General features: G+C 46.8%; 1 protein-coding gene, 1 long non-coding RNA gene and 2 pseudogenes across 23 annotated transcripts; 1 reads left to right on the top strand and 3 right to left on the bottom strand.

Moving 5' to 3' along the window:
• Window positions 1–986: 986 nt before the first annotated feature.
• On the bottom strand, window positions 987–108,382 carry EVA1C (eva-1 homolog C). 22 transcript variants are annotated; one of them, XM_078358450.1, is made up of 10 exons: window positions 107,929–108,382; window positions 97,087–97,233; window positions 64,217–64,413; window positions 58,894–59,017; window positions 49,079–49,168; window positions 48,626–48,778; window positions 25,556–25,699; window positions 16,698–16,778; window positions 14,038–14,127; window positions 987–1,558 (listed from the first exon to the last, which is right to left on the bottom strand). In XM_078358450.1, exons 3-10 carry the CDS (start codon window positions 64,286–64,288, stop codon window positions 1,182–1,184), a joined length of 1,131 nt encoding a protein of 376 aa, XP_078214576.1. In that variant the 5' UTR covers window positions 64,289–64,413; window positions 97,087–97,233; window positions 107,929–108,382; the 3' UTR covers window positions 987–1,181. The 22 variants fall into 22 exon arrangements, with proteins under 22 accessions (XP_078214576.1, XP_078214570.1, XP_078214578.1 ...); XM_078358444.1 differs by lacking the exon at window positions 97,087–97,233 and adding an exon at window positions 12,945–12,985; XM_078358452.1 differs by lacking the exon at window positions 49,079–49,168.
• On the top strand, window positions 18,241–19,575 carry LOC103789622 (tubulin beta-8 chain pseudogene; annotated as a pseudogene).
• LOC103789623 (exosome complex component RRP40 pseudogene) lies at window positions 23,129–23,842 on the bottom strand (annotated as a pseudogene).
• LOC144580635 (uncharacterized) lies at window positions 87,470–88,006 on the bottom strand. The gene is made up of 2 exons (XR_013530557.1): window positions 87,884–88,006; window positions 87,470–87,605 (listed from the first exon to the last, which is right to left on the bottom strand). It is a non-coding gene; the product is annotated as an uncharacterized LOC144580635 (long non-coding RNA).
• Window positions 108,383–121,896: the final 13,514 nt, after the last annotated feature.

Genomic DNA, 121,896 nt, shown 5'->3' with positions numbered 1-121,896 from the left:
GTTTATAAAAACAGGTTACAGGCCAGATCCATCCTGCTGTCCGTTTTTGTACAGCCTTTCAGTTAAGAATGGTTTTTACATTTTTATTTACTTTTATTTACATTATTTAAACAAATTAAATAGAGATAGGGTCATATTATGTTGCCCAGGCCTCTGGCTTTTACATTTTTAAATGGCTGGTTTGAAAAAAACAGAATCTGTAACATGTGAAAATAAAATGAAACTTAAATTTGTGTCCAAAAAGAACGTTTCATTGGAATACAGCCAAGTTCATTCATTATGTATTATCTGTGGGTGCTTTTGAGTTGCAATGGAGAATTGAGTAATTGTGGCAGAGAGGATTTGACCCACACTGCCTAAAATATTTATAATCTTGCCCTTTTTTTTTGAGACAATGTCTCTCACTCTGTCGCCCAGGCTAGAGTGCAGTGGCATGATCTTGGCTCACTGCAACCTCTGCCTCTCGGGTTCAAGCGATTCTCCTGCCTCAGCCTACCAAGTAGTTGGAATTACAGGCATGTGCCAACATACCCGGCTAATTTTTTATTAATTTTTTTGGTAGAGATGGGTTTCACCACGTTGGCCAGGCTGATTGATCTCAAACTCCTGATCTCAAGTGATCTGCCTGCCCTGGCCTCTTAAAGTGCTGGGATTACAGGCGTGAGCCACTGTGCCTGGCCTGTATCTTGCCTTTTTGAAGTTTGCTAACCCTTGGTCTAGACAAAGTCAGTGGTTAAAATCACTCATGAGCTCATGTTTGCTGAGTATCTGTATAACTATTTTACAGGTACATATAAATCTTCTGTTTACTCATCTGTAAAACGGGGGTAATAGGACCGTCTCATGACAGTGTGAAGACTGAGTGACTCAGGACACGAAAAGCAGCTAGAATAGTACCTGGCATTATAAGCGCTCAAAAAATGTAAGTTCTAATTAATATAGACTTGTGAATGTATACACAAAGTCAAATAAATACAGAAAACAAAGACTCTTCCCTCCTCATTTATTTTGGAATGTGCTGGAAACAGCTTGAAACGTCCCTTTAATAGCTTCCTGGCTTCACGAGTGTTGGATGACGACAAATTCTCCTTCATAGAAGGTACAGGTGAACCAGAACCGGAGGGGCATTTGGAATCCTTCCTTCTTCAGAAAGTGCGATCTCCTCAAGACGCATGTGGTTTTCAGTAGAACTGGCCCATGTTTCTGGGGAGTGAGGTGTCTAAACCACTGTTCATCCATATTTCCTGGATTATTTGCTCCCTGCGCTCAATCCTTTCTGCGAGCTCTGCAGCTTCTATGGAACTGTAGACAGGATATGAAGTCCTATGGAACCCTGACAGTTCCCCTGGGAAGTCAGAGTCAGAGGAGTCCTCCTCCTCTTCTTCATCCTCACTGTCCTCCTCAGCCCTGTCACTTCCTGGCACCAGCTGCTCCCTCCCCAGCTGCATCTCGCGGACATCCTTGGTGCAGGACTCTCTGATAACCAAGGCACACAATGTGAGGGCCAGGCCGATGCAGACGCTGGACACAAACAGCAGGGCAGCTCTCTCGGGGTGGGCTGTGGGAGGAAGAGAACATGTCAGGAGCTGGGAGGAGCTGGCAGACTTGACCAATGCCACGCCCCACAGAAACCAGATGTCTGCCCAAGCAGGGGTCTAATGAAGAATGCCAGCCCAGCGTCTTTGAGACTGTCCACACCACAAGGATCATATATCCCCACTGACTTTTTTTCAAAAAGTTTTTGAGCATATGGAGTCGATATATACATGCGTAGGAGAAAAACACACAGCAGAGGGGCTCCGGAGCCAGACTTGTCTGAGTTTATACTCAGATCTGCCACTAACTAGCTGTGTGACTTTGGGTAAGTTTCATAACCTTTCTGTGCCTTAGTTTCCCCATCTGTAAAACAGGGCTTATAGTATCTTTCAACACAGAGTCGTTACGGTGAAATGAGTGAATTCCTTTATTTATTTATTTTTTATAAAGATGGGATTTCACCATGTTGGTCAGGCTGGTCTTGAACTCCCGACCTCAGGTGATCTGCCCGCCTTGGCCTCCAAAGTGCTTGGATTACAGGCGTGAGCCACCACGCCCAGCCTATGAGTGAATTCCTATAAAGCTCTCAGAATACTCACTGACACATAGTAAATGCTCAATAAAGTGTTGCTATTATTAGTAACAGTAGAAATAGATCATGAAGAATTAATTTACATATGAAGTGTATATGTTGCTATTATTAGTAACAGTAGAAATAGATCATGAAGAATTCATTACGTATGAAGTGCACATGTGAACCTAAGTAATAATCAAATAGATGTTAGCAAAACTGAATTCTGTTCTTTTCCAGATTAAAAAGTAAATATAAATGTACAGTTACCCCTTCGAATCTGTGGGGGATTGGTTCCAGGACCCCTCCCCCACGCTCCCAGGATACCAAAATTCACGGATGCTTGAGTCACTTATATGAAATGGCATAGAATTTGCATACAACATAAGCACACTCTCCCCATTCCTTAAATCACTTCTGTAGTATTTGTAATAGCGAATGCAATGGAAATGCTATGTAAGTAGGAATAATGACAGGAAAAAATGTCTGTACATGTTTGATACAGATGCAACTATCCATTTTAAAAAGATACTTTCAGTTAATCCACAGATGTGAAAACCACAGACGCAGAAGGCCAACTGTAATATAAAATACAAAAATATGCTGGGTGTGGTGGCTCACGCCGATAATCCCAACATTTTGTAAGACCAAGGTGGGTGGATCGCTTGAGCTCAGGGGTTCAAGACCAGCAACATGGTGAAACTCTATGTTTACAAAAAAAACAAAAACGTAAATAAAGTCTACCTGGGCATAGTGGTGCATGCTTACAGTCCCAGCTACTAGGGAAGCTGAGGTAGGAGGATCACTTGAGCCTGCGAAATCCAGATTGCATCACTGTACTCTAGCCCGGGTAACAGCCTGAGACCCTGCCTCAAAAACAAACAAACAAACAAATAAATAAAAAGAAAGAGGCTGTGTGCGGTGGCTCACGCCTGTAATCCCAGCACTTTGGGAGGCCTAGGCGGGTGGATCACGAAGTCAAGAGATCGAGACCATCCTGGTCAACATGGTGAAACCCCGTCTCTACTAAAAATACAAAAAATTAGCTGGGGATGGTGGCGCGTGCCTGTAATCCCAGCTACTCAGGAGGCTGAGGAAGGAGAATTGCCTGAACCCAGGAGGTGGAGGTTGTGGTGAGCCGAGTCGTGCCATTGCACTCCAGCCTGGGTAACAAGAGCGAAACTCCATCTCAAAAAAAAAAAGAAAGAAAGAAAAGAAAAAGGAAAAAGAAAATAAAAAAAAAACTAAAATAAAATAAAAAAATATAAATATTTTATTGTAAAACAACAAAATATAAAAGTGAAATACATATAAATATAATACAAAGTTCTGGAAATTTTCCCTGCATCCAAATGGATTTTCTATAGAATAACAGAAATGAAATCATGTTGGTAAACGTACTTAGAGACAAAAATCATAGAAACAAAAATAATGCTAATATGTGCCATGTGTCTCAGTCTAAACCTGTAGGTATGTTTGTCTCTACATTAACTCTACGGAAAGGGCTACTTTACTTCGTTACCATCACTATCCCCGCTTATGGTTGTGTACCCCTCGGGGTGTTATCACCCCCATTCTGAGAAATTTAAGTAGCCAGGTAGTAAGTAGTTTACGTTTTATGAACCATACAGTCTCTGTTGCAAATATTCAACTCTGCTGTTGCGGTGCAAAAACAACGGCATAGCAGCCACAAAGCATGGCTGTGTGCCAATAAAACTTTATTTATAGATTTGACTCACAGGCCAGTTTGTTGATCCTGGTGATGTTCAAGCTGAGCCCCACTTAGGGGAAGTCTGTGACTGGGGTCAGTTGGCCTCTTCAAGTAGAGTCAGTCCCGGAACTCAGGACTTGAACAGTGGGCTCTCTGTGGGGTGCTGGGGTGTGCAGTAGGTACCCCTGGCATTTTCTCAGCATGTCTCAACTGAACGGGTCCTCCTCCAGGCACTTCCCTGTGATTCTAAGTGAAAAAGGGAAACTGCTGTCTTCACTACTTCTGTCCTTCCCCAGTGGTCCAGAATTGGAGCTTTTAAACTCAAGGGCTTTCAAGTTTCATGCACAGTTGAGGGAATCCAGCCTCTGTGATCTGATCAGAGAGATGGAACCGGGACAGCTTATCTTCTTGAAACCTGAAACATCCCCATTTGGCTTCCGTCACTTGCAGCTCAAGTCACTGATGTAATTAGCGGACTCAAATATGTCGTTCTTCTTGCTGTTACCTGTTAGCATAACTCATCCCTCTCTTTTAGACGTAGATGTCCTTTTTTTTTTTGAGATGGAGTCTTGCTCTGTTGTCCAGGCTGGAGTGCAGTGGCACAATCTTGGCTCACTGCAACCTCTACCTCCCAGGTTCAAGCAACTCTCCTGCCTCCGCCTCCTGAGTAACTGGGATTACAGGCGCATGCCACCATGCCCTGCTAGTTTTGAATTTTTAGTAGAGACAAGGTTTCACCATGTTGGCCAGGCTGGTCTCGAACTCCTGACCTCAGGTGATGCACCTGCCTTGGCCTCCCAAAGTGCTGGGATTACAGGCATGAGCCACTGCGCCTGGCAGACATAGATGTCTTAATGAAAAATTTATTTTGGCTGGGGGAGCGGTGGCAAGTCATGTTTGTAGTGCTCTTAATAACAATATATTTTTCCTAAGGGTCAAGATATATAGAAGATTTTGTCAAATATAGACATGGATCCTTTGTGAGAGATGTGGGGCTCTGTTCATTTCTGGGGATCGTGGCAGAATGGGAATTTGGAGACGCTGGCACTTGGAACAGTCGTTAAACAGTAATGCACAAAATGATGCCAAGATCCGAGGCACTGACCCAATGGGGCAAATCTCTCCTTCTCCCCCTGTAGATCGAAGCCTCCTCTCTCCTGACTTCACTTTCATCTTCCTCTCCCTTGAAGTCCCCTCTTATTCCCCCCTCCTGCAGCCCTCCTCTTCCCGGAAATCTCTGAGCCACTGTCCTCTGGAAACCCTCTCCTGTGGTGCTGTTAGGGCTCTCAAGGTGGGCTACAACTCAACCTCTCTGTCTTGGGAAACAAACTTTGAGCCCCACTGGCAGTGATGCCGCCAACTTCAAGGAGTGCTGTGTGTGAGGAAATGGAATCCCATCCACTTATCGTCTTTTCCAGCCACCTACGGTCAGGCCAGGGCCATCCAGCTCAAGCCTCTGAGGTGCGATGGTCATCCACGGCCCCTCCCCTCCTCTCCCAGTGGCGCTGTCATGGAGGGTCCAGGCCTCAGGGCAGACAGACTAGGGTGCAGGAATTGGCTCTGTTACCACAGTGTAATCAATTCCAGCACTTAGTTCCACGTGTGACTTGAGCTGCAAGCAAAGGAAGTCGAATGGGGACGTCTCAGGTTCCAAGAAGGGAGTAGGGTTCCACAGCTGGTGACGAGGGACTCCTTACTCTACCTCGTTTTTCATATTGTGAGGATTCTAGGTGAACTGAATTAAATTACCTGTGATGCTTAGGACACGAGACATTCTCTTCATTGGTCAGTACATAACCCTACTTTGTCTTTTTAATGAATTACTTTTTAATACTGTAATTAGCCGGGCTCAGTGGCTCATGCCTGTAATCCCAGCACTTTGGGAGGCCAAGACAGGTGGATCACCTGAGGTCAGGAGTTCGAGACCAGCCTGGCCAACATGGTGAAACCTTGTCTCTACTAAAAATACAAAAATTAGCTGGGCGTGGTGGCAGGTGCCTGTAATTGCAGCTACTCAGGAGGCTGAGAAAGGAGAATCGCTTGAACCTGGGAGGCAGAGGTTGCAGTGAGCCCAGATTGCACCACTGCACTCCAACCTGGGTGACACAGAGTGAGACTTCATCTCAAAAAAGAAAGTACTTTAATTAGCATCAGTGCTATGAATGAGCACCTGTATAGGAGTGAGGCCTTGACCACACCTGTGTCTAACCTGTGCTTCCCCACCCCCTGGCCTCCCCATCAAGGTGATTACCACCTGAATTCCATGCTTCTTACTTCCCTGCTTCCTTTTTTATATAGTTTTTGTTTTCCATCTTCATGTATTCCTAAAATTTTATTTAAAGGGTATAATGTTATAGGTAGTATTAGAGATTTGGTGTTCTTTTTTTTTTTAACTCAATATCATATCACTGTATAATGTTCCATTATCTCGACTATAATGTAGCTTATTCACCCACTTTCCTGCTGATGGGCTGGGAAGTGTTTCTTTCCCCGCTCTCCTGCTGTTGCCAGGTTTCTGCTTTTGTGGATGATCATGAACATTCTTGTAAATGTCCCTGGTCAACACCTGCAAGCGTTTCTCTCGGGTACTCCCCTAGGAGGTAATTGATGGGTTGAGGGCATGTGAGTTTCAATTTTCAGAACTACTGCCAACATGGTGTTCAAAGTGGCTGCAATGTGTGAGAAATCCTGTAGTCCTCATCTTCTCCAGCACTTGGCTCACACAGACTCTTACATTTTTTCCAATCACGTGGGTATGGAATTACACCATATGATGGTCTTGATTTGTGTTCCCCTGATCTGTAGCCATCTTCACATGGTTGTATATTTCCTCTTCTCCAAATGCTGGCTCATGACACGTACCCATTGTTTTTCTGGGTTGCCTGTGATTTTCCTCTTACATATAAAGGATGTGTATATTTTCTTTTTTCTTTCTTTTTTTGAGACAAAGTTTTGCTCTGTCACTGAGGCTGGAGTGAAGTGGCACAATCTTGGCTCACTGCAACCTCTGCCCCCCACACCAGGTTCAAATGATTCTTCTGCCTCAGCCTCCCAAGTAGCTGGGATTACAGGCACCTGCCACCATACTTGACTAATTTTTGTATTTTTAGTAGAGACGGGGTTTGCCATGTTGGCCAGGCTGGTCTCAAACTCCTGACCTCAGGTAAGCCACCTGCCTCGGCTCCCCAAAGGGCTAGGATTATGGGCATGAGTCACCTCGCCTGGCCCAAGGAGGTGTATATTTTCTATAGACTCTTGACGATAATCCTTTGACAGCAAATATACTATGTATATATATATACACACTCTGTATCTATCTATCATCTATCTATCTATCTATCTATCTATCTATATATATAATCTATCAATCATCTACAGAGTCTCCCTTTGTCACCCAGGCTGGAGTACAGGGGCACAATCACAACCAGCCTTGAATTCCTGGGCTCAAACAATCCTCTTGCCTCAGCCTCCTGAGTAACTGAGACTACAGGCCCATAACACCATGCCCAGCTAACTTTTTATTTTATATATATATATATATATATATTTTTTTTTTTTGGTAGAGATGAGGTCTGACTTTATGGCCCAGGCTGGTCTTAAACTTCTGGCTGAAAGTGATCCTCCTGCCTTGGCCTCCACAAGTGTTGGGATTACAGGGGTGAGCCATCGAATCTGGTGTGAATATCTCCTGGTAACTGCTTTGTACTTTCACTTTCACTAAGCTGTCTTGTGACCTTGTGAAATCAAACAGGGATGAAACACTATTCTACTCCATCTTCCCTGCAGGCACTTGGTCCCCATCCTCCTCTCTTGCCCCCCCTTTCTAGTGAATGGCCAGATAGTAACTATTTCAGGTTTTATGGGCCATATGATCTCTGTTGCAAATATCACAACTCTGCTGTTGTACAAAAGCAACCACAGCCCATACATAAACCATCTTCCCTGCATGGCCCCTATAAGCTTTAAGAAACACAAGCTGGGTCACATCACTGCCTGACTTAAAACTTATAGATGGCCTCTTCCCCCTCCTCAGCTATTAGGTTGGTGCAAAAGTAACTGTGGTTTCCACCATTAAAAGTAATGACAGAAATCGGCCGGGCATGGTGGCTCACACCTGTAATTTCAGCACTTTGGGAGGCTGAGGTGGGTGGATCACTTGAGGTCAGGAGTTTGAGACCAGCCTGGCCAACACAGTGAAACCCCATCTCTACAAAAAATACAAAAAATAAAATTAGCTGGGTGTGGTGGTAGGCACCTGCAGTCCCAGCTACTTGGGAGGCTGAGGCAAGACAATCGCTTGAACCCAGGAGGTGGAGGATGTGGTGAGCTGAGACTGCACCATCACACTCCAGCCTGGGCAACAAGAACAAAACTCCGTCTCAAAAAAAAAAAAAAAAAAAAAAATTAGCTGGGCACAATGGCACATGCCTTTAGTCCCAGCTACTTGGGAGGCTGGGGCAGGAGAATGGCTTGAATCTGGGAGGCGGAGGTTGCAGTGAGCCAAGATCGTGCCACTGCACTCCGGCCTGGGTGACTGAGAGAGACTGTCTCCAAACAAAACAAAATCACAAAAGGAATGGCAGAAATAGCAATTACTTTTGCAGCAACAAAAGTCAAGTCCTGACCACAGCCTAGGAAGCTGGATATGACCCGGCCCTTGTCACCCTCCCCAAGTTCAACTCCCGAGACCATCCCTTCCTCTCTGCTCCCCCACCCTGGCCTCCCATTCCTCACACCTGTCGCACCGGATGCCTGCACACCTTGGTGTTTCTGCATGTGCTGTCCTGTTAGCCTGGAGGGTTACTTCCTCCCTCTTCATCCAGCACTACTGGGTACTTCCCCCTGCCTTAGCCTAGCCAGGTCCCCTGTCATTTAGTCTCAGAGTATCCTGAATGTCTTCTTCACAGCCCAGCTTACAATCGTTGCTCACTCGCTGAGTGGGCGCCATTCTTTCTCTCCACTTAGAGTGCAAGCTCCCTGAGGGTAGGGGCTGGAACCATCTTTTTCTTTCCCAAATCGCCAGTGCCTAGTGCCATCTCTGGCACAGAGTGGGCATTATGAAAATATTTGCTGAATGCAAAAAAGGAGGGGATCATGGATTTAAGCACTAGGCTTGGCACCCTGGGATGAGGCTCCATAAAACCAGTTCCCTTTTCTTCCTCTCCTCTTCTCCTGGGAGGTGGGTGTCTGGGTTCTTCTGCCAGGAGAGCTTCTGTCTCTTAAGACTCTAGGTGTCTCGTGGCCCAGGCATGCCTCCTGCTGAGTGAGCACTCTTTAGGGCACGTCTGCCTCAACTCTGCTGAGATCCAGCAACCAGAGATGGACATGGGCAATGCTTGGCAAGCCCATGGAACGAGACTCCCTAGGCAACGGAATCAACTAGTTTGAAGTTACAAACTCACCATATGTTGGTCAGCTGGAACCTTAGTGATGGGCTGGTCCAACCCCTCTTGTTGTATGGCCAAGTCACTTGTGCAAAGCCACCACTTGGCTGGGACCCCAAGCTCAGGCCAGGGCTCTCTCCATGGTCCCAGGCTTTACACTAAGGGCATGCCAACTGTTCTCTAGAATCGCCTGGACTACTTTACACTTTTGTGTCTCCTTTCCCTATTCTGTATTCCGGAAAAACAAAAATGTTCTCCTTGTAATTGAACAGAATCTTCACATTGTGTTATTGCTGGTATTGTTCTAAATCCAGCCTTGGTTCATCCCAGGCTGGAGTGAATGACTTTAATTTTATCAGCTGCTGTATGCCCCTGGGAACCTCCAAAGGGGAACTTATGGCCTTTAAGGCCCCTTTCCACCCTTAGATCCTGACTTGGGGCCAACGCGTGCTCCAGCTCAAACTCGTTCATGTCCAGATAAGAGGCCATGGCAAGGGTTCCCCCTGCTGGGGCCCTGTTGCTGTTGAGAGGATCAAGGCAGCAGTCAGGGCCTGAGGCTTGTCCAGAAGAAAGCAAAAAGTGTACCGAGTGCTGGTCTGACAGCACTTAGGGGTGTGACAGAAACCTTGTCATGGAACCAGAGATTGGAGATCATGAGAGCACATCCAAATCCACATCTCCGTGACAAGGTGATGCTGATTTCCAATGGTCTTCCCTGGTGGGGGAATCATGAAGCTCTGAGTCTGCAGTGTGCTCTTGTGTTTCAATATGAGCTTGTCTGAGGCCCTAGAATTCCTCCCTCATGGAACCATGATGCCTCCCAACGCAGGATATCCCACGCTGCAAGCCTGTCCCTTCTGCCAGGCTTTCTTACCCCCGCACCCCAAAAGTACACAGCAGGGCCTGCCAGAGGCTGATGACACATCTGTCACTGTCCCAAGGGGATAGGGACAGCAATGGAAATATTAGGCCCCAAAAGGCATGGCTGCAGGCACATATGAGGTAAACATCGAAAGACAGATGTCAATGAAATAGTAATTAGGTGGAATGGGAGAGGTCATATTCTCATATAAGACTGTATAAATAAATAAGCCTCCTTGCATACAATCCCGCCAGAAGACAATGGCTCATGCTGAGCCAGCTAGTAAACTGTCTTGTTAAGAACTGCCAACACACACACACACACACACCCCTCACACATGTGCACACACATATATACAGATACACATGCACACGTGCATGTACACACTCATGCACACACGCATAGATGCACAGATACACATGCACACACACAGATGTAGACATACATGCACACACATGAGCATGCACACATACAGACATGCATGCATGTGTGCACACACATATGCACATGCACACGCAGACACACATGTGCACGCACACAGACACATGCATACACATGCACATGCACACACAGGCACATGTGCATACACATGCACACACATGGTCACACATTCACATATGCACACACACATGCACACATACACATGCACACCACTTCTCCTTTTCCATTTCTCTAATTTCCAATTTTTTCTATGAGCTTCCTCAGACTCATGATCTTGATTCTAGAATGAATTCAAGGAGTACGTCTTCATTACTGACACAACAGTGAATTCAAACATGCCTAAGAAGCTTTTTCAATGTTGGGAAAACCATCTCACAGATCATTCAAATGGCCCCACGAGACACTGTTCACCAGGGACCCTTGGACATCCTCCTGTCCCTCCTGTCAACCTCTTTGCTTCAATATCAGGGACAATCCTCTCGATTTCTGTTTCTCTTGCTGTCCCCATGTACGCTGGACTGCACTACTGTGTCAAAGCTACTTGCAGACTGACTTGGGAGATGTGCTTTTGGATTTACTCCATCTACCACCTATTTGGATGGTTTGGGCTGGAAACTGCTCTGCTCACACTCTTGGCTCCTAGCTGCTCCTGCTTCGGGGCTGTCTAGAGACCCCAGCTCAGCCTGTGGGTCACATGTGCACAGTGGGGCCAGGGATGTGACTGAACATTGTCTGGGCACTTTTCTCCAGCAGCAGCAAGGATAGAGCTCAGCAGTGTGTGACACTGGCTGGTGGCCAATGCCTGTTTAGGCCGAAATCCCCCAACCTGATGTCTACATGCATCTCTGTGGCACACTGGCCTGCGCGGACCCCTGAGAATGTGCTGCGTGCTTCCCACATCCAGGGTGGCCGCCCAGACAGCAACACAGACATGCAAAGAAAACCCACAGACAAGTCCAGAGGCGCCCATTCCATTGGGACCTTGTGAGCCTCCGTGATTTGAGTCATGAGCTTCTTGTGGTGATTACATTTAGCTAACATCCAACATAGTGCATTTAGAGACTCCTTCTCTTGGACATTTTATGGAGGTATGGTCATGGCTTGCTGAGATAAATATCCCAAAACACCCCTCAATAAAACCAAGTAACAGCTCATCAAATCCTTACTTTAACAAAATTTGACATCTTATAAGTAACAAATACTAGATGACAATAAGGCACAGGAAAAAGCTCATAAGCCCAGATGAGTAGTCATCATTCAATTGTTCCTTAACTACTGACCATGCACCTGTTCTGACCAGCACTGCATGCTAGATACAGGGACATAACACAAAATAAGATGACAAACACCTGACCCTATGGAGCTGAGACTCTAGCAGGAGAGACTGGCACTAAACAAGTAACTCTATCCTGTGGTTTCTGGGAATGACAATCACATAAAAGGATAGAAAGGGATGGAGGGAAGCTAATTTAGACAACTCAAGATCAGTGTGTGTGTGGGGGGGGGGGTGTTGGTGGTTGCATCCCTCAAAATTCAGAGTAGCTGGAATTTAAGCCTTGTATTAACTGAGCCTGAATCACGGTCCTGCCACTGTCCATGGTGTCCTCAGGTAAATGGCTCAACTCCTCTGACCATCAGCTCCAAGTGCAGAACAGGGGACCAGAGTCCCCTCTCTCAGGGTTTTTGCTATGGACTGAATGGTGTTCCCCCAATTCATTCATTAGGAGTTAATTAAGGTTAAAGAAGGTCCTAAGGGTAGAGTCCTAATCTGATAGGATTGGTGGTTTGATAAAAGGAAGAGATGTCTCTGTCTCTGCCTCTCTCTCTGCCCCTCTCTGCCATGTGAGGACAGAGCAAGAAGGCTGCTGTCTGCAAGCCAGGAAGGGAGCTCTCACCAGAAAGTGATGGGTGGATACTTTGATCATGGACTTCTGGCCTCCAGAACAGTGAGAAAATCAATGTCTGCTCTATAGGCCATCCAATCTCGGGTACTTTGTTCTGGCAGCTGGGGTGGCTGAGGCAGTTGCTGAGAGGAACTGACAAGGCAGTTGGGGTAAAGCACACAGCATGGCCACAGCTCACTGAGTGTAATGTCAGTCTCATTCCCCTTCAATCGTTATTTTCTGGAGGATTTTCATGATGGCTTTTCTCCAAGAAGCTCTCCAGGGACTTTGTAAATATGGGGATATTTCTGACAATAAAAATTCTTACAGTTCTTAACATTGACCATGATCAGGATAAGCAAGGCATGAAAGTGAGAAGGTGGTTAGAAAAGAGAGGACCCACAGAATAAACCACCAACCACACAACATACACACAGGAGGAATCCTGACGTGGGAGGACGATAGAATGGCAGGGGACCCCAAGGCTAAACTCTGCCTCTCTTGTATTGAGATCCTTTCCCGATATGGTTTGGCTGTGTCCCCACCCAAATCTCACCTTGAATTGTAGCTTCCATAATCCTGTGTCATGGGAGGGACCTGGAGGGAGGTAACTGAATCAGGGGGCAGGTCTTTCCCATGCCGTTCTCGTGATAGTGAATAAGTCTCATGAGAGTTTCCCTGCACATGCTCTCTTGCCTGCCACCATGTAAGATGTGATTTGCTCCTCATTCGCCTTCCGCGAAGATTGTGAGGACTCTCTAGCCGTGTGGAACTGTGAGTCCATTAAACCTCTTTCCTTTAGAAATTACCCAGCCTCAGGTATGTCTTTATTAGTAGTAGGAGAACAGACAAATACATTCCCTAAGCCTCTGTTTTCCTCTGAGACAGACTTAACCCAAATAGTCCCATCTCTAGCAGGCCTTGAATAGTAAGCTCTTATGTGTTATATTAACATGTATTTTACTGAAGGTCTCCGGTTTTTGTCTCTCTGAACATAGGCAGGCATTGCTGAAACTTGCAGATGACATTCCAAAATGCATTCTATCTTAAGCTAAGCGGAGAGGGTGGTGAGGAAAAGACTGTACATACCTTCCCCTCAATGAAGAGGTCCCTGCAGTGTGGCTGGCTTTGGTATAAGCTTTTTGGCTCTGCTAATTCATGAGGGCTGAGTCTGGTTGATCCTCATGGGCAAGATTAACAAGGGAATCCTTGGTAACCGTCAGGAACAACACTTATGACTCAGAAAGTGGCTCTGTGTTCATGGGGTATGATCTGTCTTGTTTCCTAAGTGACCTTCTGGCTCATTTTTCTCCCAGCCAGGGTTGGAATTCAATAATCCAGTTCCTTCCCAAACTTTAGACCTGGGAAATGCATTCCTCAGGTTTCTGCTTTTCAAAAGCGAAAATGTCTGTCTACTCCTAAACAGTGTGGCTTTGTCTGTGTGTGTGGTTCCCTTACTGGCTGCCGCCTGGTTGCGACTGTGCCTGAACTCAGGCCCCTGTTTCTGAATCTTAGAAGGCGGTGGTTGGCATGTCAAACTTGAAGTCATCGTTCTTAGTCGTCTGAGTGTTGCAATTGAACAGCACGTTTATCAACAAGACTTTAGTGAATCCATTAGCACTCTAAGAAGCTTCGATTTGTTGACCTACCTCTAATGTAAGCAAAGGCTGCCAGAGAGTTGCTAACAAGAATTCCATCTTTCCTCAGAACCCTCGATCCGCTTGGGTCGAAGTTTATATCTGTTTCGTGAAAAATGCAAGACCAATTAATCACAGTTGTTCATAGTTCGCCTATCCTAAGAGGCCCCTGCTGCTCCTACCCCGGCACTGCCGGAATAACTACAAGTCACAGAAATCAAACAAATGGGCCTCTGGCTAAATTATGGAAGATTAACCCAGGAAGAGCACTTATTAAATAGTTAGCAACAAAAAAATTTAAAAAAAAATAAATAAATAGTAAGCAGTCCCTGAAAATATTAAAGCACAAAAATGATTAGAAATTTTTTTTAAGTATTGATTCCAACTTTAGGTGTCCATCTTCCACTCCACTGCAAAAGGGAACAAATGGATTTTCCCATCCTAAAGGCAGGGACATTCATCACGCCCCTTGGAGGCTTAACAACATCTCACTTTATTTTATTTTATTTATTTATTTTTTGAGATGGACTTTTCACTCTTGTTGCCCAGGCTGGAGTGCAATGGCGCAACCTCGGCTCACTGCAACTTCTACCTCCCGGGTTCAAGCGATTCTCCTGCCTCAGCCTCTGGAGTAGCTGGGATTACAGGCATGCGCCACCACGCCCAGCACATTTTTGTATCTTTAGTAGAGATGAGGTTTCACCATGTTGGCCAGGCTGGTCCCGAACTCCTGACCTCAGGTGGTCCGCTTGCCGTGGCCTCCCAAAGTGCTGGGATTACAGGCATGAGCCTCTGTGCTTAGCCAATAATATCTCACTTTAAGCATGAAGTTGCTGTCCATTGTGTGACTAGAGATAAAAGCCTCCATTAGGGAGGGAGGTTGTATTGGGCTATTTTTTTTGGAAACGACAGCAAAATGTGGGGCAGATCTGCTTTTAGATGCTGGTTACACTGCTGGATGGAGCTAAGCAAGCCTGCGATGGGACATCCTGGGGGCCTGGGGGACGCCTAGCGATGTCAGACAGGACCGATGCCTCTGAGGACAGATGACACAGCTCTAGCCCTCAGGTCCTCACTGCAGGGGGACCAGGTTGTTCAAGGATCAGGTGGGAACCCTGTTAGAAAAATAAGTGGAGAACGGGTACGGTGGCTCATGCCTGTAATCCCAGTACCTCGGGAGGATGAGGTGGGTGGGTAGCTTGAGCCCAGGAGTTTGAGACCAGCCAGGGTAATATGGCAAAGGCTTGTCTTTATTTATAATAATAATAATATAAATAAATTAATTAGTTAATTTTTTTTTTTGAGACGGAGTTTCACTCTTGTTACCCAGGCTGGAGTGCAATGGCGCGATCTCGGCTCACCACAACCTTCGCCTCCTGGGTTCAGGCAATTCTCCTGCCTCGGCCTCCTGAGTAGCTGGGATTACAGGCACGCGCCACCGTGCCCAGCTAATTTTTTTTGTATTTTTAGTAGAGACGGGGTTTCACCATGTTGACCAGGATGGTCTCGATCTCTTGACCTTGTGATCCACCCGCCTCGGCCTCCCAAAGTGCTGGGATTACAGATGTGAGCCACCGCGCCCAGCCTAATTAGTTAATTTTTTTTAAAAAAGAAAGAGAAGTGGAACTAAGGAACACAGAGCCTGCCAGAAAGCACAGGACACAGGGGAACGTTACCGATAGTTCTCTCTGAGCTTCTGGACTAGGGATGCTTTCATGTGTTTTCATATCAAGCATACTTTTATACTTAGTGGGGAAAGACCTAATACATATAATATAAGTAACACAAGAAAAGACTCTCACCAAAGCCTAACATCTTAGATGCTCTGCTGCGTCTCTGCAAATTCTATCAGGGACCCCATGGGTTTGAACTCCATTCTAGATTTGACAAGAAAATCCAAATGTCCAACCCCCTCAAAGCCCCACCCTTCCAACCCCATTTACAAAAGCCAAGTGAAAACTAGGGAGGGGCTGGGAGTGGTGGCTCAAGACTGTAATCCTAGCACTCTGGGAGGCTGAGGCAGGTGGATCACCTGATGTTGGGAGTTTGAGACCAGCCTGATTAATGTGGTGAAACCCCATCCCTACTAAAAACACAAAAATTAGCCAGTGTGGTGGTGGGCACCTGTAATCTCAGCTACTTGGGAGGCTGAGGCAGGAGAATTGCTTGAACCCGGGAGGTGGAGGTTACAGTGAGCCGAGACTGTGCCTCTGCACTCCAGCCTGGGTGACAAAAGCAAAACTCCATTTCAAAAAAAAGAAAGGAAGAGAGAAAACTAAGGAGGAAGGTGGCTCAGGTCCCAGCTGGCCCTGGGGCCCGTGTAGGTTCCAATGACCTCAACTTTGCAAAAAGCTCATTGTGTAATCCAGGAAGCCAAAATTTATTTCTGAGTGGATGTCTTTTCAAAGTGACTTTCATTTTAGGAAGTGAGAGGGGAACAAAGGGATGTGCACCCTACTTCTGATTAAAAAAAAAAAAAAAATCAAAACAAAATAAGTGGTGTTCACCATTTGCAATGGTCGGTCAAAGTATTGTCATCACCAGGACCGGGACCTCAAACACACCTCCTGACAGCCCCTTCCATGCTAACCAAGGTGTGCCCAGCTGTGGTCACCCAGGGGCTGTTTACCTTTACGTTAAGAGAAATGCTGGTAGTAAGCCATAAAAATTACCATATTCACCATCTTTCTGCTTCAAAGAAGGTTTTAGATTAGCAATGCCTGGATCGATCGCTGTGAGTATGTTCTTGGGAACTAAAAGCCAAAAAGAAACATTTTACATACTTGGTATATTTTTAAAATGTGTACTCTTAATATATTTTTAAATGCAATGTAGATAAGATTTTAAAATCACTTTCCAAATCAGTGCAAGAAGCACTCACTCGTCCTGTTAGATACACATTCATACACACCACCCAGTGGTATCCACGTGATCATCAAATGCTCCACAGAGATGGTTTTAGGCCCATTTTGCAATATTAAAAAAATAACAAGGCTGGCACAGTGGCACATGCCTGTAATCCCAGCACTTGCGGAGGCCGAGGCAGGCGGATCACAAGGTCAAGAGATTGAGATCATCCTGGCCAAGATGGTGAAACCCCGTCACTACTAAAAACACAAAAATTAGCTGGACATGGTTGTGCGCACCTTATAATCCCAGCTACTTCGGAGGCTGAGGCAGGAGAATCGCTTGAACCCGGGAGGCGGAGGTTGCAGTGAGCTAAGATCATGCCACTGCACTCCAGCTTGGTGACAGAGCAAGAATCCATCTCAAAAAGAAAAAAACAAAGGAGAATAAAAGCAAGATACGATATATTCATCTGGTGAATATACCTCAGTAATAAAAAGGAATAAAGGCCCAGCACGGTGGCTCACACCTGTAATCCCGGCACTTTGGGAGGCCGGGGTGAACAGATTACTTGAGTTCAGGAGTTCAAGACCAGTCTGGCCAACATGGTGAAGCCCCTTCCATACTAAAAATACAAAATTAGCTGGGTATGGTGGTGCACACCTGTAATCCCAGCTGGATGGGAGGCTGAGGCAGGGAGAATCGCTGGAACCCGGAGGCAGAGGTTGCAGTGAGCACAGTTTGCGTCATTGCACTCCAGCCTGGGCGACAGAGTGAGACTCCATCTCCATAAAAAAGAAAAGGAGTGAAGTACCGATATGATACATGCTACAACACGGACAACCCCTGAAACATCACGTTTAGTTAAAGAAGCAGCCACACACACACACAACCATCTACTGTGTAATTCCATTGACATGAAATATTCAGAAAAGGCAAATCTAGAGACAGAAAGTAGATGAACGGTTACCTGGGAGCAGGGGGTGGGAATAGGGGAGTGATGGCAAATGGGCACAAGGGAACTTTGGGGAATTGTGAAAAAAATTGTTTTCTAATTAAAACTGGATAGTGATGGTTGCACAACTCAGAATTTACTCAAAATCATTGAATTGTATTCACTTGTAATAGAAATTTTAAGGTAAATAAACAACACCTCAGTGTAGTGGTTAACTCTGGGCTGAATGTGGTGGCTCACGCCTATAATCCCAGCACTTTGGGAGGCTGAGGCAGGTGGATCACTTGAGGTCAGGAGTTCGAGACCAGTCTGGCCAATATGGTGAAATCCCATCTCTATTAAAAATACAAAAATTATTGTGTGATTGCTCTTCCTTCTTGAATTTCTCCTGCTGCCCTAGTCCTGCCTTGGCTATGAGGGAGATTGTGCTCACCCAAACCGGACAGTGCGGGAACCAGATCAGCACAAAGTTCTGGGGGGTGATCTCTGATGAACATGGCACGAACTCCGCTAGCGCCTACCATGGGGACAATGACCTGCAACTGGAGCGCATCGATGTGTACTGCAATGAGGCCAGCGGTGGCAGGTATGTGGCCCGCACTGTGCTCGTGGGTCTGGAGCCGGGCACCGTGGACTCTGTGCATTTGGGGCCGTTTGGACAGATCATCAGGCCAGACAGCTTCATCTTTGGACAGTGTGGGGCCGGGAACAACCGGGCCAAGGAGGACTACACAGAAGGTGTGGAGCTGATGGAGTCTGTGCTGCATGTTGTGAGAAGAGAGGCTGAGACCTGTGATTGCTGCAGGGTTTCCAGCTGGCCCACTCCCTGGGTGGGGCGACTGGGTCTGGGATAGGTACCCTTCTCACGGGCAAAATCCGGGAGGCGTACCCAGACAGGATCATAAACACATTCAGCGTCCTGCCCTCACGCAAGATGTCGGACACCGCGGTGGAGCCCTACAATGCCACCCTCTCCGTCCACCAGCTCATAGAAAATACAGACGAGACATTCTGCATTGTTAATGAAGCACTCTATAGCATCTGCTCCAGGACCTTAAAACTGACCACACCCACCTACGGTGACCTGAATCACCTGGTGTCTGCTACCATGAGTGGGGTCACCACGTGCCTGCACTTCCCGGGCCCGCTGAATGCCGACCTGCGGAACGTGGCCGTGAACATGATTCCATTTCCCCAGCTGCACTTCTTCATGCCCGGCTTTGCCCCGCTGACCAGCCGGGGCAGCCAGCAATACCGGGCCCTGACCGTGGCTGAGTTCACTCAGCAACTCTTCGATGCTAAGAATATGATGGCCGCCTGTGACCCCAGTCATGGCCGCTACCTAACCGTGGCTGCCATTTTCAGAGGTCCCATGTCCATGAGGGAGGTGGATGAGCAAATGTTCAACATTCAGAACAGGAACAGCAGCTACTTTGCTGAGTGGCTCCCTCATAACGTGAAAACGGCTGTCTATGACATCCCACCCTGGGGGCTAAAAATGTCGGCCACCTTCATCGGTAACAACACAGCACTCCAAGAGCTCTTCAAACGCACCTCTGAACAGTTCACAGCTACGTTCAGGCGCAAAGCCTTCCTGCACTGGCACACGGGCGAGGGCGTGGATGAGATGGAGTTCACCGAGGCCGAGAGCAGCCTTAATACCAGCAATACCAAGACGCCGCAGCTGAGGAGGGGGAGTTTGAGGAGTGTGCTGCGAGGAGGAGGTAGCCTAGAAGCTTCCTTTTCTAGGTAAAGGGGGAAGCAGTGTGGATTCTTTAGTGTGTTCTGACAGCCATTGTCACTACGCACTTCTTTGAGTCTTCACAGCTCCTCCTGCTGCATTTTAAAGCATTTTCATAGTAAGTAGTTTGGCCTAATAAACCATTTTTATAGCAAAAAAAAAAAAAAAATACAAAAATTAGCTGGATGTGCTCACTTGAACCCAAGAGGTAGAGGTTGCCGTGAGCTGAGACTGTGCGTTTGCACTCCAGCCTGAGTGACAGAGCAAGACTCTGTGTAAAAAAAAAAAAAAAAAAGAAAGAAAGAAAGAAAAAAGAAAAGAAAAAATAGGGTGGTTAGCTTTGAAGATGAGCTTTCCTGTACTTGGTAAAGCTAAATGACTGTGACCAGGTCAAAATCCAACACCTAATTCTCCCAGCTCCCACTCTTCTGTTTTCTGCCCCAAGCTCTTTGCCTCTGTTTCCATCATAAATCTGGAGAATTTGAAGACTGTGCTAAAGTGATTTGCTAAGTATTATCAGAAAGAACTACAGAAAGATGCAGATGCAGAGAGGATGGCAGCCTGACCAATTCCTTTGAAGGTGGTTTATGACTCTGCCGAACTGACCCTAAGAATAAGCCCTGAGGGGTCAGAATCCGCAGCCAAGGCAGCCGGCAGATGACAGCACCCACAGAAACAGGGCAGAGCAAGAATTCAGCAGGCCGAGCACACCGCCTCAGGCTCGGGGAAGGGCGAGGAAACCAAATATTCTTGCTGCAGAAAATGGCTTATTTTTGTTTGTTCTTCAGGCCAGCCAAGATCTCGGAAAAGTAGCAACAGGAAGTGGAAAGAAAGCAAGTTCAACTACCCGGCTGTTTAAAAAGAACGGCGGAGGGGGGCACATCTTCAATAGCAAGAAAACCTCGTTTCCGTTCTCCGAGGGCTTCACTAAATTCTTCTGGGGATGTCCCAAGATCAACAACCACAGGACATTCCTAGATTGTGAGTTTTCCATGTACAGGAGGCCCTGGCGCCTTCGAACCCATCAGCAGCAAGAGAGACTTTCCAGGGAGGCCCACGGAGTTGCTGGAGGTGGCTGATGATTTCCAGGGTCTCCGAGGAATGTCCCTGGGCTGTCCACAGGGACACTGATCCTGGGACCATGGCGGCACCGGAGAGCTGAGCTGAGCTGCTGCAAAGCGCTTTCTGCTTTAATTGCCTGTCCTTCATCTCTGGGCCCTGAGAAGGAGCCCAGGAAGTGTCATCTCTGCCTGCCAGGAGTGGCACTTCTTTCTCATGTCTGACTCTTGGCATGTTCTCAGACTACAAGAACAAGGCTACAGGAGGGCCTTGGCTCTTGACAAACGCCAGAGCCTTTACAGTGTGAGAAAGAATCAGAAATTTGTAGAGGAGCTCGGAAAGGAAGGGCGTTCTAGGATGCACTTTGCAGAATAACCAGGCAGTCAAAAGAGGCGATTGGCTGTGTATGCCGCAGGCCACCGCAGGGAATGCGCCCATCTACCATGCGAAAACGGCTCTGAGATCCACAGAATCTTTTAGGACCTTTAAAATCACAGGTGTCAACACACTTGTCACATTTTTGCATCTCTTTGTTTTAGACTGGTTCAGAACGAGGTCCGGGACTGGGGAGTGATAGCTCACTGTCCCTCTCCACTTCAGATACGTTAGTGAAAACACTAGGAATCACTCTTTGTGGAGCTCCTACTGTGTGCAGGACCCTGATCTCAGCAGTTTACACCAGGGCTGTCTTCCTCATCAGCGCCTCTCCTGTCCCACTCAGCACCTCAGTGGGCTGCCACCTGCCCATCCCCAAGCGTGCCGCTACTGTACATACCCTCACTTTAAGGGAGGGTTCTCTTTGGAAGACTTAACCCCCCCCCAAGCTAAATTAGGTGCCCTCCACTGTTACAGTCTTCTGCCCTTTCCTAAAATAGCATTTGTCACAATAGGTCATGATGATAGGTCTGCCTATTTGTTTAATGCCTGCCTTTCTCCCTCAGCTGTTCATCCCATGAAGACAGGACTGTGCCTCTCCTTTTTTTTTTTTTAATTGAGATAGAGTTTCACTGCTGTCACCCAGGCTGGAGTGCAGTGGTGTGATTGTGGCTCACTGCAATCTCTGCCTCCTGTGTTCAAGTGATTCCCCTGCTGCAGCCTCCCAGGTAGCTGGGATTTAGGCATGTGCCACCACACCTGGCTAATGTTTGTATTTTAGTAGAGACAGGGTTTTGCCGTGTTAGCCAGGATGGTCTAGATCTCCTGACCTCATAGATAATTTTGTATTTTTAGTAGAGATGGGGTTTCACCGTGTTTGCCAGGCTGCTCTCGAAATCCTGACCTCAAATAATGCATCCGCCTCGGCTTCCCAAAGTGTTGGGATTACAGGCATGAGCCACTGCATCCCGTCTGTGTCTCTTTGTTTATTACAAAATCCCTGGCACCCAGCACAGCTCCTGACACAAAGAACAATGTGCTGAATGAGTGATGGAAGGAAGAAAAGCTTGAAGTGGGACATGTGTCCCCAGGGCCCCAAAAGCTCATCTTCATCTCAGCATTAGTGATATAGTTTGGCTATGGGTCGCTACCCAAATCTCATGACTGCCACGTGTTGTGGGAGGGACCCGGTACGAGATGATTGAGTCATGGGGGCAGATCTTTCCTGTGCTGTTCTCTTGATAGTGACTGGGTCTCATGAGATCTGATCGTTTTAAAAACTGGGCATCTCTTTGCACAAGCTCTCTTTGCCTGCTGCCATCCACGTAAGATGGGACTTGTTCCTCCTTGTCTCCCACCACGATTGGGAGGCTTCCTAGCCATGTGAACTGTAAGTCCAATTAAACCCCTGCTTTTTTTTTTTTTTTTTTGTAAATTGTCCAGTCGCAGTTATGTCTTATCAGCAGCATGAAAACAGACTAATTTAATTAGGTAAGAAGAGCCTCAGCTGTACTGTTCTTGCCTCATCCTAGAAAGCACACTAGAGGCCAGGTGCGGTGGCTCACTCCTATAATCCCAGCACTTTGGGAGGCCGAGGCGGGTGGATCACGAGGTCAAGAGATCGAGACCATCCTGGTCAACAAGGTGAAACCCCGTCTCTACTAAAACTACAAAAATTAGCTGGGCATGGTAGTACGCACCTGTAGTCCCAGCTACTCGGAAGGCTGAGGCAGGAGAATTGCTTGAACCCAGGAGGTGGAGGTTGTGGTGAGCTGAGATCGTGCCATTGCACTCCAGTCTGGGTAACAAGAGCGAAACTCCGTCTCAAAAAAAAAAAAAAAATAGCACACTAGAAACTGCACCTTTTACGAAAATGTTTTAGTAAATGTTATTGTATAGAACAAACAATACATAACGATTCTGTAATGATTTTTTTCTCCCACAAGAGCAGAAGTGAAACCAGTTACTTATAAAAATATTTTAATTAGGACTCTAATAAGATGATTTGTACCTTCATACCTTGTCTTCTGAGTATCTACATGGGGAGAGGTTCACCTGAAAAAGTTTTCCTCAGGAAACCCATGGTTTCTTGGCTCAACTGACCCATTTAAAAAAGTCCACCTATATCAACTTTCTGCCTATCTGAAGATTTGTCTTCTTTGATCTCATGCCATGTGTTCATAAGCTTCTAAAATGTTTGCCAAAATTAAAGTCTGCAGGATGGGTTTGCCCTTAACCCATATTCTTCCATTCATTCCAAAAATTCTCTTCAGTGGATAGTTTTCCCACTTCTCGTACGAGTTCACCACCTGGAGCTAACAGTGTTCTACTGAAGCCCGGACACTTTAAAAAGCAGACCATCCTGTCCAGTGACATTCATCCCACTGCTCGCCCACAGCTGTCAACACAGAGCATCTCTGGTTCCACGTCTTTATCAGCAACCACACATCGGCTGTAGATGAGATCTCTGACCTGCACATTGGTCTGTTTCTTTCAGTTGCACCTTCAAATGCCAAGTAAGACAAAGAAACTGGCTCCCTCCCTCCAACATCAACTTTCAATAGATCTCCAGATTTAGCTGTCACTGTGCCCATCAACTGGTCTCCTTTCTTTGGAGCATACTCTGTTCCCAGGGCTATGATGGCCTCAGCCCAGAGGTGTCTCAGCCTTCCCGGTCCCCACCTGACACTGCACCTTATTTGGAGGCTAAAGTCCTGCATCTTTTTTTTTTTAGACAGAGTTTTTTCCCTCTTGTTGCCCAGGCTGGAGTGCAATGGTGCAATCTCAGCTCACTGCAACTTCCACCTCCTGGGTTCAAGTGACTCTCCTGCCTCAGCCTCCCGAGTAGCTGGGATTACAGGCATGCACCACCATGCCCAGCTAATTTTGTATTTTTAGTAGAGATGGGGTTTCTCCATGTTGGTCAGGCTGGTCTTGAACTCCCGACCTTAGGTGATCCACCTGCCTCAGCCTCCCAAAGTGCTGGGATTACAGGCGTGAGCCACTGTGCCCAGCCAAGTCCTGATTCTTATTCAACACTCAGATGAAGAGGCCTGAAACTACTGGAACCTCAGAGTGGCCCATGCCCAGTCTACCATCCTCTGCTCTACCAGATGAGCTATCCAAGGATGTACTCAGAGTGACCTTTTTGGTCTCTGGGGGAACCTCAGCCAAAATGTGCCTCATGCTACCTAGAACTGCTTAGACATGGCAGCAGGAATAAAGACAGAGCAGGTAAAGCCATTCTTCCCGTGATGGAAGAGTGGGTGCCATTATTTTGGTAATACATTTATGTAGTCAGTTCATTATACCTGTGACAGCATTGCCATTGCAGAGAATAACATTTTTAGTTCAGGATATAAAAGTCTGAGGATGCAATGGAATAGTATTAGACCACGAAAAGGAATAAAGTACTGAGACATGCTACGACATGTATGAACCTTGAAAACGGATGCTAAGAAGTCAGGCACAGTGCACCAGGCATTGTAGATTCCATTTCTGGAAAACGTCTAGAAGAGGCAAATCCACAGAGACAGAAAGTAGATGGGAGGTTGCTTGGGGCTGGGGCAGGTGTAGTGGGTGGATCTGGGAGGCTGACTGCTGAAGGATACAAGGTTTCTTTTTGGGGGGATGAGAATGTTCTTAATTGATTGTGAGGATGGTTGCATTCTGTGCATATACTAAAAACCATTGATTTGTATGTTTTAACAGGTGAATTGTACGGTGGATTATATCTCAAAAAAGCTGTTACAAAATAAATGGCTAGGAATGTTTGGCAGGGGAAAAAGAGATTTCCAAGAGAATAGGTATCAGCTTCTTCAATTATAATGTTCTTTGCTTTCCATTTGCTTTTATGCTCATTTCAAAGAAAGAAAGAAAAAGCCAGTCAATATTAGTGTTACAAACTGGAAATGCACAGTATCCTCAGAAAATAATAAATTGCTGATCTGCTTTATGAAATGAGAAACTAAACAAAGAAGGCATTTCATTTTATCATTTAAAGACAGCAGGAAAACAAAGTTATGCTGTCCTGTAATGTTTTTATTGTTTTAGGGTAAGCATTTGATCTGTTGATTCAACACCGTGGGTCTGTAGATAAAATAGCTGTTGGCAGTCCAGAGAGTTAGTCATTTAGGGGCTAAAAGCAGTCCTGGAAGGGTACACAGGAGACACGCACCACCGCCGTGAACTCGCATGACATCTCAATACATTTTAGAGCCTCCTAAGAACCCAGATGAAAATCCCTGCCCTCCGCGACATCAGTTTACCCCGTTTGGTTGTTCTTTCTCCACCCTCCCAATTGGCTGCCAATCTGATCGCTAAAGGCGCTTTTACACAAATTTTGACCAAAGAAAATTCTATTGCTTATCTGACATGACTATCATAAACAAGAATAAGAAAGAAAAAAGGGCTCTCAGGTACCTGGGATGACCAAACAGCTTCAGGAGGAGCTGCGTTTGGCTTGTTCTGGGCAAACTCCTGCCGTTCACACCACCCTCCCCCAAAAGAGGCAGCGTGTTTGGGCAGCTGGTGGGGTGGGGGTGTGTTCTTACCACATGCGTAGGTCACAGTGAGGTATTTTTTCACGCCTGGCAAACAGGGGCTTCCAAAATGGTGATTGTTGACGACAATTTTGCATCTCTGCTTCCCATAGCACCTTCGGGATAGGACTTGCAAAGCTGAGTAAGACAAGCAATCTGAAAGGCAGGAAACGCCCAGAAGAATTTCACATTGCATCCCACACAGGGCCACCACATAGCCTATGGCATTCTCGGTAAATAAATATGCTGAGCTGGAGTCAAGTCAAACGGACAGTTTCGCTGCTTATTTTCTGTCTCATTAAAGCACCCCAGATGGGCAGAGCCAGCATCATGGTCCTGCCCGATAAGTCCTGGAGCTGCGTTTACTGCTGTGCTGGCACCGTCTTGAAATTTTTTATTTTTTATATTTTGAGACTGATTGTCGTTCTGTCACCCTACTGAAGGGCAGTGGCGTGATCTCGGTCACTGCAACCTCCGCCTCCTGGGTTCAAGTGATTCTCCTGCCTCAGCCTCTTGAGTAGCTGGGATTATAGGCACGCCACGATGCCCAGCTAATTTTTGTATTTTTAGTAGAGATGGGTGGCTCACCTGAGTTCAGGAGTTGGAGACCGAGCCTGGCCAAATCTGTAATCCCAGCACTTTGGTAGGCGGAGGCGGGCAGACCACCTGAGGTCAGGAGTTCGAGATCAGCCTGGCTGAGATGGCAAAACCCAGTTCTCAGCACTTGTTTGCTGAGAGACTACTTCTGTTTTGTTCATCATCTAATTCCCACACCTGGTCCAATAATAAAAAGTATTCGGCTACTATAGCGGGCCAGGTGTGGGAACTACCACATGAGATAGGCTATTTGTAATACATACACATACACACACACCAATTTTGTGGCTGAGAAAGTGGACACAGTGAGGGTCAGTAACCTCACACAGCTAGAGAAGAATGGAGCCTGCAGGTTGGCCTCTGAGCTCCATGATCCCGGTCTCCATTAAAGGGTGGGTGAGGGACCGATCAGGGATGGTTTCAGATCTTAAGCTGCAGGGTTGCAGAAACAGTGGTCTATTGAGAGGTGGAGGGGGAAGTTGTTAGAAGCAGGCAGTTTGAAGGACAAGATCATACATTCATTGAAAAAGAAATTGTCCTGCATGTGAGGTGGGTCAAGGTTTTGAAGAAAAAGCTCAGATCTGGAGATGCATGTGAGGGATTCATGCCCGGAGTGCCCAAGGGCTGTGCTATGAAGACAGGCAGCTCAGGGAGAGTATGAAGGAAGGCACAGTGGTGGGGACCCCAGCCACACAAAGTCCTGTGCATGTCTGCCCTCTAACAGTTTCCAGGACCTCTCTCCAGTCTTATGCTTTTCCTTCACAGCCAGGCTTCTGAAAAAGGTCTCTGGCCAGGCATGGTGGCTCACGCCTGTAATCCCAGCACTTTGGGAGGCCGAGGCGGTGCATCACTTGAGGTCAGGAGTTTGAGACCAGCCTGGCCAACATGGAAAAACTCCATCTCTACTAAAAATACGAAAATTAGCCAGGCATGGTGCACGCGCCTGTAATCCCGGCTGAAGCAGGAGAATCACTTGAACCTGGGAGGTGGAGGTTGCAGTGAGCCAAGACTGCGCCATTGCACTCCAGCCTGGGTGACAGAGGAGCTCAGGGTCTCTGTACCTCTACTGCTTCTCCCCCCCATCCTGTCCCCTCCCCTCCTTAATGTGCCCATGTCCCACACACACCCTGAAACCGATCCCTTTGAGATCACAGGGACCTATCACCAACCTGTCCAAGAGATGAAGGCTGGTCCTAATTGTTCCCTATCTATGGAACTGCGGGTGCCTAGAGGCCCTTGTTGAGGGATTTCTCACTGACCTCAGCTCCCTTGTGCCCATCTCCCTGGTGGTCTCTGATTCCTCTATCCCAGTGCCCTCTGCAGGCCTGCCCACCCAGAGTAAGCTTATTCCTGTGCCTGGCCCAGATTCTGATATATTTTTGAACAAGGGGCTTTGTGTTTTCATTTTGCACTGAGCCCCACAAAAGGTACTGGGTCTGGGCTCTCTTATCCTTCCTACACACTCCATTTGGCCCCGGGGCCATCCCCGTCACTACCAACCCCTGAGAGCCAAGGCTGGGATCGCTGCCTTCAGCGCTGGCCGCTAGGGCACTCTGCCATGGCAATGATCGCCTTTCCTCCTTGCAGCCTCCTCTGGCTCCTCACCTCCTATCTGCACCCGTCGTCCCCTCCTCCTCTCCCAACATGGCCTCAGTTCCAGCCCGGCCAGTGTTGCAGCAAGTCTTCTCACTGGACTCCCTTCCTCCATTTTCTTCCCTTCAAATGGTTCTCCCTTTGCTCTCCACTGTGCTCTCTCTTTTCTTTTTTTTTGAGATAGAGTCTCATTCTGTCACCCAGTCTGCAGTGCAGTGGTGCAATGTCGGCTCACTGCAACCTCCGCTTCCCAGGTTCAAGCAATTCTCGTGCCCCAGCCTACCAAGCAGCTTACAGGTGCCTGCCACCATGCTCCGCTAATTTTTGTATTTTTAGTAGAGGGGGGGTTTCACCATGTTGGCCAGGCTGGTCTTGAACTCCTGACTCCCAGTGATCTGCCTGCCTTGGCCTCCCAAAGTGCTGGGATTACACGGGTGAGCCACTGAGTCCAGCCCACTGTGCTCTTTATAATCTCATCACTCCCTACCTGCTTAAGATCCCCACCACCCATCTGACCAAATCCAACTCCTCAGAACTGTGCACAAGACCCCACGTGACTTGCCTTTTCTACCTTCCTAGCCTCTCCACAGCTGCTATTCTCCCACCCCAGCCTATGTCGCAGCCCCCAGGTCTCATTGCAGCCCCAGAAAGCTAGGCTGTGATTCTTGGCATCTCTTTATCTTTGCACATGCTCCTCTCCTGCCAGGAAACACTTCCTTCTCCCCCGTCTTCTCAGTTGTACCGTCTCCTGGGTGGCGGTCAGCGGTTTCGTTCTCTCGGCTTCTACTGTTCTGTGTACTGCTCTGACTGTGTGGCTCTACTTATTTGCTCATTTCTCTGTCACCAGACTAGAGAGGGAGCTCCTGCTCCCAGCACCTTACACTGGTCCTGATGCTCAGAAAATGCTCAAGGAATTACAGAACAAATAAACAAAGATATGGTTATAACTTCCATCCCTTCGGAAGCTCCTCCCTGGCTCTTGGGGCCTACTCCTGGTGCCTTCACCAGCAGGCATCGGAGCTAGCTACTCAGGGGAAGGAAGTCTGGAGAGGATTTAGGCAAGAAAAAGAAATAAAAGGCATCCAAATCAGAAAGAATGAAGTTAACCTGTCGCTGTTATAGATAACATGCTTTTATATATAGCAGAGCTTAAAGACTCCACCAAAAACTATTAGAACTAACATACAAGTTTAGCAAAGTTGCAGAATACAAAATCAACATACAAAAATCAGTAGTGTTCCTATATACTAACAACAAACTATTTGAAAAAGAAAGCAAGAAAACAATCCCATTTACAATAGCATAAAAAATTACCTAGGAACAAATTTAACCAAAGAGGTGAAAGATCTGTACACAGAAATCTATACACACATTGACAAAAGAAATTGAGCAAGACACAAATGAATGAAAAGATATCCCATGCTCAGGGACTGGAAGAATTTATATTGTTATAGTGTTCATATTGCCCAAAGCAATCTATAGGCTTAATGCAATCCCTATAAAATTCCAATGACATTTTTCACAGAAATAGAAAAGGCAATCCCGAAATTCATATGGAACTGCAAAAGACCCTGAGTAGCCAAAGCAATCTTGAGCAAAAATAACAAAGCTGGAGGCATCACACTACTTAATCACAAAATCTACTACAAAGCTATAGTAATCAAAACAGTATGATACTGGCATAGAAACAGACACATAGACTGATGGAACAGAATAGAAAGCCTAGAAACAAACCAAAGGATATACCATCAACTAACTTTTCAACAAGGAGGCCAAGAAGATACTAAAGGGAAAGGATAATCTTTTCAATCAATGGTGTTGGGGCATTGGATAAATGGAATATCCACATGCAAAATAATGAAATTGATCCCTATCTTCCACCATACACAAAAATCAACAGATTAAAGACCATATGTAAGAGCGGAAACCATAAAACTCCTAGAAGAAACCCTGAGAGGAAACCTCCTTGACCTTGGTCTTGGCAATGATTTATTAGCTAGGACACCAAAAGCAAAAATAAACACACAGGAGCACATCAAGCTAAAAAGCTCCTGCACAACAGGGGAAACAATCAACACAATGAAAAGGCAGCCTTCAGATTGGGAGAAAACATTCTCAAACCATATATCTGATAAGGGGTTAATATCCAAATATGTAAGGAACTTATGTCATAACTCAACTGCGAAAAGCAAATAACTCAGTTAAAAAGTGGGCAAAGGACCTAAATAGACATTTCTCCAAGAAAGACATAAAAATAGCCAACAGGCCGGGCATGGTGGCTTAGCACTTTGGGAGGTCAAGGTGGGGAGATCACCTGAGGTCAGGAGTTCAAGATCAGCCTGGCCAACATGGTGAAACCCTGTCTCTACTAAAAACACAAAAATTATCCAGGTGTGGTGGTGTGCACCTGTAATCCCAGCTACTAGGGAGGCTGAGGCAGGAGAATTGCTTGAACTGGGGAGGCAGAGGTTGCAGTGAACTGAGATTGTGTGCCACTACACTCCACCCTGGGTGACAGAGCGAGACTCCATCTCAAGAAAAAAAAAAAGGCCAACAGGTATATGGAAAGGTGCCCCACATCACTAATTGTCAGGGAAATACAAATCAAAACCACAACCAGATATTATCACACAACTATTAGGGTGGCTTCTAATAAAAGACAAGAAATAACAAGAGTTTGGAGAGGGTGTAGCAAAAAGGAAACCCACGTACACTGTTGGTGGGAATGTGGTTTGGTGCAGCCATTATGGAAAAGAGTATGGAGGTTCCTAAATAAATTAAAAATAGTACTATATGGCCCAGCAATCCCTCTTCTGCATGTAGAGCTGAAAGAAATAATGCTCCAGTTCCTGAAAATACCAACTGTGTGTCCTACAATTATCTGAATTCTGACACTAAGTGCCCGGAGCTAGTATAGCTCCCACAGGCTGAGGGCCCAGTCCCACAAGGCTACCTCCCCGGCTCCATCATCAGATGCCAGTTGCAAGCCCAGGCCTCTGACTGACCAGTTATACATCGAGGCTTTCCGTGATGTTCTTCTTGGCTTCTAGAATTTGCAAGACTGGCTCACAGAACTCAGAAAAACAGTTTACTTACAAGATTTTTGGTTATTATAAAAGGATACAACTCAAGAAGAGCCGAATGTTAGAGATGCACAGTGCAAGGTCTGGGGATGGGGCACGGAGCTCCCATGCCTTTGCTGGGGGTTCCACCCTCTTTTTCTTTTTTAGATGGGGTCTTACTCTGTCCCCCAGGCTGGAGTGCAATGGCGCAATCTTGACTCACTGCAACTTCTGCCTCCTGGGTTTGAGCGATTCTCCTGTCTTAGCCTCCTGAGTAACTGGGGTTACAGGCGCCTGCCATCGCACCCAGCTAATTTTTTTGTATTTTTAGTAGAGATGGGGGGTTTCACCTTGTTGGCCAGGCTGGTCTCGAACTCCTGACTTCTCACCTCGGCATCCCAGAGTGCTGGGATTACAGACGTGAGTCACTGGGCCCAGGCTAGAGGTTCTACCCACTGAGCACCTCCATGGAGTCCTTGAGCTGAAAGGTCACTAAGCCCCATTGTTGGAGGCTTTTATGGAGGTCTCATGATATAGGCATGATTGATTAAGTCACTGGCCATTGGTGATGGACCCAACAATCTCCAGCCTCTCTCTCCTGCCTGGGGAGAGGGTGGTCGGGAGGTTTAAGTTCCAGCTGTGTAATCACGTGATCCATTCCCTTGACAACCAGTCCCCCATCATTAGAGGCTTTCCAAAAGTCACTCATCAATATAAACTCGGGTATGGTCAAAAGGAGCTAGTTTTGGCCAGGCGTGGTGGCTTATGCCTGTAATCCCAGCACTTTGGGAGGCTGAGGTGGATGGATCACAAGGTCAGAAGTTCAAGACCAGCCTGTCCAATATGGTGAAACCCTATCTCTACTAAAAAATACAAAAATTAGCCAGGCGTGGTGGTGGATGCCAAGTAGCTGGATGTCCCAGCTACTTGCGGGGGCTGAGGCAAGAGAATTACTTGAATCCGGGAGGTGGAGGTTGCAGTGAACTGAGATGGCGCCTCTGCACTCCAGCCTGGGTGACTCTGAGACTCCCTCTCAAAAAATAAAAAAAAAGAGTTAATTTTAATGAATAACAAAAGATATTCCTTTCATCTTCTTCATTCTGGAGCTGCTTCAGGAGCCCAGGACAAAATATAAATGTTACAACAAAAGATGTTCTGATTGTGCTTATAACTTAGGAAATTACAAAGGTTTTAGGATATCTGGCCAGGAGCCGAGTGAAGACCAAAATATGTATTTCTTCCTATATTACAACACCTCAACACCATTTTTATTAGCCAAAAAAAAAATAAAAATAATACTAAACAGCTATTTAAAAGTATATATGTAACATATTCGTATTTATTTATTGATTATTTATTATTATTTTTTGAGACAGAGTCTTGCTCTTGTCGTCCAGGCTGGAGTGCGGTGGCACAATCTTGGCTCACTGCAGCCTCTGCCTCCCAGATCCAAGCGATTCTCCTCTCTCAGCTTCCCGAGTAGCTGGGATTACAAGTGCCTGCCACCACACCTGGCTAATTTTTGTATTTTTAGTAGAGATGGGTTTTCCCATGTTGGCCAGGCTAGTCTCAAATTCCGGACCTCAAGATCTGCCTGCCTTGGCTTCCCAAGGTGCTGGGATTACAGGTGTGAGCCACCACGCCCAGCCACATATCTGTACAAATACAAATCTCTAGATAGTATTTACCACTGAAAGGGAAAGGGTTGGGACAGAGGAGAAAATATAAGTAGATGCAAGTTATCTCTAGGATTCTATTATATTCTTCTTTTACAACCTATGTAAGTGCGACACACATTATTTTGAGTATGTCAAATATATTAAAGAATTTAAAGGAAAAATGGACTTTTACAGCATTTTTTCCATGAAAATGTTTCTCCCAGAAAGTTTAGTATTAAATGAGACCAGAGACGTGGGTGACAAGGAGTCAGATAATAATAATATTCCAGGAAATTAAAAAACGTAGATGTGTGGGCATTTAGAGTCAGAAATATCTCAGGGGCATAGAGGAAGCAGTAATACCTAGCAAACACCTGAACACAGGGAGAGGAAGAAGTTACAACAGTAAGGGCTGGGCATGGTGGCTCACGCCTGTAATCCCAGCACTTTGGGAGGCCGAGGCAGGTAGGTCACCTGAGGTCAGAAGTTCAAGACCAACCTGGCCAACATGGTGAAATCCCTGTGTCTACCAAAAATTAGCCAGATATGGTGGCACATGCCTGTAGTTCCAGCTACTCAGGAGGCTGAGGCTGGAGAATCACTCGAACCCAGGAAGTGGAGGTTGCAGTGAGCTGATATCGAGTCACTGCACTCCTACCTGGGCGACAAAAAAAAAAAAAAAGAATAACAGTAAGATCAACAGCTCCGCATCCACTCTTTCTTTCTTTGTCTGCTCATGGCAATTGGTTCAAACAACACGTCCAGAGCCAACTTCTAAAAGTATCTCTGTACTTTAGAGGAAAGACAATTTAAATATATTTAATTACACACACACATACACACACATATACATATATAAACAAATGATAAGGAACATAATCATAAAAGCACTTGATGTGAATATATTCATGAAGGGCGTCTACGGCCACACCCTGAATGCACTTGATCTTGTCTTATATGCATGAAGGTTTGGACCTGTTTTGTTAAGTACCACTCCACAAGCCTGATTATAAAAAAAAATCGGGTGCTGGGCACACGGTAGGCACTCTACAATGAAGTACTTAATGAATGAATTCATGGTCTGGAATGGACAGCATGGCACATTACATCCCCTGTCCCTGGCTTTAGAATGTGTTATTTTGCAGGGATGTCGGATCTGTAAGTTTGAATCTAGGCTGAGAAAGGCTGCTGCAGGGACATGAGGAAGCAGTGAGGCTGTCATCCTTCTGTCTGGTTCCTGGATCGGCTCTTCCCAGCCACTCACCGGGAGGGTGGAATAAATCCATCTTCCACTGCCTGGGAGTGCTATACTCCAGTGTAAGGATGTGACTTGCTGGAGCTACTCTGGTGCTTACTCATGAATGAAGAGTAAACACAGCAAGTCAAGAAGTCCATAGAGCTTTTAGAGAATATTTAAGTGCCTGTCTGTACCAAGTGCCAGAAACGTCAAGTCTGTCTTTGTGAAAGGCAGGTTTAGCTCAATCAGTACAGCAAGAATAGCCATGGCCCCACATCCCTGGCGCCAGGCAGGCCACCCACGGCTGAAATCAGGGCTTAATAAATAGACCGTTTGCAAAGGTGGGAATGGGATGAGGATGTGGCACACCCAAAGGATAGTGCAGAACCCCAGAACTCAGAACAGCAGGGAGGGCTGGGCGCGGTGGCTCTTCCCTGTCATCCCAGCCCTTTGTAAGGCTGCGGTGAGAGGATTGCTTGAACTTAGGAGTTTGAGATCATCCTGGGCAACAAAACTAGGCCTCGTCTCTACTAAAAACAAAATAAAAATTGGCAGGGTGTGGTGGTGTGCGCCTGTAGTCCCAGCTTCTTGGGTGGCTGAGGCAGGAGGATCGCTTGAGTCTGGAAGATTGAGGCTGCAGTGAGCTATGATTGACTTGCTCTGGCCTGGGCAACAGCAAGAGACTGTCTCAAAAAAAAAAAAAAAAGGAATAGCATCAGGATGTGACTACCCCCAAGCCTGAAGGGGCCAGGGCAGTGGTTCCAGAACACAGAGGGAGAAGTTCCGTGGACAGGGCTGCTGGATGGAGCAGGGCCCTTCAGACAAGTGTGGCAATGCTTCTGTTGTGCTGTGTTCACTGTCTGTGCCTGGATCTCCCCTTAGGCTGATAGCCCCGGCCCAGGTAACCTAACAGACTGACAGACCCCAGGGCAACCCATGTGGGTGGCATGGTAAGTTAACACAGCGTCCAACTCAATAAATATATATATATTTTTTGAGACGGAGTTTCACTCTTATTGCCCAGGCTGGAGTGCAATGGCATGATCTTGGCTCACTGCAACCTCCACCTCCTGAGTTTAAGTGAGTCTCCGACCTCAGCCTCCCAAGTAGCTGGGATTACAGACATGTGCCACCACGCCCAGCTATTTTTTTTTTTTTTTTTTTTTGTATTTTTAGTAGAGACGGGGTTTCTCCAGGTTGGCCAGGCTGGTCTCAAACTCCAGACCTCAGGTGATCCACCCACCTTGGCGTCCCAAAGTGCTGGGATTACACGTGTGAGCCACCATGCCCAGCCCCAACTCAATAAATATGAAATAGTAGTTCCTTTTGCAAGAGTATCAGCATCAAATTATGTTCCAGGGAGCCCCAGGGTTCAGAGGAGGTACCTTACAGACTGGGCAGGTAGAGGAAGGCAGGAAGCTCCTGTCTCAGGGAAACTCTTACACCCATTGGAGAACTGTGAAAAGGTCCAGTTCTTCTGTGATGAGGGTGAGCTCACTACTGTTTGCCCAGCACTTGAAATCTAATAAACTCACCAAGACTGTTTCCCTCCCATGTAGCACGAAGAATATCTTTTTTCACTGTATTTCTTTTTTTTTGTTGTTTGTTTCCGAGACAGAGTTTCTCTCTTGTCGGCCAGGCTGGAGTGCATTGGTGCAACCTCCACCTCCCGGGTTCAAGTGATTCTCCTACCTCAGCCTCCAAGTAGCTGGAACTACAGGCACCCACCACGCCTCAGCCTCTGGGTAGCTGGGACTACAGGCACCTGCCACCATGCCCAGCTAATTTTTTTTTGTATTTTTAGTAGAGATGGGGTTTCACCATGTTGGGTTGGCTGGTCTCGAACTCCTGAGCTTGTGATCCGCTCGCCACAGCCTCCCAAAGTGCTGGAATTACAGGCGTGAGCCACTGCGCCTGGCCTTTTCACTGTATTTCTATGAGGTTTGTATGAGGTAACTGCTAAGGTAAGCCCACAAAAACACTGGCCGTTCTCTAAGCTTGCAAGAACAATCTTTTTTTTGGGTCCCAGATCATCTGCCTGTGGCAGCTGTGGGCAGCAGAACAGAGCAGCGGCAAAGAGTGTGACCTTGCTAAGCCTCAGTTTCCTTACTCGGACAAAGAAAGTCCTGGAAGCTGGCTCCTGGGGTGGCGTGAGTGTTAAGGGCAGTGCCACGTGCAGCCAGCCAGTTCCAGCACCCCTACATGTGACTCAACAATGTCATCATCAGGGCTGCTAATGCCAGATAGGAAATGGTGCGTTAGGAAAAGGCCTTTAGGACTTAGTCCATTTAGAGTCTACATTACATGCTGTCTTTGGTCCCTTAAAATGAAAACAAGTACATATGGTACAGCGTGATATGAACTAAATATTAAGACCCCAAATCCGCATATAGGAAATAAAAAAGAAAACTGGAAGGAGAATCACCAAGATGATATTTTTGGCTGGTTGAAAAGAGATGTTTTGGGCCGGGCGAAGTGGCTCACACCTGTAATCCTAACTCTTTGGGAGGCCGAGGTGGGCGGATCACCTGAGGACAGGAGTTCGAGACCAGTCTGGCCAACATGGTGAAACCCCATCTCTACTAAAAATACAAAGTTTAGACAGGCATGGTTGCAGGCGCCTGTAATCCCAGCTACTTGGGAGGCTGAGGCATGAAAATCACTTGATCCTGGGAGGGGAAAGTGGAAGTGAGCCGAGATCACAGCCACTGCACTCCAGCCTGGGGGATAGAGCAAGACTCTGTCACCAAAAAAAAAAAGAGATGTTTTATTCTCCCTTATCAATTTTAAGGTACGTTTCAAGCTTTTGTGAGTTAACAATGCTTTGAAATGAAAGTATCAAATGATCTTTCTTTGAAAGCAAAATGAAATTCATGTCTAGACAGAAAACAGGTTTTGAACAGTGAGAGTCTTAGAGGAAATTTTTTTCAGAATATTTGAATAAACTCTTCTTTTGATGTAGCTTAATTTGTTCCAGAAATCATGAAAAGTTTATCTAGGAGTAAAGACATATCCTTTAACTTTTCTTCTAGTTGTTTTTTGCTGTGGTTGCACAGGGTTGACTGAGGATATTTTTGTTGTTTTAAGTGCCTTGTTTTATTTGGGGTTTTGAGCTGAGCACATTTACCAGTTGGAAAAAAAAGGTTCTGTTTCTTCTCAGCTGAATCACAATCCTTATATGTAAGTGGCCTAAAACTAGCCCCTTCTCCACTGAATTCCTCTCCCTAAGTAGAAAAAGCCTTAAGCCTCAAAAGAAGATAGAATGGAATACATGGTTTCTGCATAAGCCACCTGCGCTGGGAACAAATATTCTGAATTGTGAAATTTATCTTAGAAGTCTGATGTTTCCAAACATAACTAGCATTGTTTTTTCCTGTTACAAAGTAAATACATGTTCACATTTTAAAAGAACAGAGAGGCCCAAACTTGGGGGGGAAGACCTAGTAAATCTTACCATCAAGAAAAAGCTATTAACCTTTAATGGATTATCTTCCTATTCACTTTTCTGTGTGTAAATGTCCTTCCCTCTCAATGGGATCACATAGAACAATTTTTTGTTTTTGTTTTTTGAGATGGCACTTGCTCTGTTGCCCAGGGTGGAGTGCAGTGGCACGATCTCAGCTCACAACAACCTCTGCTTCCTGGGTTCAAGTGATTCTTCTGACTCCGCCTCCTGAATAGCTGGGATTACAGGCATGCGCCACCACACCTGGCTAATTTTTGTATTTTTAGTAGAGACAAAGTTTTACCATGTTAGCCAGGCTAATCTCGAACTCCTCAACTCAGGCAATCCACCTGTCTTGGCCTCCCAAAGTGCTGGGATCACAGGCATGAGCCACCACCATGTCCGGCAAAAAAGCTTTTTTGAGACAAAGTCTTGCTCTATTGCCCGGGCTGGAGTGCAGTGGCACAGACACGGCTCACTGCAGCCTTGACCCTCTGGACTCAAGCAATCCTTCCACCTTAGTCTCCTGAGTAGCTGGGACTATGCTACCCATGGCTCTGTCACCCAGACCGGGACATGCCACCACGTTCAGCTAATTTTTGTATTTTTTGTAGAGATGAGGTTTTGTCATGTTGCTCAGGCTGGAATCATATACATATTGCTTTGTATGCTACACTTTCCCATTTACTAATATATTTGTGAACATTTTAAATAAACACTATTTTAAAGAGCTATATTGTCCTTCATTTTATAAATGTACCAACTCAATATCTTTTTCTGTTGTTGTTTTAAGAGACAGGGACTTGCTCTGTCAAACCACCTGGAGTATAGTAGCATAATTATTCTTCACCACAGCCTCCAAGCCCTGGGCTTAAGCGATCCTCCCACTTAGCCTCCTGTGTAGGAATCCAACCCTATTTGCAATACCTTACTGGCGGACATTCAGATGATTTCTAGTTTTGAGTACTATAAGCGATGCTATGTGAAACAACCTTAGAGCTGAACATTTGCAAACGAGTACAATATTTCCATAGGATTCTTGGAAGTAGATTGCTTTGTCAGAGGGTATTCCAAACATTACGGCTTTTGATACATCCAAACTGTTATCCAGAAAAACGGTACCAAGACACGCAGCTGCCAAAATTGTATGACAGCACCTTGGGAAACCCGTTTTCTTAGTTTTTTTGTTTGTTTGTTTTTGAGATGGAGTCTTGCTCTGTCACCCAGGCTGGAGGGCAGTGGCGCAGTCTTGGCTCACTGCAACCTCTGCCTCCCAAGTTGAAGTGTTTCTCCTGCCTCAGCCTCCTGAGTAGCTGGAACTACAGGTGTGTGCCAACACACCTGGCTAATTTTTGTATTTTTAGGGGAGATGGGGGTTTCATCATATTGACCAGGCTGGTCTCAAACTCCTGACCTTGTGATTCGCCCTCCTCAGCCTCCCAAAGTGGTGGTATTATAGCTGTGAGCCACCACGCCCAGCCATGACAGATGTATGCCTGACCATATTCTTTAAGGCTAACAGAAGAAGGAAAAAAAAAAAAGAGAGAGTATTTGGGACTACAGGTATGTGCCACCATGCCTGGCTAAATTTTAAAAACTTTTTGTAGAGATGGGGTCTTGCTACGTTGCTCAGGCTGGTCTTGAACTCCTGGCCTCAAATGATCCTCTCACCTCAGCCTCCCAAAGTGCTGGGATCATAAGAATGAACCACTGCACCAGTTGCTCTTGCACTTTTAAGTTACTCTGGGAGTGCAAGAATTTATCTCAGTGAGCGTGAAAGAACCCACAGTGTGTCTTCAGGAAGAGGCCCAGGGTAACTCAGGTCTGATTCAGGTGTGACCGTGTCGTTGCTGACACTGAGCTCTGAACCGTTAGCAGGATTTTGCTGTTGTTTTCGTAGTGGTTATTTCCCTCCCAGGCTGATTTAATTTGTACTTTCTGTACCCTTTTTTGTTTGTTTGTTTGTTTGTTTGAGACGAAGTCTTGCTCTGTCACCAGGCTGGAGTGCAGTGGCACTATCTCAGCTCACTGCAATCTCCACCTCACGGATTCAAATGATTCTCCTGCTTCAGCCTCCTGAGTAGCTGGGACTACAGGCATGCGCCACCATGCCCAGCTAATTTTTTTGCATTTTTAGTGGAGATGGGGTTTCCCTGTGTTGGCCAGTCTGGTCTTGAACTCCTGACCTCAAGCAATCCACCTGCCTCAGCCTCCCAAAGTGCTGGGATTATAGGCGTGAGCCACCACGTCTGGCCTGCACCTTCTGTTTCTGGCAAACTGCCCTCCCTCCACCCGCAATACATGTGATAACAAGATATTCAACCATTTAATTTTCTTGCCTTTTGGCTATTATTTAACACTGAAACTGAAGTTAATGGCTCCTGCTAACCTGTGTTTATTTAGATAATAAGGCTGGCTGCTTACGCGGCACTGTCTTGGCAGTGGGAACCTCTGGCACCTCGATCTTTGCCCGAAAAGTCCGGGCCTGCCCACACTTCGCCTCAGGGTGGCCTCAGCCCAGCCTTTGAGGCCTATTGTGTGGTTTTCTCATCCTCTTATTAAGGAAATAGCAGAATCCCTGGAGTTCATCCGGAAAATGTAAACCACAGTGGGAAATGACGCATCACAGTGGATGCCCAGATGGGCACATTCTGAAGCCTGGTGTCCTCAGGCCCAGCCCTTCGGGAAAGGCTCACTCCCTTCTCATGAAAAATCGCTGTTTTGCTGGTGCTCATTGGCCACCAAATATGGTCACTTTCATGTCTTCTTTCAGTTTCTTTTCTACCGGATGAGGCATAAATTCTGATGGAGCTCACTTGCTGTAAGAGCTTTCAGAAATGACCTTGGGTCAGTCTCCCTCAAGATAAGACATCAGGCCGGGTGTGGTAGCTCACACATGTAATCCCAGCACTTTGAGAGGCTGAGGCAGGTGGATCACCTGAGGTCAGGAGTTCGAGACCAGTCTGGCTAACGTGGTGAAACCTCATCTCTACTAAAAATACAAAAAAAAAGTAGCTGGGCATGGTGGTGGGCACCTGTAATCCCAGCTACTTGGGAGGCTGAGGCAGGAGAATCACTTGAATCTGGGAGGTGGAGGTCGCAGTGAGCCGAGATTGTATCACTATACTCCAACCTGGGTGACAGAGTGAGATTTGGTCTCAAAAAAAAAAAAAAAAAAAAGATAATTGTCTCTTTAAAGCCCCTGTCCCCAGATAAAGTCACATACTGAGGTAATGGGGGTTAGGACTTCAGCATATGAATTTGCGGAGGACACAAGTTAGCCCATAACAGCTTCAAGATGGTCTCCAGTGAGGCCCACCTCTTGGAATTCATGTGCTGTACAGCTTCCTCCACCGTGAACCAGAGCTTGTGTGGGTGACTGTAGGGCTGAGGTGACAGTATACGGCTTCACCAGTTCTTTTGCATCACTTTCTCTGGGGGAAACCAGCCGCCATGTGGTAAGGACACGTAAGAGACCCATGTGGCGAGGAACAGACATCTCCCACCAACAATCAGAACCAAATTGCCCACCCATGAGTCAGTCCCCTCGCAAGTCCAGGCTTCAGGCAACTGCAGGGTCATGGTTGCCACTTCCTGGAACCCTGTGAGACCCTGAGCAAGAACTGCCAGGTGACACCATACCTGAATTCCTGTCCCACAGTAATCAATATTTCGTTTTAAGCCATTTGACTTGGAGGTATTTGACTAGAAAACGAATTCACATTTAGATACTTGCAAGTAGGTTCCCAGAATAAAGAAATCCTCAAGCTGTGGGAGTGGCTCTGGGACCAAGCAGTGGGCATGAGTTGGGGGACCTTGAGGGGCATGTTAGGGAACATTTAAGGGCCTTGAAGAGAAGCCTGGTATGTGTCACATTGACGCCCTGAAGCCAAGTGTGTCTTCAGGGCAGAGCTTCTCAGCTTACCTGTGAGTAGACACAGACACTCTGGGATGTGTCCCCTCAGGCCTTGGCTGTCTCCAGGCCCTTGATGCCAGCATTCAGTGGCATCTCTCTTTACTCCCTTTCCATATGGATGTAACTGTCTATGTGCTTGATGATGGGGATTTCTCTCCAAGTTGAGTAGGAGCTTGGAACCGTTTTTACGTAATGGTAGTTCTAAGTAGATCCATCTGAGAAGCTCTGTTCAATAGCACGTGGGGGGTGTGGCCGACACGGACCTCCTCACTGCCTGCCTGATGCAATTCAGTTGGGACCAGCTTAGGGCTTCATATGCGGAACGCTGGGGCACTGCTCTCCCTCCTCCACACCCAGAACTCAGAGGCTTTTTTGAGGCAGGTGGGGGAACACTCAAGAGTGTGTGTCCCACTGCAGTGTAGGGTACGGGGGTACAGACAACCAGGCCTCGGGCAGCCCTGGGGTGCTTATGGGGCAGGGTGGGGTCACACCTATAACTTGGGGGATCACACACATGCCCCCTACTTCTCAGCCCCCTTCCTCTTGAACTTATTCTACACATGACATAAAAAGAATTGAAAAGGCAGCCAGCCCTACATAACAAACCAAAACTGCCAAAAATATTTAAAAAAAAAGAAAAAGAAACCAGAAAACAACAAAAAAACTGACAATAGAAGGCTAGTTACGGCAGAAAAAGCACGTCACGGGTTTCTCTCTCTGCTCTGCCAAGAACTCATAAAATTTTGTACAATAAAGATCTCAACAGGAAAAGAAAAGGCAAAGGCTAGAGAGACAGGTGTGCAAGTGCAAATACGATAACCACAAAGATCTGAGCAAACGGCCAAGGTCATTCATAATCAAAGACAGCTAAATAAAAACCGTACCGGAGGACACTTTTACACTTCTGAAATTGGAGGCGTGCAGAAAAATCATACATAAAGCTGCCAGCGTTGCAGGGAAGCCACAGTTATGCATTCCTGTTTATACATATGAATTGATAGAATAAGTTTCTGGAACGAACGCTGTGAAGAACTGCAGACATACCCAGGCCGTCTTTTGGAATAAAACTTCTGGGAATTTATCCCAAGGAAGTAAGCCAGAAAAAAGAGCAAGCTACAGGCACAAGCTCATTATATATTGTTTACAACACTTGAAAGTCAGAAATAATGAAAAATATCCGCCCACCACGTAAATTACTTGATGCGTCTCTTTAACAAGATATTAGGAAGTGCTCGGCATTGTTAGCATTTTTTTTGATCACATGGGAAAACACACATGATATAAGGTAAAGGAAAATAAGGCGGGCTGCGAATGCATCTGCTTAGAACTGCCATTACGTAAAACAGTTCTAAGCTCATACACCACTTGGAGAGAAATCCAAAAAAAGTAAGAAACTTTTTATCTGATGGATAACATTTGTGGCTGAATCTTTTTCTCATTTCTGATCAATATTATTATGGTGTTTGTGCAGAACAATAAAAATAATGATGATGATATTTTAGAAAGAACTGGGAATGCTCTCTTACAGCATCTGAGCACTAAAGCCACACTCAGCTGCTATGAAATCGAAAGTGGTCCCTGAGCGTGGAGAGACGCTGTGGACGCTGGGTTCACGATGTGTGTTCCAAGTGGGTATCCAGTCTAAAGCAAATCGGGTTTTGCCAGAATTTAACTTATAGGCAAGAGGAAAAATACACAAATCATCCTCTCAAAGCAGATGTTCCATCACCCACCAAACTCCCGCCAGTTTCTAGGGTTAAGGATAAAGACCCTTTTCCCCTTGAAAGCAACAAGGCTGGGCTGCAGTGGTAAATGGGAGCACGGAGCAGAGATCGCAGACACGCTGGCAGCCTGTGGCCCAGATGTGCCTGGAGGTATGTTTTGTTTGGTTCACACAATGTTTTAAAAGTTGGAATATTTCACACACACACACACACACACACACACACACACACACACTCCAAATTTCCAGCATCCCATAAGATGTTGGAAGCTGTGACAACACCGGGCCTACATTCCCATTCTGTAACCAGACGATCATCCATCCTCAGAAGCCAAGTGTGCGTGCCTCACTTCAGAGGGGCTCTGACTCATTCCTGCATCTCTCTAGATTAACATGAGGACCCACTATACCTGGCACTGCTCGAGTTTCTGTGGAATCACAGACCAGTCCCTGCAGAGCCGCTCAGCTTCTGGGGAGAGGAACCACACACAAATACCATGATCTATCTCCACGATCTGGAGAAAGTCCAACAGAAGGGTTGCTTGAGAGGGACTGCAGGGACCAGGTGCCGTGCTGGCCGGTGCCTGGGGAACCCTCTCCGAGATGACATCTGGGTTGATTCATGAATCCTGAGGCAGAGCCAGCCACACAAGACGTGGGGTGAGCACAGTCCAGGCCAAAGGCACAGCTTTTGCAAAGGCCCAGGGGTGTGAATGAGGGCAAAGTGCTCCAGAGGTGGTGAGGGAAGAGGCATTTGCAGCCAGACCACAGCTGAAGACTGAGGTATTCCAATTACAGTGGGCCAAGTGGGGGCTTTACGCAGAGGTGCGATGTGCTCCGATTTAATTTAAATAAAATCCTGGCCAGGCTTGGCGGCTAACGCCTATAATCCCAGCACTTTAGGAGGCTGAGGCGGAAAGATCACTTGAGGCCAGGAGTTTATGACCAGCATGAGCAAAATAGCAAGACTTCACCTTCAGTGTGCCAGGCATGGTGGCATGCACCTGTAGTGCCAGCTACTCAGGAGGCTGAGGTGAGAGAATTGCTTGAGTCCATGAGTTGGAGGCTGCAGTGAGCTGTGATGAATGCTTCACTGCGTTCACGGCCACAGCCAAAATGCCAGAGCCCCTCTCGCCCTGTGGTCTGCAGCATGAAAAGGCGCAAAGACAAAAATCAAAGGGCTCTGAGGGTGCCCTGTTCATCTGGTCCTCAGCCTCACATGGAAGGCTCAGCTCTGACCTCACCATTCAGGTCAGTGCTAAGGGTGGAAATACAAGCCTTTGGCTTTCTGAGCTCGTGCATTTTCTCCATCGAATTGGAGATGGAGTCTCGTTTTGTGGCCCAGTCTGGAGTGCAGTGGCGCAATCTTGGCTCACTGCAACCTCCACCTCCCAGATTCAAACGATTCTCCTGCCTTAGCCTCCCAAGTAGCTAGGACTACAGGTGCATGCTGTCACACCTGGCTAATTTTTTGTATTTTAGGAGAGATGGGGTTTCACCATGTTGCCCAGACTGGTCTCGAACTCCTAAACTCAGGCAGTCCGCCCGCCTCAGCCTCCCTTCTCCATCTAATTGAATGCTACAAAGTTATTTTCTCTTTGGCTCAGGTAGACTGTACATGAAGGCTTTAAATTGCACTGGGCGCACCACTGCATTCCAGCCTGGGTGACGGAGAGAGACCCTGTCTCCAAAATTTAAAAAAAAAAAAAATAAATAAATATAAACCCTCTAACTGCTAAGTGAAGAGGGGAGGCAGCCTTGATGTCCAGGGGAGAGATGCCCAGAGGGGGCTGGGAGCAAAATTGACAGATTAGAGATGCACCACCACGGACTGCCCTGGGACTGTCTGCAGACAGCAGATGCTCTGTCCACTGGACTGGTAAAGGGAGTCGACGGGTAGCGGGCAGGAGACAGGAGGTCAAAAGAGTGTGCTTTTTCAGGTAGATGATATTAAAGCATGTTTAGACACGAGGGGTACACTGATTCTCTGGGGAGAACAGGCCAAGAGCAGTTTAAAGCTTTCATGTGGCCAGGTGTGGTGGCTCACGCCTGTAATCCCAGCACTTTCGGAAGCTGAGACGGGCGGATCACTTGAGGTCGGGAGTTCAAGACCAGCCTGACCAATATGGAGAAACCCCTGTCTCTACTAAAAATACAAAAATTAGCTGGGTGTGGTGGCGGGTGCCTGTAGTCCAAGCTACTCAGGAGGCTGAGGCAGGAGAATAACTTGAACCTGGGAGGCAGAGGTTGTGGTGATCTGAGAGTGCACCACTGCACTTCAGCCTGGGTGACAGAGCAAGACTCCATCTCAAAAATGAAAATAAAAATAAATAAATCCAACTGTCATCCACCATTCCTAGAAATGAAAGGCAGTGACCAACTTAACATAAACCATTGACCTTACAGATTTACCTGCTTGGCCAACTGAATTCTGCTCAAGAGAACAGCGGACAGGGATGTTCCTTACTGCTGCTTCTTAAAACACATTCAGCTGAGTTAGATTTAGTAAGCCTGGGGAATGAAGTGCTTCTCCACAGTCTTAAGAAATGGAGGCCAGGTGTGTTGGCTCAGGCACTTTGGGAGGCTGAGGTGGGCAGATCACCTGGGGTCAGGAGTTCAAGATCAGCCTGACCAACATGGTGAAACCACATCTCTACTAAAAATACAAACTTAGCTGGGTGTGGTGGTGCATGTCTGTAATCCCAGCTACTCAGAAGGCTGAGGCAGAAGAATTGCTTGAACCCAGGAGGCGGAGGTTGCAGTGAGCCGAGATGGCACCATTGCACTCCAGCCTGGGCGACAGAGCGAGGCTCCGTCTCAAAAAAAAAAGAAAGAAAAATGGAGTGAGCATAGGGGACACAGAGCCTGTAATGAAGACATAGATCCCACAGTGCCTTGCACAATCCCTGTGAAAGTTCTGGAAAGGTCTTCTTGAAGATGATAAAGGTTAAGAATCAAAGAAAAAAAAGAAGTGAAAGCTGTTTTTGCAGGAAGGAGTTAGAACACCAAGGGTCCCTCAGCCAGCTAAGGAACCAGATAATACAGGGAGCCCTGCAGGGTGTTAGGAAGGGTAGTGACAGATTTGCCTTTGAGAAAGGCACCTGAGGCCACTGTGGGGAGAGAGGCAAGCTGGGAGCTGGGAGATGGCAAGAGTGGCCCAGCAATGGTCCTTTCCCTAAGGCAGTGGCAGGGAGAAAGGAGGAGGTGTGGAGACATTTAAGAGAGAGACCACAGCATCCACCTGAACACAGGCAGGTGTTATTGGAGAGGGAAGATGGGGCTCAGGAGCTCACACGTCACTTACTGGACCAGGGCAGTGGGTAGTGTCCTTAACAGACAATGAGGACCCAGTCTTACACGTGCCTCTCTTCCCCATTTGTCACTGAGCCTGTCAGGACACAAACCCTCACCTCCAGATCTAGTTAAGGGCAGTGTGTGCACATCAGCCTGCTTTTGTAGTCCGCCTGGGCTGCCCTCCAGCAGACCTCCACCATTCTCACACCAGGGCCCTCCCAGAATACCTGGCTTGGCCTCTGGGAGGCACATGTTCCAAACGGCTTTTTGATTCTCTCTTGAGACTCACCTGAGTAAAAGGGTGCACTTAGCTCACCTTTTGTTAATTTTCTCTTTTTCAGATCCAAGGTATTACCTAGGCATGCATTTCTTTTCTAAAGGGATGTTGAATTTCACATGCGATCCACACATACATTGTAGCAATTTAATATATTAACGAGCTCACAATAAAGGCAACTCCTTGGGCTGTTTCGCAGCTGGGTCTGTACTCTGCTAATGCAGCAGAGAGAGATCAAGCTTTTTCACCACCGCAGATTGGAGTGTGATGTTAACTTCACATGTCAATTTGACCAGGCTATTGCTCCCAGTTGTTTGGCCAAACACCAGCCCCAATGTTGCTGTGAAAGTGTTTTTAAGATGGGACTGACGTTGAAAGCAGTAGCCCTTGAGTCACGCAGATGAACGCCACCACATGAATGGGCCTCATCTCATCAGATGAAGGCCTTAGAAGCAAAGATGGAGGTTTCCCTAAAAAGGAATCCTCCTCAAGGCTGCAACACAGACGTTCTGCCTGAGTTTCCAGCTTGCTGTCCCGCAGAATTCAGATTCAAAACTGCAGCCTCAACCCTTCCCTGAGTCTCCAGCCTGCCAGCCGGCCAGCCTACCTTGCAGCTTTCAGACCAGCCAGCCCCCACTATCTGGTGAACTAATTCTTTAAAATCTCTCTCCATAGATACTTACACTTGCATATCCTATTGGTTCTGCTTCTCTGAATCATACAGGAGGGCTCTGATGAGTGAAGCTCTCAGGCCTACCATGGCCATCACCTCTAAGGAGGATGACTTACTGAGCCCTCATCGGCACTAAAGCCCAGCTACAATCCAGCCTTAGGGCCTCGCGTCCACTCTTCTCTCTGGACGCTTGTCCCGAGCTGGCTGCAGGCTCACTTTCTCACCTCCTCCAAGGCCAGCGCCCATCACTCCCTAAAATCACACCTCTTTGTAGCAAACCCTGGCCCTCTCCACCTGCCCTTCCCCACCTGCCCTTCCCCATGTATTTTTCTTCTTAGCACTGAGCCCATCAGCACCTGACATATGACATAAGCATCCATTCATTATGTGATTTCTCATCACCTCCCCATCCACTGCTGGAAGGTCAGCCCCATGAGGGTGTAAACCCTGTGTCGGGCCACTGATGACACCCCATGCCTTGAACAGGACCCAGCATACAGCAGGTGCTCAGTAACTACTCAGTGTGGAATGACGGAACAACTGACGGATTCGGGGATGTGAAGGAGAAAGGGCCCGTACACGGTGCGGCAGTTCCTCCCTGCCCTTGGCTTTCCCTTTAATCCAGGCACTGCCCACTGGCGTGGCCTCCTTCCTTGGGGAGCCAGGGCCCTAATCACTCAGGTGGCTCCTGAAGTAGAACCCTACTGTGATGGTTAATACTGAATGTCAACTTGATTGGTTGAAGGATAGTAAGTATTTCCTGGGTGTGTCTCTGAGGGTGTTGCCAAAAGAAATTAACATTTGAGTCGGTGGGCTGGGGACACATCCATCCTTAATCAGGTGGGCAGCATCTAGTCAGCTGCCAGCGAATATAAACCAGGCAGAAAAACATGAAAAGGAGAGACTGGCCTGGCCTCCCAGTCGCCATCTTTCCTGTGCTGGATGCTTCCGGCCCTCAAACATCAGACTCCAAGTTCTTCAGTTTTGAGACGCAAACTGGCTCTCCTTGTTCCTCAAGCTTGCAGACAGCCTGTTGTGGGGCCTGTGATTGTGTAAGTTAATACTGAATAAACTCCCCTTTAGTTGGTTACTATTCTTAGTGTTTATGTCTTAAGTTCTTTATTTTTTTTTTTTTGAGACAGAGTCTTGCTCTTGTTGCCCATGCTTGAGTGCAATGGCATGATCTCAGCTCACCGCAACCTCTGCCTCCTGGGTTCAAGCAATTCTCCTGCCTCAGCCTCCTGAGTAGCTGGGATTACAGGCACCTGCCACCATGCACAGCTAATTTTTGTATTTTTAGTAGAGATGGGGTTTTGCCATATTGGCCAGGCTGGTCTCGAACTCCTGACCTCATGATCTGCCCGCCTCAGCCTCCCAAAGTGCTGGGATTATAGGTGTGAGCATGTGCCCTTGTTCTTTTACTTATTTATTTTTGGCAGGTTACCGTTACAGCATATACACATACGGGAGTTTATTAAGTATTAACTTACACAATCATAAGGTCACGATCCTGTTCTAAGTATTAACTTTCATGATCACGTAGGATATATCCTATTAGTTCTGAGCCTCTAGAGAACCCTGACTAATGCACATACAAAAGCACATACCAAAAGGGGGGAGCCATTCTGCTTTGGAGGAGCAGAGGTCCCTTTCCTGGGTCCTCCTGCCGTAGGTCGCAGAGTAGATGTTGAGAAACTTGGATTCATGGCAGTGCAGTTTGAGCTCCTGGTCTTCACACACGGTTTTGTTTTTTAATTCATCTGAAGCAGAAACAAAAATGGAAGGCGCCGTCAGCCTCCCCCAGGAGAACCAGTGAGCACTGTCCAAGTCCCACCACTCATTTCCCCGGGGCTGCTCCCTGAGAAGCCGGCAGTGGGGATGGCCCTGTGGGCTCATGCCATCTCTGACCCCAGGAAACAAAGCTCTCTGCAGGAAGCTGGTGGGAAGTAACTTGTGGACAAGTGCAAAGACCCTGGGAATTATACTACAGGGCAAATGGAGGAGCGGTGCTGGCATTAAGGAGGAAGGGCCTGGCCATAAAGGAAGTCTCTCTTGCTTACCACTTAAGGTCACACATTCCTTCGCTGAAGGGAGCCTTTTCTCAAATGTTGGCTTGGGGTCCACATAGGTAAAGACAGACCTGAAATTACCTGAAAGAAGCGTTAAGCTTCTTTCTCTGTCTGGAAAGAGCCCAGTTAAATCTCACCACCAGCCCCTCTACTGGCATCCCCATGTGTGTATGTATTATTTATTATTTTATTTCCATTTTTTAGAGACAGGGCTTTACTCTGCCACTCAGGCTAGAGTGCAGTGGTGCAACCACGGCTCACTGCAGCCTTGAACTTTTGGGTCAAACCTAGGCTTAAGCAATCCTCTCGCCTCTGCTTCTCAAGGAATACACAGCATGCCCAGGTTACATTTATTTCTTTAAATGGCAAGAAAGAGGCTGGGCACAGTGGCTCACACCTGTAATCCCGGCATTTTGGAAGGCTGAGGCAGGAGGATGGCTTGAGCCCAGAAGTTGGAGACCATCCTGGGCAACACAGCAAGACCTCATCTCTAATTGAAAAAAAAAGGCTGGATATGGTGGCTCACAGCTGTAATCCCAGCACTTTGGGAGGCTGAGGTGGGAGGATCACAAGGTCGAGAGATCAAGACCATCCTGGCCAACATGGTGAAACCTCTGTCTCTACTAAAAATACAAAAATTAGCTGGGTGTGGTGGCGGGTGCCTGTAGTCCAAGCTACTCGGGAGGCTGAGGCAGGAGAATAACTTGAACCTGGGAGGCAGAGGTTGCAGTGAGCCGAGATCACGCCACTGCACTCCAGCCTGGCAACAGAGAGAGAGACTCCATCTTAAAAAAAAAAAAAAAAAAGCAAGAAAGATGATATGATACCAAATCAAATGATTTCCTTTACTAGGAAAGGGGCAAAAACAAGGCAGTTTTTGTCAGTTTTATAGAAGGTGTCAGTTTTATATGGTGTCAGCCTTTATAGAAGGCTCCTGCCTCAGCCTTCTATAAAGAATCCCTCTTTATAGAAGTGTGAAAAGTCTGCCCCCAATCTGGTAAATTCAGGAACAACTGACCCTCAAGCTGATGGTGCATTCTGAACCAGGATGATCTGAACCAGGTGGCACTTTGTTCCCAGAGAATTCAGGGAAAAGTCTGTTTGTTTAATCTGCTTATCACAGTAAAATCTTTCTTTGCAATGTCATATAAAGTTGGCATTATGCTTGCACTGTTGAAGAAAACATAGTTGTTTTTTTTAAAGAATGCACTCCAAAACCATTCAATTAATAAAAATGTTTAATAGTGATTTGATTTTTTAAAGCAGTAATAGCTAACACTTCAGACACAAAAAAGCCCATATGGTATGATTCCATTTATATGAAGGATTCAGGAGAGGCAAACCTTTAGGGGCAGAATGTAGATGAGTGAGTGCCTGAGGCTGGAGGTAAGGTCAGACAGAAAAAAGACACAGGGAAGCCTCCAGAGATGGTGGGAATGTTCCATGCTGGACTGTGGTCATGGTTGCACAACTCAGTAAATTTACAGAAAACCACTGGAGTGTACACTTGAAAAAGGTGAATTTTATGCTCTGTAAATGATATCTCAATAAAGATATCTTTAAATAATAGTAGCTAACATGGCTGAGTGCGGCAGCTCACACCTCACACCTCCCAGCACTTTGGGAGGCTGAGGCGGGCAGATCACCTGAGGTCAGGAGTTTGAGACCAGCCCAGCCAACCACATAGCAGACAGGTGCATTTTTTTAGCCAAACAAGCATTGGAGTCATTGGCGTTAACTGCAAACAAGAGTTAAATGACAAGAACTGCTAGAGCTGTCATGGGCTGGCCCAGATTGGGTGGGGAGAGTGTCCAGAGGTTCCCTCTTCCACCCCAGCCTCTCACTCCTTTCACACGCCATGTTCTCGTTCCACTTTTCTTTCTTGGATTGGAAGTACAGGCTGATTCCAGCTCCCAAACACACCTCAAGCCAAACTTTTCCAAATTGTGATTTGAGGTTCATTCATGAGTCTTGAAATCATGAGTCGTGACCAGCAATTTTTAAAAACATAGTTTAGAAAACAACAAAGGGCATCACATGAAGAAGGATAAACACTGTTTTGTGATTTACACATTTCTTTTTCAGTTGTGTGTATGTGAGTATGTGTTCTGCTGGGCCAGAATGTGAAATGTTTTTCCTACTATGGGCTCCAATCACAATTTGAAAACGCCCTCCTCGATCCCTACAGAAAGGCGTGAGCAGTACACATTAGGGCCACAGCAGCAGGCTAGATCTTCATATTCTGGAATCAACGATGCTAAGCTCTAAATTTAAAAAGATGAAAGACAATAATTTCCAAATATAAATGCCACCTTTCTTTTTCTTTCTTTCTTTTTTTCTTTTTTTGAGACAGCGTCTCACTCTGTCACTCAGACTGGAGTGCAGGGGGGCAATCTTGGCTCACTTCAACCTCCACTTGCCAGGCTCGAGTGATTCTTTTGCCTCAGCCTACCAAGGAGCTAGGATTACAAGCATGCACCACCACGCCTGGCTGATTTTTATATTTTTAGTAGAGACAGGGTTTCACCATGTTGGCCAGGCTGGTCTTGAACTCCTGACCTCAAATGATCCACCCACCTAAACCTCTCAAAGTGCTGGGATTACAGGTGTGAGCCACCGCGCCTGGCCTAAATGCCATCTTTCTGTACCTTGTAAATTTCCATTACTTTCTACCAAAAGCAGAGAAGCAACAGTGAGACCAATTTTGGACCACAGGAAGGAAAACTCTACAGGATCTCAAGAGGACCACCAGCTCTGCTGCTGGCAAACTTTGTTTCTAACCTTTCATCCATGAGGATGGGAACATTCACAATGAATGAAAGGCTCAGAGCAGAGGCCAGACTACAGATGCTCACAAATCCCCATCCTTCCCTGGTAGTTTAACATGCAAGAACCACCACCACGAGCAAGAAAAATGAAAATGATGACTAAGCAAATGTCTTTAAGTCCCTTTACCCACTAACTGGAATCTTAAGTCAACAACTTAAACTTAGAGGCAAGGAAAGTTTTGTTTTCTTTTTCTAAATAAAAGACCGCCAAGTCTGACCCCAATGTCAGAAGGTTCGATTCTTTTTGGTGAGTCATATCCGCACTGGCGTTTATGTGCAGTTTGAGTAGATGCTAAATGCCACCAACAACAAAATTTTGCCTGACTTCAAAGACCCAGAGTGGACGATGGCCTTTGATGCAGAAAAGACTGCTTGGATAGAAACGCCAGAAGAGCCAAAGCCCCCTTCCAACCGGGAGAACTTAGAAAAATGTTAAGAATGCCTTCCGGTGGCAGAGCTGGCACAGAAAGAGGGTGGAAGAAGGCCGGACAAAACCAAGCTGAATCTCCGCAAATTAGAAACTTTTAAAATGGAAATTGTTTTTCTTTTTCTTTTTTTTTTTAAATCAAAATTTTTAAAAGTTGGAAGAGTTTTTTTGTTGTTGTTTAAGGCATGTCAGGAAACGCATTTATTAGCCACATTTCTTATTAAAGCCCATTCATTAAAGGTAGCCTCCATGCCAACAACACCCTCCCAGAGTAACACAACACCCACATGCAAGGCCTCTAGCGATCTCCTCCCCAGATTACGAGCAAATCATCTCCTGGAACGGAGAGGCCTGTGAGTGTCACATTACATCCTTGGGGTGATGGCTGTGTTATGTTGAGTCACTTGGTTCCTTGGGAATGTACTAATTCACTGTCTGGTAACAGTGACATTTCTGGATTATAATAAACAAGGGGAGTACTAACATCATTGCTACTTTTCTTAGAAGACTAGAATTTATTTTAGAGCTGAGCGAGAGTTCTCAATTGGTCTCAGGTTAGAGAAGGTGTGGGCAGCCTGCCAGAAGTTGGCTGCCAACACTCCTGGGAGTTTAGATGGGGAGGATGGCAGGAGCCTGGGAAGGTAGAACCACGGCTCTGCTTAAATGACAACAGCAACAAAATTCCCCTTCTCATTCTATTAGGTTAGCGCAAAAGTAATTGCCATTGGCAAAAAGCACGATGACTTTTGCACCAACCTACCCATGAGAGGGCTCTGTGGGTCGTTCTGCTTCTCTTCAACACAATAGTCACAAAAGCACGTCACCAGCCACCTTTCAAAGGTGGGTAGAGGAAGGATTATCCACGACGGGAGTATTTTATTGATGACATTGCATACAACTGCCAGTGTATAGTGATGTTGAAATGTAGCCACTTTTATTTATTTCTATTATTTATTTATTTAGTAAATAAATCTCACCCTCTCATCTAGAATGCAGTGGTGAGATCATAGCTCACTGTAATCTCAAATTCCTGGGCTCAAGCAATCCTCCCACTTCAGCCTCCCAAGTGGCTAGGACTGCGGGTTCATGCCACCACGCCTGGCTAATTTTCTTTGTTCTGTAGAGATGGGGGTCTCACTATGTTACCCAGGCTAATCTCTGACTCTTGGCCTCAAATGATTCTCTTACCTTGGGCTCCCAAAACACTGAAATTACAGGTACAACTATATTCTTTAGCCATGCATATCTTTAGTAGAGTGACTTGAATTAGCTTATTGAAATAATAGCTACCAACTACTGAACTCCACTTCATGGTCCTGTGCCAAGCATGTCACATACAACCCTGTGTCTTATAACAGCCCTATGCAGAAGAGACATAATCCCCATGTTACAACCGAGTCCTAGAAAGTGCGCCCAACACACAGCAGATATACAGCAGAAAGGAATGCAAACCCAGAACTGCCTAAATCCAAGCCTCACTGAAACCTACATTTCCTGAAGGGATGCAATTTGGGAGGCGAGGTTGTGGGGAAGGAAGCATAGCACACACTAGGGAAAAGAAGGTTCTAGTGAGGCTTGCCGGTAAAATAACTTTCCATAAAAACAAACAAATAAACCCCGATCAGTGGCATTTGCCCATTTCCCTGGTGTAACTATTCCCACCGTGGCAGATTCCACAGAACACAGGCAGAGCTGGTAAGAGATGTGCATAACTGGCTCTCATGATAAGAACTGGCTCCTCGCACCACAGGGTGCAGCAGTGAAGCCTCTGAACAATCACAGCGTCCTGCCCTGACTGGAGCTGGGAAGTGAGAAGAGCCTCAGGAGGTGTGAGAGATGCAGGAAACAAGGCAGGAAGGCGTGGAGACCATCTCACTTCCACCTCCTTGAGACGATCTCACTTCCACCTCCTCAACGGCAGTGCCTCAGGTTGCCAGTGTCCAGGTTACATGTGGGCTCTGCTTCTCATCTGCTCTCTATGGGGCAGCCAGAGGAGATTCATGACTTCATCACAGCACCCTCCCTGCCTAGATGCTGCCCTACAGATAGAACCCCAACTCCTTCCTTGGCTGCGAGGGGCCGGGATCCCTGATCCGGCTCTCCGGCTGGCACTCCTTCCTGCTGTCTTGGTGCTGTGATCCTGCCCCGTAACTGGCTATGCCAATGCACCCGCACCCTCCAGCCACAGGCTTCTGTATGGAGGGCTCTTTCTGTGCCCCCATCCCTGCAGTTCTCAGCTCCATCATCAATTCCTCCAAAAAGCCTCCACTGAACCCCCAGTTGAGGACAGTTCCTCCTGTGAGGCTGGGTGTGGTGGTTCACACCTATGTTCCCAGCACTTTGGGAGGCCAAGGCAGGCAGATCACGTGAGGTCTGGAGTTCAAGACCAGACTGGCCAAGATGGTGAAACCCCTTCTCTACTGAAAATACAAAAATTAGCTGGGCGTGGTGGCACATGCCTGTAATCCCAGCTACTTGGGAGGCTGAGGCAGGAGAATTGCTTGAACCTGGGAGGCAGAGGTTGTAGTGAGCCAAGATCCAGCCACTACACTCCAGCCTGGGCAATAGAGTGAGACCCTGTCTCAAAAAAAAAAAAAATCATCCTATGAGCTGCTTGCATAGTACCAAGCACCTCTCCATGCAGCCCTGACCCTACCTGGAATCTTGCACGTATTTGTGTAAGATTCACAGTGAATATCAGGCCCCCACGGGGCTGGACAATCTGGTTACTGAGGATGTGCTCACCTGTGTCTCCCCACTGCTGAGTGCAGGACCTGGCCCCTGTGGGACAATGGTGAATCACACAGAGTTCCTGCTCTCACGAGGCTCACAATCTGATGCTATGTGTGTGCAAATAATACACAAGCCGCAAATAAGGTGAACCCAAACGAAGCGGCTGCTGTGAAGAAGATCAGATAGGATGCTGTGGTAGGGACGTCGGGGTGAGAGGACAAGGCTTCCTTAGATTGCTTTTGTTTGTTGTTTGTTTGTTTGTTTTGGACAGAGAAGGTCTCTCTTGAAAGGTGGAAACTACACAAGGAGAAGGAACCAGCTATGTGAACATTTCAAGAATGCTCGAGGGATGAAGGAAGGTTGGGAAATACCCTCGAGGGGTGTGGACATCACCAGCAACAGAACTGCCATTCAGGGAATTTCTTCATATGCAACTCCTGTGCACTGTAGGGGCTTCATATATGTTTGCTGAAAAAATATGAATCAATCAGATGAAATCTCACAGCGTAGTCCTGAGGCTGTGGCTCTGAACTCACTTATCCGAGGTTCAGTCAATTTTACAAAGGTCATTTGACTTCCTTAGAGGCTGGTTTTTCTCCACTTATTATGAAAAATTTCAAACATATCGAAATGTGAAAGAATATCACAACCGACAGTCATATTCCCATCACCTCAGTTCTTCAATTAACATCTTAACAAGGGCTACTTTTTAAAGGGTAATCTTTTTCACCACAGAATGAGGGAAGTGGAGAAGAGAAAAAAAAGGGCTGAGCGCAGTGGCTCATGCCTGTAGTCCTAGCACTTTGGGAGGCTGAGGCAGGTGGATTGCCTGAGCTCAGGAGTTTGAGACCAGCCTGGGCGACATGGTGAAACCCTGTCTCTACTAAAATACAAAAGAAATTAGCCGGGAGTGGTGGCAGGCACCTGTAATCTCAGCAACTCGGGAGGCTGAGGCAGGAGAATTACTTGAACCTAAGAGGAGGAGGTTGCAGTGAGCCGAGAATAGGCCACTGTACTCCAGTCTGGGTGACAGAATGAGAATCTGTCTCTTAACAAAAAAGAAAGAAAGAAAGAAAAAAGCCAGGCACAGTGGCTCACACCTGTAACCCCAGCACTTTGGGAGGCTGAGGTGGGTGGATCACCTAAGATCAGGAGTTCAAGACCAGCCTGACCAACATGGTGAAACCCCATCTCTACTAAAAATAAAAATTAAAAAAAAAATTAGCCAGGCTTGGTGGTGCACACCCGTAATCCCAGTTACTCAGGAGGCTGAGGAAGAATTGCTTGAACCCAGGAGGTTTCAGTGAGCTGAGATTGTGCCATTACACTCCAGACAGGGCAACAAGAGCAAAACTCCATCTCAAAAAAAAAAGAAAGAAAAAGAAAAAGAAAAGAAGGTGAAGCTAATGACAGTCAAGCGTGTCTTCAAGGCCAGAATATAGTCATCTGTGAGACTCAGCGATGGGAGGGAAGTGAGGCACACAAAGCTGTCCTTGAAGCGATTTCCTGAGTCTGTTGACTGAGGCAGGAGGTGACCCTATGCCTGGGGGTGGAGGAAGGGTGGTTCTGAATGGCTGGGCCTGCTTGCAGGTATTTGTGATTGTGTGTACATGTGAGTGTGTGTGAGTACGTATGACAGTGTGTATGAGTGTGACAGCTTGTATGCATGTGAGTGTGTGTAATGGGGTACAAGGTGGTGGTAGTATGCGTGTGTGTGATGACATGACTGTGAGCATCCATCATGTGCTGTGACGGTGTGAGTGTGTTTGCATGTGCACATGTGCAGCACTGGAATTGCATGTGACTGTGAGCATCCATCATGTGCTGTGAGGGTGTGAGTGTGTTTGCATGTGCGCATGTGCAGCACTGGAATTGCATGTGACTGTGAGCATCCATCATGTGCTGTGAGGGTGTGAGTGTGTTTGCATGTGCAGCACTGGAATTGCATGTGACTGTGAGCATCCATCATGTGCTGTGACGGTGTGAGTGTGTTTGCATGTGCGCATGTGCAGCGCTGGAATTGCATGTGACTGTGAGCATCCATCATGTGCTGTGAGGGTGTGAGTGTGTTTGCATGTGTGCATGTGCAGCACTGGAATTGCATGTGACTGTGAGCATCCATCATGTGCTGTGAGGGTGTGAGTGTGTTTGCATGTGCAGCACTGGAATTGCATGTGACTGTGAGCATCCATCATGTGCTGTGACGGTGTGAGTGTGTTTGCATGTGCACATGTGCAGCGCTGGAATTGCATGTGACTGTGAGCATCCATCATGTGCTGTGACGGTGTGAGTGTGTTTGCATGTGCGCATGTGCAGCGCTGGAATTGCATGTGACTGTGAGCATCCATCATGTGCTGTGACGGTGTGAGTGTGTTTGCATGTGCACATGTGCAGCGCTGGAATTGCATGTGACTGTGAGCATCCATCATGTGACAGTGTGAGTGTGTTTGCATGTGCGCATGTGCAGTACTGGAATTGCATGTGACTGTGAGCATCCATCATGTGCTGTGACGGTGTGAGTGTGTTTGCATGTGCAGCGCTGGAATTGCATGTGACTGTGAGCATCCATCATGTGCTGTGACGGTGTGAGTGTGTTTGCATGTGCGCATGTGCAGTACTGGAATTGCACACAGCAGTTCCAAGGCATGTGGGCCCTGGCAGGCAAGGGCTTGACAGAAGCCTGCAGATCTGTTGAAGGGATCCAGGGGTTTCTCCCCAGATGTGTACCTGAGACCATAGTATGAGTGTGGCCTGACCCCTCCCCACTTAAGTCCAGCACCTAGGCCCCCAAGGTTCCGGGAATGCTGGGCTCCAGGGTGGGAGCCAACAGAGAACAAAATGCAAGAAGTGAAAACAGGTGTGTTGGATGGGGAGGAGGCTGAAAATGCTTAACTCGGCTGGGCATGGTGGCTCAGGACTGTAATACCAGCACTTTGGGAGGCTGAGATGGGAGAATCGCTTGAATCCCGGAAGCGGAGGTTGCAGTGAGCCGAGATCACACATTGCACTCCAGTCTGTGCAACAAGAGTGAAACTCTGTCTCAAAAAAAAAAAAAAAATCTTAACTCCTTGTGTTTTGGTTAAACACACAGCTATCATTTCTCTGCAGCAAGGTGTTCAAGAACCTCTAATGCTGCAGTGACCTCTGGCTTCTCTTGGAGCCTGGAAGTGTGACCTACCCACTGAAGATGGATTGTTTTTGGCCATCCCAAAACTGACGTGTGTTACAAATGGCAAAAGTCAATGGAGAAAAGAACAAGAATCAGAATAAAAGAGATTGCTCCAGCCATAACTCCTCTCATTCTCCTGGGGAACAAGGAGCCCCTGCCAAGGGTGAGGGCAGGAGGAGCTGGTTCTTAAAGAACTGAAGCAGTGGGTGCAGGTGGCAGGTGGCAGGTGGCCCACTGAGCCTCAAGGGAAAACAGGCAGCCCCTCCGTCTCAGCACAAGACACCTCTGAAAAGCAGAACCAACTCCTCATTTTGTGGAATAGCAATTGTGGTCTCTCACTACCTCAAGAGTCATAGCATCAGTACAATTGAGTTTTACATATTGGAAAGGATTTTTAAAATTCCTTAAGGAATTTTAAAATTCATACAAGGATTTGTATGAAGGCATATGCAGATGCACACACACAATCCTTCTCTCCCTCTCTCTCTGTCTCTCTCTCTGCCTCTAAAAAACTGGGTAGGATGGAGCACAGTGTTTTTATTAATGTGTTTCAAAGTTGGAACAAATGCCAACGAGCAGAGAATTCTGACCAGGAGTGTGAAGGAAGCGAGAACCACACCCCAAACACTGTCCCCCTTCGGTTACTTACTAGGTTGGCATTTAAAGGAGACCAGGAGGTATTTACTGCTTCCTGGACAAAGGTCAGGTCCAAAAACACGGCTATTGACCAGGAGGTGGCAGGCCCGCTGGTTCTGGCATTCGTCCAGCACCTTCTAGAAGGAGAGGGTAGAAAAGGGATAGACTTGAAAACTGCTCACAGTGACTGCCAGCCCCGAACCGGGGCTGCTCTGGGCTCTGCAAAGGGAAGGGCACCTCCCCACCTGGCCAAGCTGTGGCTAAGGCCAAAAAGCATATAAGTGGGTGATCGGCTTGGCACCCTGTCTCCTTGCTCTTTCTCCTAGAAAGAAACTGATCCTGCCGGAAGCAGTGGCTCATGCCTGTAATCCCAGCACTTTGGGAGGCTGAGGCTGGCAGATCATCTGAGGTCGGGAGTTCGAGACCAGCTTGGCCAACATGGTAAAACCCTGTTTCTACTAAAAATACAAAATTAGCTTGGCGTGGTGGGGCATGCCTGTAATCCCAGCTGCTCAGGAGGCTGAGGCAGGAGAATCACTACCCAGGAGCTGAGATGGCGCCATTGCACTGTAGCCTGGGCAATAAGAGAGAAACTTAAAAAAAAAAAGAAACCTGATCCAATAGTGCCAGGCTCCTCAGAAAACTAACCTCCGATCTACAACCACTGGCATGGCTGCTGCTACTTTCAGCAAAAGCACTGCCCTGAGAGGCTCCAGGAGGTGCAAGCAAGGTCAGAGGACTTTCAGATATTGGGCTGCAGGGGACTTCCAGGTACCCTTCGAGCGGGGATTCCCTAGCTTTAAGCTGAGAGAGCTGTGGCCATCAGGAATCACAATCCTGGCCCTTCATCCTTCAACAGCCCTGCACAGGCCACAGGAGAACTGTGCACTGGGGAGCCCTTGGGGACCCAAAGCCTTTCTAGCTTGCAAACCATTTGCAGTTATAAAATAAAAATTACAAAGCTGATTCCCACCCTCATCAAACTCAAGAGCAAACTCAAGAGGATGGGACCCACTTCTCCCTTGGGAAGCAGTTTTCTTTTTCTTTTCTTTCTTTTTTTCTTTTTCTTTTTTTTGAGACAGAGTCTTCCTCTGTTGCCCAGGCTGGAGAACAGTGGCACAATTTCAGGTCACTGCAACCTCTGCCTACTGGGTTCAAGCAATTCTCCTGCCTCAGCCTCCCAAGCAACCGGGACAGCAGGCACATGCCACCACACCCAGCTAGTTTTTTTGTATTTTTAGTAGAGATGGGGTTTTATCATATTGGCCAGGCTGGTCTCAAACTCCTGACCTTGTGAACCACCTGCCTTGGTCTCCCCAAGTGTTGGGATTAAAGGCATGAGCCACCGCGCCCGTCCAGGGAACAGTTTTCTTAGTGGAATGCTCAGACTTTCTGTTGGGCATTGGGCTTAAACGCTTTCCTTTAAATCTCAATCTCTCTCTCTCTCTCCTGATTTTTTCCAGGCAGCTCCTTTGCCTTTAAGGCTTCTGCTCTGTGGGAGCTCACAGAACACCCTCCTCCAGGTCCTGGTAAGGCTCAGCATTTTGCTTCTGGGTTCTTCTAGGTCCTCATTCCCAAATGGAACGAGTCCTGCCTGTGATAAACACAGAGGTCCTGAACTTGGGTCTGATTAAAACAAAAACAAAAAGGACACCAAGTACAGTTAGGAAAAAAGTTCCCAAGAATCTGCTTATGACTTTAAGGCTGAATTTGGTGCACACATGAGCCTCTCTGAGTCATCATGTTCTCAGAGCAGCTCATGGAATATCTCTGTGAAGGAGGCTGGCCCTGCCAGGTATCCCCCATCCTCTCCCAGGCCCAGCAGACGTGTCTTGGTCAGGAAAAAACACTCAAGCTCAGGCTCTCAGAAGGTGCAGCTTTCAAATGACTGCAGTGGCATGGCGAAGGGCCATGGTGAAATAACTCAGCCCGCAGATGTCACTGGGGGGCTCCTCAGAGCAGACCCCAGGGCAGGGCTGTTTCCAAACTATGTCATGAGCTGGAAAATGCAGAGGGGGGGACTTCCTGTTGACAGTTAAGGGATGAATCAGCTGTGATCTCCCGTGTGGATGTCTTTCCACCTTAAGCAATCTCCCTCTGAGGAAACACCTTGCCTGGGCTCCCAGTGCAGCTTAAAAGACATAAAAGTAGGCCAGGCATGGTGGCTCATGCCTGTAATCCTGGCACTTTGGGAGGCCAAGGTGGGTACATCAGGAGTTCGAGACCACCCTGACTAACATAGTGAAACCCTGTCTCTGCTAAAAATACAAAAATTCGCCAGGAATGATGGGGGTGGTGGTGCCTGTGATCCCAGCTACTTGAGAGGCTGAGGCAGGAGAACTGCTTGAACCTGGAGGCGAAGGTTGTGGTGAGCCAAGATTGTGCCATTGTATTACTCCAGCCTGGGTAACAAGAGTAAAACTCCACCTCAAAAAAAAAAAAAAAAAAAAAAAAAGACACAAAAGTAAAGGACTTCTTGACCTTTGGTTGAAAGAGTAGTGCATTAGCCGGGCGTGGTAGCATGTGCCTGTAATCCCAGCTACTCTGGAGGCTGAGGCAGAATCGCTTGAACCTGGAGGGCAGAGGTTGCAGTGAGCCAAGAGCACGCCACTGCACCCCAGCCTGGGTAACAGAGCTAGACTCCGTCTCAAAAAAATAAATAAGAAAAAAGAAAGAGTGGTGCATGGGGATGTTTCTGGCAAGCAAACCCTCCGAACAGCATCGGAACTGTATTCCCAAATGCTAACTTGTCGGCCTGGTTATAGAAACATCCTTTCCCTCCGGGGTATCTGTCAGAGGCAGGTATCTGTGGAATGGTGGAGGTGGTGCCCATGCTCTAATGTACCAGGAGTTCATACTTTTACAAAGTAGCCACTTTAAAAAATGTTGGTACTGGCCAACATTCCTTTCATGCACCCAGGAGGGCAGCAGGTAGCCTGGGATCCAAGGATGGATGGGCAGGGCAGGTGGCTGAGAAGTGGGGTGGGTCAAGAGGGGTGCAGCTCCTGCAGTGGCACCCAACGAGGAGAATTAGGGGTAGGGTGGGTGCTATGCTGGAATTAGGGGTAGGGTGGGTGTTTTGCTCCAAAACTCACATTGAAATGTAATTGCCATCGTAACAGTATTAACAGGTGGAGTCTTTAAGAGGTGATCAGACCCTGAGCCCTCCACCCTCATGAATGTATTAATGCTGTTGTTTTTTTTTTTTCTCAGGAGTTGGTGGTTAGAATGGCACTAGCCTTGTTATAAAAGGCAAGTGTGGTCCCTTCTCCTTCTCTTGCCCCTTCCATTCTTCTGCCATGTGAGTAGCAGTGTTCCCCAATCTCCTCGAGGATATAGTCTTCAAGGAGTCATCTTGGAAGTAGACACCAAACCTATGGCAGCTCTTGGGCTTCCCGACCTTCAGGACTGTGAGAAATCAATGTCTGTTCTTTATAAATTACCCAGGCTCAGGTACGCTGTTAGAGCAGCACGAAAAAGACTAAGACAGTGGAGCACACAGGGAAAGCAACTTCTTGCCTCCTGAAGAAACACGTTGTCTCTCCTCAAGGTATAGAAACCATGTCACAGGGAGTGCTCGAACACATTCATTTTGGCTACTCAATTGATGTTTTTACCAATCACCTGAATACCCAGATGCTACCATGCTTGGAGTGGAAGCAAGGGATGGTCTGAGAAATAGAAAAATTCTTACATCATCACATTAGTTTTGCTTCTCCTGTTTGGGCCTTAGGGAGAGCTACACAGCATTAGAGTGAATCCTATTTCTCCTTAGTTCTCCTCGCAAATTTATCTTTATCCACATTTTCTACGGTTGACAAAATCAAACAGACTTCCAACTTGCCACCTGCTCTAAACTCCGTGCTTTAAATGTATTCATACAGAACTTGGAAGGCATTAAAAAAAAAATCTAAGGCCAAGTGACTCAGTAATCCTGGTCAACTAGTTACATATGTCAGGGGTCCGGGATGGTGACATAGAAGCTGCTCAGATGACTGAAAGCCATGCACAGTCTAAAGCCATCATTGAAATATTAGTTTGACCTTCTCCTATACCAAACCTTTCCCTAAATATGCCAACCACAAAAAGAATGACTTAAACCACACCTCCCAATTCCTGGTACTATCCAGTAGAAGGAAGGAGTCAGTAGAGGCTGCCCAAAATAGATCCACGCAAGAATGATGTGATCATCTGCAAGTGGAGAAGGAAACCATTAAAAAGCACAAGGCAGTTATTGATATTTCCTTCCTTGAGTACATTTCTTTCCTTTCCTTTTTTTTTTTTTTTTTTGAGATGGAGTTTTGTTCTGTCACCCAGGTTGGAGTGCAATGGCGCAATCTCTGCTCACTGCAACCCTCGTCTCCTGGGTTCAAGCGATTCTTCTGCCTCAACCTTCTGATTAGCTGGCACTACAGGTTCAAGCCACTACACCTGGCTAATTTTGTATTATTAGTAGAGATGGGGTTTCACCATATTGGCCAGGCTGGTCTCGAACTCCTGACCTTGTGATCCGCCTGCCTCAGCCTCCCAAAGTGCTGGGATTATAGGCATGAGCCACTGCGCCTGGCCCCTTGAGTATATTTTCTTTTTTTTTTTTTTTTTTTTGAGACAGAGTCTCTCTCCATCACCAGGCATCAGGCTGGGGTGCAGTGGTGCAATCTCGGCTTACTGCAACTTCCGCCTCCTGGGTTCAAGCAATTCTCTTGCCTCAGCCTCCTGAAGTAGCTGGGACCACAGGCACACGCCACCACACCCAGCTAATTTTTGTATTTTTAGTAGAGACGGGGTTTCACCCTGTTGGCCAGGATGCTCTCTATCTCTTGACCTTGTGATCCACCCACCTTGGCCTCCCAAAGTGCTGGGATTACAGGCGTGAGCCAATGGGCCCAGCCCCTTGAGTACATTTTCTAAGAAGTTGGTCATGACTTCAGATGTCTGCTTCACAGAGATACTTGTGGTTTCCATTACAGAATCCACTTTCCCTTTCTACAGGGATGTTTACGGGAGATGTGGGCCTGGAGGTTGAAATCCATTATGGATTTCTTACTTTGCTATAGTACGGTAAGGATTAAACCTACAAATAAATTCATATTGAAGTGTACAAAGGGGGCTCTGCAATGGGTAGGAATTCTATTTAGATTTCTTTGATAATGAATCCTTTTGAGAAGCAAATTATAGCTCACCTACAAAACTGCTGATCTGTATAAATTGGGATTTTTCATGGATCAGTTTTGCTTTGATTGAACTATATAATCACAAATATATTTATACCTAGAGAGCGAGAAAGAGCGTATATTGAAACTGTATCATCTTAACATGTCTACCAAAGGCAATACCTGAAAAGTGGTGGGTGCCACACAGGTTAAGCTGTCTTCCCTCTGGGAGGCAGGCTTCTGGGAGCTACACATTTGGTAATCTTGCCCATAAAATGCTGATTGGACACTTATCGTAGAATGCCGAGGGCACTGTAGATTCAAATAGTCCCCATCACAGGCATAGGCGGTGTGGTTTTGCAGGAGTTTGGTTAGGTAACCTGGAAAATATTCAGTCGGGTTACAAGAGGCCCAGGAACCCACCACTCCTCCATGGGTTTGGGGACAGGAGGATGATAGTTCCCCTGGGGAGGGACTGTTCAGTCCACAACATGTGTGGTGGGGTCTTCCTAGCAGCTCTGGGGCAGATGTCACTGAACCAGAGCCAATGTCAGCTTTCACGTTGATATGGGAGTGGGACAGGGAAGTGCTGGGTAGAGAAGGGCAGGGTCCCTGGTGAGGGCTCCACTCTCAGGCTTGCGCCCATGGACCTAAGTGAGAACACGCACTCCTGTTTTCATGTCCAAATGTTGCATTTTCCAAGACCACTCTAGCCCGCCATGACTCCCATCCTGTGCCCACAAAAACCCAAGACCATAGGGGGCACAGCCACAGTGGTTGGATGTCAAGAGGGGCAGAGGAGCAGAAGAGCACGCTGACAGACACCAGCAGATGCCAGCAGGCTTTTGACAGCGGAACAACATGGAATTCAGTGGGGACAGCTGGAGGACAGTCTGGCTGCTGGGTGGCCCAACTCCAAGGGAAGACCACCTTCCCACTCCATCCCCCTTCTAGCCTCTCATCCATCTGAGAGCTACTTCCACCACTCAATAAAACCTTGCACTCATTCTCCAAGTCCACGTGTGATCTGATTTTTTTTCCAGTACACGAGGGCAAGAACCGGGGATACAGACAGCGCTCTGTCCTTGTGATAAGGCAGAGGGTCTAAATGAGATGATTAACACAAGCCACCTGCAGATGGCAAAACTGGGAGATAGCCCATTGTAACACACGCCCACTGGGGCTTTGGGAGCTGTAAATACACAATCCTACATGCTGCTGTGGGTTGAGAGCCCAAAAACGCTCTTCACAACCTGCCCGTCTGCATGCTCCCCTTAGGGGTTTGAGCAGCAGGGTACTGAAGAAGTGAGCCGCACCCCTGCTGCTTGCCCTGAGAGGGGGTAAGGGAACTCTTCCCGTTTCAATGTCTGGCCCAGAAACTGTGGTCTGGGATGGCCCACTGAATGGTTTGGAGGTGTCTTTCCCCTTCAGGAAGTACTCAGATATTCACCAGGAGCCAAGGAGTCCTGAAGCACCTTTATAAACCAGGGAAAAAATTGGGGTGTGTGTCCCCTGGACGTGTGGATGCCTGTCCTAAGCGAGGCTTGCATTTGCTCATCTCCCACTAGTGAGGCCATGCCTTACTGGGATGAGAGGATGCAGTTTTACTTCAAGAAATCACTCTTGGCTCTGTCTTGGTGCTGGAGAGGAAAGCCAGGCAGAGTACCGTGTGGAGAGGGGGCCTGCTCTGAGGATGTGCTGTGGGGAGGGAACAGTGAGGCTCTGCTGTGGGTGGAATAGTGTCCCCTCAAGTTCATGTTCATCAGGAACCTCAGAATGTGACATCTGGGAATAGGAGGTTGTAGATGTAATGAACTAAGATGATATCATACTGGAGTAAGGCGGGCCTTAACACCACAGGGCTGGTGTCCTTATAAGAAGAAAGGAGGAGCCACAGAGGGAAGACAACCACGTGCAGATGGAATGAACGCCAAACATTGCCAGCCACCACCCAAAGCTGGAAAAGGCCAGGAAGGATTCTTCCTTAGAACCTTCGAAGGCAGTACGGCCCTGCCAACACCTGGATTCGGACTCTGGCCTCCAGAACTGTGAGGGGACTAATTTCTGTTGCTTTCAGCCACCTAAGTTTAGGAAATGGGTTGCAGCAGACACAGGAAATAAGACAGGCAGCCAGTCCCAGCCTCGGCAATTCCCAGGCAGCTTACAGGAGCCACGCTGGGCCCTGGGCTCTGAGAAGCTCTGAGGCCCAGCAGGCGCGGGGGCCCAGACTGTTTCTCAGCAAGGAGGAAGGAAGGTTCATCCTTGGATCTGCTTCCTCCTTCTCACACCTCGCGAGGTCACAGTGAGGCGGCTGGGAGGGGAGCCAGGGACTTTTCACTGAGGTGTGTGGGAGACAGCTTGGCAGCCCTCAGCCTCTGAAGGGAGGAGGTGGCGTGAAGGAGGGCAGCTTCGGAACTTCCCAGTTCCTGCTCGATGACCTGTGTGTAAAGTATTCCTGTTTAGGTTTCAAAATCCTCTCAGAGACATAATTCTCGGAAAATCCAGGCACCCAATCCAGCTCCCTGGGCTTCCCTGAAACCCGAAATCAAAGGGGCTGAGCCAGCCTGCCCTGGGGTCCTCACGCCCACCCAGTCCAGAGTGCTGTTTAGAGGAAGGCTACAGTCACTCCCTGGCTCACTCATGCAGACGTTAGCTGTCTTGCTGAAACTCCTTTCTTCACCCTTGAAAACTACTGGAAGAATGGCCAAGAACTCAGCCATCCCGAGTAAGTTCACTTAGAGAAGCAAAATCCAACATGAGTGGCAAAAACCAGCACCAGGAGTGTGGGTCAGAGTCCTGCCTGTTAGAACCACATCATTGCTGGCACAGTGCACCCACCAGGCACCAAGAGACCCCTCGGTGGCCCTGGGCCTCTGGTCAGTGTCTCCCCACCTGGCACATAGGCAGGCCCTCATAAAACGATGTGTACTGAAAGTTCCAGCCTTCCTGGTGGGTTTTCAGCACTCCATCGTGAGCCACACTCTGCCCCAGGGAACGCAGGGTCACCCTGATGTGACCCCTAGGCCAGTACCCCAGGCTGGCACACCCATACTTAGATCTCTTCAGCCTCCTCATGAGAACCTTCTTGTCCATCACCCCATCATTCCCCAGACTGTGCTAAATCAGGAGCTGACCACACGTCAAATGAATTTTCAGAGTGTGTCTTTGGTTTAGTGTTCCAGGCTTATCCAAAAGACCAGGTCAATATAGCTAGATGAAAATATGACAAGGTTTGGGGGAAGCAGAGCCACAAGATGGAAGGTACCTGGGTCCCAGATTCTTGAAGAGAGGAGCTGCCTGCTCCACAGACTGTCACATGAGTGGGAATGAAACTTCTGCTATGTTTCTTCACGCTATTCGTCACATAGTCTATCCCTGCTAAACAGAACCTGACCTCCACCGGACCATTTACATCAAGACATGTATGTGCAGTGCAGTGCCTGAGCCTCCAACCTGTGTCCTCCTGCCCACCTATCCACCTGTCCTTATCATATTCTTATTCTGAGGATGGTATTCTGGGGCCAGAAGCTCAGTGCATAGAACTGACTAATGCAAGATCCTTCAGGGGCTTTGCACTTTGAAGTATGTCAGTCCTAGCATGATGCAGGTACAAAGAAGACACTTCAGCAGTATGACCTCCCCTACACTCAGTCCAATTCCTTCTTCAAAACCTAGGCCCAGCCAGCCATTACAGCTGATGCCTGTAATCCCAAGACTTTGGGAGGCCAAGGCGGGCAGATCCTCTGAGGTCAGGAGTTCGAGACCAGCCTGGCCAATGTGGTGAAATTCTGTCTCTACTAAAAATGCAAAAAATAAGCTGGGCATGGTGGCACGCCCCTGTAATCCCAGTTACTCTGGAGGCTGAGGCATGAGAATCACTTGAACCCAGGAAGTGGAGATTGCAGTGAGCTGAGATTGCGCCACTGCACTCCAGCCTGGGAGAGTAAGACCCCATCTCAAAAAAAAAAAAACAAAAAACCAGACAATAGAATGTTACTTAGCACTAAAATGAAATGAGTTATCAAACCACAAAAAGACATGAAGAGACCTGAAATGTGTATTCCCAAGTGAAAGAAGCCAATCTGAAAAGGCTGTGCACTGTATGATTCCAAATATATGACATTCTGGAAAAAGCAAAACTATGGAGACAACGAAAATATCCATGGTTGCCAGAGGTCAGGAGAAAGGAGGAATGAACTGGTGAGGCACAGAGGATTTGTAGGGCAGTGAAATTACTCCGTGTGATACTACAATGGTGAATTCATGTCACTGTCCACGTCCAGATCCAGGCAATGAGCAACACCAAGAGTGAGCCCTAATGTAAACTATGGACTCCAGGTGAGAGTGATGTGACAATGTGTAGGTTTACTGATTATGACAAATATCCCACCCAGGTTTCATATTCCTAGTGGGGGAAGATGTGCATGTGTGCGTGTAGCAGCAGGGAGTAGAGGTTGATGAAAACTGTGTTTTCTGCTCCATTTTTCTTTCCTTCCTTCCTTCCTTCCTTCCTTCCTTCCTTCCTTCCTTCCTTCCTTCCTTCCTTCCTTTTTCTTTCTCTCTTTTCTTTTTCTTTCTTCCTCTCTCTCTCTTTCTTTTCTTGATGGAGTCTTGCTCCGTCACTCAGGCAGTGGTGAGATCTTGGCCCACTGCACTCAAACTCCTAACCTCGTGATCTGCCTGCCTCAGCCTCTCAAAGTGCTGGGATTACAAATTTGAGCCATCGTGCCTGACCTCTGTTCCATTTTTCTATGAACCTACAACTTCTCTAAAAAATTAAGTCTATTTAAAAGGAAAAAACTCCCTCCCCCAGGGTAGCATTACCTTTAGGAGGAGAGGGGCTAGCGATAGGGAGGGGAGAGGGGAGATCAGGTGAGCTGGCCAGGCCCTGTTTCTTGGCTGGCGTGTGCTTTACTTCCTGAAAGCTCACCCACTTATCCACTTTGCATGTATAAACAAAAATGTTTAAGAAAACTTCACCTGCAGTTACCTGACCTACACTTTTAAACAACAAAGAAAGCCTAGGCACCATGGAGCCTTGGGTGATTAATGGAGGAATGGGGTGTGGAATGCCTGCTTCTGCAGCCAGCCTCAGTCCTGTGAGGATGGGCTCCCAGGTGACAGCAGGACAGGCTCATGAAAGCCAGCCGTCACCCACATGCTCTGGTCCTCGAGGGTGGCTGCCATGCCTCATGCTGTTTGGTCTACAGTGCCAAAAGGTTGGGAAGAAGGACAATTAGAACAACCCAATGGTTTCAGTGACACGGAAGCCATCAACAACCATTTGGAAACCATTCGAAATGGTGGGTGGGGACAGAAGCTTGTTTGGAAAAGGTTGAAAAGTGAATGGACGGGACAGACGTGGTGGCTCATGCTTGTAATCCCAAGATTTTGGGAGACCAAGGCTTGAAGATCACCTGAGACCAGGAGTTTGAGATCAGCCTGGCCAACATGGAGAAACGCAGTTACTACAAAAAGTACAAAATTAGCCGGGCATGGTGGTGCATGCTTGTAATCCCAGCTACTCAGGAGGCTGAGGCAGGAGAATCACTTGAACATGGGAGGCAGAGGTTGCAATGAGCCGAGATTGCACCATTGCACTCCAGCCTGGGCAATAAGAGTAAAACTTTGTCTCAAAAAAAAAAAAAAAAAAGTTAAGAAAGTCATGTGGTAGGCAGAATAACAGCCCCCAAAGATGTCCACAGGCCTTAATCCCCAGGACCTGTGATTATGTTAACTGACATTCATAGTAAAGGTACTTGGCAGATGTGATGAAGTTCAGGGTCTTGAGTTGGTGAAATTCCCCTGGATTATCCGGAAGGGGTTTATGTCATCATAAGAATCCTTAAGAGGAGGAAGGCAGCTGGGCGCGGTGGCTCAGGCTTGTAATCCCAACACTTTGAGAAGCTGAGGCAGCTGGCTCACCTGAGGTCAGGAGTTCTAGACCAGCCTGGCCAATATGGCGAAAACGCATCTCTACTAAGAATCCAAATTTAGCTGGGCATGGTGACAGGTGCCTGTAATCCCAGCTACTTGGGAGGCTGAGGCAGGAGAAACACTTATACCAGAGAAGTGGAGGTTGCAGTGAGCTAAGATCGTGCCATTGCACTACAGCCTGGGCAACAAGAGAGAAACTCCATCTCTTGGCTGGGCATGGTGGCTCCTGCCTGTAATCTCAGCACTTTGGGAGGCTGAGGCAGGCAGATCACCTGAGGTCAGGAGTTCAAGACCAACCTGGCAAACATGGTGAAACCCCTCTCTACTAAAAATGCAAAAATTAGCCGGGCATGGTGGCAGGTGCCTGTAATCCCAGCTGCTCTGGCAGCTGAGGCAGGAGAATCATTTGAATCCAGGTGGTGGATGTTGCCGTGGGCCGATACAGTTTGTATAGATGACTGCTGCAACAGTGTGGTGACGATGAGCGAAACAGCTGTAACTGTAAGAGCTGATGCTCAGGGAGAGACTTTTTTTAATTTAATTTTTATTTTTGGTGCTGTGACTCGAATTTGAAGCTAGATTTTTAAATAATTGTGATTGAGTTAAAGTTGGAAGAGGCTTGTGTATATATAAATACGTATGCAGATGACCCTTACATCATATGTATTAGATTTCTTTCTTCCCTCCCTCTCTCCCTTCCTCCCTTCCTTCCTTCCTCTTTCTCTCTTCTCTTTCTCTTTCTTTTCTGAGAGGAAGTCTCTCTTTGTCACCCAGGTTGGAGTACAGTGGGATGATCTCCACTCACTGCAACCTTCGCCTCCTAGGTTCAAGCAATTCTACTGCTTCAGCCTCCAGAGTAGCTGGGATTACAGGCACACACCACCATGCCAGGCTAATTTTTGTTTTTGGGCAGGCTGGTCTGGAACTCCTGACCTCAAGTGATCCACCCACCTCAGCCTCCCAAAGTGCTGGAATTACCAGGCGTGAGTCACTCCGCCTGGCCCATATGTATTAGATTTATTTTTTTCTTATTGCCCCCATCTCCCTTTTTTTGTTTGTTTGTTTCTTTCTTTATTTTGTATTAGATTTCTTACTGTGGGTTATGGTTCGACAAATCTGAAGGCGGGTATTGTCGAGAGACTGCTCAAAATGATGAACCGTGGGTTCCAAGCTAAATATAGGAAAGAAAATGAGCAGAGAAGAGGGGCGGGGCCCAGCCCAAGGGACCAGAGGATCTGATGAGGACCAGCAAGGTCAGAGGGAGGGAACCACACAGCAGGCTGGCGAGGCAGGTGGCTGTGCCCACGCATTGTTTGAAGAGTGATTTCAAGGTGGATTTGCAGGTATTGGAAATGTCCAGGAGTGGCCATGGAAGGGGGTATAAGAGGTTGGTGGAGAAGGTTGCTGGAAATGAGGATGCCAGGACTAAGCGTGAAGATGCCCTGTGGACCAGGCGTCTCCCAGGATGAAGGTAAGAAGTGGGGTGGAGCGGGAGCCTGCTGCCAAGTTGTCCTTAAACAAAAGGCAGATGACAGATGAGCTGCTCCCGATCTCACACCCTTTCCGGCATGCTCCTTCCCCGGTAGGCAAGCTCATGCATTCCAGTGTGTGGGGCAGAGTCATCATGCTGCTGAGCTTCCCACACCTTGGCTTCTTGGCTGGTTCAAGACAGATCCTTCCTAAAGAACAACTACTAATGAAACTGCTTATTAACGATTCCCTCCAGGTCAAATTCTCCACCATGTGCATCAGTCAAAACTGCTTTGTTTCTTAATAGTTTCAGTAAGAATTTTTGCAATCTAACTCTATTTGTGGGCAAGTATTTACTCTCCTGGAAGATGGCAGATGTGCACACTCGGTTAAGAAACCAGTCCTGGAATCCAGGAGAGCTTGGAGATGCTCTGTTGAACCTTGTTAAACTGGTGAGGGGAGGAAATGGGAGGATGTAGGCTCTTTTTTGTCACACTTCACAACACTCAGGGATCTTGGAACAGCTCATGTTTAACTCCAAGACACTCTTTCTTGGTGAATACTCCCACTGTGAATCAGCAGAAACTCTTACAGCTCCTGTCATGGCTAAAACCTTTCTCAAAGGAGCATCCTGAAAGGCCTCAGTTGAGCAAATCTTACAACAGTTTAGACCAAAGTTCTTAGGTTTTCATTTTTTAATATAGATGAAGAGTTCATGACATGAACCCCTAAGAGTGGTGGGAGCTCTCCTCCATCTTCTGAAAGGCACAGGGAAGTCCTTCTTGGGATCATCCTCATCACATTTACAATGAAAATCCATTTATATTCAAATAATCCAGGGACTGTAGAAAGGCTAGTGTGAGAGGAAAATAAATCTTGGGACCACACGCTTACTAAGCCAACGGAAAAGTCAAGCTGGGAACTGGGTCATGCAAACCTGCCTCCCATTTGGTTCCTAAGATGGCTACAAAGATGAAAATCCACTTTGGGAGGCCAAGGCGGGTGGATCACAAGGTCAAGAGATCGAGACCATCCTGGTCAACATGGTGCAACCCCGTCTCTACAAAAAATAAAAAGAATTAGCTGGGCACAGTGGTGCGTGCCTGTAATTCCAGCTACTCAGGAGGCTGACGCAGGAGAATTGCCTGAACCCAGGAGGCGGAGGTTGCGGTGAGCCGAGATCGCATCATTGCACTCCAGCCTGAGTAACAAGAGCAAAACCCCATCTCAAAAAAAAAAAAAAAGATGAAAAGCTACATACATCCCTCACCTTTTGCCCACAAGGAGATTCCTTGCAGGCCCGAAGGTCTTTATTTTATTTATTTTTATTTTTTTGAGATGGTGTTGGGATTCACTCAGGGTGGTTGGCAAAATATTAAGGGAAATATTAGGGAAAGTTATAAGATTATAGTCTCAAATCTTTCGGAAGGCCGAAAGTTTCATTAACTTGTAATAATAGGATGGGCTGAAGGCAGCTGGTTCTTACCTTACAGCATTACGTCCCAGGGTGAAGATTAGGGATAACAGAAGCTTCTCCGGTTAAGTCTGTTTACCCCCACATTCCTTTGTCCCTACTCTAGCTAGCTAGAGTTTGCTCATGTAACCTTTGTGCTGGATGGCCCTCTCAGGGCGAGGTTGAAGGGGGAATCCCCTTTAATGGTGTTTGTTCTGGGCCCCTGAATCAAAGCTTTTATAATTTCTAAAACCACTCTTTTAACCGTGTTAATCATCCACAAGCGTGTTCTTAGAACCTCTGTTATTAAATCTATACTGAATAAATGCAAGGAGGAACAGCTAGAAAGAGGTCGGGTAGCTGCAACTGCCCTCTGAGAGTAGCTGATGACTTCCATAGCCCCTTTGTTCACTGTACTTTGTGTGTTTGAGTGTATTTATTCATCTGGCATGGAGTCAGCGTTTGCAGGATAGAGTGGTGGTGATCAACATCTCAAGACTGAGTCTTGCTCTGTCACCCAGGCTGGAGAGCAGTGGCATGATCTTGGCTCACTGCAACCTCTGCCTCCTGAGTTCGAGCAATTCTTCTGCCTCAGCCTCGTGAGTAGCTGGGACTACAGGTGTGCACCACCACACCCAGCTAATTTTTGTATTTTTAGTAGACATGGGGTTTCACCATATTGGCCAGGCTTGTCTCCAACTCTTGACCTTGTGATCTACCCACCTCAGCCCCCCACAAAGTGCTGGGATTACAGTGTGAGCCAATGTGCCTGGCTGATCTTTACTTTAAAACAGTTCTGTTGAATTTCACCCTGGCAATGTAAATTGATAGCTTTTCCACAGATGTGGGACAGGACAGAACTCAAAGTCATCCTTCTGCCTGCCTGAGACAAATGCATAGCTGGTTGCTTCCTCTGCTCTATTGTCTACATTATCTTATGTAAAATTGCAGATTCATTTAGCCAGATGAAGTGACAGCATGAATGACTGTTTCCTCTCCCCCTCCCATATGAAAATTGTATATTCCCCCAATATCCATCCTTTCCCCTTTAAATACTGAAGCACTTAAAATTATCTCTGGAGAAAGGCATAGATGTGTCTCCCAGGTGAAGGTCCTTTATTTTAGCAAGTAAACCCCCTAAATGATTACAACTTGCCTTAGTCATTTTCACTGATTTATGCCAGATAAATAACTGATTTTCAAAGAATTGTGGTATGTGTCCCAAAGTTTTCTATAGGAGTGTGATATTGTAAAATATGTTTTTGATCTTATACGTGTTTCCTTCCATACAATTCCTAAAACACTTAGACTCTGCAAATCGAGGTGTTTCATATGCTATTAAGTTGATTGATGTCTGACAGCCCTTAGGTAGCTTCAGGATGGGGGCTGGTCCCTGGAAAGACCAAGGCAAGATTAGATTGTTGGGACTTTCAGCCCACCCCGCAACTTCCAGGGAGAGGAGAGGAACTGAAGGTTACATCGATCACTAATGGCCAGTGATTTAACCAATTACGCCTGTGTAATGATGCTTCTATAAAAATCCAAAAGAACTGGGTTTGGAGAGCTTCTGGATAGCAGAAAACGTACAGGTTTCTGAAGGGCAGGGTGCCCAGGGTGGGCACAGAAGCTCTGTACGCTTTCCCTCATCCCTTTTCCTATGTGTCACTTCATCTGTATCCTTTATAATTGCCTTTATAATAAACGGATAAACATAAGTAAACTTCCCTAAAGTTTTTCTGTGAGCCACTCTCGCATGTTGATGGAACCCACGGAGGGGGTCATGGGAACCTCAACTTGAAGCTTGTTGTGCAGAAGTTCCAGAGGCCCGGACTGTGGCTGCTGGGAAGAAGAGCTGAGCCCTCGGTCTGCGGGATGTGATGCTGTCTCCAGGTAGGTGGCGTCAGAATTGAACTGGAGTATACTCAGCTGGTGTTTGCTGCAGAATTAACTGTTTGCTTGTTGGTGGGGAGGAATCCCCAGACATTTGGTCACAAAAATATTCCGTGTTGACTGTTGTTGAGTGAAATTGTAACTATGTTTTAAAGCTTATGCCAGAATTCCTGCATGGCTGATGGAAGTGGGTTTTGCAAAATGAAAGTGAAGGCAGCTTTATTGTCTGATGGGAAAAATGGCCCATTACTTTGGCACCTGTGTAAACTTACCCTATCAGAATGGGAGTGGGCTGAGGAGATACTTGCTAGACTAGTATTGCTGCCTGCTATCTAGACCAGCCCAGTGGCAATTCTAATGTCCCTTCCAAAGGTTATTAATAAAGAAAATGAAAAATAAGCCCGGCATGGTGGCTCACACTTGTAATCCCAGCACTTTGGAAGGCCGAGGCAGGTGGATTACCTGAGGTCAGGAGTTCAAGACTAGCCTGACCAACATGGAGAAATCCCATCTCTACTGAAAATACAAAAAATTAGCCAGGCATGGTGGTACATGCCTGTAATCACAGCTACTTGGGAGGCTGAGGCAGAAGAATCACTTGAACCCAGGAGACAATGGTTGTGGTGAGCTGAGATTGTGCCATTGCACTCTAGCCTTGGCAACAAGAGTGACACTCTGTCTCAGAAAAAAAAAAAGAAAAGGAAAAGGAAAAATAGTAGCTGAGGGTAAAGGAAGACATACATGGATTAGGAATTGGGAAATCTGATGTTACATTAACAGCCCGGGAGAGGCTCAGAGCAAGAGATGACACTGTCTTAGCTGGATGATGCCAGATGCCTGAAGGGTGAATCTCCAATGTGCCGGGACCGAGGCTGCTTCTGGAACCCGGCACGATCAATGAAAGCCTGCAAACCTGAGCAGCCTCTCCCTGGGAGACATTCATCCAGTATGATGATGCACTGGACTAACTCATGAGTGAACGGGATTCTAGAAATGTGGCTGTCTCTTTTGAGCTGTACATCTTTATGATGTAAAGAATTCTGGTTCAAAGACCCGGGGCAAGTGTAACAGGTGTTTTGCAGGGGACTAAGAGGAAGAGGTTCTATGGCAAAACAAGCTTAGGATGCCAAAGGTTAAACCAAGGTCAACACAGTTGACCAGAACTCCTCAGAGCCACAGCTATGCCAGTATGCATCACTGGGACATTCCAGCAGTAGGCAGAGTGGGCAGAAACTGCCTCCTGCATTTGGCCAGCCCCGATGGGTTTTTGCTCGGTTTTGGTTTTGGTTTTCATGAAGGGACTGAGGGTTAGTGTCAAGTACGTCTTTTTTTTTTTTTTTTGTAGAGATAGAGTCTCACTCTGTCACCCAGACCAGAGTGCAGTGGCACAATCTCAGCTCATTGCAACCTCTGTCTCAGATTCAAGCAATTCTTGCGCTTCAGCCTTCCAAGTAGCTGGGACTATAGGCGAGCACTACTATGCCCCTCTAATTTTTTGTATTTTTAGTAGAGACGGGGTTTCCCATGTTGCCCGGGCTGGTCTCGAACTCCTGAGCTCAGGCAATCTGCTCACCTCGGCCTCCTAAACTGCTAGGATTATAGGCATGAGCCACTGCACCTGGCCATCATTCTTAAGGGAACATTCACTTGAGTTCCGTAAAACATGGTCAGGAGCAAGAGCTACATCTAAGTTGGAGGATTTTATTTATATATTTATTTATTATTTTCCTTAGAGATAGGGTCTGGTTCTGTCACCCAGGTTGGAGTGCAGTGGCATGATCATAGCTCACTGCAACCTTCGACCCCTGGGCTCAAGTGATCCTCCCACCTTAACCTCCTGAGTAGCTAGGACTACAGGCGTGTGCCATCACACTTGGCTAATTTTAAAATTTTTAGTAAAACTGGGATCTCACTATGCTGCCCAGCCTGGTCTCAAACTCCCGGTCTCAGGCCATCCTCCCACCGTGGCCTCTCAGAACTCTGTGATTACAGGCATGAGCCATCGAGCCTGCTGAACTCGGCACTGATTAAGGCATTTCCGAATCCCATATGGCTCCTCACTGTGAGCAGGCCAGTGATGGACAGGGAGAAAAAGCGTGGAGCAGAGGATTCCAAGCCCCAAGACTGCCAGGCATGGAGGCTGGCACACACGGAGCTCTTGGGCCTAGGAGCTTGAAGCTGCAGTGAGCTACAATCACACCACTGCACTCCAGCCTGAACGGCAGAACGAGACCCCATCTCTTAGATGAATAAATAAATAAAAATCCCAAGACTATGGCCAAGCCTGGGATTAGGGTGTGTGACTTTGACAGTCACCTCTTGGGTTTGGTAGCTTCATGTTTTGCTGTGAGGATTAAATGATATAATGGGCAGAAGCATCTCTTTTTTTTTTCTTTATCATAAACCACTGTACATCTCTAGGGTATTACAATTATATTGCTTTTTTTTTTTTTTTTTTTTTGAGATGGAGTTTTGCTCTTCTTGCCCAGGCTCGAGTGCAATGGTGAGATCTCAACTCACTGCAACCTCAGCCTCCCGGGTTCAAGAGATTCTCCTGCCTCAGCCTCACAAGTAGCTGGGAATTACAGGTGCTCCATGCCACCACCATACCCAGCTAATTTTCTGTATTTTTAGTAGAGACAGGGTTTCACCATGTTGGTCAGGCAAGTCTCAAACTTCTGACCATAGGTGATCCACCTGCCTAGGCCTCCCAAAGTGCTGGGATTACAGGTGTGAGCCACTGCGCCCAGCCATGTACTGTAAATCTTGAAGAACACTAATTAACATAGAGCTTCCATTGGTACAATGCTGAATAACCCAACTCTAATCAAATTACATTCGCAGTCAACCCTCTCAGCTCTGAGCACCTTGATATAAAGTAAACAGCTCAGAGACCGGCACACAACCCTGTGGCTGCCCTCAGTCCACAAATGTCACTGCTGAGCCTGGAGGAAAAGCGTTATCCCCCCTCCCCACCCTTCTTCCCTCCTTTCTTCCCTACCCACTCCCTTCCTTCCTCCTTCCGTTCCTTCCCACCTTCCTTCCTAATAATTATGATCTAAAAAGTTACTAGTATTTAGAAGAGGCCAAAAGAGCTGTACATTCTTCCTCTCTTTCTTTTCTGAAGCCAGAGGCCTGCAACGAAGTCCAAGTTTCCTGAGGGCTGACGTAGCATGAGTCACTCTGAGCGCAGGGTATAAGAACATCAGTCACTGGCCCCACATCGGTGTGCTAAAGTCCCCTAATCACCAGGGGCCAATTTCACAATCTTACTTCTGAGAAGAGAAAGGAATTCAATTGCTACGTCCTTGCCTTCCCTCCCACTCTCTTTTTTTTTCTTTCTTCTTTAAAATAACGTGCCACCCTCCATTGGTTAATGCTTTAGATAAGAGACCACGCCCTTGTAATCATAAATCCTGAAAGGTGTTTTTACATGTTTGAAGTCCTTTCCCAGAAAAAGATGTTTTTTTCTTTTGTGTTCACGAATGCACTTAGAGAATTGGCAATGGCATTGGGAGCCATGAGTCAGGGGTCCTGAGGGTACAGGAAAGGCCCCATGACCCAGGGCTCAGGACTGGCACTACACACCCAGGAACGTCAAGATCAAAGGGTGAAGTCAGGTCTGAGTTTAAGGCCTTCCTCTAGTCCCAGGTGTGGTACTAAGAAGGTGAACTTGGAAGCGAATCATGAAGAGAACTAGAGCCACCAGCCTGTTTCTTGGATATTTGGGGGGCTCCCGTTAGGGATGACCAAGGATAGCTGTGACCACGCTTAGGTGATGAGCTCAGATCCTAGTCCTGAAGCAAACCACAGAGAGAAGGTGAACTGAGAGTCCAGACAAGGCAGAGGCAATACGTTTTCTTCATGAGCACACAGGAGGAGTATATTTTCCAGCCCGTCCTGCCCCAATCTCCTTGCAGCACAGTGGGCCCGTGGAAAATTCTGGACAATGGAGAGAGGGCAGAAGTGATGTTTGCCACTTGAAGGTCTGGCCCTTGAGACCCCTTGGACCCTCCTCTCCCTCTTTCTGTCTGCTGTCACAAGTGGATGACAGAGGGGCAAGGACAGACTCTGAGGACCCAGAAGACAGGGGAGACACGGGATGGAAGAAACCTGGTTCCGAACTGCCCCTGGCCTTTGAATTCTTGTAGTTAACATTGCTTTCTGATAGTCACCCAATTAACTCCCATCTTGTGGATTTTTCTCCCTTCTTTTCCCTTTCTGTATACTGATGCTGTGATTCGTCAAGCCCCGTCATTTTCCACCACATATTCACATGTACTGTAAGTGGATTTTTCTAGGTAGCTGCCCATGTGTATATTTATATGTAGGGATTCAGATTTTTGTGGCTGTCTTGGCATTTGTCTACACTGTATGCCAACCCACTGTATGCCTTTCCAACTCCAAACAAAAATCCGAAGTCCCATGCCACTGGGGCCCCTTCTATCCCATCCAACCTCATCCAGCCTCATCTCCTGCCACTCTCCTGTTTGACTTCAGCCACAGTGCTTTCCCGTTTCTCGAAAATGCTAAGCATACTCTGACCTCAGGACTTTTGCTTTAACTGTCTCTCAGCTGCAAGCAGTCTTCCTCCAGACACCTGCTTTCTCCCTTCATCCCTTCATTCAGCCTCTTGTGCCAATGTGGCCTCATCAATCACACCTTTCCGGGTAGCTGTGTAAGACAGCACACCTCCTGCCCCACACCACTGACTCTTCTGTATTTTGCTACATAGCGACACCTTGCCTATTTTCCCCCTTTGGGATGTAAGCAAGGACTTCGCTTTATTTATTGCTGTATCTCCAGTAGCTAGAGTTTGTCATACAGCAGTATGTCATCATATAGGACAATGAACAGTTCCTGAATGAATGACACATTAAAGCAGACTACCAGAGCAAGAGCAGATCAAAGGTGAATATGGGAGGGCAGATTCCGATTAATCTTCCTAAGCAAGCAGCATAACCCAGGACTTACAGATTTCTCTATGTAATATGCTACACACACATATACGGAGAGAGAGAGAGAGTGAGAGAAAGTGAGAGAGAAATCACATCAGTCAACTAATTTTTAAAAGTTACTCTAATGCCGAGTACAGTGACTCACACCTGTAATCCCGGCACTTTGGGAGGCTGAGGCAGGTGGATCACAAGCTCAGGAGTTCAAGACCAGCCTGGCCTGGTGAAACCCTATCTCTACTAAAAATACAAAAATTAGCCAGATGTGGTGGCATGTGCCTGTAATCCCAGCTACTCAGGAGGCTGAGGCAGAGAATTGCTTAAACCAGAGAGGCAGAGGTTGCAGTGAGCCAAGATGGTGCCACTGCACTTTAGCCTCGGGGACAGAGGGAGACTCTCTGTCTGAAAATACATATATATAATTAAATAAATAAAGTAAAAAGTTTCTCTAAATGTGCTGTGTTGGTCTCGAATTACAATCTTTAGATTACACTACTATTTTATTTCAAACAAGACTGGTAGAAACTTCTCCACTCCTTTTCAACGAAAGACCTTAAATCCCATAAAAATGAACACCTTGTTCTTTCACCAAGTACCCACCTTAGAAAGTTACACAGCGAACGCCATCTGAATTAGATTAATTTAAAAGTAACTGGATCAATCCCCCTTACCCCAAGCATCTAGATGGAACACTTCTCTTTTCTTTGGGATGCAGAGTCACTTGGCGATGAAGCCAGGTTCGCAGTGCATTTGATAACTTAATGCAACTTTTTACTAGCACTTAAAACTCAGATATGAAATCTATACTTGATCTTTTCTGCTTGGAATTGGCCAGATTAGTGGCTCTGGCCCCACATGCAACAAAAGGCTCTCAGAAACACTCAGGGTCGCTAACCAATCGGGAGGACCAACAGAGCTGGACAAACAGACAGGAGGGTGGAAGGGCGCCGCCTCCCACCCCACCCACTTAGCCTTTCAACTCTGCCTGCTTGGAGGATGTGTAGGATGATCAAGGTAGGCAGGACACTTACTTACCTTAACTTCAAGGTAGAAATTAAGGCTTGAGGGCATTTATTTGGTGCCTTATTCAGTTAATTGGAAGATTAAATGGTAATTTCACTGCTCTTAATAATTAAACCCTTTTTTTCACTTCAGGGATGATAATGACATTTGGAATGTAGTACTATAAACCTTGAAAATCTATTTCGAAGATGATTGGATTTAGGAGCAGGACAGGTTTGCTGTACACACTTGACGGATCATGCTTTGTTCCCCAAAGCAGCAAAAAGAGCCAGAGCCTGGAAGTTTCTAAAACTTGAAGCAGATGTAAATGGCAAATCAAAAAAATCATACCTAGAGAATAGTTCGGGTGACCGGCTATATCTCTTACAGCCTCGCCATTGGCTCGGTGGAGGATTTCGGAGAGGTCACTCAGTTTCCCCTTCTTTGGTTTCACCTTAGGATAAGGGGAAGTCTCAGCATTTCTTCCTTTGCATTTCACAGAAACACAGGAGGCTGGATTGACAGTCAGCAAATGTAAAGAAATACAGTGCCCACACGGTAATTATGCCGGCCTGGCCTCAAGCTTCATATTCATTCTTAATTGATTCCCTGGCACACTCGCCAGGAACCTGGCTAGTTTCAACGAATGGCCCTAGGGGCCCGCGCTTTCTTAATTCTCCTGTGGACCTTTATTCACTCCCCTGCCTCCTTCCTTTGCTGACAGTGGTCCCTTCTGGCTACCCCAGTCTTCTTTTTTTTTTTGAGATGGAGTCTCACTCTGTTGCCCAGGCTGGAGTGCAGTGATGTGATCTTGGCTTACTGCAACCTCCACCTCCTCGGTTCAAGCAATTCTCCTACTTCCACCTCCCAACTAGCTGGGATTACAGGCATGTGTCACCATGCCTGGCTAATTTTTTTGTATTTTAGTAGAGATGGGGTTTTACCAGGTTGGCCAGGCTGATCTCCAACTCCTGACCTCAAGTGATCCACCCACCTCAGCATCCCAAAGTGCTGGGATTACAGGCATAAGCCAGCAATCCTGGCCTCCGTCTTACGCTTACCATTCTTAATCGGTTGCCCCATTTTATAGCCACAGCTCGGATGAGCTGAGGGATTACATCGTCTGTCTCTGAGCACCTAAGACTTCTAATGTCTTCACCACCCTCCAGGAATCCTTTTTACGAGCTCTTGGTTGCTGGTTATCTCCCATATGCTTACGTTAAAAATCTGACCTCCAGTTCGCTGGTGCATCTACAATCAATCCTCACTACCCGCAGATTCTGTATCTGCAAATTCACCTATTTGTTAACATTTATTTATAACCCCCAAATCAATACTTGTGGGGCTTTCCTGGCTGTGCACTAGATGGTGAAGAAGTTGAATGGCTGATATATGGTCCCAGCAAAGACTCAGCGAGGCAGCCTCTACCTTTTGGTTTCAGCTCTTAAACCATAAATGAATGTCCTTTTCATGGTCTTTTGGTTGTTTTTTTTCTTTTTTTCTTTTTTGAGGCAGAGTCCCACTCTGTCATCCAGGCTGGAGTGCGGTGGCACGACTGCAACCTCCGCTTCTCGAGTTCAAGTGATTCTCCTGCCTCAGCCTCCCTAGTAGCTGGGACTAAAGGCATGTGCCACCACCTCCAGCTAATTTTTGTTTTTTAGTAAAGATGGAGTTTCGCCATGTTGGCCAGGCTGGTCTCAAATGCCTGACCTCAAGTGATCCATCCACCTCGGCCTCCCGAAGTGCTGGGATTACAGGTGTGAGCCACCGCCCCAGGCCAGGGTTCTCTTAAATGTAATGGAAAGAGGAGAATTGGAATGGCGGAGAGAGAGAACTAGGACCCTGCGTGAATGAATCAAGTTGTGTTGGAGAGAAACTGTATTTATAGAGAAGTGAAGGCTCTGTGTTTGGAGGCCAAGCAGGGTGGGGGTGAGCAAAGCCGTGGGAAGGAAAGCAAGGCCTCAAAAAACAGCTGCTCCTTCTTGATAGACACAGAGGAAACAGGAAAGACCGGGAGCCATGCGGTGTTATTTCTAGCACTTGAATAGCTTGGCTCTTAGAGTCTCAAGGCCTCCAGCTAGTGATCCGCAGATGCCATTACAGGGCAGAAGCATTTGCTGTCCCCGCATTCATCACTGAGAGACTCTGTGTGGCCTGGCCTCAAAGACAAGTTAGTCAATTGCTTATCATACGTCACAAGATGAATGCTGGGAGAGAGGAAACGCAGGGTGTGTAGGGAGAGGGCAAAAACGGCATGCATTTGACCCACCCGAGAGGTGATGGAGGCTTCCTGGTGAAAGGTGATGCCAGGAGGGAACCAGGAGGAAATGACCCTCAAGTAGCAGGGACAGGTGTGCAAAGGCTCAGCAGGAGCTTCTCCAGGATCAGCAGGGCTTGATTGCAGGGTGCAAGGTTGTCACTGAGGCTGGAGAAATAAGCAGTGCCTTGCTAAGAAGTCCAAATGTTCACCTAAAGGTACATGGGAGCTACTGCAGGCTATGAGCAGGGGGATGATGCCGTTGGTTGGCAGTGCAGAGAAACCCTGGGGTGACCTGCATCTGATGGACTGAAGAGACCCTTGAAGAAATCAGGGGACAGACAGTCCTCCGGGGGAGACATGAGGAGGGTGCCCACTGAGAGCACAGCAGTGGGGAAGGGTGTGAGACGGATGGGAATCAGGACGAATTCACGGGTGTTTGGCCTGTGCAGACACACAGGGCCCCACGCTGAGAGGGGCCCCGAGCCTGGCTTACTGCTCTGCTATTACTGTCTTAAGATTCCTCCTCATTTTATGTTTGAATCTATGTTTTGTTTTGTTTTGTTTTGTTTTGAAAAAGAGTCTTGCTCTGTTGCCCAAGCTGGAGTGCAATGGCATCATCTTGGCTCACTGCAACCTCCACCTCTGGGTTCAAGAGATTCTCCTGCCTCAGTCTCCCGAGTAGCTGGGACTATGGGCACCTGCCACCACACCCAGCTAATTTTTGTATTTTTAGTAGAGAGGGGGTTTCACCATATTGGCCAGGTTGGTCTTGAACTCCTGACTTCAAGTGATCTGCCCGCCTTGGCCTCCCAAAGTGCTGGGATTACAGGTGTGAGCCACTGCACACAGTCTGAATCTATGGTTTTTTGTTTTTTGAGGTTTTTTTGAGATGGAGTCTCACTCTGACACCAGGCTGGAGTGCAGTGGTGCAATATCAGTTCACTGCAACCTCCACCTCCTGAGTTCAAGCAACTCTCCTGCCTCAGCCTCCCGAACAGCTAGGACTACAGGCATGCACCATCATATTTGGCTCATCTTTTGTATTTTTTACAGAAATGAGGTTAATCTCTGTGTTGGTCAAGCTGGTCTTGAACTCCCAACCTCAGGTGATCCACCCGCCTCGGCCTCCCAAAGTGCTGGGATTACAGGCATGAGCCACCACACCCAGCCTGAATCTATGTTTTATAAATGAAATCCAATGGAGCAATAGAACACGTGCATGGGCAGATGAGACACCCACAATATAAGTTACCCCTGTCCCTTGCCACCAAACTCACCATGGCGCATCTGCCATGCCCTGCACATAGAATCTTGGTGGGTCTGCAGTGCACTGGAGCTCAGCAAGGCTCCAAGTGCACATAAGGAAAGCCTACTATGTCCACAACGGAGTCTGAGAGAGAGATGCTGATGGCGCCAAGAGGCCGCACTTTCTATTATAGAATCGGAATTGCAAAACCAAGGCAATGGCATTCTAAGAAACAGGAACAAACAAGGCACCCTCTCCCAGCCTTTTCTACTCATCTGATTCCCCGTAATAGCCAACCACTTCCACTGGAAGTAATGACATGGGAGAGACAAAGATAGCGGAGTCATAGTGATTTTTCCTTTCAGTTCTTCCTTACATATCAGTAAGCCAAAGGTAGAGAGCGGTAGTAGATTGGGTAGGTGTGAAAAAGTGAAATAAAAAGAGCTGAGTTGCCCCGTGCGGTGGCTCCCACCTGTAATCCTAGCATTTTGGGAGGCTGAGGCAGGTGGATCACGAGGTCAGGAGTTTGAGAACAGCCTGGCCAACATGGCAAAACCCCATCTCTACTAAAAATACAAATATTAGCCGGGCATGGTGGCGGGTGCCTGTGTCCTAGCTACTCGGAGGCTGAGGCAGGAGAATCACTTGAACCCGGGAGGCAGGAGTTGCCGTGAGCTGAGATCTTGCCACTGCACTCCAGCCTGGGAGACAGAGCAAGACCCCATCGAGGGGGTAAAAAAAAAAAATCAGCTGAATTAGTTTCCCGCGATGTCTCACTGTTTCTGTGAGACAAAAAAAAAACCCACACGCAAAATACAAATTATGTCATTTCTGTGATTCCACATTTGAGTCAAATGTTCCTACTTAAATCTGGCATTGCACTCTATAAAGCGGAACAGTATAATCCATGCTAGTAATTTAAAATGTCAGTTTTTCTTTACTTAGAAGGACATTACATAACAAATAAAAGCATCATGATAAATTGAGACATAGAGACCACAGCAGAACGAACATGACTTATATGTTAGTACCTCAGCAATACTTTGCCTTGGATTTTTGAATAAGGGAGCCCATGATTTCATCTTGCACTGGGCCTTGCAAATTCTGCAGCTGGTCCTGACTCTGAAAACCAGGGTTTAGCCATAGAATAGGAGAGGTTGGTCGTCGGGACGTGGGGTATGGGAAGAGAGAGGAGTTAGGCATGGCTGCAGGGTTTTAAGCCGGTGGTGCCACTGGCTGGAAAATCTAAGAAATCCAGCATCGAAGGGCAGGCTTTGTGAATCTGTTGTGGATGGGCGGGGCCTGCAGGGCCCCTGGGACACCCTGCCTTGGAGGAGCGTGAGCAGCAAGTCATCAGCACAGAACGTGGCTGAGGCTTGGGAGGGGCTACTGAGGGAGGAACTCTGGGCAGGGATGCTGAGGAAGGCAGACACTTAGGAAATGGAACCACAGCCGGGAGCGGTGGCTCACACCTGTAATCCCAGCTACTCAGGAGGCTGAGGCAGGAGAATCTCTTGAAGCTGGGAGGCGGAGGTTGCCGTAAGCTGAGACTGAGCCACTGTGCTCCAGCCTGGGCAACAGAGCGAGAATCCATCTCAAAAATAAATAAAATAAAATATTAACAAAAAGTAAAACACAAAAAAGAGATGGGACAACAAAGAAGGCCTCGTAAAGGAGATGGAGAGGACAGGGACAGGAGGAAAGGGGAGAGCTAAGGTGACAGCCAGAAGCAGGCTTGAGAGGCTCCCTAGAGTAGCGTTTTATTATCTCAAGTGACCGTGAGCAAATTGCTGAACCTCTCTGTGCTGCAGATATCTTGGATACAATGAAGAGAAAATGAAGACAATAACAACAGCACTTATGGGCGGGGCGGGGTGGCTGTGGTGAAGATTAACTGAACAGTTTCTACAGGAAGTGCTCAGAACGATGCTCTACTAAATGCCTCAGGCTGCTATAACAAGGTACCACACGCTGGGTGGCTTAGAACTACAGAAATGCATCATCTCCCACCTGCAGGCCAGAAGGCTGAGATGAAGGCATTCTCAGGACCACGCTCCCTCTGAAGATGCTAGGGAAGGATCTCCCTCCCAGCTTCCGCCAGTTCCTTAGCTGTGGCAGCACAAGCCCAGTCTTCACATAGCCTTCCCCCTGTGTGCATCTGTGTCCAAAATTTCCCCGTGGTACATATATAATTTTATTTATTTATTTATTTTGAGACGGAGTCCTACTCTGTTGCCCAGACTGGAGTGCAGTGGTACAATCTCGGCTCACTGCAACCTCTGCCTCTCGGGTTCAAGCAATTCTCCTGTCTCAGTCTCCCAAGTTGCTGGGAATGCAGGTGCTCACCATCACACCTGACTAATTTTTTTTGTATTTTTAGTAGAGACAGAGTTTCCCCATGTTGGCCAGGCTTGTCTTGAACTCCTGACCTCAAGTGATCTACTCACCTCAGCCTCCCAAAGTGCCGGGATTATAGGCATGAGCTACTGTGCCTAGCCTATTTTATTTTATTTTAAAATACAGATGGGGGGGGGTCTTACTATGTTGGCCAGGTTGATCTTGAACTCTTGGCCCCAAGCAATCCTCCCGCCCCAGCCTCCCAAAGTACTAGGATTACAGGCATGAGCCACTGCACCTGGCCAATTTCCCCTTTCCATAAGGACACCAATATACTGGATAAAGCCCACCCTATCAACCTCATTTTAACTTGGCTACCTTTGTAAAGACTGTCTCCAAATACAGTTGCATTTTGAGTTACTGAGCGCCAGGACTCCAGGTCTTTTGGCACTGGGGGGTGGGGCATGCAATTCAGCCCATGACAGTGCCCTGCTCTGTGAAATGCTCACCTTTATGAATATCACCCTCCGTGAGTTGTTTTCTTCAAAGGTATGAGGAAGAGACCAGGAAGGGGCAACCTGAGGGTGGGGAACCTAAATTTGTTGTGGCCACAATCTCCACAACAACGAGATGTTTCTCACACAGCACTTCGCAGCCCAGGTGAAGGTAAACATAAGAAGGAGAGGGAGTGACACATCCTGATAATGCGCCAAAGACAACCACAGGCAGAAATACCGGTGGCAGCAAGGCAGACAGGGAGCACTGCTCATGGCTCTGCCCACCCCACTTTTGCTCAGGGACCACCAGGAGGCCTGAGGTCCCAAGTGGACAGAAATCACCACAACCACCTCTCGGCCCCGGTCAACATATGCACAAGAGGCAAACCAAGTTTTGATCATTTATTAAAACCAATAAGAGGTTTTAATCTGTGGGTAAAAAGGCCTTGTTTGTCCGCAGTTCAGGGGATGGCTTCGAACTGACAGGCACTGGTGCGCTTTGAAGGGGGAAGCATTACCTGGGAGCTGGAGATAAGCAGATTAACAACTGGAGTTAACAGAAGCCTCGTGGAGCCAGGCATCACCTTAACAGAAATTATTCCTGGAGCTAATGTGGAAGCCATCAATCCCAAGAGAAAAGACAGGGCTGGGTGTGGTGGCTCATGCCTGTAATCTCAACACTTTGGAGGCTGAGGTGGGACGATCACTTAAAGCCAGGAGTTCAAGACCAGCCTGGGCAACAAAGTGAGCCCTCATCTCTACAAAAAAACTAAAATAAATTAGCTGAGTGCAGTGGTGCATACCTGTAGTCCCAGCCACTCAGGAGGCTGAGGCAGGAGGATCACTTAAGCCGAGGAGGTCAAGGCTGCAGTGACCTATGATCTCATCACAGCACTCCAGCCTGGGCAACAGAGCAAAACCCTGTCTCTAAAAATAGAGAAAAGAAGACAGATGAAACACCTGCAAAGCGGGCCAAAACTTAGAAAAAGGGAATTGCTCTATTTTAATTGAAGGATTGCAAAACAAAATTTTCAAGAGCAGCAGTGAAAGACATGCCTGCCACAGTTTCAGCAAAACCACAAGTCAGTAGACTCTGACTCTCCCACACCCACTCTCGCTAACCCCAAGCCCTCTCCTTCCTCTTCATCCTAATGCCACGAGTGACTTTTGTGGTGCCTTCCCCAAACCTTCCCCCTTTGCCAAAGCTCCAAGTTCCAGAGCTTCCTTTCTTTCTTCTCTTCTGCTTTAAGGCTTGCTTACTCTGAGTTCAAGACCCTTACAGCCTTGTTAGATAAATGGCTACGTAAGATGATTGGTTAATCAGAGAGAGTATGGCTGATGATGGCTTCTGCAATATGATGCAATGACCTATGCCTACCTTCACCAAACGATCAGCAGTCACTTCAGTGCAATGGGATAAACCATCAGCATGTCCCTCCTGATACGATGCACAGAGAAGAACACAACACCACCGCTGTGACAGTCCTGCCCCAAACGCATAAGAGTATCACCACCAAGAAACGTCATCCAGATCCAAACAAAGGGACATTCTATCAAATAACCATCTCGTGTTCTTCACGAATGCCAATTCTATGAAAGATAAAGAAAAACTGAGGAGCTGTTCCAGGCTAAAAGAGGCCCACTGAGACACAATTACTGAAAATAATGCATGATTGGGGATTATGTTTTGCTCCAGTGTGTGTTATTGGGTTAACTGGGAAAATGTGAATGAGGTCCATACATTAGAAAACTGTACTGTAGCAGGCTTAGTGTCCTGATTTTGCTCACTGCCTTGGTTGTGTAGGAGAAAGTCCTTGTTCTTAAGGAATACACAGGAATATTTAGGAGTAAAGGATAACCTGTCTGTCACTTAGAAAATAATAAAGCAAATGGGGTAACATGGTAGCATTAGGGAATCCCAGCAAAAGGTATAAAGGATATCTTTGTACTATTCTTGCAATGCTTCTGGAAACATAATAATCAATATTACATATTTAATAAGTAAATAAATGAAAAAGTGTGCAATGTTTCCCAGCAGGTGTCAACCTTGGCAATGTGTTACATCTCAGAAGCTCTGCATAAATATCAGTGCCCAGGCCCCAACCCAGAGATTCATGTTCAGTTAGCTGGGGGTGAAACTCCAGACGTCGGCACATGTGAAACACACCCAAGGTCATTCTAGTGTGAACCCAGTATAATAAGCAGCCAGGTCAGCCCTTGGTGTCGTTGGGTGACAGTAGAGTTCCAGGCTGGGGATTTTCTGAGGCCCCCATGTCTGCTTGTTCTGAGATCTGATCTCGGGGGCAGCATGGTGATGCAAAACAGGAGCACAGTTGTGAGTCCAGTCTCGGTCCTTCCACTAATAAGATGGGAGACCTGCGTCAGATCCCTTGCCTGGGCCAAGCCTGGGTTTTCTCAGCTTTGGAATGAGGTTAACCCGGAAGTGCCTCAGAGACCAAGGTGCATTCAAGGAAGAAGATGCCCAGGTCAGTAACTGATATGGTTTGGCTGTGTCCCCACCCAAATCTCCCGTTCTAGTTCCCATGATCACCACAGGTTGTGGCAGGGACTTAGTGGGAGATAATTGAATCACAGGGTGGGTCTTTCCCCTGCTGTTCTCGTGACATTGAATAAGACTCATAAGATCTGATTTTCTTTTTTTGTTTTGTTTTTTTGAGACCGAGTCTCACTCTGTTGCCCAGGCTGGAGTGCAGTGGTGTGATCTCAGCTCATGGCAACCACCACCTCCTGGATTCAAGCAATTTTCATGCCTCAGCCTCCCAAGTAGCTGAGACTACAGGCATGAACCACCATGCCTGGCTAATTTTTGTATTTTTATTAGAGATAGGGTTTCACCATGTTGGCCAGGCTGGTCTCAAACTCCTGACCTTAGGTGATCCACCCACCTTGGCCTCCCAAAGTGCTGGGATTACAGGTGTGAGTCACTGTGCCTGGCCTGATCTAATGGTTTTATAAAAGGGAGTCCCCTGCTGCCATGTAAGACATGACTTTGCTCCTCCTCTGCCTTCCACCTTCCACCATAATTGTGAGGCCTCCTCAGCCATGTGGATCTGTGAGTCCATTAAACCTCTTTTTCTTTACAAATTATCCAGTCTCAGGTATGTCTTTATTAGCAGACTGAGAAGAAACTAATACAGTAACCCTTACATCCCCAGGCCTCAAAATGGAGTTGCCACAGGATGGCAGTCTGAAACCCTTGTGATGTCCAGATGGCAAAAAGGACTTTGGATGAGTAGAGCTGGCCAACTTCTGGTATTGCTGGTGGGTCCTGTCATTGTGTGGGTGATTCCTTGCACCCCTGTCCCTTCACAGGACTAAATTCTGGGAGGGTTCTTGGGAAAGGGGCTAGAGAAGTCAAGAGGACACCAATCTTCCTCCAAGCAGCAGGAGGGCAAGCTGGCAAGGCCAAGCTCCCAAGTAAACCGAGGTACCTCCACGGGTCCCTTTGCGAGGCATGCTTAACCTGGGTTTTATGGAAAGAAAGTGCCCTCACCAAAAGGTGCTAAACAGGCCTGAGACTCCACCCTGATCACAGGTGCCAACCTCTGTGCTGCCCTAGACTCACCTAAAGCTGCACTGCCCAGAGTCACAGCCTCAGGCCACACGTGGCTACTGGGTACTTGAGATGTGGTCATCTCAATTGAGATATGCTATTAGTATAAAATATACACTAGATTTCCAAGTCTTCATAAGCAAAAAAAAAAAAAAGAGAAAGAAAATATCTCATTAAGAATTTTTAAGTATTCATTAACGATGAAATGAATATTTTGGATATATCAAAGTTTACTAGGAGAACTCATTTCACCCCTTTTACTTTTTCTAACATGGTGACTAAATGATTTAATATTACATACATGGGTTACCTTGTATTTCTATTGGACAGCTCTGTTATAAAGTCTGCACATTGTCCTTTTGTGGCTTATTTCCCGGATAATTTTATTAAATTAAATTGAGGGGCCAGGTGCAGTGGCTCACACCTGTAATCCCAGCATTTTGGGAGGCCAAGGAGGGTGGATCACCTGAGGTCAGGAGTTCAAGACCATACTGGCCAACGTGGTGAAACCCTGTCTCTACTAGAAATACAAAAATTAACCAGGTGTAGTGGCACATGCCTATAATCCCAGCTACTCAGGAAGCTGAAGCAGGAGAATCACTTGAACCTTGGAGGTGGAGGTTTCAGTGAGCTAAGATTGTGTCACTATACTCCAACCTGGGCCACAAGAGAGAAACTCTGCCTCAAAATAAATAAATAAATAATAAAGTAAATAAAATAAAAAATCAAATTCAGAGCCAGGCATGGTGGCTCACACCTGTAATCCCCAGCATTTTGGGAGGCTGAGGCAGGAGGATCATCTGAGGTCAGGAGTTCGAGACCAGCTGGCCAATGTGGTGAACCCTAGTCTCTACTAAAAATACAAAAATTAACTAGGCATGGTGTGGGCACCTGAAAGCCCAGCTACTCTGGAGGCTGAGGCAAGAGGATCATTTGAACCCGGGAGGCAGAGGTCAGTGAGCCGAGATTGCACCCCAGCACTCCAGCCTGGGCAACAGAGTGAGACTCCATCTCAAAAAATAAATTAATTAAAAAAAAATAAATTGCGGAAGAATTGAGCATGCAAAATAGAATCAGCCCTGGGCCCTGGATACCCTGTAGTTAGAATTCCCCTGCGGTTCTCAGGCTTCTGCAATTCCAACAAATACACATTTCCCTCATGTCCGCTAAAATGCAGATATTGTCAGATAATGCTCATTTCTCACGGCTTGCCTGAATAACACTAATGATCATTATAGTAATTTACAGCCTAATACTCAACGCTACCAATTTAACCCCAGCTGCGAGACTGAATCGCAAACATGACATTCTTTGAAAGTAAAGATCTCAATTAATATACCAGACTGCACAAACTCTAATAACTTACCTTTCCACAGAAAGAGAATATGTGGGTAATGAAGACAAATGGTGCAGAGTAGACTCTCATCAAAGACCCTCTGGCAGTAATGAGTTGCATTCTAGAAGGTTCCAGAAGGTTCTGTGGAAGGCTGCAATTTGGGATTGGTTCTCAGGTGTCTGTCTGACTGCTTAAGGATGAAGGCTCCTGGTTTGTGTTTTAGCTACACCCACAGGAGCAACAGACTGACATTCCTCCCGAACAGTAACAGACCCAGGCAGTGCAGAACCATGTGGGTTTTATCTGTTCTGTTGCCCACAGTCTGGTTTTATCTTAGACCCCACCTGGCGCAATCCATGTGGTGTACTGGCACTCCACTTAAGTTTCCTGTTTGTAAAAAGCCCCTTACATTTGGTGACTCCTCAGGGCTTTAGGGGAACTTTCTGGAAACCAGGAAGAAGGAAATAAAGGTTGTTTTGCTGAGGATGGGTGACATTGGCCACAGGACCCAAATGAGTGGTTTGAACAGAAAGTCACCTCCACACTGGACTGATGCTTGGGCCCAGAAGCTTATCTATTCACAGTTAAGAGAGATCCAGGGGTCAGACGTGATGTTTCAGTTCTTTTTTTAAAAATACAGTACATAATCTTTATCAACAAGAGAAGACAGGGGCATGGAGGACAAACTGTGCACTCTACATAAGTATACATGTGATGAGAAAAATCACTGTCCACTGTTCAAGGTCTAGGGAAGAAAACAACTAGGAAACGAGCATCTTCAAAAACAAGTTTTTCCTGCTTTTTTTAAAAAAATAGAGATGAGGTCCTGCTTTGTTGCCCAGGCTTGTCTCAAACTCCTGCCTTCAAGCCAGCCTCTCAACCTGGCCTCCCACGGTACTGAGATTACAGGTATGAGCCACTGTGCCCGGCCTCTGCCTACATTTTACATCAATTATACCCCGCAGTCAATGCTCCATGCAAGTATTTGATAAGACCAATAATGTCTTTCGGCCTGCATTTCCAAACTGTATCAAAACAGATAGTAGTAAAATCTTGCAAGAAGACGTTCCAAAAAAAACAATTATTAAATATCCAATGTTTTTACTTTTATTGCAGGAAGCCGTATTTATTTAAAAGCCACACTAATCTTTGCTTAGGAACATGGGGCCTTTTTATTAAAAGGGTATGTGGGGAAAAGATGCTTCCATTTTTAAATCTGAGCTGTTCTGAAAACTGAAGTTTTACGGCACCGAAGTGAGCAGGAATGAGAAAATGCCCTCTCGTCGGACAGCATTCTTACATCACCCACTTGAAAATTAAATCTGAAACAGAGTTCTGACAGGCCTGCTATTTTCCTCAGTGCCAAGAGCCACACAATAGACCTTTTTTTGGGACAACGCTCTTAAAATGCTTGGAAATTCAGAAGGACTGAGTCACAAAACTGTACAAATACTGCACACCCATTCCTGCTGGTGCCCCTGCTCGCTCTCTTGGAAACAATACTATATTTTCTCTGTGTTTGGCAGAAGGAAAGAAATATTTTAAGTAGAGTTGTGACTTGTTTGAAGGGGTGACAGAGGCACGCTCAGAAAGTGGAAGCCGCTCGGCAGTCTCGAGGCTTCTGGGCAGGGGTGGTAGTTAGCATTTCAGAAAAGTCCATTGGCTCCTCCTTCTCGATGTGGGCCATAAATGATGCTCAGCCCCATGACCACACAAACTCCAGCATATCCTGGTAAGTGTACAACATGCAGCAGGGAGAGCTGAATGCACTGTCCACAAAGTAACACCGAAGCTGTCTGTATGTGGGTGCATGGAGGCTGGGGGCGGGTGGTAGGGTTGGAGACAGAGAGAGCGGGGGGATGACAGCAGGAACACGGGGAAGGAGGAAAGTAGGTGAGGCACTGGGTGATGTAACACATAAAAATAAAAAGATCTCTGCACTGTCTTCCTGACTTTCTCTCTCTTCCTTTTTCATGTTCAAATCAAATTATCCACCCCCATAAATGCAACTGTTTCAGAGATTTTGAAATAATTGAGATGTGTTGCAAACACATCCTTGCATGTCAAGTGAGCAATGACTTCAAGTCCGAACACCTCTCCAGAGAGATACCTCAGTCTGATGTTAATGACAGCCGAGAGTTTAGCTTGAGATGTAGGCAAAAGGGCCAAACACATAGACAAGGTCCTTAGAGGAAAGGAAGGGGGAAACATTCTGAATAAAACCCCACTGGGCTAGAGAGGGTGGAGAGGCATAGTAGCCGGTGGATTTCATTTCTTTGGCTTAGTGGAACTAAAGACCCCCTTTGGGCTGCAGAAGGCAAGCTATACTTGGAGAACAGAGATTTTCAGAGCTGTCTAGGGACTCCAGACTAAACTCTGATTTAAAAAAAAAAAAATGTTTTGACTTTTTTCAGGTTCTAAAAGTGTCAGAAATAAACAAAACAAGGACAAGTCTGCTGGTCTAGCCCTGGGTTCCTCAACCTTAGCATGAGGACTGCATGATTCTTTTCCACAGTAGCAGATCACCTGAGGTCAGGAGTTCGAGACCAGCCTGGCCAACATGGCGAAACCCAAGCTCTAATTTTTAAAAAGTACAAAAATGAGCTGGGTGCAGTGGTGTGCACCTGTAATTCCAGCTACTCAGGAGGCATTGTAAGATGTTTAGCAGCGTCCCTGGCTTCCACCCACTAAGAGGTCATGACAAAGAAAACTGCCTCCAGGTATTGCCAGATATTCCCAAGGGACAAAATCACTCTTGGATTGAGAATCACTGGTTTCAACTAAACATTTGGAAAAGCAAAATTTTCACTGGGTAAAGATAGCCATCCCCTGTAAAGACCATATAGCAGTTTTGGCAAACGTTGACAAACCCAAATAACCTGCCTTGACTTGAATAGCCAGGGAAAAACACAGAAGTCTGAGACAAGAAAAGGCCTTTGGCTTCAAAGCTTAGTTTATGGTTTTTGAGAGCTATGGCACTAATTAAAAATTATCCTGGGCCAGGCACAGTGGCTCCCATCTATAATCCCAGCACTTTGGGAGGCTGAGGCAGGAGAATCACTCATGGCTAGGAATTTGAGACTACCCTGTGCAACAGAACAAGACCCTGTCTCTACAAAAATTTTTTTTTAAGATGGAGTCTCACTCTGTCACCCAGGCTGGAGTGCAGTAGCATGACCTCAGCTCAGTACATCCTCCGCCTCTCCGGTTCAAGTTATTCTCCTACCTCAGCCTCCTGAGTAGCTGGTAGTACAGGTGCATGCCACCATACCCAGCTAAGTTTTGCACTTTTTTTTTTTATTATTAGAGATGGAGTTTTGCCATGTTGGCCAGGCTGGTCTCAAACTCCTGACCTCAAGTAATCTGCCTGCCTCAGCCTCCCACAGTGCTGTAATTACAGGCATGAGCCCCCATGCCAGGCCTGCAGGAGGATCTGTGGAACCCAGAAGGCTGAGGCTGCAGTGAGTCACAATCATGCCAGTGTACTCCAGCCTGGATGACAGAATGAGACCCTGTCAGAAATCATCATCAATCTTCATCATTATCGTCCTGATCATCATCATCACATCATCATCATCATCATCATCCTGGGGCATTCTAACTTAAAAGAAAAAAACAGGGAAAGCAGATGAGAGGGACCTTTGCACTTGAAAGCAGAACAAGCAAGTCTACAAGATCTGCTCTGTGTGGTTCTCCGCAGCCTGCCGTGACCAATTCCACAAAGTGGGACTGCAGCAGTGGGGTCCTCAAGATCTCTTTTCATTGAGTCTTTGTGTGCAGGGTGGCTTTGTCTCCACAAAGCATTTTGCATTGTTAGCTTTGGAAGGAGTGTCTTGGCATTCAGGTCTCAAAGAATAGAACGAAGTGTTTAAAACGACTATCCCTTAATTTTACAATGAAATTGACAAAGAGAGGCATGTAATCCTGAACTGGGGTTCAGTGTACATTTGTACATTTTTTTTAATGAGAAAGAGACTATAAAATTATGTGCATTCCTTCAAGTATATCCCTCCAAAGCTGTACAAATTGGCCTTCTAGATAAGATCATACGTTCTCATTTCCACCTGTCATCTCCTGCTGAGCAGGCAGGGAGGGAAAAGGCCCTGGTGACCTGGGTCTCTCTTGTTCCTCGGTGCAGTGATTTATGATTTCTAAGCCTGAGAATTTCGGAAGCCACTGAACATGAAAAGAGTGAAAAATCTTCTAAGTCAAGAGAAAGAAAGGAGATGACTCGGTAGCACAGTGTGCTCTTCTCAGACTCTGAAACACTACTCTGAAAGCTGTCACGAGTATGCATCGCATGGGCCTTTGCAGACAAAAAGGGTTATTTTATCCAGATTATTCCCCCACATTGCAGGGGAAAAGGGACTCATTTGTAATCATCAAAGGAATGCTGACAGACTTGAAATGGGATTACACTCTATTATACTCATCCGAATTAAAGGTTTGTTTTGGAGATCATTCTTTGGTTTCTTCCCCTCTGCTCCTCCAGCCCCAAATGAGGTGATTTGTATTCACAGGGCATCAGAAGCAGACATGAAATCAGACTGTTCGCAACCATACATTTCAGACTCTGTGGCCTGAGTTTTGAATTTTAATGGTGCCTGGTTTTCTGCATGTGGAAAACTTGGCTGTCAGGTGGAAACTAACCCCAAGCATCACTTCGTCCAAGCATTGTTTCAATCTCTGACTTGTTAGTGGAGGAGAAATTCATTTCCAGAGGCTTGAGTGAGCAAGTGTACAGGTGTCGGAGAGAACACAAGGGGATGAGAAATTCATGTAAGTAAATGTAAAAATCTATGCATGGACAGAGTCATTAGTATGTCTGCAAACATACTTCCACTCAATTCCAAGCTCTGGGATTTGCTTAGTATTTTTTGGAGAATGTAACCTGCCAAAGCTATTGCTCATCCCTCACACTCCTCTGTAATGTGTGTGTCCATGAACCCACTAAAAAGCAAGCTTCCCCAGGAAAGGAATGATTTTTGGAGTAGGTTGTATCACATCTAGCACAGCATCTGGTACTTGAGAGACTATAGACTGTTTCCCATTCTTCCCTACTTCCAGTGTGTGGTCACCATGAAACTGAGGCTCACCTGTGGAGGAGACTTGAGGATCTCAGGTTGGAATTCATAGTCCTTGGAAGAGCTCAAGTGGGTCAAGAAAGTGTCTCACAATTTTTGCCATCAAAAGAGTGAAATATATTAGAGAACATCCCTCTCAATGCAAAAAGATGATACTCCCTAAGCAGGAAGACAGAGGAAGGAATGTGGATAAAGTGCATTAGAAGTTGTGCCATTTCTTTGCCCACTTTTTTTTTTTCTTTTGAGACAGAGTCTTGCTCTGTTGCCCAGGCTGAAATGCAGTGGTATGATCTTGGCTCACTGCAACCTCTGCCTCCCGGATTCAAGCGATCCTCCTGCCTTAGCCTCCTGAGTAGCTGGGATTACAGGCATCCACCATCATGCCCAGCTGATTTTTGTATTTTTAGTACAGACAGGGGTTTCACCAAGTTGGCCAGGCTGGTCTCAAACTCCTGACCTCAAGTGATCTGCCTCAGCCTCCCAAAGAGCTGGGATTACAGGTGTGAGTCACTGCGACTGGCCCCTTTAGTAGTTTTTTAGTAAGGATTTATTAGTGGCAAATTTGTCTTTATTTCACACACTCTTGAAAAGTAGTTTAGCTAGGTATATAGTTCCAGGTTGATGGTTGTTTTTTGTTTGTTGGTTTCTCAGAACCTGAAAAATATTATTTCACTGTCTTATGACTCTCACTGTTTTCGTTGCAAAGGCTTTATAGATAACGTTTCCTTTACACTCTGATTACTTTTAAAACTGTGGCTTTGTCTTTAGTATTTTACAGTTTGAGTATGTCACATTTAGGTATGCACTTATTTTATTTATCTTCCTTGGAATGCTTAAATCTGAATCTTTCATCAATCCTTAAAAATGAATCCTAGGACACCATCACTTTGACTGTTGCCTCTCTCCTTTTCCCTCTTTCTTTTTCTGGAATACTGATCAGACGTATATTCAACCATCATTCTATCCTCCGTGTCTTATGACTTTTCTTTCATGTTTTCCATGTGTTTACCTGTTTTGCTTCATTCTGGATAATTTCTCCAGCTTTATTTTCCAGCTCACTGTTTCTCTCTTCACCTAAGTCTAACCTGCTCTTCAACTTACCCCTCAGGCTTTTCATGTCAAGAGATATATTTTTCATGTTAGTAGATATATTTGATTCTTTTACAAATATGTCTGGGTTTTTTTATTGCCTTTTGTTCCTTTCTCATGTTTTAAATTCCTTCTTAAATTTCTTTTTGAATTCCCTCTTTTTTTTTTTTTTTTTTTTTGAGACAGGGTCCTGGTCTGTTGCCCTGGCTGGAATGCAGTGGCACAATCTCAGCTCACTGCAATCTCTGCCTGATAGGTTCAAGTGATTTTCATGTTCCAGCCTCCCAAGTACCTGGGATTACAGGTACCTACCACCACACTTGGCTAATTTTTGTATTTTTTGTAGAGACAGGGCTTCGCCATGTTGTCCAGGCTGGTCTTGAACTCCTGACCTCAGGTGATCCACCTGCCTCAGCTTCCCAAAGTGCTGGGATTACAGGCATGAGCCACCATGCCCAGCCCTAGATTCCCTCTTTTATTTCTTAAGAATTGTGTCATTGATGCTGACTACTGCTCTTATAATGTGATTTTGATTGTTTGATCCTAACGAGAAGCATTTCATCTATAGGAATCTACAGATGGGCCTATATTGATGATGTTCCCATGCAGGCAGTATCTATGTGTTTATTTTTGCCAGGTGTCGTGGGACTACTTTATTAGTTTCTCAGCTTGGGTTTCAGGTAAGGTAATATGAATTCAAAACTCAGACTCCCCAAAAGGCAGAATTTGGGTTACACCTTCTCAAGAGACATTATTTTCTTCTCCAATCCTGAGCCCAGCCCAAGGCAAGTTTCCTTGTCATCTTTCTTTACAAGAAGGCTGATTTATTTTGCATCACCTTTGAATGAAGGTTTAGGCTTTCAAGGTCCTGGCTTTATATAGAGGTCTTTATTCCAATTCCTCACTTCACATTAGTCTAATGCCTTATCGCCTGCACTCAGGCACCTGTTAAATCTTCATTATCAAGACCATTAAGCAACTCCAACGTAGCCATAGGGTTGGCACCAGCTACCATCCCTAGTTCTCTATTCTCTCTTCATTTTTGTTTCCTGGATATTTATTATATTTAATCACTCACCACTCACTTATGTATTAAAAGACGTTTCTTATATTTGATTCAGCATTTCTAGGTGATTTGTTGGAGAAATAGTTTCAGAACACCAATGTCCAGAAACAAATTACAGACCCAATTCTATAATCATTTCTTTAGGGCTAGACGATACTAACTTTAAACAGGACAAGGAATGGACATTACTTATAAGTCCTGGGAAAGATCTGGCTCTCGTAGATGAAGTGATAAATGTGATGGAAGTGTCACTGCTTTAAACTACATGTAATTTATTTGCTTTTCTTCCCTTAGTATTAGAAATGCTACTGCAATTCAAATCCCCAAAAGTTATTTAACCTCTCTTTGCCTCTGTTTCTTGAACTTTTTACACTAGCACCTCCTTTACAGCTACAATTGGGAGGACTACATGAGTTAACATAAAGTTCTTAGAACAGTGTCTGGCATAGAGTGCTGTATGTGCTTAATACATTTTAGGGCCAGGTGTGGTGACTCACTCCTATAATCCCAGCACTTTGGAAAGCTGAGGCTGGTGGATCTGAAGTCCAGGAGTTCAAGACCAGTCTGGGCAACATAGCGAGACCCCATCTCTACAAAAAATGCCAAAAAAGTTAGTTAGGTGTGGTGGCATGTGTCCCAGCTACTAGGAGGTACTGAGGTAGGAGGATGGCTTGAGCCCCAGAGGTTGAGGGTACAGTGAGGTGAGCCATGATCACACCACTATATTCCAGCCTGAGTGACAGAGTAAGACCTTATCTCAAAAGTAAAAAATAATTTTTTTCCTTTTTTTTCTTTCTTTTGAGACAAGGTCTCGCTCTGTTGCCCCAACTGGAGTGCAGTGGAGTGATCTTGGCTCATTGCAACCTCTGCCTCCCAGCCTCAAGCGATTCTCCTGCCTCAGCCTCCCAAATAGCTGGGATTACAGGCACCCACCACCATGCCCAGCTAATTTTTGTATTTTTAATAAAGACGAGGTTTCACCATGTGGGCCAGGCTGTAAAAAAATTTTAAAACCCTAAAAGTATTTTTAACTCACCAGCTTCTCTTATTTATGCTGAGGGAAACAAAGTAAAGAAGTCACTGCCTCTGCTGAGCTGGTGGTGCACACGTGGGAGCCAGCCAAAGGGGTGGCAAAACAACATACCCCAAGGGGAAGGGGGAACTCAGAAGACACCAGAATCACTTTATCAGCTGCCTTTCCAATCTGAGATTCTCCTTCCAGTACTAGGATCTTCGTGACTCTAGGATCCCCCCAACCCAACTCCTACCTTCTTGGTCCACTGCTCAGCTTCAACCACAGTATGGATTTTTTTCTTTTTTCTTTTTTTTTTTTTTTGACAAGGTCTTGTTCTGTTGCACAGGCTGGAGTGCAGTGGCACAATCTTGGCTCACTGCAACCTCCGCCTCCCAGGTTCAAGTGATTCTCTTGCCTCAGCCTCCTGAGTAGCTGGGATTACAGGTGTATGCCACTATGCCCAGCTGATTTTTGTATTTTTAGTAGGGATGAGGTTTCACCATTTTGGCTAGGCTGGTCTTGAACTCCTGACCTCAAATGATCCACCCACCTTGGCCTCCCAAAGTGTTGGGATTACAGGCATGAGCCACAATGCCTGGCCATCAGTATGGATATTTAAAACCCGATAGGTACTGGGTTCAAGTCTGACCTCTAAATTTTATTAGCAGTTGTGGAACTGGGAAGAACAGTAGGCAAGTCAGACAATAGGGATGGGTAACAAGGGAGCAATTGTTCTCTCTCTGTACATTACCCTCAAAGTGGTGCCTTTCGAAAAAAAAATTTTTTTTTTTTCTTGAGACAGAGTTTTCACTCTGCTGCCCAGACTGGAGTGCAGTGAGCGATCTCAGCTCACTGTAACCTCCACCTTCCAGGTTCAAGTGATTCTCATGCCTCAGTCTCCCGAGCAGCTGGGATTACAGGTGCCTGCCACGACACCCAACTAATTTTTCTGTATTTTCACTAGAGACAAAGTTTCACCATGTTGGCCAGGCTGGTCTCGAACTTTTGGCTTCAGGTGATCCATCCTCCTCAGCCTCCCAAAGTGCTGAGATTACAGGCATGAGTCACCGTACCCTGCCCTTTCTAAAAATTGTAAAGGTGCTAAACCAACAAGATGGCTGTGAAGATCAGTGACCTCCAAATTTTTAACTCATGAGCTCATCTATGTAACAAACTTTCCCATGTACCCCCAAGCCTAAAAGTTTTTTAAAATAATAATTATTTTAAAATTATTGGCAGAAAATATTATAGAAAACATCATGAATTCCATCAGCAAAAACATTTTGAGAACACACCTCCAATACATGCACACTTATTTGTAAATTACATGTTGTTCTGTCAATTTCATGTTAATTATAAGCAAAACTTAACTCCATTTATTGTTACAATGGAAAAGCCAATAGGCAAGAACAGAAGCTCTAACATATTTCTCCTACCCCACAGGACCACTTTGTGAGTGCACCCACGTGGGAAGGACTGTGATGAAATGATGCTGAGGTAAGGATAGGAAAAGGTCAGTCTATTCCGAATGCTCCTGAAATAGCAGCGATCACCACAGGAACTATCAAGAAAGGTTAGGCAAATTGTGGCACCTTGCTCCTTCCTACCCCCAACGCCCTTGCAGGTGAAGTACCCAGCCTGGCCCCATCCCTGTGCTCCGTCCTGCCTTGGTTCTGGAGCCTGCCTCAGCTCTGCTCCCTACCTGGGTGGTCTTGGGCAAGTTCATTACCTTCTCTGAGGCTGTCTCATCTGCAAATGAGACCAGTCCTGATCTCATAGATCTCATAGCTCAGGACTCATAGAGTTGCTATGAGGATGAACTCAGATAAAACTAAGCTCAATTAACTTTTACCCTCTTCCTTTCTGTTTCTTCCCTGAAACTGCTGCTAGGCTGCCCTTTCCAATAAAGCACCAAAGCCATCAATAACAGAGACCACTTGCAAGCTGAGACTCTTCTCTGCCACCAAAAGAGCTGGCAGAAAACTTTTCAGATGTAGTCACTTTCCATGGAAACAGATGAGCAGATTCAGACACTGGCTATTCATCTCTCTTCTGTGGCCTCTAGACTACTCCTTCGGTCATTGGGTTTATTTCTCTTTAGTTACGAGCTGGCTTTTCACGCCATAAATTTTTTTCAAAGTAAAGATAAGTCTTGAATAAAAAGGATGATGTGACTGAGGCATAATAAAATGCAGAGGGAAGGTGTGTGCATGTGTGTGTTTGCGTGGATGTGCGTGCACAGGTGTCTGTGTTGGGAGGTGCTGATATGCTGAGGAGATACAGTCCTAGTCTCCCTGGTGATGAGCCCTAGGGTAGGGGGTTAAGGGGACACCCAGCCACAGTCTGTGCCCATGAATGAACTGATGGATGGGCAGGAGGTCACCCTCCCCTCTGAACTCCAGAGGTGTGGTCCTCAACTCTAGCTGCACATTAGAATTGCCTGGGGAGTTTTAAAAAAGTGATCAGTGAGCAGGGCCAATTACATCAGAAGTCTTGGGGTGCAGCCTGAATGTCCATAGATTTTTTTTTTTTTTGGTCTTCCCAGGTGATTTTATTGTGCTGCCAGGGCTGAGACCCAATGCTTATCTGAAAGCAACAAGGTTCAGCCTCTCCAAAATGAACAACTGCGTCCATCAATACTGAGTTCCCACCTCGAGGCTCCCAAGATCAACTGAATTACCATATTTCTATACCCTGGAAGTCCTGGCCAATGAAATAAAGAGCTACCAGTCAGGTTTATTTATTGGGCTGCAAATGTTTTTGGCTCCCAGATTTAAGTGACTCTTCTGTCTCAGCCTCCCAGGTAGCTGGGATTAGGGGCACCCACCACCACACCAGTTAATTTTTGTGTTTTTAGTAGAGACAGGGTTTCATCATTTTGGCCAGCTGGTCTTGAACTCCCGATTTCGAGTGATCCACCACCTTGGCCTCTCAAAGTGAACTGCATCCCACTAAAATCCATATGTTGCAATCTTAATCCCCAATACTTCAGAATTAGGACAGTATTTGGAGTCAGGGCCTTTAAAGAGGTGACTACATTAACATGAGATCATTGAATGAGTCTAGTCCAATAGGACAGATGTCTTTGTAAGAAGAGATGGTTAGGACACAGACAGGCATGGAGGGAAGACTATGTGAAAATACAGCAGGGAGATGCCATTTACAAGCCAAGGAGATAGGCCACAGAAGAAAGCAACTCTGCCAAGACCTTGATCTTGAACTTCTTTTTTTTTTTTTTGAGACGGAGTTTCACTCTTGTTACCCAGGCTGGAGTGCAATGGCACGATCTCGGCTCACTGCAACCTCCGCCTCCTGGGTTCAGGCAATTCTCCTGCCTCAGCCTCCCGAGTAGCTGGGATTACAGGCACGTGCCACCATGCCCAGCTAATTTTTTGTATCTTTAGTAGAGACGGGGTTTCACCATTTTGACCAGGATGGTCGATCTTGAACTTCTAGCCTCCAGAACTGTGATAAAATAAATGTTCCTTGTGTAAGCCACCCAGTCTGTAGTACATTATTATGGCAGCCTTAGCAAACCAATACAATTGGTACCAAGTACTTACTTAATGCTCACTTGGGCTACCAATGACTATATACCAAGGGACTGGAATACTGGCCCAGGCCAGGTGGGGTGGTGCACCCCTGTAATCTCAGCTACTCAGGAGGCTGAGGCAGGAGGATCATTTAAGGCCAGGAGTTCGAGGCTGCAGTGCACTATAACTGCACCCGTGAATAGCCACTGCACTCTGGCCTGGGCAGCAGAGCATGACTCCATTAAAAAACAACGACACTTCTATTATACAGTGACCTTTCTTTGAAGTCTGGGAACATTTGGGTACAAGGAAGCCCTTAAAGGCTGCTGCACTGTCCTTGTTTCCCATCCCCTGTCCCTCCTCCTCCTTACATTTGCCACTACGTGCCCTAGGGCAAAACCAAATGTGGAGACATATGGTCACATCTACTTTGTCCAAGGGCGGGAGTTCCCCAGGAATTCAAGTGGGAACTAGAACAATTTTCTACCATTTCCTTCCCTTCCTTCCTCCACATCTCTACCTATGAGCCCATCAATCACTTTGAACTTCTTGGAGAAAAAGAAAGAAAAAGGAGAGGCTGGGTGCAGTGGCTCACGCCCGTAATCCCAGCACTTGCTTTGGAAGGCCAAGGTGGGTGGATCACTTGAGGTCAGGAGTTCAAGACTAGCCTGGCCAAAATGGCAAAATCCTGTCTCTACTAAAAATACAAAAATTGGCTGGTGTGGTGGTGGGTGCCCGTAATTCCATCTACTTGGGAGGCTGAGGCAGGAGGATTCCTTAAACTCAGGAGGCAGCGGTGACAGCAGAAATTATACCACTGCACTCTAGCCTGGGCGACAGAGTGAGAGTTCGCCTAAAAAGAAAAAGAAAAGAAAAAGGAGAGAAAGAAAAGTAGGAAGGAAAGAGAAGATCCAACTTTCCTTCAGCAGAGAAACAACACAAATTAAAAGAACCTCCCCCAAATTAAAATTAAATAAATAAATTAGCAAGTACTATGGGACCATCACAAACTAAATACAAGAGACGAACTAAAACACCACTCTTTAAAGTAAGGCAAAATGTATAGGATCCCTTGCTTTTTACGGCTGCTGATCAAGAGGGCACCCCTCCCTCCTCTCAGCACTCATCCTCAAGCTCCAGCTCCCTGTCTCATTCTTTGAACAAAGACGACGGGCATGGCATTATACTTCTGCAGTTTGTTTTGTTTTTTAAGTCTAGGATGAGTTTGGACATCTCAAGCCAAATCCTCAATTTGAGAATGCAGTCAAATGAACAGAACTCCATCCCAAAGAGGAAAGTGGATGAAAGCCAAGCACATTTGAGTATGAGATTAAGGATCAGAGGCACTAATTTTGCATGAACTTCTCTTGCCTTCGCTGGGATTCATTTTTAATGCAGTGATGATAGCCTTCCAGTGGCCGCTGGCAGCATCTCAAACTCTTTGGGGATGAGAGAGAAGGGGGTGTTTGGGGAGCCTGTTTACCAGCAGGCTCGGAGGTGATTAGAACAAGTCACGAGCACGAAGGGGGAGGGGGAGGGGACCTCAATGCTGCCTCTGGATTATTAAGAGTGAGATCGATGCTGGAATCCCCAAGGGCAAAAAAATCAATGACCCAGGAAAACTACACCAGCTGACAGCCCCAGGAAAAGGCTCAAGGAAGAGCTGCAAAGAAGAGAAAGGCATAAGGAACTTTCCAAAACTCTGCACTGCTAATCTCCTGGGGGGAGAGGAGGGGTTATATTGTACAGACAATGGCTGGGACCCCTGACATTCTAGCACTTTCTTTCACATGGATACACCATCCTCCCTCCTCTTTCACAAGGCAGAGGGATCCCAAGTTTCCTCTATCCTTTGCTCGTTTTTGATGCTCCCCTTATTTAGAAAAACAGGCAAGTATCTGCATTGTCACTTTTCTGTAGCCCTGGTTATTGTGATCAGGCTCTGTGGGGGAGGATCCACTGCCTCTTTCCAGGCCTCAGATTTGGTTTCTATGCACTCCTTCAAGTTCATAAAAAGGAACAGGACCGACTGTCCCAGGAACACAGGCAGCAAGCTTTGAGGCTGCAGGGGGTTCACGTCAGATAAAACACTGAACCGAGCGATCCGATGGCCATCTTTGGAGCTTAGGAATTTGGGGGGGGTTCCCTAAAACCTTTAGGTTAAATTTCAAGTCAAATGAGCTAATTTTGGTAAACAATCTTTCTCCCTGAGATTTTTCTAACATTTCCCCAACCTCACACAATATAGAATTAATGTTTAAACAAGTACATCAGTGGTTTGGGAGGACGTTATATTTCTTTTCTTCTCCCCAAAAGGCTTCCTGACACATTCTCCCTAATCTTCAGATCTCTAGAGAGCATCACTGCTGGTTGTAGATAGTCATCACCACCTACTGCTGGCTCCGGGAGTTTGAAAACCTGGAATTCAAGTTTGCAGGGAAAGCAGAAGGAAATGCCTTTTATGGTTTATACTATTTAGAATGACATGTATCCAATCATTCATTTTACTAAGGATATAGCCTCCCTGTTTGATAGCTCAACTCCACTGTATGTAACAGTTGCTAGATACAGACAATTCCAAACTTGGGTGGTAATCTATAGACTGTTACAAGTATTGCAATTGCTTCCCTAAAGCAACAAAACTCTAAGGGTCTCTATTCTGTGAAAACAATCTAATGGTTACACTGCAGTTTGCCTAAAGCAATATTTGTTCTGTTGCAATGACATCACACACAGAAAAACCTTTTCAGTTTTCAATTCTTTCCTTAGAAATCAGAGCTAGATGGTGGCTGAACTTAGAACTGCTTTCCATAGCTCGAGTCAGCTAACACAGAGCTTTTCTAGCAGCCACGAAAGTTCTAGTACAAAAAAAAAAAAAAAAAGGTTAATAGCACTTGAAAAGCCTGATGTATTTCCCCAGAACACTTACCACGGAGTTCTGATCCTGGGATGCCTGATTTTAAGGGCCATAGGTGGCTTGCCAAATAGGCATATCTTGGTTTCCTTTGCCAGGCAGGAATACTGCCTTGATATTACATATTCAAAGCAAAGAACCTCTGACCTAAGGGCTCTCCACTAACAATGACATTCTCTGTTAAGTAAACTAGAAACCCAACTCAACTTCTGCTTTGCCCTTGTTCTTGCTGTGTACTAGTCTACTGCACAAAAAGGACTGAGGAGAACTCAGTTTACCACGATTATTTTCCAAAAGACCCTGCGCTGCAGGGCCCAATAGGAACTGGTTGTGCAAAGCCTGAACTTGGCAGAAGATCCCTGGAGAAGGAGGACTGTGGGCCTCGGAGCTGCTTCCTGAGCTGGGCTGGGGAAGGCTGAAGGCTTCCAGCCTTGCCAGGGGGAGATCCAGGGCTGTTTCAGCTGCAAGGTTGTGTTACCTTAAGCAATTGCAGCGCCAACATAAGCATGTACTCCTATGGCTATGTCAATCTAGAAATCCCTTTCACTCTGGGGCGTCAGTCACACATGTCAGCTTAGAACTATCTGATACCTGCTGCCGGAGCCTGGGTCACGGTTCCCGAAAAGAAAAGCCTCCTAGTTTACTCGGGAGCAGGAAACTGGAATTGGAGAGGGAGGGCGCTGGTACACTTTGACAGAGAGACTCATTTCTCTTATCTAAGTGTCTCCTCATCCCTCACTGCCTTTCCACCAGACCGCCAGTCCCCGCGGGCTTCCCTTCCTACCTGCCAATATGGACCTGAGGTCAGGGGTCTCCTGGGTTAGTCTCCTTACATGGGCAAACGGGCGACGCAAGTGGCAAACCCAGTGCAACGCCTCCGACCACAACACGTGTATTTTACGGCGCTGGGCGCGGCACAGGGCTCAGTTTAAGGGGCCTCCCGAGAACCGGCTTGGATAAGGACCGGGTCCCTAATGCTAGGAAACTGACGAGGTCAACAGCAGGGCGAGAAACTCTAAATACATTACACACCCTTCCTTCTTGGAAGTAGCAGTCCCTGTCGCCACTTCACTCTCAGCTACCTATATGCCTAGGGCTCACACCAGACAAGTATCTGTGAGCACGCCTCAACTTCAATCCTACACAGCCGTCCCCGTAGGGACGGCTGCCCCCAGGCGAGGGCTCACCTGGGCGCTGCGCGGTGCCGGGGGCGCACAGCCAGGGAGGGCGCTCTTACCAGAGAAGTCGGTGAGCGCTGAGATCTCTTTGGAGCAGACCAGCACAGTGCAGTAGAAGAGGCGCAGGAGCTGCCCCGGCGGCTCTACCTGCCTGCGGAGGCCGGGATGCTGAGCGGGCTGGGGCGCCGGCGGCGGGCGCGCGGGTCCCGGCAGAAGCATGGTGCGCGGCGTGGAGGGGCGCGGGCCCAGGCCGGGGACGCGCGGGGGGTCGCAGGGCTAAGGACTGCGTCACATGGCGGGGCGAATCTATGGCCAGCGACTCCGCGGCCCCCCGCCGACTCCCGGCCCAGGCTGCCCGAGCCTCCTCCCCTTCGCGGGCCAGCCCAGGCGCCCCAGCAAAGGGGAGGGGGCGGAGAACTGGGGCGGGGCGAGGAGCCCCGAAAAGGATCCGCGTAGTTTCCCCGAGAGGAAATCTCCGCTGCCGCCGTGCGGGAGGAAGCGAGGGGGGAAAGCGCAGCCTTAGCGCACCCCGCCGCTGTCCTGGCCGGTCCCTGGCGCGTTGCCCGCCGCGGAGGGCGCCCTCCGTAGCGCGTCCCAGGCCGCGCACCTTGAGCACCTTCCACGCCCGGGAGACAGCCGGGCACCCGTGGCCCTGCCCGCGCTGGCCCGGTGCCAGCCTCGCCCTGGCGGCAGAAGGAGCGCGGCCGGTGCCCGTGACGCACTTTGGAGCCAGCGCCGCGCGTGCAGCTGGGGCGCCCCCGGGGCGGGGCCGATCTGGGTCCGCGGGAAGGTGGGGTCCTGGAGGCGTGGGATCGCAGTGCTACCATCCCCGCCGCGCGCAGCGTGCGGTCACCCAGCACGCACAGTTATCGCCATTTCACAGAAGAGGAGACTGAGCCCCGGCGCGGTGCCCAAGCTCTCGCAGCCAGGACGGCGACGAGCTGGAGGTATCAAAACCAGTCATATGGCTCTGGAGCCGGGCTCTTTTGCTCCGGCTCGGCTTGCCTTGGGTACTGGTTGTCCGCAGCGCTGGGGGATCTGACACTGGACCGGCGCAAACAGCCGCCGGGCGCTAATAATTGGGCTTTGTTTTAAAGTGGGCCACAGCATCTTTCTGAATCTCTAGACTGTGCGCCGGGTGACCCACGTTTGGATGCCCGGCCAGTGGCCTGCGTGGCCCCAACTCAACGGTATCGAGGACAAGTGCTGGGTGCGGGCACCTGGGGCCCGGCGACCCAAACCCCACGAACTGCGCGGGGCCTGCGGGAGGGAGGAGGCCCGGGCGGGCGGGCTGGCGCTAGGCACACAGTGTTCCCGAACACCGCGGGAGGGCCTGCCAAGTTCGCGGCGGGCGTGACGCGGAAACGTAGATAATGAGGCCCAGGGCGGGGCCGGACGCACTGCCTGGCGGGCTCCAGAGATGCGAACGCCTCAGACTGTGGCTGGGAGGCCTGGAGAAAGTAAATGAGCCTGAGGGCCCCCGTGGGACCCTCTCAGAGGTGGACCGCAAAGATCCCGGAAGCGTGGATGGCATTAGGTACCAGCAGGGGCTGGGTCACCGAATTGGGATCTCAGCCCCTTCTTCCAGTCTGGGGAAAGATGTGTTAAATGCTAAACATCATTGTTTATCAAGTAAGGCCCAGTCTGCCAGGCATAATGATTTTTAAAATCTACATTAAAATGTTAAATAGAAACTCAACCTCCACAATATCCTTTGAACACAAATATTAGTGTGTGCTCTCTAGGTTAGGGAAACTGAGGCTGGGAGTGTGGGTAAGGATGCCCAGTACTTAGGAACCACAAGGTAAGTAACGTTTGTCCAAAACTCAGGTCCCTTCTGTACTTTCCATTCTATCTGTTCATTCGTCCAGTTTAGACATGAATTGGTATCAGCGTGTGCCAGGTTCTGTGCTAGTGACCAGCAGTGTTGGTACAGGAAGCAACCACACTCCCCGAGTCCTGGGAGTGGGCAGCACTGCCCTGTGGGTCTGCACTGGCTTCCAAATGACCAAAAGGGCAATGTTACTGACTGCGACAGCATCCCCAGCCTTTCCTATCTGGTTAAGCAGAGACTCGAACTGATACTTGCACACCAATATCCGTTGCAGCATTATTTATGATGGCGAAAAGATGGAAGCAAATCCAGTGGATGAATGCATTCAGTTATTGTTACAGCAGGGAAGACAGACATTGGACAGTAATGCCCTGTGAACAGTCAGGAAAGACAGGAATCATGGGAGCAGAAGCCAGTAATGGAGGAGCTGAGCCGGAGGGAGGAAGGGAGATGTTCAGAGCATTTTAAGGCAAGTTGGACGAGAAAGATGGATGAGTCGGCCAAGCAGAAACTAGCAAAACCCGGTTGCTGGGGGAGGGTGAACATTTTAGAAAAAGGGACCAGCATGTTGAAACCCAAAAGGAGCGTGGTTCTCTCGAAGGATGGGGAAAAGTCTAGACAGCTGGAGCAGAGCAAAGGAAAGAGCCAGGGCACTTGCAGGTGAGCAGGACAGAGCTCAGGGCCCTGGAGACTTTGGTGAGCATTTCCATCATGATCCTAAATCCTTGGTGAGCACTTCTATCTTTTCTCTTAAACCAGTAAAGAACCTTAAGTACCAAAGTGATGTGATTGGATGTGTGTTGGTAAAAAGTCACTCTCAGCTGCTGAGTGCGAATGGACTGGAGGAGGCAAAGCAGGTCCTGGAAGTACATACACCAAATGACTGAAAGCAGAGACTCAAGCAGATACTTGTGCACCAATATTCCCTGCAGCATTATTTAGAAGAGCCATCAGATGGAAGCAACCTCAATGGAGGAATGAATAAATGAAATATGGAATGTTGCTGGGTACAGTGGCTCATGCCTGTAGTCCCAGCACTTTGGGAGGCAGAGGTGGGAGGATCACTTGAGGTGAGGAGTTTGAGACCAGCCTGGCCAACATGGCAAAACCCTGTCTCTGCTAATAATACAAAAATTAGCCCCGTGTGGTCGTGTGTGCCTGCAGTCCTAGCTACTCAGGAGGCTGAGATAGGAGAATCACTTGAACCAGGGAGGTGGAGGTTGCAGTGATCTGAGATTGCACCACTGCACTCCAGACTGGGTGACAGATCAAGACTTTGTCTCAAAAAGAGAGGAAAAAAAAAGAATGTTAGTCAACCATATAGAGAATGGAGTTCTGATACATGCTAAAACATGGATGAACCTTGAAGACATTATGCTAAGTGAAGTAAACTGGACACAAATGGACAAATGTCCCATGATTTCACTTATATGAAATATCTAGAATAGGAAAATTTATAGAAAAAGAAAGTAGAGGCTGGGCGCAGTGGCTCACACCTGTAATCCCAGCACTTTTGGGAGGCCAAGGCGGGTGGATCCGAGATGAAGAGATCGAGACCATCCTGGTAAACATGGTGAAACCTCGTCTCTGCTAAAAATACAAAAATTAGCTGGGCATGGTAGCACGTGCCTGTAATCCCAGCTACTCAGGAAGCTGAGGCAGGAGAATTACCTGAACCCAGGAGGCGGAGGTTGCGGTGAGCCGAGATCGAGCCATTGCACTCCAGCCTGGGTAACAAGAGCAAAACTCCATCTCAAAAAAAAAAAAAGAAAGAAAAAGAAAGTAGAATTGAGGTTACCAGTAGCTGGAGGGAGAGAGATGGAGAATTATTTCTTAATGGGTACTGAGTTTTTATTTGGAGTGATGAAAAAGTTCTGGAAATAATGGTGATGATTGTGCAACATTTTGAATGCAATTATTGCCACTGAATTATACCCTTAAAATGGTTTAAATGGCAAATTGCATTTTATATATATTTAGCACAGCTTTAAAAAATGAATAATGTCATATACCAAAAATCTTTGAGTGGCACGCTTTAAATGGGTGAATAGGATGGTATGTGAACTATATCTCAATAAAGCTATTTTTAAAAATCAAACAACAAAAACAAAAGCGGGTCTGTGCTGGCTGGGCGTGGTGGCTCACCCCTGTAATCCCAGCACTTTGGGAGGCCGAGGCGGGTGGATCACCTAAGGTCAGAAGTTCAAGATCAGCCTGGCCAACATGGAGAAACCCTGTCTCTACTAAAAATACAAAATTAGCCAGGTGTGGTGGCACATGCCTGTAGTCCCAGCTACTCGGGAGGCCGAGACAAGAGAATCGCTTGAACCCAGGAGGCAGAGGCTGCAGTGAGCCAAGATAGCGCCACTGCACTCCAGCCTGGGCGAGACAGAGTGAGACTCCATCTCAAAAAAAAAAAAAAAAAAGTGGGTCTGGGGAGATGGCTGTGGTGAGGGAGGCTGTGCAGTAGTCAGGGGTGTGTGGCTGTGCTTGGGCTGACGTGCTTGCTGTACACCCAGAGAGAAGGGGAGAAGAGGCCACAAAGGAAAGATGTTTAGGAGGCAGATGGACAGCGCAATGTGACCGGGCGGTCGTGGGCTATGAGAGGAGTCTGAAGGACATCTCCCTGGCTTCCCTCTGCTTTGTCCCTTAGCCCCTCGCCCTTAAATGAGAAGATTTGGGTCCTAATCTTAACTCTTTAAGAATTTTGGAATCTTGCAAGAAAACTAAATTGCTGAGTTAGGTTTCTTTCTGGACCCCACACTTTTCTACTAACTTTGTGGGTCAAATATCTAAACTGGAGGCACTGTAACAACTCATAGGACAGAAAACTGGGGAAAGGAATATATGCTTCAAAGAGGGGTGAACCTTGTGAAATCAATCTGGGGTCTGGAGAGAAATCATCTTTTCCAATGAGGCAGTTTTCTTTAAATGCTTTCTGCTATGATGGAATTTGAATAATAAAAGCAGTCATAGCCACTTGGTAATTCAGCACAGTTATGGGAGCTGGAATGAAAGTGAATGATGAACGGTGAGCCAAATAATAAAGTGTTTCCAAAATATTAATACTCACAACAACCCTTTGAGATAGGTGGTAACCAGGACTAACTACCGCATTTACGGGACCAGTGCAAAATGAAAAGGCGGGGCTCCTTGTTCAAAAATTATTAGGAATTCCAGGATGATGATAGCAGAGCATTAAACCAAAGGCAGCATAATGCTTTGAGCACAGGGCCCTGAGTGATTGCTCAGGTCATGTGAAGCTGACCCAGCTACAGCAGGAATCTCCATTTCTCAGATGGGGATACTGAGGGCACAAAGTCATGCAAACCATCCAAGCCGGGACTTGAAGCCCCTTACACTGCAAAGGCACAGCAACTAGGTGGAGGTAAAATAAAAGCTTTCTTTTCTAAGTGATGGTACCATTGGGCAATCTTGCTCCTTCTTGTACAAGTTTGAAAAGTGCCTCTGTAGTCACAGCATTCATGCCATGTGTACAAGAGGCAGCCTTTATAGGACTTTGTAAATTACAGGTCCTTCTTCCTGCCTCTTTGTGTTCTTTTAAAGCAATTCCTGCACCTTCTTTTCAGCTCCACATTTCATCTCTGTTTTCCTTCTTCCTTGAGATCCTAGCTACTTTTCTCCCAACCTCTGCCATTTTTTTTTCTTTAGATGGAGTCTTGCTCTGTTGCCCAGGCTGGAGTGCAGTGGCACGATCTTGGCTCACTGGAACCTCTACCTCCTGGGTTCACATGATTCTGCCTCAGCCTCCTAAGTAGCTGGGATCACAGGTGTGCACCACCACACCCAGGTACGTTTTTGCTATTTTTAGTAGAGACATGGTTTCTCCATGTTGGCCAGGCTGGCCTTGAACTCCTGACCTCGGGTGATCTACCCGCCTCAGTCTCCCAAAGTTCTGGGATTACAGGCTTAAGCCACCACGCCCTGCCTCTGAGCCTATTATGGGAGATGTTTATGTGCTTCGCACTCACACAGCAACCTTGAGTCGTGTCCTCTCACTTGGGCCATCGAGGTGAGGTTTTTGGCTTCCAACAAATGGGCGGACATAAGCTACCATTTGGAAACCTCAAAGAAATGAACCTTTCAGCTCAGGAGAGAGAGGCCAAATGTCGTCTGGAGTTAAAAGGCTTTTTTTAGAAAGCAACAAATGGTGGTTTGTTTCTAGAGCTGGCGCCACAGAGCCACGTCAATAGCAAGGAGCCTGCTTGGTGAGGACTGCAAAAGCCACAACACGCTCGAAAGTGGGAAGGTTTGGCCCCAAAGTCTGCAGAAGGGGTTTTTTTGTTTGTTTGTTTGTTTGTTTTTTCTGAGATGGAGTCTTGCTCTGTTGCCTAGGCTGGAGTGCAGTAGCACGATATTGGTTCACTGCAACCTCTGCCTTTTGAGTTCAAGTGATTATCCTGCCTCAGCCTCCTGAGTAGCTGGGATTACAGGCGTGCACCACCACACCCAGCTAATTGTCGTATTTTTAGTAGAGCCAGTGTTTCACCATGTTGGTCAGGCTGGTCTCGAACTCCTGGCCTTGTGATCGCCCTGGCTTCATCCTCCCAAAGTGCTGAGATTACAGGTATGAGCCACTGCACCCAGCCAGAAGGAGGTCTTTAAGAATATGTGCACAGCAGTCAACAGATGTCTGTACTGACAGCCCATCCAAGGTCAAAGGCATCTTGTCCAATAGTGTCAACCTGTATTCCAATAGCCGTTTAGGAGACCTCCGGTCAAGTCCCAGCTCTGCCATTGAGACAGAGATCCACAGAGGCACTTGATCTCCCTGCCTCTCACTTTTTTACGGCCACAAAATGAAAAGATTGAACGCTAAAGTCCATGTTGGCTCCCAAACCCCATAGCCTATTTAAAATAGATGTAGGATTTCAAAATATCAAGATAAATCTATACTGATTCTTTTCATTCCTGAATGTTTTCTTAAATACATATTCTCACTTATCTTCTGTATAAGCCATTTGTTTATACATGAGTCATTGTCTTTGTAAAAGAAGAATGCAGCACATGCAAACTCTTGGAGGTTTTCAAAGCCTCGTGAATGATTGAATTCAGATTCATGGGAAATTTTCAAGGCCAAGTGCAGTGGCTCACAACTGTAATCCCAACACTTTTAGGCCAAGGCTGGAGAATCACTTGAGATCAAGGGTTCAAGACCAGCCTGGCCAACATTGGGAAACCTCGACTCTACAAAAAAACACAAAAATTAGCCAGGAGTGGTGGTGCACCTGTAATCTCAGCTACTTGGAAGGCTGAGGAAGGAGAATTGCTTGAACCTGGGCGGGTAGAGATTGCAGTGAGCCAGGAAGATGCCATTGCACTCCAGCTTGGATGACAGAGCGAGACTCCATCTCAAAAACAAAAACAAAAAAACCCACTATGGGAATTTTTCAGTGTGGGAATTCCCAAGGGTTCTAAGTGGTACACTCAGTTTCTAGAGTGGTTTCCAGCCTGGAGGGAGCAGGCACCTTTTCCCCACCAAGGGAGGCAGGAAGGTACCGGTTTCAACAGAAGCCCGAGATGCCAGTGACCTGCTGCCTTCAGCAAATGCTACAGGGAGCCGGGCCAGCCTGAGCTCTACCTGGGAACAAAGAGCAGAAACTCCCACTCCTTCCCTCCACCCTCCTTATTGCTCCTTCCTTCTATCTGGGGACCAGGCACTCTTCCAACCGCGTGCTCTGCCATCATTAAGGAAAGTGTGCTGAAGGAAGGAAACTCCCTAGAACGTTAGAAAGAAGCAGCTCTAGTTCTGCTAAGCCCAGCTCGCCTGGTCATGGTATAGGGCAGTGGTTATTGGTGTGGGCTCTGTGGTCAGAGCTCAAAGATTCAAATCCCAGCTCTGCCATGACCGGCAGTTGTGTTGTGGATTGTGATGGAGTTTAGAGCTTAATGAGCCAGTCAGGGCTGGGTGCAGTGGCTCACACCTGTTATCTCAGCATTTTGGGAGGCCAAGGCAGGAGGATCACCTGAGGTCAGGAGTTGGAGACCAGCCTGGCTAACATGGCGAAACCCATCTCTAATAAAAATACAAAAATTAACCGGACATGGTGGTGCGCACCTAGTAGTCCCAGCTACTCAGGAGGCTAAGGCAGGATAATTGCTTGAACCTAGTAGGCGGAAGTTGCAGTGAACTAAGATCGTGCCACTGCATTCCAGCCTGGGCAACAGAGGGAGACTCCATCTCAAAAAAAAAAAAAGCCAGTCAGATTAAAATCTCCATACATGGGTAGCCATGACAATAAATGTAATCATTTTATAGACTTTGAGTATTATTTTATATTTGGTATAAGATAGTGTTTGGTTTTAATTTATTTTTTTAAAGTTTGTTTTGTTTGGTTTTTGAGACAGTCTTACTCACTCTGTTGCCCAGGCTCAAGTACAGTGGCACAATCACAGCTCACTGCTGTCCAGCCTTCTGGGCTCAAATGATCCTCCTGCCTCAGCCTCCTGAGTGACTGGAAACTCAAGCATACACCACCACATCTGGCTAATTAAAAAGAATTAATAGAGATGAGGACTTATTATGTTGCCCAGGCTGATCTCAAACTCCTGAGCTCAAATGATCCTCCTGCCTCAGCCTCCTGAGTGACTGGAAACTCAAGCATACACCACCACATCTGGCTAATTAAAAAGAATTAATAGAGATGAGGACTTATTATGTTGCCCAGGCTGATCTCAAACTCCTGAGCTCAAATGATCCACCCATCCTGGCCTCCCAAAGTGCTGGGATTACAGGTGTCAGCCACCACATTTGGATTTAATTTGAACTCTTAGGAACATTTCTGTGATTGAATATACTTTACCTTCTTAGACAATGGTGGAAACAGCTTCCAGCTTGTTCCTCTGAGTGACAGAAGCCCTGATCTTCTAGTGCAGGGGTCCCCAATCCTGGGCCATGGACCATACTGGTGAGAGAAGTGAGAGAAGCTTCATTTGTATTTACAGACGCTCCCCATGGCTCACATGACTGCCTGGCCTCCGCCTCCCGTCAGATCAGCAGCAGCAGTGGAGTCTCATAGGAGTGTGAACCTTATTGTGAACCGCACATGCGAGGCATCTAGGTTGCACGCTCCTTACGAGACTCTAGGCTGGACGTGGTGGCTCACACCTGTAATCCCAGCACTTTGGGAGGCCGAGGCGGACGAATCACAAGGTCAGGAATTTGAGACCAGCCTGCCCAATGTGGTGAAACCCGGTCTCTATTAAAAGCACAAGAAAATTAGCCGAGCATGGTGGTGCATGCAGGTAATCCCAGCTACTCAGGAGGCTGAGGCAGAATTGCTTGAACCCAGGAAGCGGAGGTTGCAGTGAGCAGAGATCATGCCACTGCACTCCAGCCTGGGTGACAGAGTGAAACTCCATCTCAAAAAGAAAAAAAAGAATTTAATGCCTGATAATCTGTCACTGTCCATCACCCCCAGATGAGACCATCTAGTTGCAGGAAAATAAGCTCACGGCTCCCACTGATTCTACATAATAGTAAGTTGCATAATTATTTCATTATATAACACAATAATAGAAATAAGTGAGCAATGAATAGAATGCACTTGAATCATCCCAAAACCATCTCCATCTCCCCAGTCCCCATCTTTGGAAAAACTGTCTTCCACAAAATTGATCTCCATGTCGGGCGTGGCGGCTCACACCTGTAATCCCAGCACTTTGGGAGGCCAAGATGGGTGGATCACCTGAGTTCAGGAGTTCAAGACCAGCCTGGGCTACATTGGGAAAACCTGTCTCTACTAAAAATACAAAATTAGCTGGGCAGGGTGGTGTAGTCCTAGCTCCAGCTGAGGAAGGAGGAGAATTGCTTGATCCCAGGAGGCAGAGGTTGCAGTGAGCCTAGATTGTGTTACTGCACTCCAGCCTGGATGACAGAACAAAACTCCATCTCAAAAAAAAAAAGGAGAGAGAGAGAAAGAAGGAAACTGGTCCTTGGTACCAAAAAGGGTAGGAACCACTGCTCTGGTGGGACACTGGAATGAGCTTTTCCACCAGAATTTTGTGTTTTTCTTCCTGCAAACTGGAGGGACACTCTCCTCAACCCTGATTTCTGAATACCTGCTTCCCTCCCCACCTTTGGCCCACTCGGGCAGGCTTATCCCCTCATCCTCTCCCTCTGTTCAACAGCATCCCTGTACCCGAACCCTCTGTGACACACCTGAGTTTTGGGGGCCTGGGTTTCCTCTGAAATCCCAGCCAAATCTGATTTGAGCTCTTCAGGTCCTCAAGGAACTGATACCCACCCCCAACACACACACCCATGTGTGGTAAAATATATGTAACATAAAATTTACCATTTTAACCTTTTTTGTTGTTGTTTTTTTGAGACAGAGTTTTACTCTGTTGCTTAGGCTGGAGTGCAGTTCCGTGTTCTGGGCTCACTGCAGCCTCCACCTCCCACGTTCAAGTGATTCTCCTGACTCAGCTTCCTGAGTAGCTGGGATTACAGGTGCCTGCCACCAGGCCTGGTTAATTTTTATATTTTTAGTAGAGATGGGGTTTCACCATGTTGACCAGGCTGGTCTCGAACTCCTGACCTCAAGAGATTCACCTGCCTCAGCCTCCCAAAGTACTGGGATTATAGGTATGAGCCACTGTGCTTGGCCCATTTTAACCATTTTTAAGTGTACAGTTCAGTGATATTAGGTACATTCACATTCTTGTGCTGCCATCACCACCTTGTATCCACGGAACTCTTCATTTTGCTAAACTGAAGCTCTGCACCCATTACACACCAACTCCCCATCCCCACCTCTCCCCAGCCCTGGCAGCCACCATTCTACTTCTGTTTCTATGGATCTGACTTCTCTGGTAGCTCATATCAGTGGAGTCATACAGGATTTATTGGCACACTTCTCTTAACATCATGACCTTGGGTGCATCCCGGTTGTAGCGTATGTCAGAATATCTTTCCTTCCTGAGTTTGAATGGTAGCTTGTTGCATGTAGGTGCCACATTAGCTCCTTTAGTGCCTTTCCAGGAAGGGAGAAAAGAGAGGGGTAATCATGGTTATGCCTGGTCTGTTTCCCTCTGCTCAGTAGCAGTTTAAAAAACAAACAAACGAAAACCTCAGCAAAAGTCTCAGAAAGGTGAGAGAGAGGTGGGAAGGCCGAGGACTGTTGCACTGGCAGGTGGCGGGGGAAGGAAAAGGCGGGAGCTTCAGGCAGTTGTGGATTCCACACACCCAGCCCTTGAATGCCACTAGGAGCTGTCAATGGCGCCCTCTGTAGGTGGGAATCTTAATTTATGTCTTAGGCGTCATGACCCTGGTCCATGAGTTTCAAAAATCTATTTTTATTATGGTGAAATATACGTAACGTAAAATTTACCATATTAGCCATCTTAACTGTAAAGTTCAGTAACATTAAGTATGTTCACATGGATGTGCAGCCACCATCAACATCCATCTCGAGAGCTCTTCATCTTCCAGAATTGAATCTCTGCACCCATTTAAACACCAACTCTCCACTCCTCCTCCTAGCCCCTGGCAACCACCATTTCACTTTCTGTCTCTCTGAATTTGACTACTGTAGGTACCTCATATAAGTGGAATTATACAGTATTTCTCCTTTTGTGCTTAGCTTATTTCACTTAGCATGATGTTTTCAAGGTTGTGAGAATTGTATCCCTTTTTAAGACTGAAAAATAGTCTATGGTACGTACATACCACATCTTGTGTATCTGTTCATCCGTTGATGGACACAGGTGGCTTCCACCTTTTCGCTATCGTGATAATGCTGCTATGAACATGGATGTACAAAAACTTTATGAGTTTTAAATGCTTGTTCTCAAGACAAAGCTTAAGGCTACCGAAAAGAAAATGAATCAAAGTTCACAAAGGGAATTTAGAATTAATAAAAGTTAGCTCTGATTAAAGACATAGACCAGAGGTTCTCAATCTTCCTCAGTTCATGGCACCTTTAGTGTCTCAATAATTTTTCACGTGTCCCAGGACAAAACCCAAACCCGAACTGTTGGGTTTATTAACTAGCTATATCCAAACAACCTAAGTATTTGTGTTCTAGCAATAAAGAAGCAGTTTACATATCTACAGAAATACATAGAGATGGAAATAAAAATGTTTTTCTTTATTTTTACTTTTTGAAACAAAGTCTCCCTCTGTCTCTCAGGCTGGAGTGCAACAGAGTCTCTCTCTGCCTCCTGGGTTCAAGCAATTCTCCTGCCTCAGCCTCCCAAGTAGCTGGGACTATAGGTGCATGCCACCTCACCCAGCTGATTTTCGTATTTTTGGTAGAGATGGGGTTTCACAGTGTTGGCCCCGGTAGTCTTGAACTCCTGACCTTAGAAGATCCGCCCACATTGGCCTCCAAAAGTGCCAGGATTAGAGGCATGAACCACCATGCCAGACCTCCTTTATCTTTAAATAAGCACACATATTTACTAATAGGGTGTGTATGCCTGCTGGATTGTCACTGTTTCTTCAACCTTGAAATCAGATTGGACACCACACTCTCATTTCCTGTCCTGTGTTGATTTTAGCTTGATGCTTGCTTTTTTTGTTGAGACAGGGTCTTGCTTTGTTCCCCAGGCTAGAAGAGTTCAGTGTCTTGATCAGTTCACTACAACCTTGAACTCCTGGGCTCAAGCCATCCTCCTGCCTCAGCCTCCCAAAGTGCTGGGATTACAGGTGTGAGTCACCATGCCCGGCCTTGACTACACTTTTAATTTTGAAATGACTCTAGATTTGCAGAACATTTGAAAAAATTCCTTATGCTCTCAGCCAGTTTCATGTAATGTTTTACATTTCTTTCAATTGTATGGTACATTTGCTCACTAAGAAACCAGCACTGGGATGTTACCATGAACTAAAAGCCAGACTGTATTTTGCTTGTGCTTTTCTAGTTTTTCCCCGGTGGCCTTTTTCTGCTCCAGGGTACAGCTGTGCATTTCATCATCGTGTCTTCCATCACATCTGGTCTGTGGTAGTGTTTCAGTTCTTCACTGATTTTATGACCTTGACAGTTTTAAAGGTCAGGTACTTTTTAGACTGTCCCTCAATTTAGGTTGTCTAATGTTTTCACAACTGGGCTGAGATTATGGATTTCAGGAAGGATATACAGAGGCAAAGCATCTTCATCACATCACATCAGGGGTACATAAGAGTAACATGATTTATGTGCATCTAACAGCATATACATGACATTAACTTTGATCCCTTGGATAAGGTAGTGTTTGTCATGCTTCTCTATTATAAAGGTACCATTTTTCCCTTTTCATATTCTGGTCTTTAGAAGTAGGTCCTAAACCTACACTGGGGAAGTGGGCAGGAGTATGTGAATTAAGCTCCACCTCTTGAAGCAGGAAGTATCTGTATGCAGTATTTGGATTACTTTTATAAGAAAGGTTTATCTCTTCTCCCCCATTTATTTACTTAACAATCAATTTATCTTTATTTTATTATTATTATTTCTCTTTCTCTTTTGAGATGGAGTTTCTGTCTTGTTGTCCAGGCTGGGGTGCAATGGCACAGTCTTGGCTCACTGCAACCTCTGCCTCCTGGGTTCAAGTGATTCTCCTGCTTCCCAAGTAGCTGGGATTACAGGCATGCACCACCGCGCCTTGCTAATTTTGTATTTTTAGTAGAGGTGGGGGGTTTTCCATGTTGGTCAGGCTGGTCTCGAACTCCCAACCTCAGGTAATCCTCTCACCTCGGCCCCTCAAAGTGCTGGGATTATAGGCGTGAACCACCGTGCCCAGCCTATTATTATTACTTATTTTAGAGATGGGGCCTTGCTAAACTGTTGCCCAGGCTGGACCCAAACTCCTGGGCTCTAGTGATCCTCCTGCCTCAGCCTCCCAAGGTGCTAGGATTATAGGCATGAACCACCATGCCTGGTGATCATCATTTTTTATATCAGCATAGACTTATGTATATTTATTTAATACGCTAGGTTACAATCCAATGCTACATTATTCATTTTGTCACCAAAACTGTTCCACTGGGAGTTCTTTCAACTTGGTTCCTGTGACTCTTTGACATAGTTCCATTCTTTTGTTTTTGAAGCATTTCTTACTTTCTGGTACCAAAATATGCTCTAGGATCACCCTATGTGTTCCCTGTCCCAGAATGGCTGTCCTAGAATCAGCCATTTCTCTAAGGAGCCCTGGTTCTTTTTATTTATATGGGTTTTTTTTGTTTGTTTGTTTT

This window comes from Callithrix jacchus, chromosome 21 (genome assembly GCF_049354715.1).
Source record: "Callithrix jacchus isolate 240 chromosome 21, calJac240_pri, whole genome shotgun sequence".
Classification (NCBI taxonomy): domain Eukaryota; kingdom Metazoa; phylum Chordata; class Mammalia; order Primates; family Cebidae; genus Callithrix; species Callithrix jacchus.
The sequence above is the reverse complement of the archived record's forward strand: the minus strand, read 5'-3'. Positions and strand labels throughout refer to the sequence as shown.

Excerpts from the sequence above, each read along its gene's own strand:
- EVA1C (XM_017967183.4), bottom strand. The coding sequence starts at position 108,088 with ATGCTTCTGCCGGGACCCGCGCGCCCGCCGCCGGCGCCCCAGCCCGCT. Across the intron at positions 16,779-25,555 it reads CACTGTGACCTACGCATGTG|TTCCCAAGAACATACTCACA; the intron begins GTAAGAACACAC and ends TTTGGCTTTTAG. Across the intron at positions 1,559-14,037 it reads AGCCTTTGCTTACATTAGAG|CCCACCCCGAGAGAGCTGCC; the intron begins GTAGGTCAACAA and ends TTCCTCCCACAG.